This window comes from Crinia signifera, chromosome 8 (assembly GCF_055691185.1).
Source record: "Crinia signifera chromosome 8, ASM5569118v1, whole genome shotgun sequence".
Lineage (NCBI taxonomy): Eukaryota > Metazoa > Chordata > Amphibia > Anura > Myobatrachidae > Crinia > Crinia signifera.
Genome location: NC_139224.1, coordinates 69414690 through 69558868, shown reverse-complemented (window position 1 = coordinate 69558868; position 144179 = coordinate 69414690). Strand labels below are relative to the sequence as shown.

At 42.6% G+C, this 144179-nt stretch overlaps 3 protein-coding genes across 8 annotated transcripts in view; 2 read left to right on the top strand and 1 right to left on the bottom strand.

Annotated features, from left to right (window-relative positions):
• SEPTIN3 (septin 3) overlaps positions 1-44343 on the top strand; it is a 169653-nt gene extending 125310 nt beyond the window's left edge. For 2 of the 3 annotated variants that reach the window (XM_083156654.1, XM_083156656.1), the window contains 3 exons: positions 13471-13570; positions 17505-17556; positions 37552-44343. In XM_083156654.1, coding sequence (XP_083012780.1) covers positions 13471-13570; positions 17505-17556; positions 37552-37687 — 288 coding nt within the window. In that variant the 3' untranslated portion in view covers positions 37688-44343. The remainder of the gene's footprint in view (positions 1-13470; positions 13571-17504; positions 17557-37551) is intronic. The other variant, XM_083156655.1, reaches the window with a different exon arrangement.
• Positions 44344-62123: 17780 nt separating this feature from the next.
• On the top strand, positions 62124-116852 carry PHETA2 (PH domain containing endocytic trafficking adaptor 2). 4 transcript variants are annotated; one of them, XM_083156651.1, is made up of 2 exons: positions 62124-62612; positions 116048-116852. In XM_083156651.1, the coding sequence occupies exon 2, from the start codon at positions 116071-116073 to the stop codon at positions 116833-116835; it is 765 nt and encodes a 254-aa protein (XP_083012777.1). In that variant the 5' UTR covers positions 62124-62612; positions 116048-116070; the 3' UTR covers positions 116836-116852. The 4 variants fall into 4 exon arrangements, with proteins under 4 accessions (XP_083012777.1, XP_083012776.1, XP_083012779.1 ...); XM_083156650.1 differs by lacking the exon at positions 62124-62612 and adding an exon at positions 63763-64067; XM_083156653.1 differs by lacking the exon at positions 62124-62612 and adding an exon at positions 63764-64036.
• Positions 116853-141593: 24741 nt separating this feature from the next.
• The window catches only part of CEBPG (CCAAT enhancer binding protein gamma), a 34551-nt gene continuing 31965 nt past the window's right edge, over positions 141594-144179 (bottom strand). The window contains exon 3 of the mRNA XM_083156647.1: positions 141594-142679. Within this exon, the coding sequence (XP_083012773.1) occupies positions 142220-142679 (460 nt within the window). The 3' untranslated portion in view covers positions 141594-142219. The remainder of the gene's footprint in view (positions 142680-144179) is intronic.

Here is a 144179-nt window from a genome sequence, read left to right as displayed (position 1 = left end):
AAGAGAGCCAGGGAATGAGAGAGAGGGAATGAGGATTTCATGTGATCAAAACTATCACAATGGTGGGTGAAGACTAGATCAGTGAGGGTAAGGTGGTTCACTAGTAGATACCAAGCAATAATGTGTTGACAAGGAGCTTAGAGGCAAAGGATAGTGTTGGGACATATATCAGGACATTGAAGTCCTTAAGAAGAAGGAGGAAAGGTCTGAAGAGAGCCAGGGAATGAGAGAGAGGGAATGAGGATTTCATGTGATCAAAACTATCACAATGGTGGGTGAAGACTAGATCAGTGAGGGTAAGGTGGTTCACTAGTAGATACCAAGCAATAATGTGTTGACAAGGAGCTTAGAGGCAAAGGATAGTGTTGGGACATATATCAGGACATTGAAGTCCTTAAGAAGAAGGAGGAAAGGTCTGAAGAGAGCCAGGAATCAAAGTTGCCAAGGAATTTGAAGGAGGAGCCAAGAAGCATATAAATGACCGCTACTCAAAGGTGGACAAGTTGGAAGAGGAGAATAGCATGAACCCTGAACTTTGAGAATGAAAGGAATGGTGCTGAAGGTATAAGTTGGAAAAATGATAGACAGACCACAAAACCACCACCATAGCATCTCAAACTTGATCCAGGGGAGGGGGGTGAGAGAAAGTGAGGCCCATAAAGGAGAGAGATAAGATGACACTCCAGGTTTCAGTGATGGCTAGGAGATTCAGGGAGATTGACATAAAAAGGTTATGGCTGAGGGCCTGTTTATTACAGGAAAATATGTCATTGCAGAAGGCAGAGGAGAAATGTTAGTGCTAGAGATGGGAATGAGATTGCTGGGTTGCTTTCATGTGGGGTGAAGTTAGCACCTTCTAGAAGATAAACTATAAAATCTGATTAAATTTACCACTGGATGAGGGAGAGAGTTAATGAAAAGATGGTCATGATGTGGAGGATAAATCCTCCACCGTGACCACTTGTTCACACTCACCAGTGCAGGGGGGTCGGGGGTCAGCAGCAGGTGGTCGCATTTTGGCACTCTATAGTTCCCCTACAGCATGGATGAAAATTAATGGCTCCCGAATGACAGTAGAGGGTAAAGAATATAAGCTTGCATTATTCGCTGACAACCTGCCGGTTGTCCTGTTGAACCCAATCATCTCAATCCCCAAACTGTTGTCCGAATTTCATAGATTTAGTTCCCTGTCAAACTTTAAAATTAATTTTTCTAAGTCTATGGCAGTAAATGGGGAAATTTACTAAGACAAATATGCCTTTAAAAAAATTGTATTTGTACGAGTAATACATAGTAAATAGAGTACAATTTTTTTTAGGCGTATTCATATTTTTGGCATTTACTATGCCAAAATTACACCAATTTGTATTTGTATTCATTACACATTCGTATTTGTGGAGAGAAAGTGGGCGACCCGCACCATCTGTGGTCAAATTTATAAATTTTTGTAAATGTTTGCAATTATGAATGGAGATAGTCCCACCAATGGGGATTTATTATATATAAATCTGCCCCACTTGGTTAAGGGTGCCGTCAACTGATTTAATATATGTAGAATACAAATAGAAGAAAAGCAGTTTAGTGTGACGCACTCCTCATTCATAGTGTCAACAAAGTGACTAAAAATTGTGCTGTACCTTTAATAAGTGAAAAGACTTTTTATTTTTTTATTTTTATCCATGTCACTCACAGGCCATCATTTGTTACAGCAATAATATATAATTTTTATTAATTATGCTTGACCCGATAATCTGTTTCCCTGTATCAGGAATTACAGTGGCGAAAATATTAAAAACAGAAAGATGTGAGATATAGAGAAAAAAAGTTATGAAAGATTAAATAACTCTCTGCTAACCGTAGTTGTTTAGTTTAATTTAATTTATAGATCCCGCTTATCATGCAGGTAAATATAGTGTATATTATTTCAGTACAAATATATGTAATAAATGGTTCTAATCCCAAACTAGAGTCAAATGTCCAATTATATAGTGTGTTTTAATGGTTTTATAAGCAATCTCCTCTCATATGGGGAGTTTGTGTTTGCTGATATTCACACTTAACATGTCATGTTTGCAACAATTCAGTACAGTATATGTTGCTACTTGCTGGATACATTGTAGTAATGCCACATGAGTATCTTATAGTCGTCTTGCTGTCTGTACTGTGCGTCCAAACACACTGTGATCAGATCCTAGCTTCTGTATCAATTATGATCAGAGAGTACGCTAGTCACACAGTGTTGCAATTATATTTAAACACGATGCCCTTAAATTGTATGGATGATATAAAGGTAGTAACCTGCCGTGTGGCCCAGTAAACTGCCTATAGGTACAACGTATGGGGTGTCAATTCACATATGCAGTGGTGCAGGTTGGTACAATAATGTCACGGTGTGTATACAGGATAGTATGCTTAGTAGTTTGTCAGACACACTGTGTACATATCTTTAATTTCAGGATCAACACTTATATTAATGCTTGGTGTCACGGACCATGATTAGGCTTGGGTGCTCTCAGTCTTATAATAGCTGGTGCTATTTATATTCCACTTTCACGCTTAATAGCGCCCGCAATCTGTGGTGTGCACCAATGTATTAGTTATAAAACTGCGCTTCATATGTTTTTAATAGCGCTATTGATGCTGGGGTATTTTGCACAAAACTGCCAAATGCCGGCAGTTTTACAAGGTCAAATTAACCACACACACGCGCCGGAGCGTGTAGTGAATGGGTCCCGGCTAGTGACACCTGCTGTTAGGGATCTGATCCCTGCACTGTGCTTGCGTGTCGGTAGTACACACGCGCCAGGGCATGTAGTGGATCAATCCCAGCTAATACCGCCCGCTATTAGGGATCTAACCCCTACAATGTGCCTGCGTGTCAGCGCCTGAGGAACACGCTGATATACTGCACTTGCGGTCTCCGTGTGCCGGTACTGCTCTTATACTACAAATTCATACATGACAAGATATTGGACATTTAGACATATAAATACCTAGGACTGATATAAGAACGGTTAGCAGAGCAAACTGCCGATGCGCATTTCGCCCTGTCGGCTTTTTCAAGGCTAACCTAGGTGACTGGCCCGCCTCGGTTTGGCTGTATTTATAGGGAACAGTTTCTGAATGAGGGATAGGTTTCCTACGGCCAATCCGTGCCCTGATGGATACTTTTTCAAAAAATGGGGGCTGTGGATTGGTCTATTGGGCTTAGCTGGCTGTCAATTGTCTCTACATGCAGACATTTGTCAGTGACAGCTTGTCATTTATCATTACAAATACAGTTATCCATTCGGAACAGTATATAATTTTCAATGCTGCTATTCGTATTTATTAACACATGTTACTGTTATGCTAATTATTTTCTTATTAGGATCCGTTCCTTTTATCTACATATCATTTTAGACATATCCTTTTATTAAAAAAAATTTTTTAATTTTTTTTATTTTGTTTTATTTTTCTCTGAGGTGCACTGTCATCTGCAGTAGGTCAGTCGAAGCAGAGTGTGCTTATCATTATCTAATGCTGTTGGGTACTGTTGTTGATACCGTCATTGTGACCATTATGGAGTCCATTGTTCTTATAGGCACATCGTTATGTTTAGAATTTTTATGAACTACACTGTGGAAGGGAGATTATGCTCTGCTGGTTTTGCTTTACATTAATGCCTATGTGCAGTGGATTGGCAGAGATTTAGTTCTGCTTATTTTAACTTAACATTGGTGTATGTGTCCAGTGTGTTGGAGGGTGTTGCATTTCTTATGCAATTTATTAATTATTTGTGCTGTGTTAATGGTATATGGTAATGAAGTACCAAAAATTTTTTTGTGAACAACCGTGTGAGAACTGAATAAATAGTAAAACTGAAACCGTATAGGAGTGATGTGTACAACATCAGCATATATGAATATAGAAAGATTGGTGACGGAGTCGTGAGTTATTATGTTAGCTGCATATTAACTGCCAGTGAGTTATGCATATTGGAATTGTACTGGTGACCGTGTGATAAGGGAAGTGAAGGTTATAAGTGTGCAGGGCTAGTCAGCTTGTTCAAAATACTTCTACTGTATTTATGGTGGTACCCGGTGTGGATGTGCTTAATGCCCAAATAGTGGTTGCGAACATGGGGTATAAGCTTATTCCTATGGATATTATCCTAGAGGCTGCAGTATATCATTCTGCTTATCTCTTTTCTTTGTCTAGGTTGTATGGTGTCCCATAAGTTATATGTTGTGACTTTTTATTAATGGTCCTGCATGTTATGTTTATGGAGGTGTGATAGATATCAGTGAGTATGTGTTTATGAATATGTTATAGATATGTATATAATTATGCTACAAGGACTAGCTTGTGCCAGGAGTACTGGGGTTGGCCATGATTGGTATATCATTTATTATTAATATGCTCTCCCCCATCATTTTTTCTGGGTCTCCTGTTATAGCATTGACTGGATCTCTCTCTCTTGGAAAGTGTTAGTACATTAAAGAAATGCGGAATAGTGAATCTCTTCGTTGAGTCCATGTGGTTTTAGACTGTTCATAAGAAAAATATGTTTGGATTCTGTTTTTAGGAGTTCTTGTGTGATATTGCCTCCTCGTATCCCCAGCATCACCTTCTCCAGACTTACTGCTTTAAGTCCTTTGGGGTTGCTCATATGGTACTTAAGGAAGTGTCTAGCTACGCTGGTGATTTTTTTCATTTTGTCCATATCTTTTTGTGCGTTCCTGATATTGCCTCTTCTTCCAGGGTCTCTTCGTCATCCCTATATATTTCAAATCACAGGGACAGGTCAGACAATAGATTACTCCCAGTGAGTCACAGTTAATGAAATCTGAATTTTAGTAGTTTGTAGTTTAGTAGTTTAGTAGTTTTTTAGTAGTTTACCTGTTGGTGAATTCTTTAGTTTCTGCCACGTAATCACAGGCTTTGTATTTACAAATACGAAAATATACAGTATACGCCATTGAAAAATGGAATCATTTATCCTTTTACTTGTCTTTATTTTATTTAACCTATTGCTTGTGTCGACCTAATGAGCTGTCGACCTTGTCCCATGTCAACCTAGACCCCTGTCGACCTTGCAGTATGTCGACCTAGTGGTGTCAGCTTAATGACTGTAGACCATCTTTAGGTTGACCATACAATCCATACCCATACAAGGGACATTTTAAAAAGTGTCATTAGTGTCCTCACTCAGAAATGCCGTTGTACACTTAGAGACGTTTTTTGAGAAACACCAGCGCTAAAAGTGGACTGATTATAAATCTGTCAGTCTTTAAACGGAAATTTTATTTTCTCCAACACCTACTTCTTTTTCATATACACACTTATGAATGCGCACAGATAGCAGGGGTCCAATGGAGAAAAGCAGAGTCCTCGTCTAACTACTAAAGGCAGACACTTACTTTAGCATTCTGCCCCGCATTCATATAGCATTTTCTTTATCTGTTTCACTGTCGTATGTAAAAGACTTACTTAAAATGTCAAAGTCGCGTTTACGTAGCAGGTGCTTGTAAATAACGATCCCAATCTCCAAAGATAAAAGGATTTTATGGGTTTAAAACATGGAGTGGATACAAGACATCACAACTGCAAGGAGGGATGAAGGGGAGATGCAGTCGGTGCAGATGATCCGGTGGCAGACGCTGCAGACGCTGACAACATACGAACACTTCTCACCCTCTGATGGACACTTCAGTTCTCCTTACAACACACAGTCTGCCGGAGTGGCTGGCAGTGGCGGCATCATCGTATTTCGGTACAAGCTTTCTTTTTCAAGATATTTTAGAAGTTTGTTTTAAGAACTTCATATTCATGATCGACATACCGTACACCCGTTTACCCCTGATGAACAATGATGAAAAATAAATAATGGACAGACACTGGCATGTTCTCATGCTAGACCCGGTACTTAAAGACCATTTATCTAAGAAACCAGACATAATTTTAAAAAAAATCAAGCCGGGTAGCCTAATAAATATAAGATCAAAAGTTTTATCCAACTTTGTAGTATATATGCTTGAGTGCCCATGTGGCCTCAGGTATATAGACAAGACAAAAAGAGTATTAAAGATATGTGTTCTCGAGCATATGAGAAATATTAAAAATAAGATAACTAATCACAGTGTCCCATGTCACTTCACCCAATATCATAATAGTGATCCCAATATGCTTAGCTTTAAAGGTATAGAACATATCCCGGTTTATTAATGGGGCGGTGACAGGGAGAAATGTCTAACTAAATGGGAGATGTACTGGATTATGGGTGTGGTATAGGGTTCCAACAGTTGGGATCCCGACACTCATTAGCCCGACGTCGGGATCCCGGCTGGCCGCACTCAGACAGCAAGGCGAGTGCAACAAAGCCCCTTGCGGGCTCGCTGTGCTTGCCACGCTGCAGGCACGGTGGCTCGCTGCACTTGCCACCTATTCTATTCTCCCTCTATGGGGGTCGTGGACCCCCACGAGGGAGAATAGCCGGTGGCCGTCAGGAACCCATCTGTCTGTGTTTTAACAGTCGGGATTCCGACGTCAGGTAAATGACTGCTGGGATCCCGCCCGGCACCCCTGGATTATCTCCCTTAATACTATCATTCCAATTGGGCTAAATGAAAATGATGAAATAACTCCATTCATAGAGGATAGCTAGAGAGGTAGTGGTAAATAATCTAACAGGGAGGCGTTAACAATAGTGGGGACCACTATGTAAATTAACTATATGTTAATCCAGATCGCTCTGCAGGCAGAGGACTGTCCATGCTTCAGGATGTCCATGCTTTAGTCAGGCCACCCCACTGATGAAGTCTGACGACTAAATGCATAGGAGCGTGGCCTGACTGGCGCAACCCGGAGACACCACCGTTGGAGTTGCTGCGAGCTGTGCCGCGATCGTGCCGAACGCTGAGATGCTGATACTGGTGGTAATACCGGAGGGATCCGTGAGTGCATTGTAGAGGCTGGCGGCCGTGAAATTTTACCAGTGTGTAAATTATATTGAAATCTTGTAGTAATCAGCCCACTGCTGATGAAAATTGCAGTACACTTGTTGTACTTATACTGCTGTTTTTAGCATGTCTTTTAAACATTAAAAAATGATAATGCACTATTAGGCGTCCTTTCTATTTTTTGCATATATATATATATATATATATATATATATATATATATATATATATATATATTGAAGAAAGGAACAGGCGGCACTCGGAGGTCTTTTCAAATACGTATATTCAAGCAGAAAGGCTTAACGTTTCGGAGCTATGCTCCTTTGTCAAAAGCGTGCGGTGAGACCTGTCTCACTTCACAGCCGGCTCCCCCCGCACTGACAGGCAGCGGGGAGAACCGGCTTTCTCCGTTGCCTCTAACAGCTTCTGTAGCGCTGTCCCAGTGCTACAGAGTCTGAGAGCGTGATTGGCTGAGCTATGCGTCTCCATGGAGACGCATAGCTCAGCCAATCAGGACTGAGCTATGCGTCTCCATGGAGATGTATCGGCCAATCGCGCTCTCAGCCTCTGTAGCGCTGGAACAGCGCTACAGAAGCTGTTAGAGGCAACGGAGAAAGCCGGTTCTCCCCGCTGCCTGTCAGTGCGGGGGGAGCCGGCTGTGAAGCAGCCAGACCAGCGCTGGATCCAGGAATGGTAAGTAACGCTGGTGTAAAAGTGAGGTGTGTGTGTGTGTAATAAACTTTTACTTCTCTGTGTGTGTGTTTTTTATAAACATTCTTTTTACAGGTGGACTACAAGTCCCAGCGGGCCCATTAATGCCCCGCATGCTGGGACTTGTGGTTCTCCAAGTCCCAGCATGCGGGGGAGGTCTGCTGGCACTTGTAGTTCTCCGGTATAAAGCAATGTAACGTATGATCGATTTAACCCTATCAGGCCGGCGTCCACTGGCCACGGACGCCGGTGACAGCCCCGGGCTTCAGCCCTGGACGGGTGAAGCCTGGGGGGGACCCCTTTATTGGGGGGGTCCCCACTCCTCCAGGTACCCCGTCCAAGGCTGACCAGCCACGGTGCTCATGTTTTGGTCGGAGGACCTTGTATAAAAAGTGTCCCCCGGCTGTGGCATGACACCGCAGGCTGTTGGAGCCCGGTGCTGGTTTCAAAATACGGGGGACCCCCAGATTTTTTGTCCCCCGTATTTTTGGAACCAGGACCGGTCCAAGAGTCCGGGGCTGGTTTCAGAAATACGGGGGACCCCTATGCTTTTTGTCCCCCCGTATTTTTGGAACCAGGTCCGGCTCAATGAGCCCGGGGCTGGTTATGCTTAGGAGGGGGGACCCCACGCCGTTTTTTTAAACTTTTTTTTTTTTGCACAAAATCGCATTTATGAAAATGCGCACATTTTCATGACAAAAAATCGCCCGAAATCGCGGCAAATCGCATTTTTTGCCGCTAATTCGCATCTCATTACATATGCGAATTCGCGGCAAAAAACGCGATTTTTAAAGGTGCGATTTCTGGCGAGTTTGGAACTCGTCCAAAAATCACACCCTATTACATTTCGCCCCATATTTCCAAAGACATGTCCGGCATCACAGTGAGGTAACATAAGACAGCATATTAGGACCATTGAAGTCCAACACCCTTAAGGCAAAACATTTCTTACTGTATGTCCAATCTGTGGCCGCAGTCAGCTGAAGGTCCCCTGACGGACTGTTTTGGTGTTTTGTGCACCTTTCTCAAAGGGAAAGAGATCTGACTCTGATGTCTAAAACTGTGGTGCTTAAAAAGAGAAAATTGTGATTACTCACCTGTGTATACACCTGGTCCACTCGTCAACTTTCCCGCGAGTGCATCGTTTCCGGCTTCCCGGACTGACGTCAGACGCCGGCGTCTGCGCCCGCCAATGACGTCAGCCGCTGGTCCCCGTCCACCCATACACTGTAGCGGGGAGTGCACAAGGGTTCCTAGGTGCAGGAGTGATACGTCACTTCCGTTACTATAGTAACGCGCATACACAAACTTGCGTTGTTTACAGATTCTAGCAAATCCGTTCCCTTTGAAAAAGCGCTACCAAGCTTCCTAAATTAATTACTGCATACACCGTAGCATGTGGGGCACTAGATCAAAGAAAAGAAAATATACAATACAAAAATACTTTGAAAAAATACATTGAAAAAATCACACAAAAAACATGAAAAAATGAGAAAATTATGAAAAATATGAAAAAATCGTACTTTGCCATGGGTCAGTAGCTACACTATTCAATAACAAAATTACCAGTAGAAAAATTCTCCCACTCTATAGGAACGGTACAAACGAGAACTCCTCATTAAGTCCATTTGGGCTCATGCAGTCCAGCTCATATATCCAGAAGCACTCTCTCTGTAACAATTTACCATGTCGATCTCCACCTCTCCTCATAGGTGTTACATGTTACAGTGGCATAAATGTAAAGTCACTAATGCGATGTCCACATTGTATGAAGTGTTTAGCCACTGGTGGAGTACCAGGCTCCATCTTTATCCCTGCTTTTTTGATGGAACTCCGGTGCATGGAAATTCTTTCTTTAAGCATGCGTATTGTTTTTCCAACATATATTTGCTTGCAAGGGCACATAATCATGTAAACCACAAAACGTGTCTCACAGTTCATCCTTGTTTTTAATTTGTATGTTTTGCCTGTTCTAGGGTGTACAAAGCTGTCTGTTACCTTAATGAAATTGCAATTTGCACATCCCGTGCACCGAAAGGATCCCACAGACTTGCTCAGCCAATTTTGTTTAGGTCCTAATCTAGGACTCACATCTGTGTATAGCATCCTCTGTTTAAGGTTTCGACTCCGTTTGTAGCAAAATAGCGGCATGGAGCTACAACTGGCCCCCAGAACTGGGTCCGTTTGGATGATAGGCCAGTGCTTTGTGATTGCCCTGCGAATTTCTTTTGAAGCAATAGAGTATGTGCTGGAAAATACAATTTTAGAGTCTGTACTTTTCTTTGTGCTGGTTGACAGGAGATCCTGTCTTTTTAGGTTCATGGCACGTTTCTTGGCATTTGCCAAATCCTTACTCATATAACCCCTCGACTTAAAGTCCTGGCACATTTTGTCTAGTGTCTCCTCAAGTTTATCCGGGTCTGAGGTATTGCGTACAGCTCTTATTAGCTGGGAGAAGGGCAACCTGTTTTTGAGAGGTTGCGGATGAAAACTCCCCACCAGCAGGAGAGTGTTTCTGTCCGTAGGTTTTTTAAAGAGCATTGTGGCAAAGCAGTTCTCTCTTATATGTACTGTCACATCTAGGTAATCAATTCTACTGGAGCTAAAATTCAAAGTGAATCTAATAGACCCAGGCAGTACGTTCAGATAATCAACAAATTCATGTAGCAAAGTCAGAGAGCCTGTCCACACCATGAAAATATCATCAATGTATCATAGATACATCGATATATAATCCTGAAATTTATTGTTGGCCAATATTTTGGACGTCTCATAGTCATACATAAAGATATTTGCGTACGACGGGGCCATATTCGACCCCATCGCCGTCCCTTTGCGTTGGCAGAAAAACATGTTGTTAAACAGGAAGTAGTTTTTCTTCAAAATTGCCTCTATCAATAGTATAAGGTATTCTATGGGTGGGCCCTCATAGTGTGGACAGACACTGACAATGCTACGAATGGCTTGTAAGCCCTCTTCATGCATAATATTCGTGTATAAACTTGTGACATCTAGCGTCACAAGATAACAATCTTTTGGTGGCTTCCCAAGTAAGTCAATTTTATTCAAAAAATCAGTAGTATCCTTAACAAAATATGGACTATTTCTGACTACTGGTTGTAACAGATAATCCACATATTGTGACAATGGTTGTCCCAGAGAGCCTAATGATGATATAATTGGTCTCCCTGGGGGGGAGACCAAAGTCTTGTGCACTTTGGGTAAGATGTATATCAGGGGTATTTTTGGGAAATCCTGATATAGAAATTTCTCTGTGGACTCATCTATCCATCCCTGTTCAACACCCATTTTTATAGTGCTATCGATTTCTCTCTTAAATTGTAATCTGCAGATGGGTAGGTATAATCAGGGCAAAAACACCGGGAATGTCCCACTGATGGGTATCAGGGGAATCTTTTGCAGGTCTCTTGCTGGGAGCACACTACAAGATAAGAGCCCTGAAAAAGGCTTCAGTGATAAATCACCGCTGGAACGTACAGTCAATCAAAATGCATTGTATGAAAAATAACAAAGAGAGCAATAACAACTGCCCGCACACCGCTACAATGCATTTTGATTGACTGTACGTTCCAGCGGTGATTTATCACTGAAGCCCTTTTCAGGGCTCTTATCTTGTAGTGTGCTCCCAGCAAGAGACCTGCAAAAGATTCCCCTGATACCCATCAGTGGGACATTCCCGGTGTTTTTGCCCTGATTATACCTACCCATCTGCAGATTACCATTTATGGTGGCAGTGGGCTGAGTAACAGGGCGATACATTGTGACTTATCCAGCACTGAGACAGTCTCTATCTGAGACTTTATTCAGGGGTTGAGGTCCCTCTGATATCATACAGAGCGACACCCCACTTAGTATCATAAGACCATATGCACATTTTCTCTGCAGATTACCGTCTGGTGGCAGTGTGTGCAACAATTTAATCTAAATTAAGATACTGGTCGATACTACACCCAGTGCAGCGTTTTGTCTATCCTGGATAGGTCACTCAGCCTGCAGATTACCGTTTAAGGTGACAGTTTGAGCGACCCCTTAAAATACAGTGATATCATAATAGCCCCTATTTTTGGCTAACTGCAGAGGTTTATACAGCATTAAGTCTATCTTTAACTGGGAGAACCGGGTTAATTTCCCAGTGTGCATCCCACAATATCGGGTGCCACTTATGGGCAACAACCCTCATTTTTCACACTTATATTTTTTCAAGGTAATTGTGATACACTGGGATACGATTACCCAGCTCAGACATACAGAGATCCTGGCAGTTGGAAGAGGTTGGCACTAGTATTGACACTACCAACCCACTGCACGGATCCACTAGTCTGAAACACTGCTGAACGTTACATCTCACATATTTGTCAATAAAGATTATAACAGAGCAATCCCTGCCCGCCACCTTCGTTTTATGTGTGTCATCCCAATCTGTATATGTCTATATATGTTTTTTAATATTTTTTCGCAGCCTTTTAATAAATAAACAATAAAGGTTAATTCTTAAACAGTCAATTTATTTAAGGTGCACCCACCAAAAGGACACCCTTTTTCTTCTTTCTTCTTCCAGGAAGTAGCAGCAGAGCCCTGGCTGACAGCTCTCTGCTCTCCCGATGTACAGGCACAAAGCATAGACTGACCTCCTGTCAGCAGCAGCAGCTCAGGCTACTCCACAGCTACCAGGCTCAGCGGGCCACCCACAACCCCGCGGTGGTGATGTATTCCCTGTGGGTCCCGCCCCGACTAGATGTAGAGGAGAACAGACCAGGCGCTGCCCACTCTTCATGCTGCTGCAGCCTGTCATAGCCAGACAGGCGCAGGCTGCGGCAGCCAACAGCAGTCCAGTATTGTAGCAGAGCAGGGAGAGCAGAGCGCCTATCCAGCACTGCGCCTCCCTGCTTTGCAGGACTTGCTGAGTGGGTAGCGCCGGCCCTGCAAGTGGGCATAGAGATGATTTTATATAGCGTGGCGAGCGCAGCGAGCCACCAAGCCCGAAGCATGGCGAGCGCAGTGAGCCCCGCGAGTTTTATTCCAGAGGTTGTGAATTTGGACTGAGGACCATAAAGGAGGAGAACTTTGGATATTCTCACAACTCGCCATCATATATCCCATTAGGAAGCGCGGGTTCCTATTTCTTTCATTTGTCTTATACAGTAGTATCACTGGACTGGACTTATGCAGCAGTTTCACTGGACTGGACTAATACAGCAGCACAAATGGACTTCTGGCGGCACTAGGCAGATCAGGACACCAGCACTAGGCAGCACAGCCCCACGGGACTTGCCTTATGGCAGCACAGGACACCAGCAGCAGGTCACACAGTACCACAAGACTGGACATATGGCAGCACAGTGACATGACACCAGCACTATGAAGCACAGCATACAGAGGACTGCACCTATTCAGCAGAGAAACACAGGACACTTCCACCAGGTCGCTACCCCACATGCTCAACACCAGACCACCAGTAACACGGACCCTTCCTCCGAGCCGCCCGGAATTATAAACACTGTCCGGATCTGATGCGGGATGATGACATTTTGCCTTGTTCTGATCTCCGAGACTGGGCGGGAATGTCTGAGCTGTGCTCAGGTTTGGGCTCAGATCGGGGTTGCTTGCGGTGTTCGGATTCCCAGAATCTAAACCCACTCACTCCTACTATTAACACATCTATTTTTGCAGCATTTATTCCATACCTGCCTAAATCTTTTATACAGTACTGTATGGGAATTGAAATATCAGGGTATGTGATGTCCATACCAAACAATCTGGTAGTCAAATATTTAATCTTTATCTTTTTATCATTTAGCAGGAGAGTATGCCGTTTGCTGTGGTTGGAAGCGATAAAGAATATCAGGTGAATGGAAAGAGAGTTTTGGGACGTAAAACTCCATGGGGTATTGTTGAAGGTAAGAGAAATACTGTAAAAATATATAACCTGTTAGAATACTATTTTGTAAGATGAGAGCACTAGTAAATGAGGACAGATAAACACACTCAGTGGACAACTCAGCTGCAGTCAGTGTACAAACGATAAATAATGCAGTGTGACTTGTATGGTACAAATCAAAACGGAAGCAAAATCAGTCATCAGTCACTGTTTCTTCCTAGGGGATACATACGATATCCCAGAGGTCAGGATGCCAGCAGTCAAAAGACCAACCTCAGCATCCCAATACAGAGAATACAGATAGTGGCGAAACAAAAACTTGGCGACCACTGCTAGAAAATATCTGGTGCACCCTTACTCCCTTGCTCACTGTCAAGAGATTCCCTCCCACATACTGCAGATCTATTCGTCCACGGTCCTGATGATCCTGCTCCCTTTAAATAAAATGGTCACCACCTTGCAGCAGACAGTTATTAAGGATGCTAAAGGAGGCCGCAGTCTAAATGCTGGCAGTGGGCAGAGTTTGGGAAGGACGTTAGGTGGGTGCAGTATGTACAACCCAGGCATGTCGAGACCATTTGCAGGGTGGGTGGCTTTGGCTGCTTGACATCACATGCAGCCGCTGTGTAGCAAAACATGGCTGGCCTGCCCCTGCCTTTGCAGCTATGCCCAAATTGTAGCGATTGATAAATTTGCCATAAATTTGCCATAACATTGCAGAGAGGGACCCAGTCTTGCCCTGTGCTTTGTGGCCTCCAACATGCTACATTTTTGCAAAACTACAATGCTGAACCAGGCCTTGTTTTCCAGATATTATTACAAACCCAAATAAAAAGCCAGGTACACAAATAGTCAGTAAAATAAATATTTTAATTATGTTTATTTCTGTAACCAAAAACACATACAAAAGAGTGTGCCAGATAAACAGAATACAAAAATCACAACTTCACATAATTTTACAATAAAGTCACTCTTATTTACCTATATAGAAAACTTATACAGGAATATTACTGAGTCAGTAAAAATGATCAATGGAAGCTACATAAAGCTGTAGATTACATACAGTATAAGCCTCCAAAAATATCCAGACCTCAGGTAAAAATAAAGAACTGGTGCTAGGGTATTCGGTGACCTCCTGCAAACTATAAATGTTATGCCCTCCTACAAATACAAATGTGGCTGCTCTCATCCTATCTGCCATTGGAGGAATTACGCTTGCAAGTTGTTGTGGCAAGCTACGTCCTGTTTGTATGAGCATACACACTATGCAATCCTATGGATCGTGGGAGCATACAGACCCATGCAGACCCACAAAGAAAAGCTTATCGTGACCTACTGAAGTCAAATAGGTTGAACTCAATGGACTAACGTTTTTTTCAACCTTAATTACTGTATGTCACAAATGAGTCCATTTTGCTGTGTCTAGCCTTTAGGTTGAGAAGGTACACATCTGTTTGGCGAATCGGCACTCCCACAGAGCCGATGTGCCATTAATGCACCCCGACGGCCCCTAGACTGTTAAAACGTTTTTCTTTTCTACCTCACAATTTCTGGTTTATACACGTATTTTATTGGGAAAGTTCAGCCATTTTCGAACTGTGAATGTTTTATGTCTAACAGCTATAGAACATCCTACACAAACAGGAAAGCCCTCTATCCCAATGTCCATACATTTTACATGTACTGTAGATTTATTTAGCAGTGCAAATTAATGTACATACTACACTTACAACAATACCACTGTCATAGTGGTGCTCACAGGAGTCTGTTACTATGGGGGTTATTCTAGTTCATTCTTTCTGACAAAATCCTTCTTAGATGAACAAAACCATGGGCACTGCGGGTGGGGCAGATGTAACTTGTGCAGAGAGAATTAGATTTGGGTGGGGTTTTTCTTCAAAGTGAGATCTATATTGCAGTGTAAAATCATGCAGTCAGTATTTTCCCTGCACAGAAACAAAATAACTCACCCAAATCTAATTCTCTCTGCACATGTTACATCTGCCCCCCTGCAGTGCACATGGTTTTGTCCATCTAAGAAGGATTTTGTCAGAAAGAATGAACCAAAATAAGGCCCACAGTGTCAATACACCACATATATAGCATGAAAGTGAGGCAATCAACTTACCCCCTTACCATGCAATCGGGGCAGCCGGCTTCATATGTGGTGTATTGACACTGTATTCTTTGTATGCAAAAAAAGTTCTTAAAACTTAAACCCCTATATCTCTGATGATGATCTGCAAATAACCCCCATACAAGAAATCTTCAGCTGCAGTTTAAATACATTTTTTTCTACAATCTGAATGAACTCACTAGTATGTGAGCGTATGTGTTTGCATACACATCCATTCGCATGTGGCCGCATGGAAAAAGAATCATTCGATGGTCGCTCACCATCAAATATTTTTTTTTTCCTTTGCAAATAAAAGTCAGTCTAGACTGACTTTTATTTTGGCCAGAGATCAGCCAACCACCCCAAGCAGACATAGACACACCTGCGTTCACAGTGGTAAGCCCAGTGTTTCTATGAGCGCACCCATTAAACAATGTATAATCCCCTGCTCCCCCCCCCATGCCCACCCACTATTGAGCGAATGCCCCAGCAAGTGTGACACTCACCAAAGGGGCCACAGAACACTTATACATGTCCATGTCGACCAGTGACGTACGGTGATGGCTTCTAAAAGCATAGTTGACATTAGCTGCTGTGGTTGGACAGCAGTTGTGTCTGCTGTCCAATTACAGCAGCCCCTGTCAATGAAGCACTTCTAGAAGTGCCTTTTTTTTTGGGGGGGGGGGGGGGGGGGCATAAAAACTAAAAAAAATTGCAGATTTTTTTTTCTCCTACACTATTAACCTCAATAACATTAATTTTCACTAATTTCCAGTCTATTCTGAACACCTCACATCTCACAATATTGTTTTTAGGCCAAAAGATGCACCAAGGTAGCTGGATGGCTATGCAAAGTGACACAAGTGGACAGCACAAACGCGTGGCCCATCTAGGCTCCAAAGTGCACATAATGCACAAAAATAAAAAAAGAGTTGCAACATGGATTTGTCCTTGGTAATTTATGTTGTGTAAACAGGCCAGGCACCCTTTAACAAACCAATCATTTCAGCCCCAGGGTCGGCCACATGACTGCGGATGAAATTATTGGTTCATTTGGGCCCCCACAAAATAAGATGGCAATTAATCTGCACAAAATGGCTAAGATTAGGCAAGATGTCGTCCTCCTCATCCACCAATTCCTCACCCCTTCAGTGTCATGTACATCATCATCCACCTAACAGTGTTAATTCATCCCCACTGGAATCCACCGCCACAAGTATGTGTGTACTTTGTGGACGCTGGTCTTCCTGTAAGAATTGATAGCTCATTTTGATGCCAGTACAGGTATGGACTCTCTGACATGCCTACTTGGATGCTGTCACCCATATAATCCTCCACCATTCTGTCAGTATTCCCTAATGTCAGTGGCCTCTTTTTGCAGGATAATAAACCCTGGTACAACTAAAAAAAAAATTCAGGCATCGTGTGAGGAATATGAGAGAGTTCAGGAACATGACCGAGTGTCCAAATTCCCCATATCCCAATACGATTCATCATCTGTGGAATGTGTTAAAAAAGTCTAAACAATGGGATGCTAACATTTTAGTGCCAGATTCCACAGCACAACATCCAAGGTCTTGTTTGTCCACTTAGCAGGAAAGAGCTGTTTCAATGGCTCAGGTCTGTACAATGGTTTTAATTAATGTTATGGATGAAGGAAGTATCATTATGATAAATGTAATCAATGTTACACCTGCAAATAAATAATAATAAAACAATTACATACTTTTTATCACCTTACCGTGCAGTATGTATTTTATTGGGCTAAAGTGTGATCATGGATTTTATTATTACCATTTTAAATATAAGTGAAACTTTTTTTATTTATATATTTCAGTTGAAAACTTGGCACACTGTGAGTTCTCACTTCTTCGTGACTTTGTAATTAGGTGAGTTCTCTGATAACAGATGTTTATATCATGCCAATAAGAGGATTTTTGTTGTTCTGTTTAATGCATTTTAAAAAGCAATGTGCAGGAACCCTTGCATGTAAAGTTTAACCCTTTGAGTGCCAACATTGCTGTGAGAGATCCTCAAGACATCCGTTAAAAATGCCAGTACCACTTACAGCGACTGTTCTTTTTTTTGTTGTTTTGTGGTGCAATATTTTACTAAACTACAATTAATTGACTTGCTGAATTTGTATTTACTTGTACTAAAAGAAAAGTCGCTGCGAGCAATGCTGGCCTTTTTAGCGGATATTTTAAGGATCACTCACAGCAATGTTGGCATTCAAAGGGTTAAGATATATATATATCGAATTGGCAGGCACTCCACAGCTAGGGAAGGTTTACTTGCCCGGGTGCCCTCCGGGGTGCAGAAGTGATCCAGTTATATGTAGGGAGATGGGCGGCACTCACAGGGCTAATTAAAAAAAACCTCTCAGACCACCAAAGGGTTCAAGTTCGACATTCCAGTCGGTCAGACTTTTTTCAAGAACTTTTTTTGTATACAAAGAATACAGTGTCAATATACCACATATATAGCACGAAAGTGAGGCAATCAACTTACCCCCTTCCCATGCAATCGGGGCAGCCGGCTTCATATGTGGTGTATGGTGTTGGGCCATTCTGACCTTGAAAGTACAATCCGTTTTCCCCACAAAATACAAGCCACAGGGGCAGATAATCACATATACAATAAATTTGGATGCACATGTGAGGGGCTAGCGTATTTTGAATTTTTGCCCAGTGTGGGGATGTTGTATAATTGTGCTGGGTGTAAGTGAACTGCACGTAGTGCATCCCAGGCAACGGTAGCACCCATTGGCCTGTTGTCTGGTGCCTGGTGGCTGGGAATGAAATGCAGTGATATCCAATTTTACCAATCGATCTTTCAGATTACCGCTGCGTTTATAGCTTGGCAATAATCTGGTGGTTTTAAAACTTTTTAGATCTGGATCGCACGTGATTATAGGCCACCAACGTTTTGCAAGTTTGGTGGTGGTCAAGTTGGACGTACTGTATTCATTGACCCAGGGCAGCGCTGGGGTTTGAGGTTTTTTGGGTTGGCTGTTGGTGATCATGGCCAATCTATCCTGTGCCAGCGCTCTATCTTTGGCCTTGATGAGGTTAGCCCTGGGGTACCTACTTTGTACGAACTTGTGCAACATTTCATCCAGTTGCTGTAAACATAATTGGGGGTCAGAGGTTATTCTGCATATGCGCAGGAACTGCGAATACGGCAGTCCTTCCACAGTGGAACGGGGGTGAAAGCTGTTATTTCGGAGAATGGTGTTCCGATTAGTAGGCTTAATGTATAGTGCAGTGTGTATCTGCTCCTGCGCTATACTGATGTTCACGTCCAGGAAATGAATTTCCCGTGGACTAGATGTTAGCGACAATTTAATGTCGCTAACAATGGTCGGAGGCATTCTGTGCTGTAATAAGAACCTCTAAAGGAGTGAGGGGCCCGTTCCATATGATCAGCAGATCATCAATGTATCGAGTATACAGATCTAAGTGCCTGCGTATGGGCTCCTCACGCAAAAATAAACCCTGCTCAACCTCCCACATGTAGGCATTTGCAAAGGACAGGGCGACAGAACCCATCGCACACCCCGTCCTTTGCAAATAAAACCTACCATCAAACAAGAAAAAATTATGCTTGAGGGTGTATTCCAACAACTCCAAAAAGAACACAGGGTCCGGACCGTTGTCTAATGGATTGTTGGTAATGAGGTTACCAACTGCCCGGAGACCATCTGAATGTGGTATACACACGTGTACAAGCTAGACACGTCTAGTGTTGCTAACATGGTGTCCTTGGCGACATGCTCATAATTAGATAGGATACCAAGCAGGGCATTGGTGTCCTTGAGATAGGTGGGTAATGCCTGTATGCAAGGTTGTAAATAACTATCAAGAAAAATAGAAATAGGCTCACACAGCGACCCCCTGGCAGAGATGATGGGTCTCCCAGGGGGGCGCCGTGTGTCCTTATGGATCTTAGGTATAGTATAAAAAATGGGCACCACTGGGTATTCCACCGTGAGCTTTTTACAAACAGAGTTGGTGATGATATTGTTGTTAACTGCCCGTGACAACAGAGTGTCCAGGGATTTTTTATAGTCACCGGTGGGATCCTGTGCCAACAAAGAATATGTGTAGGTATCATTGAGTAAACGATTACACTCTTCAATATACATACAGGTGTCCATGACCACTATGGCCCCACCCTTGTCAGCCCCTCTAATGATGATATCTCTTCTGTTACTGAGCTCAGCAAGAGCTGTGCGCTCAGAAGCAGACAAGTTGGGGTGTACCTGGGGGGGTGGGTCAGGTAGGGCACAGTCCAGCAAACGATAGTACGTCTTGATAGATGCGTTGGTGGAGTGTGGGTCAAACCTGGACGGTGGTCCCAGGCGTTGTATGGCCAAGGGTAAGGGTTCGGCTTCAGGATGAGTGGCTGTTTTGCCGAAGAATTCTCTAAGCTTCAGCGTCCGCTGGAACTTGAAAGTGTCCACTTTCCATTTGAACTTGTCGGGGGAGTGTGTGGGGACAAAAGAAAGTCCTTTACTCAGGAGGCACATCTCAGATTCAGAAAGGGGTGTTGCGGACAGGTTGAATATTAAGTCCTGCTCCCCTTGGGGGGTTTTTGGCCTTTGGCGGAGGCACTGGCCCCCCTGCGGGTAGGTCTTGTGCGAGGGGTAGATTTGTAGGTGCACCACCGAAGGGTTAGAGACGCCAGCCCCCGGTACCACCCAGCACTTGCCTTGACCACCAGGAACGTGTACACCTGTACGGACTGAGACTCCAGCCAGTGAACCCCCAGTTCAAGCGTTCCACCCCACACCACAAGTGTTCATCACAGACTTTCCCCCTACCCCCCACCAGCGGTACCCCAGTGCCCCCCACCCGCACGGAGTCCCCACTGGTCCCCCACCCTACCCAGGTCGACACAGGGAGGCTGACACGCATACCAGAGCCTGTGGAAGACACAACAGTGAGATCCACAGTACACCTCTGGCCCCAGTGACGCCCACCAGCAGGCTGACCACCCCCATTTCACCCTTCATTAAGAGACTCTTTATCTTAATTGCACCAGTGATAATAAAGATCATTTGTTTTCCCACACCAGCCTCACAGTATATTTATACTCTATTTATACTCTATTACAAACAAGTAACCACACACATCAGAAACCAAGGATTGAGCATTTCTACCCCCAATACAATATCTATGTTATCAGGTCTTTGGACAAGACCCAGATTTGCTGCACCAATAAACAACCTAGAGGGTAGAGCGCGATACTGAAACCAATATTACCAGAATACATAGTATCCTACCTACTTGTATTCTTTCGGTGGCATAAGCATTCGTATTCGTAATTACGAATATGAATGTGCCATGAATACGAATTGGCATATTTTCAGCATAGTGAATGACGAAAATATGTGTAGGCAGTATTATGCATACCAAATCCAGGGGTATTTTTGTAAGTAAATTTCCCCCACTGTCTTCATCACAAAATTCCTATTCGTATTGGCACATTAGATATCTTATTATATGGCACATACGCTTTAACTCCCCATTGTGATTCTATCTGGAGGTAATATTTTGTGTCATCTATTTGCATTTATGTTAATGCTTTTTATAGAAATAACTGCAGCAGAATCAATAAGGTGGGGGCTAACTATGGTGATTGAATCCCCAGAGTATCCTAGAATCTTTTGGGAACCATCTTTAGGTTTTGTGACTCCTAGTCTGAAACCCACTTTTTAATCTCTGGGGCACACATACAATACAACTGCTCTTGGCAAATCAGGCCAATCAGTATATCCAATGTGGTGATTTCGGATCCCCCCAATAGTTTTTTTATATAGGACTCAGGAGTGATAAAACATAACTGAAAAAGCGTCTTTACAATTTCACCATACTCTTCACAGTCTTCCTTGTCCACTCCTCTATAGGCCTTCAGTATCATCTTCATGCAAATGGGTGTGTGGTTTTGCCTTCAACAAAACATGTGGTCCTTGCACCCAATCTTGGATTACTGCAGGTATGTGCACGCGTTTCGTTCCTGATGGGAAATTTATCAAAGAAGCAATTTTTGATAAAGTTCCCGTCAGGAATGAAATGCATTAGAGAATCAAGGGATACCTGAACACTGCTGACCGATTATTGTCTGAGCACCGCCTGCATTATTCCATCTGATTTATGCCAAGAGGATCAAGTCCGGAGCACCTGTGACTGCTGTGGTTTCACACAAGCTGCCTGCTGCTGGGAGTGAACACTTATGGGGCTGTGTCGGGGATATCATCTGGCCATCCCAGCACTCTGTGGCATCAATGCCCTCCCTTGGCCCACTAGCGCTCACCTATCAATACATCCACAGGGACACATAGATGGAATCTAACTGAGAATGGGTGCGCAGTCACCTTACCGTATAGGTATAGTGCTCATCAACTATTGTTTACATTGCAAAACAGAAAAATGTATATCTTTTGTGGACATCATTCAAGTTTATATATTTATTAACAGTTTCTTATATAGCACACACATATTCCGCAGCACTTTACAGAGTATACTGTAGTTGAACATTCACATCAGTCCCTGCCCCAGTGGAGCTTACAATCTATATTCCCTACCACATGTACAAGCACACACAGACATTCTAGGGTTCATTTTGTTGGGAGCCAATTAACCTACCAGTATATTTTTGGATTGTGGGAGGAAACCCACGCAAGCACGGGGAGAATATACAAACTCTGCACAGTTAGAGCCGTTGTGGGAATAGCACCCATGACCTCAGTGCTGTGAGGCAGTAATGCTAACCATTACATCATCCGTCCTGCTTACACCAATGCTGGCTAAATGAGGACCTCATGTCATCCAGATCCACCCTTAAGGTCCCCATACACGGTCCGTTTAGCGGATCCGTTTTGTACTTGTAAAGCACGCATCGCATCGCATGCCTGGTGCATGCATTGTACATGCGATGCGATGGTATGTGCAGCACTTTTTGTACTGTACGATGAGCTGTCGCTGAAGCGCGCATCTCAAAGTACAAAACGGATTCGCCACGAACGGACTGTGTATGGGGACCTTTACATTGAGACAATTGTATATATTTACTAATTGCTTTATATATATTTAGACATTTTTTGTTTTGTAGATTTTGTTTGTTTTTAGTTTATGTACTGTGAATATTTGTTTAGGATATAAGGATTTTTTTGTTATATGGGCTGGCCACCATTAACTTATATAAAAGTTTTTTATCTATAAACTTGCTTCTTTTACAGTATGTCAGCTGATATATACAGTACACAGTGCTATTTTTCAGCAGGAACCAGCAGGGACTCAGTTCCTGAACCTCTAATTAAATAGGACATCATCTGGGTTCCTGAACCTGTTCTGGACCAAAACGTACTTTCCATAAGGTTTAATTTTAAAGTCACCTTGGAGTGCCCTTGTTTCTAAATACAATATGTACATCTCTCTATCTCACTCTCTCACAGAAACACATGTAAAATAATTACCTCTAGGAGGGCCAGTACCAGGATCGGGGTCAGCGTGGTCCAGGGATTTGGCCCTAAAATTATAGGGATTTGAATACAGGGATTGGAGTTTCCAGTCCTGGAATTTTTGTGATAACCCGCTCAGATGCTGCCTGGCTGCTCCAGTCCCCAGCTGTGACATGTTCAGAGGTTATGGGGTCAGCATTCTGGCCGCACTTCCGGCCTCACCGCACAGCTCCCGGCTGCACTGCGCTGCTCCTCGCTGCACTCCCGCATCGATGCACTTCCCACCCGCCACGTGAGTAAATGTGCAGGGTGGCCAGTTTGGGGGGGGGGGGGGGAGGGCATTATTTTATTGTGGAAGACAATCCCAAGATAAAGCATTTTTCAATCCCGAAAGGATGTAATATTTTGATATTTTTTCAATCCTAAAATTGAGTCCTGGAATTGAAAAAAATATCGCCTGATTTTGCATCCCTAGTTAGCTCCACTTGTGGATATTTTAAAATGTGAGTAATTAATAAATCTGTGTACCTGCTGCGTGACCAGGAAAATGTGAACTGCGTGGTGTCGTGAGAACCAAGCCTGAAAAAAATCAATGCATTATTATTATTATTATTATTATTATTACTATAATTTTATTTATAAGACGCCACAAGTGTTTCGCAGCGCCGTACAAAGGAACAATACAGGGAGACAAAGCTTGGCATAACATTGAATAAATAACAAAAATACAGTGCAAATAAAGAGCGCCACAGATCAATACACATTACAGCTTAAATGTAAGTAGGGAGGACTCAATCAACATACAACTAGAGGCTTGATGCCAATGATGGAGAGGAGTATGCGGACAAAGATGGTCACTGAGTGTTGGAGTATAGGAGAGCTGTGAGTGAAATGTGAAGAGAAGTGGGCTTTGACAACAGGAGGGAAGAGGGCCCTGTTTAGAGGAGCTTACAATCTAGTAGGAAGGGGAGACAGACAGATTACAAGAGGTGCACGCTAGTGGGTGGTGGTTAGATAGCAGGATGTAAAAAGGCAAGGGGTCAGAGAACCAGCTGGTTTATGCAGTGGACGGGTATGCTTTGGTGAATAGGTGAGTTTTCAGTGCCCGTTTGAAGCTTTGCAAGGTCGGGGAGAGTCTAATGGAGCGAGGGAGTGCATTCCACTGAAGGAGTGCAGCACGGGCAAAGTCCTGTACTCTAGCATGGGAAGCCGTGATCAGGGAGGAGGAGAGACGACAGTCGTCAGCCGACCGTAGAGGGTGGGAGGGTGTATGAATGGAGATGAGGTTATAGATATATGGAGCAATGGAATTAGAGATGGCCCTGTGTGTGAGTGTGAGGTGTTTGAAGAGGATTCTCTAGGGGAATGGAAGCCAGTGCAGATTTTGTTGAAGGGGAGTGGCAGAATTAGAGCGACGGGAGAGGAAGATAAGCCTGGCTGCAGCATTGAGGACAGATTGGAGAGGAGACAGTTGGGATTGAGCGAGGCCAGTGAGGAGAACATTGCAGTAGTCGAACCGTGAGATGACCAGTGAGTGGATGATCAGCTTAGTTGCACTCTGTGAGAGAAAGGGCCTGATGCAAGCAATGTTGCGTAACTGGAACCGGCAAGAATGGGCCAGGGCTTTGATGTGGGGTGCAAAGGAGAGGGAGGAGTCAAGAGTGACACCCATGCAGCGGAGTTGGGGAACGGGGGAGACGATGGTGTTGTTAACAGTGATAGAGATATTAGTAGGGGGCATAGCTCTGGGTGGGGGAAAGATAATAAGTTCGGTTTTGTCCATATTCAGCTTCAGAAATCGCTCAGACATCCAGGTGGAGATGGCAGAGAGGCAGTTGGAAACTTGAGAGAAAACAGTGGGGGACAGATCAGGAAAGGAGAGATAGATTTGGGTGTCATCCGCATAGAGGTGATATTGGAAGCCAAAGGAGTTAATGAGTGCACCCAGAGAGGAGGTGTACAGAGAGAACAGAAGGGGGCCAAGGACGGAACCCTGAGGGACCCCAACAGGAAGGATGGAAGGTGGTGAGGTGGAGCCAGAGGCAGAGACTGAGAAGGAACGGTTGAAGAGGTAAGAGGAAAACCAGTTGAAGACTGTGCCAGAGAGGCCAATGTTTTGGAGTGTGTGGAGGAGGAGAGGGTGATCCACAATGTCAAAGGCACTAGGGGATCACCCTAGTTAGGGTTAGGGTTTGTATTCTGCCCTCCTGGACATTGGAATTAATATCCTGCTGTTGAGAAACATGGCTGCTATTAAAGGAGGCAGAGCTTGGAGATATAAAACAGTCCAGATGAAAGCTCAACTTGGAATTTGGTGAATGAAAATGCTCCAACATCTGTGACTGGCTGCACCTCACTGCCTGTGGCAAGCATTCACAGATTTGTTTTATCCCACTGGATCTGATGTGATAGGCAATTTCTCTTAACAAAAGTAACAGTCTGTCACTGACTCTACCCCCTGTGCAGTGGCTACTTGGCTTGCTTCCACCACCAGGCTTCCTCAAGCTGAACCTGAAACCACTTCTGCTTTATACAGTATGTATCACATCGATTTAGAGTTGGCTCATTTCCACTGGTTCCTTGCTATGGACCCAGACCCTGGATGGTAGCTAGCAGAGTGTTACGAGCCACCTCTGGTGGGTCTGGGTAACTGCAGCCTAGGTCCTGTAGGTGTTCTGTGAGCAGTCTCAGCTGCTACATAATTAGCCCTTTACTTTTGTGTCAGCTGCAGTTAATCTAGGTATTAAGAGGCTTGTCCTTTCCCAGTTATCCTAATTGGAACTTGCTATCTACAGTATATAATCCAGCCTGCCCTTTAAAGATGGAGCCGATCTCATTAGAGTGGCTCCTGGCAAAAGGATAGCTGGCTGCTAGCCGGCGCCGTGCGACAGAATGGGGCACACATACGAGCCGCTTGCACTTCCATTCTCAGCAATTGGACGCACGAGCGAGTGAGCCTCTCACACATCCCTATCTGCTGGACCACTTGCTGCCACCCTCCGCCAGCGCTCACCAGCTAGGGGGATCTAGTGAGCACTTGGCAATACTGAGGGCAGCTACATCTGTACCTGATGCCGGTTATAGTTACATAGTAACATAGTATTTAAGGCTGAATAAAATACATATGTCCATCCAGTTCAACCTTGGTGTATTAGCTTCATTCTTTGTTATATGTAGTGTATACTGATATATTTAAGGACAGATTACGATTATTGCATGTATGTTTTTATCCAATAGACGTTTCTCCAACCTTATTTTAAATGTATTCATTGTGTCTGCCGACACCACATCTCCAGCGTTCCATAATTTGGCTGCCCTTACTGTAAAAAATGTTCTCTTCTAAGGGAAACAAATTTTCTTTCCTCTAATCTAAACTCATGTCCTCATTGTTAGGAACCATTAGTATGGTTCAGTTCAGTTTTGTGTTCTGTTTAGTTTGTGTTTGACATTTGACTCTTTGGTGGCCTCCGGAGGTCAGTCTGTGCCATTGCAGCTCAAATCTTCTGGAGTCTTGATTTATTCACAAGGCTGATTGATAATGAGCTCATTATTCCTGCTGGCAGGTTGGCTGGAGATGTCACAGGTGTGCTAATCACCTGAGTCCTTCTTAAGGCATTCTTCCTAGCAATGCAGAGCCAGTGATAGCTTCCTGTTTCTTGGTTTGCAATTTCCTGGTCTGGATTGTCTTGTTCTGTCAAGTCTCTTGTCTTGCTGCAGTCTGGGTCCAGTCATCCTGTCCCTTATGCAGGATTCTTCCTGGGATGTGCTGCTGCTACCTTTCCTGCTTGAGTCTGCTGACTCCCAAACATCTGGGAACCACTACCTTCCATCTTATGCCCGGTGTTGTGAGTAGTCTTAGGCTACGGTTAGGTTGCACTGTGGTGCATGTCAGTTGCCCAAGAGGAGGTTGGGCATTATTCCTCCAGTTTATTTATGTGCGGTTGTTCCCCTTTAAGTTGTGCTAGGAACAACCTGTCTGTGTGCGACGAGGTCGCCTGGTGTTTGGTTGCGACAGGGTCGCTTGACTGTTGTTTTGGTTGTGACGGAGTCGCAGTATTTTCATTATTATTTTCCATACTTGTGTCACTTCAGGGACTTGTACTTATCCTATTTAGTCTGGGTTATTAGTTTAGTCAGATTGTCCTCTTGGACCTATCCTTGGCGGTCGTTGTGGGCTTGTCCCCACCTAACACCTGGCTGCACTGGAGCTTGGGCGGGCCTAACTCGCCCTTTCAGCCATGGCGGCTACAGGCAAAGCCTAGCATCCCGCAGTCCACAACCACCTGTCCGGAAGGGCCAATAGAGTGAGGTTAGAGGCAGCACCACCATACAGTATGGAGATGTTCTGTTACCTCAGTTACTTCCTGGATCATAACACTCGTGTCCTTGAGTCCTTCCTTAAAAGGTAAAAAGGGCGTCTGACAGTTCCTTATATTGGCACCTGATATATTTGTACATGTTAAGCATGTCCCCCCTTAAATGTCTCTTTTCTAGCATAAACAGTTCTAAGTGGTTCAATCTATCTTCATAGATTAAATTCTCCATTCCCTTTTTTAGTTTGGTTGCTCTTCTTTGGACTTTTTCCAGTTCGATAATGTCCTTTTTATAGTGTGGGGCCCAGAATTGTTCCCAATATTCTAGATGTGGTCTAACCCAGTGGTTCTCAACCTCGGTCCTCAGGGACCCCAAACGGTGCACGTTTTCCAGGTCACCTCACAGATACACAGCATTAATTAATCATTGGCACATTTTAAAAGATCACAAGTGGAGCTAATTATTTCACCTTTGATTCTGTGTAGTGATCTGGAAAATGTGCACTGTTGTAGGTCCCTGAGTACCGAGGTTGAGAACCACTGGTCTAACCAATGCCTTGTACAGTGGCATAATTACATTTGAGTTCCTAGTCTCCATGCCCTTTTTTATTCATGCTAGTAAGCTAGAAGCGACGAAGGAAGAACTTTCTGAAAACGCGTTTAAGCGTGCTTTTTAAACACCAGCCTGACGTGTGGACCCGTGGAAACAGCTGTGAAGCAGAAGATAATCCTGGACTGAGCCTCCCTTGCCCCCGGACCAAGGGACCCAGACTGAAGGACGATCCTGATGACATCGCATGCCTGCTGTTTTTGCCAGTGACACACTGTTCATGCTTTTATATCAAGTCACTTTATTGTAAGTGCAATTGTCAGATTAAATATTTGTTTTACTTTATTGACCTGCACCATGTTGCTTTTTCCCCTGTCTCCCCTGTGCTTTTAAATAGGGGAGAATGTGGATTGAATAGATCTGGAGCATTGTATGCAATACACCTGTTGACCCTGCTAAGCTCGATCTGGTTTTGTATCTTTGAAATTTGTTCACATACAGGATTCATTAACATCTTGTTAACATAGTTTACATTGAGTGCTGTGTTTTTCCTATCCACTACTTCTTTGCTTGCATACAGTATAGAACTCTGTAAAGCTGCCAAGTTTCATAGTCAAACTAAACACAGACTCTGCCCGCACGCTAGCTGTAAAGCTGCCAAGTTTTTCAAAGTAAAAGTAAACAGACTGCTCTGGCAAGCTGCCAATTTTCAAAGAAAGAGTAAAAAGAGACTGGCACCGTGAAACTACACAAGTACCACCACGTCTACTGCATTTCCATTATCAAGGTTGTTGCTGACATCCTCATAAAAGCCAAGTAAATTTGTTTGGCATGATCGATTTTTCACAAACCCATGTTGGTTAATACTGATTTGACTGTGAAGCTCTAAATATTTTTGGATACCATCCCTTAAAAATCCCTCAAATAATTTACCCACTATTGATGTTAAGCTCACAGTTCTTTAGTTAGCTGGGTCTTCCCTTTTTCCTTTTTTGAATATTGGTACTAACTCCGCTATTCTCTAGTCTTTTGGTACCTTACCAGATGAAAATGAGTTCTCAAAAATGTAATACAGAGGGGTTGCTAATTACTCCCTTAATTCCATTAGTACCCTAGGATGAATCTAGGTTATTGTCCTTCAGATTTTAGTTCCTGTTATACCTGGTTCCGGTCCTTGATTGTATCCTGTGTCTGTTGCTTACTCCCAGGGCTATTAGGGGGGTCTGTGGGAACTGGAGTCCCGGGCCCCAGCAGACAAGGAGTCTTGAGGGTCAGTGATGTACATAGGTGCCAAAATGTTCATAAACCATGCCCCATACCCTGCCCACGCACTTACTATACTCCTGTGCAGCTGTGGTGGCACAGTTTCAATGTGGTAAAGAGCCGGCTGAGATCAGGGGGGGATTGGGCCACTAAACAATGGCAGCTTTGTACCAGCTCCCTCTCAGGACATGTGCAGTGCTGCAGCCGTGACTCCTGGGACCTGGGGCAGGCCTGCTGCACACACTGCACGCAAGCCGCTGTCAGTCTCTGCCCACCCACAACTCTGCCTCCAGAAGCCTTATGCTGGATTGATGACAGGTAACTACAGTGCTCATCTCCTGTGGCTTGCCTTCTACCCTGGAGTAGTCCCCCACAGCTAGCAAGTAAGTGTACGTTAGCATAAAATATATAAAGGGGGAGGTGTGGGCGGAAATTACAGTATATAAGGGGTGGGGGTGACATATTTAAAGTATGAAAGTGGTGAAGTGTATGGGTATAGGATAAAGATTGGATCTGGAGGGTTTTTATTGTCACAAAATTAGAGGGGATGATGGATGTAAAATACATAAAGGTTGGAAGTAAAGATCATAAACTACTGTATATCAGGGTTGGAGTAATAAACAAAATGTCAAAGTGGAATATATACATTTCGGTACTTATGTATTAGCAGGGCGCCCATTACGTAGTTTGCATAATGGTGTATTGAGAATACCAATACACCACTATGCTGGCTACATAAACTACATAACTTACGTAAACTACGTAATTTACGTAACTGGAGCTGTGCTTAGACAAAGGTTCATATCCCCACTATCCACGTCATACCCCCAGTTATCCACGTGGGCGTGGAGTTAAATTTATAGAGTGTGGCGAGCGGACGCGTATACGCGTCCCCTCGCTGCATTCGCCACACTTTATAAAATTAACTACACGCCCACGTGGATACTGGGGGTATGACGTGGATAGTGGATAGTTCTGGCTCCAGTGTTCTGACAGTAGTTTAGATGCCAGCAATGTACTAATCGCCAACATCCGGCAAGGGATCGGCCTCCCGACTGCTGTTTTTATCCATTAGTTCTCCCATTGCCACGGTTTGCTGCTCAGTGTCACCCAGGATGGAAACTGCTGGTACCTGGCACATTGCCCCGGGATTGCCTGGTGGGGGTGAGGAGTGATGAGAGTTGCTGGCTGCTGCTGATCTGTGTTGCTCGTGATGGGTGTTATGCTGAGAGAAGAGTGCTGAGTAATAGTGGGAAGAAAAGGGGGCACCAGCAAAAATCTCGCCTAGGGCATCAAATTGGTTAGGGCGATCCCTGGAGTAATCTCAGGCGTAGTGTATTCCTCTGTACCACGGCCTGTCACTGTCCTTCATGCCAGTACATTTTTATGGATTTAGGGCTGCTTCTGCCTGTCTGTAGGCCTAGAGAGTGCACTGCTACCTTGGTCTAAAGGTAAAACTGTCTGGCAGCACGCTTCTTTCCCTCCTCCCCATGTAGCAAGGGCACCTACTCCCTTCACACGCCTTGGCGACTACGCTCCGCAGCCAGGGCTGCTGAGAGGGGGGGGGGGGCGGGTACAATTTGGCCGGACCTGTCAGGGGGACCCTGGTCCGGACACACACTTTTTTTTTATGCCGTCGGCAGCCGGTGCGTGAGCGGCAGCAGTCTAGTTTGAAAGAAGGGGGTTGCTAATATCGACCATATTGCCAGCGATTTGTTTGTGCTGCAGCGGTAAATCGCCAGGTGCACGCTCCCGTGTGCAGCCTCCTAATGGTCACTGGTCACAGGAGCTTCCCTCTGCAGCTCCCCAGGCACAGTCTCCTGTTCATCAGCGATCTCTGGTCGCTGATGAAAAGGAGACACTGAGCAATATATTGCAACGTGTGTATACAGCTTAACTGATGAAGATCTAGCTGCATGAGGCTAGAGAACTTCTGGGCAAGTGTAAACATAACATTCAACTGCGCCACCCATTACCACCTCGAAAAGCCAGAGAATGGGATAGCTCTTGGTGCAATACTAACAGTCACAGAAAATTGATGCAGTTGGTTTGAAGGCAAGAAGTTTTTTGCTCAAGCAGTCTTTAAAAATACTTGCTTTGCAGAATAAAGCATACAGCTGTTCACAGCAGTACAACTCTCTTGATGTCACAGAAGATATACACAAAACATGGCATGTATTTCCTTTTTTATCCTCCAACACACAGTTTCACAGGTACAGTAGTTCTGCCCTGTTGTTTTTACCCAATTAACTTCAATGCTTGTGCGTGACATGCAAACTTTCCCCATTAGACAGTGGGAAGTGGTCAATCCTTAGCCTGCCTGATAGTCAATGCACATGGTTTGTCTATAGTGGGGAAAAATTCCCTGAAACTGACTTTGATACTGCTAAGGGGCCAATTTTGCCAACTCAAGCCTCAATCTGAATTCGACAAGGACCCAAGACAGAGGACCTTATTCTCATCCTCATGCAAAGCTGTTAATTTCACACCTTTGTGCGTGGATTAAATGCCACCCATATGCATATGCATTCGCATATGCAAAACATTGCTTCCCCATGCAAGGTTATAGTGGGGAAACACTTTTGAGCTCCCTGAAGTCATTTACCTGGCTATGTTATTCATCCTTTCCTCTAACTTCTCACGACACCCACATGGGTGAGGCTAAAAGAGAAGGTATTCGGTTTCCCCAGGGGATGGCTGGTGGAATCAGCAGCCCACAGAGATTAAGGGAAGAGAGTATGTGCCCTAGTTCATTTTCTAAATATAGTAGTACCTAGTTAATATTATGCCCCAAAGTAGTAACCTAGTTTATTTTAGGAACCATTGTACTGTATTTCTGTACTGTGCATACTTATTTTACATGATGATGATAATAGGGCTGCCAGTACAAATTATGCCACACAGTATCCCTAATTCATACTATGACTATCAGTGTCCACAGTACTTATTATGCCACACTATAGTGCCTCCATTTCATATGGTGCTAAATTTACAGTGCTCTAGTTCTTTTTATGTAACATTAAATTGCCCTCTTGTGCATATTGTGCCACATTACAGTGTCCTCCAGTTCAAATGATGCCAAATTACAGTGCTATTTTACCATTATAACATCCACCACAATGCATAGTGGGCAATGGATCAGACCAAGTTGCTTAACCTTGGTCCAGGCTCCCAGAAAACTGCACTATGGGGCCAATTCGGACCTATTCATGCAGGTCCGAATTTGGCCCCATCCCCGATGATGGGGGGGGTCTGTGCATGTGCAATAATAGACATGTGCAAACCACCGCCTTTGTCTAATTTTTCATTCAGCCCCCCACCCACCGCCTGTGGAGTGGGGCAGCCACACATCACCCCCTTGGAGCCAAGTGAGCGGCACCCGCCAGTGGCGTAAGTTCACCCCAGTTGCCCGGAGACAAGATAAATATTGGTGCCCCCCCATATAGCTCAATCAGTAAGGTGTCTGTCTCCAGTAAGACAGGTCATGGGTTTGAATACAGGAATACAGGTTGTGACACTTGCAAAAATGATGTTATGAGGGGGAGTCAGCCACAGAAGTGATATCGATGACTTTCAATGAACTGATTCAAACTGGCAGGAGAGGAGAGGTGCCCCCTTGGGAGCAGGAGCCCGACGGCAGATGACTCCATTGCCTCCCAGAGTTACGCCTCTGGCACCCGCGATTTGAAGTATGCAATTTCACCAATAAAAAGTGCAATATACACCGCAATTTGCACCCATTTAAATTCGCAGATTACACAATACATGCTACTTCGGCCTATTTTTTTTTTCAAAAATCTCAAGAGTCATAAATTCTCATCCTACTACATGTCACCCATGGCATCTAGTGCTGGTAACACTTGCTTTTCATTTAAAGATTGCCTCACAAAAGTTTGGAGCATTAAATATATAATTTATTAATGTCCTCAACGTGTTAAACTCTCTATTATAAGATGGTGCAACTTAATATTTTAACCTGGAATGTCCGTGGGATAAATGATAGTCAAGCGCTCCCTAGTTCTCAAACTGGTTAGGCAATATGGCTCTGACATTACCTGCCTGGTGGAGACTCATCTAGAGGGTAACAGATTGCTGTCTCTGCGCAGGCCCTGGGTGGGATGGACATACCATGCCTCCCACACTACACATTCTAGGGGGGTTTCCGTACTAATTAAGAAATCGGTACAATTCGTACTTATTGATGTTAAAACGGACCCACTGGGTAGATACGTATTCCTGAACTGTAAATTATACTCGCAGCCCTTCTTAATTTTGGCAGTATATGTCCCTCCCCTCTTTAATTACGATGTTTTGAGACACGTGGCAGCATATGTGGCCCAATCACCTGACACACCAGTTCTATGTCTCTGGGATTTTAATAAATTAATGAACCAGGGCCTAGATAAGTGGTGGCCCCCGGGCTCTGTTCCTATGGAGGACCGCCCTTCAAGTTTTGCCAATTATATAGAATCAATTGGTTTGCGAGATGCATGGCGACTCAAAAACCCAACTGTGACTCAGTTCTCCTGCTTTTCTAAGACCCACAGTTCCTTCTCACGAGTTGACCTTGCCCTGGTCTCTCCCTCAATATTGCCTAGACTTACAAATATCTCTTACAGGGCGAGGGGCGTCTCAGACCATTCTCCTTTGGTGTTAACGGTGGAGATGGAGTGCCGGACGGAGGGATACTTTGGGGATAACATAGGCACTGCCTCTTCACCGGTCGTTTGGGATGCATTTAAGGCGTATCTGAGGGGAACCCTCATATCAAAAATTGCTTCCCTTAAGCTGGCCCATAGAGTCCGAGGTGCAGAATTGGAGGAGGAGTGTCGGAGTCTGGAGGCTGCACATCTGGGCGGTGGCTCCTAGGAGTCTCGACTGAGGTGGGAACAGGCACAGAACGACTGGGTCTCTCATTTAGAGGAGCGTAATGCTCGTAGCCTTCTATTTAAATCCCACCACTTATATATGAATGCAGATAAGACGGCCAGTGTCTTGGCCCATTTGGTGTGGTCAGACCGTCCAGCTAATACTATTGCCCAGATCTATAGTACGGACGGAGTGCTGAGGACATCTACGGGGGAAATAGCTGATGTGTTTCTCAGCTTCTACCGAGATCTGTATCGGTCCAGACTGGACTGCTCACAGGAGGATTTGTCCAGCTACTTGGAGCATATTAACTTACCTGTAATGTCCGACAAGGCCAGGACCTCTCTTGAAGCCCCTATCACAATTGATGAGATTGAGACTGCGATCCGGTCCTTCCCTGGTGGAAGGGCTCCGGGTGTAGATGGAGTCCCGGTGGAGCTCTATAGATCCCTCATAGATATGTTTGCACCAAAGTTATTGAACTTATTTAATGGTCTCTTTGAGCTAAATACAATGCCGGACTCTATGTCTGAGGCCATTATAGTGGTTATACCAAAGCCTGATAAAAACCCTGACTACCCCGACTCGTACAGGCCTATTTCCCTAATTACTACTGATACTAAACTCCTGGCAAAGGTTCTGGCCATTAGACTTAATAACATGATACTATCCATCATCCACCCGGACCAAACCGGCTTTATGCCGGGTATGTCTACTAGCACGAATTTAAGACGGCTGTTTACCCACATTCAGGCTACACATGTGGATGAGACGAGCTCTGCTGTTGTCTCGTTCGACGCCAATAAGGCCTTCGATTCTGTCGAGTGGCCCTATCTGTGGCAGGTAATGAGACGCATGGGTTTCGGCCCAATATTCCTAAAATGGGTGCAGTTATTATACCTTCGACCGATGGCCAGGATTTCTGTCAATAGTCACAGCTCACTCCCCTTTGCTCTGGAGTGGGGCACTAGACAGGGGTGTCCACTCTCCCCTGGTCTTTTTGCAATAGCTATTGAGCCACTTGCCTGTGCTCTTAGAGACCACCCTGACATAGCTGGACTGGAGCTGGGACAGAGGACGGATACCGTGGCACTTTATGCCGATGACCTATTACTTTTTTAAAAAGATTATAAAATATCCATGCCAGTTGCTCTACAGGTGATGGAGGAGTTTGGTGGATTCTCTGGCCTTACTGTTAATTGGACCAAATCATCTATCATGCCCCTACGCGGCCCCCCACCCCCCGCTGCAGACACCCCTCTCCCGCTTAGCTGGGTCTCACAATTCAAATACTTGGGAATAAGTGTCACAAATGATAGTCGGGACTTCATCCCCCAAAACCTACTCCCGATATTATCCCTTATTAAAGATAAATCGTTAGTGTGGACTAAATTACCTCTAAATGTCACTGGCAGGGTCAATCTAATTAAAATGATCCTACAGCCCAAGGTGCTATACGTACTGCAGCAGTCACCGGTGTATGTCCCGGCCTCCTTCTTTAGGCATCTGAATAGCCTACTGTCTTCACTGGTATGGGCAAACAAACGCCCCAGGATCAGCATTAATACGCTCACCAGACCAAGAACTGATGGGGGTCTGGCCCTGCCACAGTTTAGGTTGTACTATTATGCCAGTCAATTATCGCACCTCAGACTCTGGATACAAGACACTGATCAGAGATCGCTTCCAGTTACATTCTTATACCAAATATGCCCCACGGTCCCACCTCCACAGCTATTGCTGGGCGGCAGGATGCCCCCCCCATTAGTCATTCAGGCTATTAGGATTTGGCAGGAGGCTCAGTCCTTGATGGGATACAGAGCTGTTGACCCTGAGGCTCCCCTCTGGCACTCCGTTAAACTATCTGAGCTCACTTATTAATCTGGCAGACGGCTCTGGTCATCCCGGGGTGTTGTGACAATCTGACAATTATATGAAGCAAACGTCTTGAAATCATTCCAACAGTTGATGGAGGAGTATGGGCTGTCTCAGCTGTACTTTTTTCAGTACTTGCAGTTGCGACATGCTCTTAACACCCAGTTTAACAATAGTCCCCCTGAGTTGCTTTCCTCTCCAGCAAAAATATTTCTCACTAATTTGGGGCAGACAAAGGCTATTTCTTTAGCTTACTCATTTTTGCTATCCTATATGCATAAGGATCCATTATCCACTTTAAAATCCAAGTGGGAGGCTGATGTGGGTCAATTTGAGGAGGAGGAATAGGAGGAAGCGCTGGCCCTCCCGCGGCATGCTACAGTTTCTGCGAGATATCAACAAGTCCAACTATTTATTTTGCATAGAACATACTTGACCCCGTGTAAGTTGGTTAAATTTGGTGGCCGATCCTCACCTGACTGCACTAAATGCTATCTCCCACAGGGGAGCTTTTGGCATCTCCTTTGGGATTGCCCCTTACTTAGCTCTTTCTGGGTTGCCGTTAAGACAATAATATTATCCACTGGAATTCCTGAGCGGGCTCTAACACCTAAGTTGTGTGTCCTGGGAAGTAGGGACAATGCCCCTCTGAACCTCTCAGAAAGCCAATATGTAATTAATGTCTGTTCTCTGGCCAAAGTGATCATTGCTAGGTCCTGGATGGCTAGCACCGGGCCAGCCTTGTTGGAATGGAAGGCGTTGGTAAACACCACAATACAACACGAAAAATATGTTTACATGTCACGTGGCTCTATGCCTAAATTTAGGCAGACTAGATGGGCCAAGTGGTTCTTATCAGCCGTCAAATTCTATGTTTCTATGTCAATTTGAGAAGATTTGGAATAGGTGGTTGGAATCCCCACATTCTTCACCCTCTTGATATTAGAATACTAGTTGATTAAACTGATGTGAGTACTGATGACAATTACTTTAATCATAAGGTGATGGGATCACGCTGCCTCCTGCTGGATGGCGTTTTACTCTGCGCACTCCATGCATGATAAATGTCCTTGTCATTTTTCTTTTGCTCTTTCTTTCTTCTCCCTTTTCTCTTTTCTAATCTTTATGTTTACCTAATAATAAATTGATAATCTAATGTGTTGATATGAGGTTTTAACAGAACAGAGACATCATATGCTGTTACCAAAGTGGCTTTATTACATATGAACAGTTATTGTGATAGCATTTTTCACTGATATAATGTGCAATGTATACCTCAAGATCTAATGATGCCACTATTGACTGCCATTGCATATTTGATATGATACTTGTTCTGTATTCCTATCCTGTTCAATAAAAACACTTTATTAAAAAATATATATATATAATTTATTGATAGCTGCATTAAAGGATGTTAGAATAAAAAATACTGTTTAACACATTTTTATTTTGTTTATACATGTAAAGTATTTGGTGGAAAGACACATTTATTAATTGCTGTTGAAGATAATATAATATTTTCCACACTAAAAAGCTTTCTTATTCTTAGGACTCATCTACAGGATCTCAAAGAAGTAACGCACAACATTCATTATGAGACCTATAGAGCTAAGCGATTGAATGAAAATGGAGGTCTCCCACCTGTCTCTGCAGAAACAGAAGAGTTCCGTGATAGTAACATATGAGTTTTCTGTGTTCTTTGTAAAAAGATTTGTCTGTGTTGGAAATATCCCAAGTACTGTATCTATTTTCTTTTCTTTTCACTGTGACTGTACATCCCTTAACTTACAATTTTTGTCCTCACTTGGTTGCCAATTCTATGCTGTCCCACCCCCAACCTCAAATAACGCCCATCCCAAAAAAATGGTAAACACCATAAAAATGACTTTTAATAGAAGATAAATGGTATCCGTGGTGACTGTAGAAAAGAACAAACAGCTGTAAATCACAATCTAAATCTGAAAGTCTGCAAAGGTCAACCTATCTACATATCCAAATATTGGGCTTAATTCAGCATGGATCAATAATTAGAGAAATAGCAGGGTACTATAGGCAGAAAATTGCAAATGCATTGCAAATAGCAATCCATTCACAGTTCCATTCACCAAAACCAAACCATCGAACAGTTGTTTTCCATTTTCACCAGCGTAGGGCTACCACCAGGGCCGGACTGGGACTAGAAATAGGCCCTGGCATTTTGAGCACACAGGCCCACCTTGCGCGGCGAAGAGGGGCCTGGTCTCATGGAAAGGAGGCGTGGCATTACAAAAAGGAGGCATTACACATTATGGAGGCAATACACACCATTATACCCATTACACATGGTGGCACACATCATAATGCCCACTACACATCATGGCACCTACCATAATGTCCATTACACACTGTGGCACAAACTGTAATGCCCACTACAGAATATGACACAATACATTATGCCCATTAACCACACACACACACACACACAAAAATGAAACACACTTTTGAAGTTTACTGTCAAAAAACAGGATGGCAGAGGGTTAAATCTTCCTGACGTCCCCTTTCTTGGCTCCCTGTGAATGTGCAGCAGCAGCAGCAGCTCGTAGAGGGGAGGGCCGGGCTTGTAATTTGAGTGCAGCAGGGTGAAAACTTCCGTGCTTAGAAGCAGGAAGAGAAATCCATCAAGCAGCAGCAGGCAGAGGACGCAGTGAGAACTGCCAGCCTGTGCGGACATCTTGGGAGGTACAGAGATAAGCTCTGTGTGGAAGGCTTCCGGTGCTGCTGCCTGTCATACACACTGTGACAGGTAGTGCAGCGCAGACCAGAAGAACAGCAGAGATGAGAGGACGCAGAGCGTCTGCTCTCTCTGTCTCCTCCGTGGGACCTAGTTTCATTTTCTTACACCCGCGGCCGGCCCCTCAGCTACCCCCCCTGCTGGTGAAGCTCAGATACTGTCACGTCATGACGCTGCAGCGTCATGATGTAAATCTGTAATTACTGCGCTGTGCTCAGTAAGCAGAAAACTGGCCCACAAGGCCATCGGCCCTTCTGGCATTTGCCAGAAGTGCCAGATGGCCAGTCCGGCCCTGGCTACCACTAATCTTCTCCAAAACTTGGATGGAAATGGTAAACACTGATGCCAGAGACCCTTCCAAACAACATCTGGGCACTTGCGTTTTTTCCAACACACCCAGAAAATGCCATATCTCGCCCTCTAAGCGCTAGTTCCTGTCAATGAAACTGTAAGTACTATGAGACTTCTAAGCGTATTTATATTTATTCGCTAATTTGGCCATGAATGCATATTGCAAATGTTGCATACGTGCAGTCATTCTATTATCAAAATAATTGTGAATTAATCTCTGATTAGCAATCCATGCTCCGAATAGCGATCCATTGTTCTACATAAAACATTGTGGGGTACATTCACTGTCAGGTGGAAGCAGAATATATTCCGCCAGTTTGCTGATTTACATCAGCTCATCTGGCGGAATATATTCTGCCAGTTTGATATTCCAGCTATTCAGAAAACTTTGCTAACGGAAAGCATTATGGCGGCTTATCAGAAAGGTGTTCCACCTGACAGCACCCTGCCTGCCACCATGAGCGGGACCCAGCTCGCAGTGAATATTAATTAGCGGGTCCCCCCCGCAGTGTCAGCGCCGCTGATCTCCTGCAGCATTCTGGAGAGGTTCTCCCTGGCTGTAAAGAAGTAATCCTTAATAATTTCCTCCAGGTTGCAGTAGCCACTGCTCATACTTGCGCTGACCATCATGAGATTATTATTATTATAATTTTATTTATAAGGCGCCACAAGTGTTTCGCAGCGCCGTACAAAGGAACAGTACAGGGAGACAAAACTTGGCATAACATTGAATAAATAACAAAAATACAGTACAAATAAAGAGCGCCACAGATCAATACACATTACAGCTTAAATGTAAGTAGTGAGGACCCAATCAACATACAAATAGAGGCTTGAGGCCAATGATGGAGAGGAGTATGCAGACGAAGATGGTCACTGAGTGTTGGAGTAAAGGAGAGCTGTGAGTGAAATGTGAAGAGAAGTGGGCTTTGACAACAGGAGGGAAGAGGACCCTGCTCGGAGGAGCTTACAATCTAGTAGGAAGGGGAGACAGAGATCCCCCAGCAGTGACACCCATGCGCCAGCAAATTAATCTGTAGAGACTGGGATAATATTATCAGCCAGTCAGTATGTCTATGCTGCTGATATACCCTACTCCCCAGCGCTGGGCAGGCAAGCTGCCTCTATATTGCTAATATCAGGGACACACACACTAGGGAATTGTGGTATCATGTGCTGCTACAGTGTATGGGCATCACTTGTGTATACACCTGGCAACATGCACTGTTCATGCACTAAGAGCTGCTTGGTTTCTCTACTAAATGACTGACCACCTCAGTCAGCCCTGACATTCAGCACTATCTCCCCTCCCACTCACTCAGCAATGACACTTAGCTCTGCTGTTCCACTTACTCTGCTGTCCCCCCGAAGCCGCCTATCTATCTATCTATCTATCTATATATATAATTTATGGATTGATATAGTTATATATAGATTATAGTATATGTTGTATACAGATGGAGCCACCTTGGTCCAGCCAGGTCTAGACACACCCAGTGGGTGTTACAAGCCATGCCCACATATCGATTAAGCCACACCCCTTTTGGTACCCTCTTTCACATTTTCAAATGTTGGGAAGTATGCCACATGCTGCCTGGCCAACCCCACCACATGCATGCTCCCTGCTGCCAGCTGCCTGCTCCCCCGGCAACCAGCCACTCACCCACAGGTTAGAAAATAGAGGCACTGAGCCCGAATTATGGCGAGCGCAGCGAGGGGACCAGGTGCACTTAAAACAGTGTCCATGTCGACTGTGTCAAAAAACCTGTCGACCTTGTGTCATGTCGACCTAGACCCCTGTCAACCATCATTATGTCAACCTAATGATCCCAACCCTGGCTGAGAGGGACTCCATCAGACTGGGACGTGCGAGCGTCTCACCGCACGCACATCCCAGTCACTCGGAGGCAGAAATCCTGCCCGTATCCGCTTCAGGGAGACGGGCAGGGTTAGGGTGGGGGGTGCAGGGAGGTGGTGGGGGCTGGCGAACTGCAACGGAGAGGAGGCAGACGGCAGCTGGAGCTCCATCCCAACAGATGCCGGGGCCTGGCGGCTGGCGAGGGCTGGTGATTCTATTGCGAGCCCTTGCAACACTGAGACCGGCTCCATTTGTATCAGGTTGGTTTAGGTTTTATTTTCATTTATTGTTACTTGTATCGGTATGCAATAATCATATTGCAATAATCATATTACTTCACATTGATTTATATATGGTTTTGTAATAATTATTTTTTCATTACATTTAGAATATTTGTAAAGCAAACTTTTTTTAAAAAAATTGAAAATTAATGATCTGTAAAACTTGATGGAACTTTGCAAATGTAAAAAAATACATCTTTGCATATTTTTATTTCTTGTTTTTATGCAAAAATGTCTTCACTTAGACCACAGATTAACAACCTCAATGATCAAAGCAATCTAACAGTACTAGGGGTAAATTTACTAAGCTCCCACTTTTGTGGGCACTCAAGGGCCAGGGCTGAAACCCGGTGCTATGTTCAGCACCCCTAGGCATTAAGTGTCAATTTAAAGAGCTAATATTGGGTATTACCTATGGAACTACAGGTCCTAGCAAGCCTCCCATGCATGCTGGTACTTAGATAACTATAAATAGTAAATATTAATATGCAGGAAATTAAAGGGTCCACTGCTAGTTCCACCTGTAAAACAAATATTACAATAAAGACACAACATGCATTGGGGGCTATTCTGGTTGATTCTTAAGGCTGCAAATCCATCATACACCCCCCCCCCTCCCGCTTTGCAGCGCTTGTTTAACATAAACATCCATTTGCAGGCTGCGGGGGAGCACCCACATCTTTTGATGGTCGCCGACCATCGAAAGATGTGGTGCATGCACGCATATATAAAGTGACTCTCAGGTCACTTATATATGCATGCACTTTCAGGCTGAAATGGATGGAAGGGCAGCTCACATCCTGATGTCAGCTGCCTGCCCCCCGGCGCCCACGTCACCCGCCGATTACCATGGGAACGCCCTGCATTTTCATTGGAACGCCCATGAAACGCTGAGTGTTCCCATGGGTGTGCACATTTTTTCTAGTGATGGTGATCCCACAGAGGTGCGCATAGGCATCACAAGCTGTATACATATAGGCCCTGATTCTGGTTCACTCGCAAAAGCAAATTCTCTCTTTAATGGACAAAACTATGTGCACTGCAGGTGGGGAAGATGTAACATGTGCAGAGAAAGAGTTATATTTAGGTGGGGGTTGTACTTCAAACTGATATCTATATTGCAGTGTAAATAAAGCAGCCAGTATTTAGCCTTTACAGAAACAAAATAACACCCAAATCTCTCTCTGAACATGTTACATCTGCAACATGTGCAGAGAGATTTGGGTCATACTTGCCTACCTGAACCCCTCCATGAGGGAGAAAATGCTCTGTTCCTGGACTTCCCTAGTAATGTATGATTGCCATCACCTGAGGTGAAACACCTTTCCTATCAATTAACCAGCTCCCCACAGGTGATGGCAATCATACATTACCAGGGAAGTCCAGGAATAGAGCAGATTCTCCCTCATGGAGAGGGTCAGGTAGGCAAGTCTATTTTATCCAGACAGAGGAGGAGGTCTGTATGACGGAGGCAACACACGAACCTCCTTCTCTTTTAAATGCCCCTTATAATGTCGCAAAGCTTCCGGACTCAGGTGGCTATTATGTTTGACAGGCACAAGGTTGCGAAAATCACAGCTTTGCGTGTCATTTTAACACCGCCAGCATGAACGGCCGTCCCTCCCTCCGTACCCTGAAAATCTCCACGCACATGTGAATGGGTTTTTAGCATAAACACCCATTCACAGCCTTGAAGCATTTTGGATTCACTGGTTGAGGGTGATTTTACCACTGGGCTTGAATGACACAATTCCAATATCTTGTTTTTAGTAGGTGCTGCAACTATCTGAGGGGTGATTAAATTACTGATTGGTTGTCATTTATTATATATTTATAGTGCATACTTAGTAGCATCATGTATTTAGGTTAACCTTCTAGTTAGGATTGTGATGAAGTGCTCGTGGACTGTTTAAATTATCTCCAGAAGAGAAATGTATTTTCATTTGAGTTGATTATTGTGCATGCACTGGTTATTATTATTGGTTGCCGCGGGAACGTGCTGGTCGATGGCGTGCCGTGTGCTGTGACCCAGCGCTCTAATGGCATCATCCAGTGTCCCTGGGCACAGCAGATGCACCAATTCACATTTGGTGGGGATATAAGGTAGAAATTTGTTACTGATTGTTATAGCCTGATGAAAATTCTATAATATAAATGAAACGTTGATAAGAGCTGTGTTAATGTGCTTTATTTAACAAGTTGTCCCGAGTGCCACACTCGCTTTGCGGTATATTGTCCTTATTTTTGGATGTGACAGCAATGGACTCTATATATCGATCTTCAAAAATGGTGCTCGCACAGTGGGGGCAGACATGGGCAGTGGTGGCGATGGGGCATGGGAAAGTTTCATTGGTGTTCCCATGCAAACACTGGGTGTTCCCATGCTAATGGCGGCATGATGCGGATGCCAGGGACGGGGGGGCTGATGACACATGACGTCAGAGGTCCGTTCTTTCTTCAGCCGTAAGCCCGCAAATATAAGTTCATCTCCATTGACTTATATTTGCGAGCCCTTGAGAAATCATTCAATGGTAGGCGTCCATCGAATGATCTCTCCACCAGTGGGACATACGAGGGGATGTGTTTTTATAACAAATCTCCTCGCTTGGTTGCGAGAGGATACGGTACTGAGGGGGGGGGGGGGGGGGGGCGATTTGTCGGGTGGCCCCTCTGGTACTCGGTAAGCTGCGATCTTTGCGAGTACTTTTCTTTTCCTTTTTATTTGTACAGCTTACCGAGTCAACCAGAATGAGGGCCTAAATCTCCTCCAAGAGAATGGAAGGTGGTTCTTTGGACAGGATTTATAGTTAGGTAATGCCATATCATGTTCATACTCATTGGTCAATTATACTTTAAGCTAATAATGTCCTATATCCTGCTAATACGTTTTGGACTTACTCTGTCCAGTATGCACAGTATAAAGGTATATTAATACATGTTACTGTATGATGAAAATATGCTTGAATAAATCACCGGCATTAAGCATTAACGGTTGAATCCCCCATAATGCTTTGCCAATATTCAGGGCTTAAAGTGGTCATGCAAAGATGGGGGAACTAGATTCTCTATGCCACCTAATTACCCCCCCTCCCCCTCCCCTTCCCCTTCCCCCTCCCCTTCCCTCCCCCCATTAGGCAGAGACAGGGCCAGTGGTAGGGTTTTGGGCATCTCCCTGCAAACTAGAATGCTTTTCTGTGAGAATTACTGTGCAGGGCCAATGTGGAGGTTAAAAAGTTCCACCTCGCCATTATAGGTGGTGGAACACAGTTCCACCCCATTCCCCCTCACTTTAACCCCTGCCAATACTCTCATAGTAAATGTAATGAAAATGAAACTGCAGCTTAAAGGAATTTCAAGCTTATTGAGAAAAAAACCAATATAGGAGACCAGAATATAAGAATTGATGGTATAGTGACATGTGTGGTTTATCTGATCCTATGCAGCTGTAAACTACAGATGGAGCCAATGGCGGGCTGTTAATTAAATACTTTTTGTGTTAATACCATATAAGCTGAAATCCTGATAGGGGTATTTATATTTAATGTTTAAGGTCATTCCAAAACGAATAGCTATCCATCTAGTGTCCCCCTTTTTTCCTTCAAACATCTTCATATAGACGGGGCCACTCTCCCTGTTGCTGCAAGTGCTCCAGATATCAGTATCTGGCGGCTGCTGGTGGAAGGCGTGCCGGAAGATGTAGATGCGTAAAAGTCTCACACGATCGCACGTCCATTGCTAAGAATGGGACATGCGAGCATCTCCATCATTTGCGCACACCTAGAGTGTCATCCTATAATTTAATATTTACATAGTAACATAGTAATTAAGGCTGAAAAAAGTCCATCGAGTTCAACCTATTTGACTTATATTTACTGACTTGACAAAAGGTGCCCATACACGCTGCGATATTCATGTGCTGTGCGTTATGAACTTAACAGGTGCCATGCGATTTTGGCACTGGAAGGGGATGCGATGCGACGTACTGTACTGTGCGGGTGCGGTGCGATGTAATGCGATTTCAGTCTCTTTTATTAAAGTTAATAGTCACTAATGGACATCGCATCGCATGTACAGGTCGAGTATCCCGTATCCGAATATCCGTTATCCAAATTATTCCGAAATACGGACATTCCAGAAAGTGAAAAAAATTTTTTTTTTTTGCTAAAAACTCACTGGGGACATTTGTAACAGCATCACTGGGGACATGATATGTAACTGGCACTATATATGTGCAAGACAATGATTGCTTGGCATTCAAATTCAGTGCTGAGATAGTACACACATTTTGTTTCACGTTTTGAAACCTTGTTTTTTGAACAATTAAAATATATTTGTGTGTATTTTATGTGGTAATAAAATATATTTGTGTGTATATTATGTGTTTATACAGCATAAATGCAAGATACTTCAAAATACATCATTGAAATATTAAAATATTCCGAAATACGGAATAATCCGTTATCCAAAATTCTCCTGGTCCCGAGCATTTTGGATAAGGGATACTCAACCTGTCCTTCAAAACTGATGCGATGTGATGCAATAAAGCACAAAAAGTACTGCCTGCAGATACTTTGTGTGCTTTACAATATTGTACGCGTGGGAACCAGGTGCGATTTAAGCCGATGCGATGCGTTTTGAACTTTAAAAGTTCAAAACGCATGCTGAAATCGCAGCGTGTATGGGCACCTTAAGTCATATCTATAGGATTCCCTTAGTTGCCAAAAATGTATCCAGTTTTGATTTAAATTCATTAACAGTAGTTGCTGTAACCACCCCCACCAGCAAGGAGTTCCAGAATTTTACTGCTCTAATGGTGAAGAATCCCCTTCTTAATTCAGTACGTAATTTCTTTTCCTCGAGCCTCAGTACATGCCCACGTGTCCTAAGTATAGGCCTTTTAGTGAACAAATCATCTCCCAGTTCCATATTATTCCCAAACCTGTATTTGAACATACTAATCATATCACCTCTCAACCTCCGTTTCTCCAGTGAGCAAATGTTGAAAATGTTCTTTTCAACATTGAATTAAACAATTTTTTAGGTTTTAATCAGAATAACTTAACTGAACAATTACCGTATTTTTCGCTCCATAAGACGCACTTTTTCCACCAAAAAAAGTGGGGGGAAAAGTGTATGCGTCTTATGGAGCGAATACTGCAAAAAAAGAGTGCACGTTGGGGACCTTAATGCAGGGCTCGATAAATACTGGGCACCAGATCGCCTACAGTGCCGCCCCAGCCAATCACTGCAGGCAGCGTCTTCTTTCATTTGCTGCCTGAGACCTCTGACCTCTCTACCCTGGCTGCCGCCTGCTTCATCTTGACAGACGCTGGGCAGTCCCCGAGTCCCGACTCCCCGCAGAGCCACCGCTACTCCCGACTCTCTGGCTACCCGGCTCAGCGAGGGAGACAATGGCTAGCTACTTCCCCCGCCCTGCAGCCGTATCTCCACTCTCCGGGGCACCGTGTGCTGAGCTTCCACCGCTTCTTGCTGCTGGAGGAGCCCAACTTCCGGGCATGCAACTCCTGGCAAACGGCATGTGACCTCTGGGACAGTACTTTACTTATGCCCACTTATGCCTTCTGTTTGGTTTTGCTACTGGAGTGATCACTTTATGGGTGTACCGGAAGGTCTCTTGACAAAGTTCACTCCATTTTATTTTGAGTAGTGTGAATTTGCAATTCTAACTGCATTGAGTGAATTTTTGTGTTTTATTACACTATTTGGTTCAGAATATTTTTTTCCTGTTTTCCTCCTCTAAAAACTAGTTGTGTTTTAATATCAGGTGCATCTTATGGAGCGAAAATACACAATATATATATGTCAATAGGTCTACCCCAAAAGGTTAAAAGACATGAAAGACGTAGACACGTAAAAAGGTAGATAAATACACAGAAAAGATTTTGAAAAGTGCTAAACTTCACTGAATAATTTCAAAAACACAATAAACTGATTGTTAAATGCAATTATTTAGCAAAATAAATCCTCATAAAATACATTCATACACAACAAAACATATCAGGATACCAATTGTGACATATATACCCAAGTGGTTTTAAAGACTTTTTAATAAATATTTACAAAGTTTGGACTTTACCTTTATCCATGTTACAATTCATCAAAGGCTAATAGAGAATCAGTTCTTAAAGGCCTAAAAAAGGGCGCCAACTTACAACTGCTATATATATATATATATATATATATATATATATATAAGAAAAGGGTTTCAGAGTACGCTAATAACAATTGCAGTAACACAATAGGGATTAAAAAATTATGACATTTTTAATAAAAACATTCAGTATAATGTCTGATATTTCATAATCTGTGATTGAACTTCCATAGAATGTTGTTGGCCCAACACGTTTCGTCACTGAAGTGACTTCATCAGGGACGAAGGAAGCAAATAAGCAGAACCAGTTCGAGCTGAAAATTATGTTACAACAGTGTCAATATGTACATTCATATAAAAAAAAAAAAATTCAGAACACCTTCATAAGGATAAGAGAGTTTAAGGAAGGAGAGCACGATATGGGGAGGGAGGATGATGGATAAGGATCTAGGTTTGTCAATTGAAGTTCCTTTCATAAATTACCTGTTTTGGTCTATCAGGAAGTTATGTTTTTAAAGGATAGTGATGTTATTGATCGCACAGAGGTTGGTTAGCTCAGATACATAAAATTAGCATATTTGATCGCTATTTTTGAATCATGCATAAATGGTGAACAGGAGATAAGGGGAATACGTGGAATGAGGGAGAACAATGAGGATAAAACTCATACCGTTAGTCTTCGTATATGGTATCGCCTCATAAGAATTGTAATTCTGAGGTGGTGGTCCCAATCCTAAGTATGGGTGATCTAAGGATGGAAACATTGATCTATGATTTTCCCCTCTTATACTCGATATAGACAAGAGGACGGCCTTTCTTTAGATAAATAAATACATACCGTCCAACGGAAAAAGCGCTGAATGTAGTAAATCCTTATTTAGGCAATAACAATAGATTTTGACAAGTAGCAAAAAATGCCCAGACACTACATTGACAAGCACAATTCAACTGTGACTAAAGAAAACTTCAAGTTTACCATCATTGAACGAGTACCCCCGAACCCCAGGGGAAGAGGCCAGGAACTGATAAAGAAAGAAAGCTTCTGGATATACACCCTAAACTCACTCACCCCAAATGGTCTGAATGAGGGAGTCGACATAGTTGCCTTTCTCTAGATTCCTTCCTTGCCTCTCCTCATTACACTTAACTCCATAGGATCTTGTTCACATATGATATTGTTGGATGTCCAATTAAACATTCTTGTAAATGTAAATGTGACAGTGATGAATTTCACAGTGTAAAAATCATTCTTAATTATTTATTACAGTCAGTTATTTCCATCAGCCATTGCGGACCCTTTATCAAGGTGCAAAATAACGTTATTTTGCACCTTGATAAAGAGTCCGCAGGGACTTGAAACGTTGGTGGTTATCCACGTGGTGTGGTCTGAATTCTTTTGCGAGTGCCGCCGCCTCTATCTATATATACATATCTATATATCTATATCTATATCTATATATATATATATATATATAGATATATAAATTCTGCGCAAAATCACACATATAACAGCAGCTGAAAGTCTGTGCAAAAATATATGTAGTGCAGCTCACTTCAAATGAGACTAGTCAGGCCTCAGACACAGTGAAAATATACAAGGAAAAAGAATTAGCGCACAAAAAAACCAAATGTTAAGATTTTACTAAGAAATATGTATCAAAGCTCATACATCACAGTGAACATAGCCAGCATGAGAAAAATAGTCACCGACAGTTTATGCACACCGCCGCTGGTCCATCTGGGTCGGAGTGACTGGAGTCCCCAGGCCCCGTGCCCTCAGCGTGGTGTGTCGAGTACACTGTCATCGCATATCCATCCTGGTCGGAAGTTGCTGGAGTCCCCAGATCCCGTACCCGTAGCGTGCATAAACTGTCGGTGACTATTTTTCTCATGCTGGCTATGTTCACTGTGATGTATGAGCTTTGATACAGATTTCTTAGTAAAATCTTAACATTTGGCTCTTTTGTGCGCTCCTTTATATATATATATATATATATATATATATATATATATATATATATATAAATATATATATATCAGTTTGTGTCCCCTGAATTGTAGCAAAGCCCAGGGGAATAAAGCGGCACTCACGGATTTCTTGAAAAGGCTCTTTATAAAGTCAAGGTGAAGATATAAACTGCATCATCAACGTTTCAAGGCTGGACAGCCTTTTCATCAGGATGCGCTATAAAGTGCAAATAGTGCCTGTGCAGTTTATGATGAAAAGGCTGTCCAGCCTTGAAACGTTGATGATGCTGTTTATATCTTCACCTTGACTTTATAAAGAGCCTTTTCAAGAAATCCATGAGTGCTGCTTTATTCCCCTGGGCTTTACTACAAGCCAGGGGACACACACTGCTGCATTTGCTCTATTGAGGGCACCACGGTATTAAACCTTCTGTCCAGAGTGCTGAACAACCAAGAAAGATATATATATTTATACTCTAATCAAAAAGCTTATGCACGTTTCTTATTCAGGTCAAGTCACAGCTTTCCCATACTAGCCGATTTTGAATTTCTCAATTTCAGTTTTTCACTCCACCCTAATATATATTTATACCTCCCACAGGATATCAACAGTGATCCGTGAGGTGAAGCACCTTTTGTAGGAAATGGTTTTTGGAGTGGTGCTGTTGTATAGCTGGTTTTAGTCTCTATGTTCGTGCAATGATGAGTATAAATACTATATCAGTACTCAATTGAGTGGCATAGAGTTTCGTTCAATTACCCAGTAAGGGATGTTACTCAGTGGAGGTCAGAGTCCATCAACAGCATCCATGAATTAGCAAAATATCCTTGCAAAGATGGATGGCATTCCTGGATGGTGAGTCTTGACCACCTAAGATGTTAAATTAATGTTGCTGGTCGGTCTAGAACTGGCTGGTCGAAGCAAGAAAAGAGGAGGCTCAAGGCATTTTGATGTGGAAACCCCACACCTTCCTCCTGAGGAAGTACTGAGTACTAATATAATAGTATTTATACTCATCACTGCACGTTAACAGAGACTAAAAACAGCTATACAACAGCACAAGGCCAAAAAACAATTACCATAAAAAGGTGCTTCACCTCACGCATCACTGCAGATATCCTATGGGAGGTGTATATATGTCACAATTGGTATCCTGATATGTTTAATTGAGAATGTAGGTACTTGTTTAGTTTCACGGCGGCAGCGCGAGGACGCTGAAGCTATGAATATTGTCAGCTTGCCAAACTGCCTTAAGCTACGCTATCAAGGTAGCGACTATTTGAATTCTGTTAGCTTGCCAGCTGCTTAGTTGTTTAGTTTCAGGACGGCAGCACATGCTGCCTTACTTCTGTCATGTACGTTATCAGCGTGCTACGCTGACTCCTCCAAGGCAGCCCAATGCTGCTACTCCTAACCTCCTGTGAAGTGAGTGCCTCTTACACAGTGGTTGTGCCCATATGATATCCTCTCTCCTGTGGAGAGGGGATCATGAGGGCGCCGGCGGAGAGGCGCTCCATCTTTGTGATATGTAGGAGCGTCTCAGACGCTCCAGCAATGAGACTCGTGTGTCTGAGCAGCACGTGCCTCTCCTGTTCAAAGAGCGGGTGCGGACGCAATTGCGTATCATGCACAATGAAGGAGGCATTTGCCAGTGCTCCATGTTACATACTGGCAAATGTCTCCATTTCATACCCCACTATCCACGCCATCCCGAAGCGTGTCAAGTGGACGTGTTACGCGTCCTCCCGACCTTTTCATACCCCCACCATCGACGTCGGCGTGGAGTTGATTTTATATAGTGTGGCGAGCACAGCGATCCACCGAGCCCGAAGCGTGACGAGCGCATGCAGAATACATGTGAAGTTATCCGTGTCCCCTCGTGGGGTTCGCTGCGGTCGCCACGCTTCGGGCTAGGTAGCCACACTATATGAAATCAACTCCATGCCGACGTGGATGGTGGGGGTATGGTGGGTCGGTAGGACGCGTACCGCTGCACTCGCCACGCTTCGGGATGGCGTGGATGGTGGGGGTGTTTTAGGAACACATTCAAACCTGCCATATCATACATCTGAGCAATAGCTACTCCGAGGTCAGAGGCAGGAGGGTATCATTGCATTGCTGCTGGAGCGTCTGACGTGCTCCTACGTATCACAAAGCGCCGGCGCCCGCATGATCCCCTCTCCACAGGAGAGAGGATATCATGAGGACACAAGTGCTGTGTGAGAGGCGCTCACTTCACAGGAGGTTAGGAGTAGCAGCGCTGGGCTGCTTTGGAGGAGTAGCACGCTGATAACGTACATGACAGAAGTAAGGCAGCACGCGCTGCTGCCCTGAAACTAAACCACTAAGCAGCTGGCAAGCTGCCAGAATTCAAACAGTCGCTATGCTGATAGCGTAGCTTAAGGCAGTTTGGCAAGCTGCCAATATTCATAGCTTCAGCGTCCTCGCACTGCCGCCGTGAAACTAAACAAAGTACCAGAATGTACAACAAGGGGGTTTACTAGAGACCTCTCACAGCGCTGGACTCCTGAATTCAGAGTGAACTAGACGTTTACATGTATCTTCTTCAGCGATATCCTTATTTAAAGTAGCATAGTCCACTCCTCTTTTTTATAAAAGTCAAAAAAAATTATTAAAAAATCGTGAAAAACTCCACATAAAAAATGGCTTCCACATACAATAAAAAAGACAAAAAAGACAAAAAAATCTTCGTTGTAAACAGTCACTGCACCATCAAAGAACAGGAAAACTTGGATGTAGCGAACCAGACATTTTCTAGGCACTTTCTTTCTATATCCAGAACAATCTCAAGGATAAGAGGTAATCCCCGGGTAATCCTATGAGTATTCAGTTATAGGCCAGTATTCAATGGCCGGGCTGGCGGCTGGCAGCGAATCCTGTGTAGGATTCGCTGCACTTTCGCCACAATTCTCCCTTCAGGGAGATTCGCCCAGCAGCCGCCCATCCTCCCTATTCAACGCGTCAGGGGCTCTCTGCCCCTGACGGCGATAATCACCCTCTGGGGCGAATAGTCCTGGGCTCTCTCCCCTGCTGCTGCGGCTACACTGCCACTGCAGGGGATTGAGCAGAGTCCCGGCGGGGGAGCGCGCTGATACTGCCAGGAGCCCCCGCACAGCCTGAGGATGGGGACGGCTCCAGCAGCAGTGGCAGACCTCCGGCTCCAGCAATCCCAGCGCTGACATCTGCTATCACCGCGCTGGGGCTGCCTGAGCCGGAGGTCTGCTACTGCTGCTGGATCTACGTCAGCTGAGGCAGGTCTGTGGGGTCGGGGAACAGAGCGGGCGGGGTGTTGATACTGATGAGCAGTATCTTCACCCCTTTCCCCTCCGCTGAGGTCCGCACATTTCTGAAGGGGGGGGGGATAGTCGCCGCACAGCCTGATGATGGACGGGCCCAGCAGCAGTAGCAGACCTCCGGCTCCAGCAGCCCCAGCGCTGACATCTGCTATCACCGCGCTGGGGCTGCCAGAGCCAGAGGTCTGCTGCTGCTGGAGCCGTCCCCGTCCTCTTGCCTGTCAGCTCATGTCCCCCGCATCCCCTCCCCCCCACCACCACAACCAGTGCAGCAACACACATGTGTCCCACCTGTGGGGGTGTCCGGTCACTGTGGGGGAGAAGAAGAGCTCGCAGGGTGCTGGTAGGGTGCTGGGATCGGAGCCGCTGCACTCACGGGTCCCGATCGTGCCTATGTAATGATCGGGACCAGTGTGCAGTGAATATATGAATATTAATGAGCGGCTCCGGCTCCCGGCCCCCTGCTGGCGAATGTGTAAAAAAATATATATATATTGTTTAAAAAAATATATATATATATTAAAAATATATTCATGTGCTGCAAGTATATGAATAAAAATAGCATGCCCTTTCATAGAAAAAAAATCTGATTTTTTAACACCAAAAAAAAAATTAAAAACGCTTTAATTTAAAAGATCACATTACAGTTCACCTAAAAAAGATGACGAATGCTAAACGGAGAATCATGGCGAAAATCAATGGAGAAAGCAGTTCTCCATTTGAGCATTGAATACACTGTCGGCGAATTCCACTAAAAACCCCATTGAAAATCACAGGCGAATTGTGGAGAATCATTTACGGCGAATCGGCAGACATTCGCTGTTCATTTGTGGCGAATTGCCTCCATTGAATATGGCGAATTGTTTTTTCTAACAGAAAACTTGCCGTTAACCCAGCGAATTGCCAGATTCACTGAAAAAAAACGGCGAATCTGAGGCATTGAATACTGGCCATAGTCTGGAGTAACCTTTTCTAAGGTCTGAACCATATAGAAGGAAAGAAAATTACTCTCACCCATTCGCTGTAGTCACTGGTCAGGATTCTATATCCTTTGATCTGGGGATGACACACGTCGACACACTGCCACTGTAATCTGGCCGTGTTCCCTTTAGTTTCGGATAGTTATCCTGTTTCAGGAGAGTGATGTTAACATCAGTGGCCACACTGCCACTGCAGCCACTGGTCTCTCCTGTCACACCAGTCCCTCTGACGCTCAGGCTGTTATGCCCTGCAGTGATCTTACAGTCAGCGTAGTGCAGGAACCAAGAGACTGCCGGCAATGTCTCTGGTTGGGGTGCGCGATCACTGACAGCTGAAATCAGCTGTGCGCTATCCCCCTTTCCTGCTCTCCCACCTGGGTTCACTTTCAGCGGGTGGGTGGCTAAATGTGGGGCTTGTACTCACATCTGCTTGCCACAGACTGCAGATGCTGTTCAGCTCACCACTTTCAAAAGTATTTCCTCTCTCCTTCTGCAAACTCCCTTTGTTCTTATATCAGGCTGCAGTAACACAGAGGACTCCCAGCTGCTTTCAAAGCGTTTCCACCCTCTGGAAGCAGCTGGGAGTCCTCTGTGTTACTGCAGCCTGTGTAACCCCATGCAGAGCATGTAACCCCTGACAGAGCAGGTTAATCCCATGGCAAAGAGCATGTTTACCCCTGGCAGAGCATGTAACTCCAGGCAGAACATGTAAACCCATGGCAATGAGCAGGTTAACCCCTGGCAGAGCATGTTAACCCCTGGCATCAAGCATGAAGCCCATATCAATGAGAATTTAGGTAAGTGGAACTTACAGGGGTCAACAGAGTGCGCGGGGAGCTCCATCCGTGGGGGCCCCAGGAAGTTGTACCGGGGCCCAGGATTTCTCTTGGCGGCCCTGAAAATAGGTCTTGGCAAGAATGGCAACGTTAAATAAGCACACTCACTTTTAATGTGTTGTCAATGTGTCTGAATCACCATAATATTACTGATAAGAGTACTCTAAATGTAGAGAAGTCCATCAGTTCTTGCATATCACAATTATACAGCATTTCAGGTTTCAAGATATGGTGGAGTCGGCTGAAAATATGTATGTTCCAAAGCTGGATGTATTTGTGAATTTTGTATTGCTTTAATGTCCTTTTTATAAATTGGTTCCTTATTCTAGATTCTCAATTTGTAAAAATAAATCTGTTTTTTGTAAGAATTGATGAAGCAGTATTTAACATTTGTTAAACATTTATTAAACATCATCTGACATATGAAACTATTGTACATATCTTATATCTTATATTATTTGTCTGATTGTCCGGTATGCATTTGGACACTGATGGACCAATTTCAGTAGCGCACGCAAGGGGGGGTTTCTGAGTAACCAGAAACCCCCCCCATGAGTCTGAGGGTCCCCTCTTTCCATGGGTACAATAATTTTAAAAATCGGCCCTTGGGAACCAGAGATATCTGACTTTAAAGCAGTGGTCCCCATCCAAGCCTGTTAATTGCTCTTCCCAGTCAGATATTTCAGATTTTGTCGGACTTAGAGCTTTTCTGAGGGTATATTCCAAAACCTGGGACTCTCCCCCTTTGATTGACACTAGTAGCTTGTCTCTACTGTTCCCAAAACCAGAGATATTAGCCTCCCAGCAGCTGGTTACTGCTCCAGCTCCACACACCTGGTATGTAATTTTATATTCTCGTTGGCAGATTGCTCTGCCTCCTGAACTCTGATCCCCTAGTCCCTAATACCACCCTGGAAGTTATATATCAGGGCCCCTTCATTCAGCCTAATGCCCCCTTCTCCCACCCCATCTTCCACCATATGTGCAGTAAAGGGGTAATTAGTGGAAATTACTGATCCAGGCCCTACATGCTGAGCGGTTGATATAATACCCCCTACCACCCGCGGGATATCAAAGCTTCCCCCACCCATACTGCTGGAGGATCGGTAGGTGCACCAATACATTGCTATGCCCAGGGGTCTACACTGCTGTTGACACCTGTGTGTGTGTGTGTATATATATATATATATTTTTTTTATTATTATTATTATTTATATACATTTGGTCTATCTATAATACTTTAACTGACCCGGCATATACTGGGTCACCTAAGTGTCCATCTCCGTGCTTTGCTCCGCCCCTCTGGAAACCCCCTTCTGAAAATCCTGCGTTTGCCCCTGAATTTGGATGAAATGAACGTGAGGTGGCTTAATTGAGTCCAGATTAGGTTCACGGCCACTAAAACCCTCACGCCCAACCCTGTTGAGGTCCTGGTGGCCAAAAAGTGGCCAGCCATTATACAAAGTGAGTCAGGGAAGCAAGACATGGCAAAGTTGCGTAATATAGAGGAGGTAGAGGCATTGGGGTTTAAGAAAAAAAGTATTTCTGCTGGACAGATTTGGATGAGAACTTCAGATGACACTAGGTAGCCACCTCCTGGGTCTGTTGGAAGAGCTATCCAGCTTAAAACAAGAGGAGGATAAAGTTTGAGTAATACTAATTGCACAACCAAAGCCAAGCAATGCGGATATACAGACAACACTGTGCTAGAATTACTATAGCAGACAGCTACACCCCAGACAGGGAAGAGGAACTGCATGGGTTTTTAAAGATGGCGGGTGCTAGAATGAACACTATAGTAATTCAGAGGTATAGACAGTTTTAGATGATTACTGGTACTTACTAGGATGAGTGTGCCACATAACTGCTCAGACCTTCAGTTGCATAGACTGCATGTGTGTATTCCAATGAGCACACAAATCTGTGAATTAGCAGCTCCACCATTGTGTCTGTATATCCGCACTGCAGACCAGACCTGTGCTAGAAACACTACAGCAGACAGCAACACCCCAGACAGGGAAGAGGAACTGCATGGGTTTTCAAAGATGGCGGGTGCTAGAATAAACACTATTACTAGAACTATCCCACTGAGGTTCCAACATCTTTCACACTCAATACATATATCCATTTCATTTAGTATTCACATGCAGTTACCAGAAACATCTTTCATAATTGCAAAAACGATAATACTCCCAACTACTACGCATCTAGACTTTCTATACGCCTTCAGGCTGCTCTGTCTTCCCCAATCCCTACTGCTGTGTGTATTCCCTCATCCGCACCAATGTGTCTTTTCCCATCTGCCCTGCCCTGTCTTTCCACACAGATGCCACTGTTTCCTTCTATCTGTGCCACTGGCTTCCCCTCTTTTAGTAATACTCTGTCTCCCCCTCCATCCATGCTGCTCTGCCTGCCTCACCCATGACACAGTTTCCTTCCGTCTGTACTGATGTCTCCCCTCTCCATCTGTACTGCTCTGTTTTCCCTTTATCCCGTTTGCTCCAAACCCCCTCCCCCATCAGTGCTGTCTTTCCTCCAACTGCTCCCCTGTTTCCCACCCAATCGCATCACTCTGTCTTACCTTCCCCAATCTGTGCCACTGTTTTCCACCCATCTGCTTTGTTAGTCCCCCATTAGTGCTGCTTAGCCTTCCTACCATTTACACATTTGTATTCCTCCCCATCTGCACCACACTGCCTCCTACCCCAATCAACACCACTTTTACCCCATGCTCTTGGCTCTGTTTACTGCTCAGACCTTCAGTTGCATAGTCACATGCAGTCTGCATGTGTGTATTCCAATAAGCACACAAATCTGTGAATTAGCAGCTCCACCATTGTGTGAGTGACAGCAATCTCACTCTGTGAGAGTGCTGAATCTGCACTTACCCACAGGCTGTGATGGCGTACCATATCTGTATTGCGCAAGGAACACATCTTAAACAATACCATACCTCCCAAGTTTTTTGGCAAGCAAAATGTGGCAGCTGTGCTTACCAAAAATTAGGGGGTGTGGCTTGGAGGTAAGGTGCACGGCCTGCAAATCGCTTCATCCCCTTGAGGCCACGCCCCATTTTCACCACTGTGAGGGCCTGGCCAGCAGCTCTGTAAGCTGCTGGCCAGCGGATCGTCTGCTGATCCGCTCAGGTGGTTCCCATCAAATGAATCACCATTAAAGTGATTAAAGTATAGTCTTAAAGTTATATCACCATAAAACTCTTTCCATAGGCGATAGATAAACACAAATGAAAACTCCTCCTCCACAAACGGTACCATAGAATAAAAAGAAAAAAACAGATAGTGCAGACTGTAAAACACTTATCTATTTTAATCAAGATGTACCGTCAATCCTTCGTCACGCTACTGATGAAGGATCGATCTGATCCGAAATGCGTTTAGCGCTTCTTAACCATTGCCATTGTTTTAATCTGGACCTGGGACCAGTGTTCCCTCTAAGCTGTGCGCACGTGCGCGCGCACACACCTTGACGAGCGTGCGCACAGACATTACAACTGAGCGCACAAAGCAGCAGTGGTCCCTTTTTGTAGTTGTGGACTCAATTAATGTGTGTTTCACCCATTAACTACATTGTGTACTGTATTTTGAATGTTTTAAATGTTTAATATCATTTTGAAGTAAAGTTAACACAAATGCTGAATGTCATTTTCCAGTTATATATAAGTGACGCACAAAAATGTAAATTTCATTCCAAAGTTGCACAGCCAAAATCTTTAGCCGCACACAGCCTTCGTAAAATTAGAGGGAACATTGCCTGGGACCCTTGTGGAATATCGGACATTCAGTAAGGAGGACTCTGACCAGATCTAGACTGGATTGCCCTGCTGATGTGACTGCTCCGTTTCCTGCATTGCCCCGGGTTGTGGATTTCCATGTGTTTTTATATCCCCCCATATTGTAAGTGTACATCTTGATTAAAATAGATAAGTGTTTTACAGTCTGCACTATCTGTTTTTTTCTTTTTATTCTATGGTACCGTTTGTGGAGGAGGAGTGTTCATTTGGATGTGTTTATCTATCGCCTATGGAAAGAGTTTTATGGTGATATAACTTTAAGACTACCTTTAATCACTTTAATGGTGATTCATTTGATGGGAACCACCTGAGCGCTGGAGAACAGTTATTTTACCTTTTGTACTGTTTGCTGTTGTTAGGTGTTATTGGATGGCACCTTAAGAACTGTATATCTAGCTGCTAAACGGTGTTCATATAAGCGCACCCATTCACAAAGTCACTTTATTGTACTTAGTGTAAGACACCTGCCTTCATGGGACGTCTTTGACCAAGTGGATGTACAATACATTGCTGGAATTTCCCGACTGTTGCGTCCCTCCTCCTGTGATCTGGACCCTGCCCCATCCAAACTTCTTTTAGGGTGTATGGAAATAATCGGCCCTGCATTTGCAAAAATAGTTCAATGCTCTTTGCAGACAGGCGTTTTTCCCGTCCGAACCCCTAAAGGAAGCAATAGTCAGACAACTTCTTAAAAAATCTAATTCAGACCCTGACTGCATGACCAACTACAGGCCAGTATCAAATCTTCCTTTTCTAGGAAAGGTTATTGAGAAAGTGAACCAAAAAAGAGTGTATCCCTATCCCACTTCCTATATTGAGAAAGTGGTTGCAACTCAACTAGAGACCCACCTGTCAACCCATTCCAGTCAGGATTCAGGAGAAGACATAGCACAGAAACAGCTCTGGTACGTGTGCTCAATGGCACTTATCTTCTGGGAAGTAGGGATTGGCTGACCAATTATCCAGGAAGCAAACTGCAGGGAATTAGCTTGGAAAGCCCATGTGATACTGGCAAACATGGCTTCACCCACGTTTGCCTGTGGAGGGAAAGATAGGATGCAATTCTAATTGACTCAGCAAGCTGCGAAGCTCGCAGCTTATGAGTCATTGTGACGCTGCCCCAGCGAATACCAGACCCCCCCCCCCCCTGCCTCCATTTCCATGTGTTATGAAGACACATCCCCTAGCATGTTCCGCAGCTGGAGACATCATTTGAGGGTGATGATTTCTCCTGCAAATATAAGTCAGTGGGCGCCGAAATGCGCCCATGCATCGAAATGCGCCCATGCACAGAAATGTGCAAACCCTGACCATTGGGACAAGGACCGAATTCGGTTCACTAACAATGAACCAAAATAGGCCCCTTCATTTGTTTGCAGCATGACTGAGGCCTACAACAAAGGTAGTAATGAGGAAAGCCGCAATGAGCTGGGAATGGCATCAGACAAGACTGCAGGGATATCTGCAGTTTCAGCAGCACCGGTTGACCTCTGAAGAGACTGTCAGGAAGCTGTGGGCAGTATGCAAACAGCGCTAATGAAATCCAGGCAAGTACACAGGTCCTTATTCTGGTTGAATTTGCAAGGCTGCGAATTTCGCAGCCTTGCGTGTCCCCAAGATGCCAACTGCAGGCCATCCGTTCCCCTGAACCCCCGCAGGCCTGCAAATGGATGATTTGCATAATCATCCATTTGCAGCCTTGGGTGCAGGGGAGAAATCATTAGATGGTCGGTGACCATTGAATAATTTCTTTAGCGCTTTGAGACATCTCTATATAGCTGCCCCACACCCACCCGAAACTCCCACCCCCCGCACCCGCCATTGGGGAATTACCATGGGAATGCCCAGTGTTCTCACGAGAACAACCATAGGCCCGCCTCCCCACACCCCACCGCACTCGCACACAGTGGCTGTACATGCGCATAAAAACCTATATGCATACCTCCCAACATGACATTCTCCAGAAGGGACACAATGCTCAGTTTCTGGACATCCTTCTTAATTTATGATTGCCTTCACCTGTCCTAAATAGGTTAATTGGTAAGAAAGGTGTTTCAACACAGGTGATGGTCATCAGAAAATAAGAAGTCCAAAAATAGAGCATTCTGTCATGTTGGGAGGTATGCACATGCGCAGTCGCAAACAATCTGTTCACGTGGGAGACTGATTGATTTAGAATAACCCCCACAGTGACAGTCTGGAGAGACACTGACAGAGAAAGTGTTTAGTTACCTGGATCGTGGCAATTAGACATCTGATGCATGCATAATGGTGATTTTAAAAAACAACATCTGGTGGATGATTGCTGGTATTGCACTCAACGGTATTTACACTTATTGCATGCAATCAGTGACTAGTTATCTAGACAAACACCACAGGTAAGCTAGATGAGGGTGGCTACATCTGTATTTAAAGGAAGCAATGTAAACCTAATCTGTCATTTAACCCTCGTGGGGGTCAAGAAACCCAATTTATGAATCCAGCCTGATTCACATTTTATAGTTTACCACAGCTACCACCACCCCAAATAGAAGGTGAAATATAGTCGATTATCATATGCAATGGAGTGTCAAAAATTGACTATATGCCACCTTCTATTCGGGGTGTTGATAAGTCTGGTCATTTTCAAATGTGAATCAGGCTGGATTCATAAATTGAGTACCCTGACCTCAAATGATTTAAATCAAACAGATTAAACTACAGGAATGTTGGATGAAAGTTGTTTTTTTGTATGGTCAGCATTACACAGACTCTATGGCTGTTTAAAACCAGGTGAAATTCATGATTAAAGTCAGGCAGCTACAATACCTGTGTGAATTTATTAATATGCTGGTTTAAAGGGATAGTAAAGATAAAATAATATTAAAATGTAAAAATGACAATACAGTATGTCTACAATGCTGAGAAAAATCATTTCATGCTGCTTTCACATTGCAAAACCTGCCCTGACCCGGTTTTTTAAACGTTTCTTTAACCGGTTCAGAGCAAGTTTAACCCCCTTCACATTGCATGTTGTAAACGGTATATTACTGGTTAATTACCGTTTTTGTACCTTTCACATTGAACCCGTTGTGAAAGGTACACAGTAATTAACCAGTAATATGCCACCCCTCCCCTGGTACTGGCATGCGCCCCCCCTCCCCTGGTGCTTGCCAGTGCACACTGTGCACTCACCAAAGCAAAAGTACCCCACTGCCAGGCATTAGAGCTGCATCGCTCTAGGGGAAGCCCCACTCACCCGCCTGCTGCAGCATCTCTCTGTGCGGCCGCTGCCTTCACCCCGACCGCTCCGACCTGCGGGAGCTGGGGCCGCGCAGCTGGGATGATTTGTGGAGGGGAGCGCTCTCGGAGCGACCGATGCTCAGGTCCCCCCAGCTCCCGGGCCGCCCTCACCCACGCCTCTCTAATGGAGACTCCAGTGGGACCGGCCGGACAACACCTCCCCGGCCAAGTCGGCCGCAGGCAGGGGGCAATGTGAGAACTGGCTGATCGCCGTGGGCAAGACTTTGCAGGCGGACCCCCCTCCGAGACCCCGGCCGTCAACGGGACCAGGAACGCCATCTTCCTGCTGTCTCCCCAGTATTAGAGGTACCAAGGGAAGGGTGTGGGAGACGCCACAGTTCCAGGGGAAGGGGGGGGACCCATCTTGCAAGGTGCGAGAAGGGGGGGCGTGAGATCCGCTGGCCAGGTACCAGGGGAGTCCAGTGTCTAGGGTCCAAAATACCGGGTCTGAACCAAAATAACGGGTCTGAACCGTGTAGGACCCTTCTTTTTAACCGTTTTGAATTACCGGTTCTCTTGAACCGGTAATTTGAAACTGGCACTTTCACACTGCATCTATAACCGTTTAGAAACGGTTAAAAATCTGCAATTTACCGTTTTAAAGCTGCAGTGTGAAAGGGGTATTATATGTTCTCATTTACATTCAGCATAAATCGTTTTAAAACAAGGGGTTAAACCATTATTGCAGCAGTAAGTTACATATCAGTAAATCATATCATTAAATTTAGCATTATGCCCCTGAAGCAGGTACTGTCTCATACATATGTGGTGTAAACATATCATAAAACGTGGCAAGATTCAGGAAAGAGGAGTGAAAAAAAATCTGCAGAAGAGAACAAGAAAATGTGGATTCAAAAGCATAAAAGCTTCCTCCGGAATGAACAAGCTAGTGCTACAGCTTTGCTGGATAACTCCAGCTCCCGGGATTTCTAAGCAGCTCATAAGTGCAGCTGAAAAACTGCAGCACAATTGTTGGAACTTAAAAACAACAGCAGGGAGAGAATATAAGAAAAACAGACGGGAATAACTCAGAAGTTGAGAACCAGGTGAGATTCATTGTCTTGACAATACTCCTTATGCACAGAGTACAGCATTGTACTTGTGTAACTTACATGTAATGTTGCTTTACTTAACTTTTAATAAAGCTTATTTTAATATTCAAACAAAATATTTACAAAAAGAACAATGCCTGTGTGTGATGCAATAGATGGCATCTTTAATAAGGACATAGAGATCTGTATGTGTTTAATCGCATTTCATTTTAGTTTTTATCTATTCTGTATGTTTTGGCTGCAATGTGATTGGTTTCTTTTTGTATTGTATGTTAAATGTTTGTAGGCCACATGTTGTAACTCATTTGATCTTCATCTGACTTTTAATTAATATTACATGCATTTACACTTTTCAGACCTCACATACCTGTATTGTATACAGTAGATAATACACATACTTGTAGGGCCTGTCGAAGAGGTGAGTCTTTTCTTATAGCTGCCAGCCAGTAATGGTAGGGAAAGAGCTGGGAGCAATCCTAGGATACTATGGGGCAGATTTATTAAGCTTGGAGAAGAGATAAACTGGAGATAAAGCGGAGAAAAGGTAAAAGGAGATAAAGCACCAGCCAATCAACTCCCAACTGTCTTTTTCAAACACAGCTGATTGGCTGGTGCTTTATCTCCTTTTACCTTTTCTCTGCTTTATCTCCAGTTTATCTCTTCTCCAAGCTTAATAAATCTGCCCCTATATGCGCTATGGTGAGCTCACAAATAAGCAGCTGTTATAGGGATAGTCAGAACCTTGCATAACATTATATTAAGTAATAATATTCAGCTGTTTTTACTGCTCGTTTGCATTTTGACATCTGTTTGGGAAAATATGGTTTAGATGAAGTTTATTAGTACTTAAGTATAAAAAGAAAATTCTAATGTGCTGCACCCCGCAAGTACTTTCTTTTTTTAAATCGTTGTGTATATTCATATATGCAATATATAATATGCAGATAACTTGCTATATGTGCATTAACTACAAAATAAAACATACCTGTAAATAATATAGTACTCTATTATATAATAATAATAATAATAATAATAATAATAATAATAATAATAATAATGTTATTTACTGCATAGATCACTTTACTTCTAACAGGACTCAAAGTGCATTATTGATGCATGTTACATAACATGATACAATATAAACTTAAAGCTTGTTCTAATAAAAATTTAAATAAAATTTACTTCAAGTAATATACTCAGAAATGCTAGACAGAAATACTTAATATATTTTGGTTATGTACAGATATTTGTACAGTATCATAAATAATTAGTTCACATTTTATCGCACCAGGTGGACAGATTATTGGGAGTGGCTGAGGAAGACCTTAATGACATTTATTTTTTATCAATTTATTGAAAATTCAATATCCTGCAGGAGGAGGGATTCGAGTTTTTAGTAAAACTGAATGGACTTCTCGGTCAGGTGCATCTCTTTTGCTGTGATGGATGGTTAGACATTTACCTGTCTTGAATGCGTCATGACATTAATTGATTGCAGGGAGAGGTATTCTAGTCAAATGTGACATATTTAACCAGCATTTTTCATTAAATAATATTTATACCCCCAATTTGAAACAGCCTGCATTTCTCTCCTATATCTTAGAGAAGGTGGAACCCTTATTGGAGGGAATAGTGGTGCTGGGTGTTGATCTAAATTGAACTCTAGATCCCCTCTGGGACTCATCTAGGAAAGCTTCAATTAAACCAGGAAAGGATTATAGAAAGGTGCGACATACTCTGTATGACCACCAGCTGATGGATGTACGGTATGAACACTGTCACACCAATCAGTGTTAGATTACTCTTACTATTCGCCTGTACACCAGACCTATATGAGAATAGATTACCTCTTTATAATGCCATAGGCATTTACTTCTTATTTCAGAAACATCTATAGGCTAGATCACGTGGTCTGACAATGCCCCTGTTTTTCTAAAACGAATCCTGCCCCAAATACAGGAAATGTTGGTCCTGACACATCAATGAATCTTTTTTTACAAGATACCATTGCAAAACCCAACTAGAATCAGCCCTAGACTCTTTTATATCCCCTAATGATAATGATGACACCTCAAAGTATCGGTCTGGGAAGCCCATAAATGCGTCCTGTGAGGCATATGCATTCAGTTTGGTGATTTTCTTAAAAAACAGAAGAATATGAAAAAAGAGGAACTGCTTGCTAAAATCAAATTACTTGAAACCTCTCATAAACAGTAATTCCCCCCCCCCCCCCCCCAATGCCATACTCATCTTGAGGAGACTCACGCTGCCCGTAACAAACTTCTCTCCAATAACATTAAACTATCCTATCATAAATGCCACAGTAGATATTATCAATGGGGCAACAATCCAGGTAGATTCTCGCTAAAGCTCTCAGTGGACAATGGGCGATTTCCTTTATCTATGCTATTAAAGATAGTTGAGGTAAGACTTGGAATTATACAACTAGGCATTTCACTCTTACTACTCCACATTATATAATTTATCTGGAGATGAAGCACATTTAGATAACATAGTGCACAAAGATTCAGTCTCCTACCTACGCTTTTTAAACTTCCCTGAAATACTCGGGAGGCTGCAGATTCTCTCTTTACTCCTTTTTCATTTGATGAAGTAGCCAACGCTAGTAAAGCCTCACCAACCGGTAAAAGCCCAGGACCAGAGAGCTTTGCTATTGCCTACTATAAGGCATTTAGATAGACACTGACTTTGCTTTCCCGAGCGTTCAGTGCAATTTCAGATACACAACATTTCTTGAGACAGTCCATCAAGGCACATATTACAGTTCTCCCTAGGGGGGCTAGGACCTCAGTCTATGCTGTAGATATCGCCCAATCTCCATGCTTAACATGGATTTGAAGTTATATGCCTCGCTAATAGACTTAAGGTGCTATTACCACAGCTTATCCACTGAGACCAAGTGGGGTTTGTTTTGGGCCGTGAGGCTAAAGAAAGCACCATGAAAGTGCTTAATATGATTTACCTTGCCAGCTTGTCTCCATCCCTGTCTATATTAATCTCTACTGATGCAGAAAAGGCTTTTGATAGGGTAGATTGGGGCTTAATGTTCAGCATTTTGCATCATATAGGTTTTTGTCACACCTGTCTCCATAGAATCATGGCCCTCTATGATCTCCCTTCAGCGAAAATTAGCGGATTAATGGTTCCCTGTCTGAGTCATTTTTTTTTTTTTTTAAATTAGTTTTTATTTGGTTTTTCAAGTTTTTTGTAGTTATACAGATATAATTCCAAGCACATTAACATAATAAACATGTTCGTACAACAATATGTCATACCCCGATCAGGGCGCACAGAACAATATGGTAAAATATGGTCATTTCTCAAATCTCTCCCCGCAGGGGCCAGCCATCCGCTGGAGACCCTACGTGGATCGAATCGAGAACACAGAAGCACCCGGTTTACTAGAAACCTCAGGCGTCTATATAAATAATGTCTAGTGCCCTTTGCTTCATTAAGTGTAGCGTAGCTTTCGCTTAGTTGGTAACTGCTGAAAGGTATCAACTCATGCTATGGCGTAATATGTTGTGTATTCCTTACAAAATAACATCTTCAAAGATAAACCTAATAAAATTATTTGTATAAACCGATTGTTGTGTTTTCAGTTGGGTGGGAGAAGGGAGAGGGGAGGGGGGAAAAGGGATGAGGGTGGGGGGAATGGGGGAAGGGTTATGGGAGGGACATAGGGTTAAATTTAATTGCTCCTGATCATGTCATTCGATTTGCTGGTTCACTAATATATTTCCATTAGTACATGAAACTGTGGGGTATTGGTATCATCATGTATATTTTAGACATTCGCAGATGGTGTATTCACCGGTAAGGCAAGTTTGCGATAGATACTCCACTTTGTTAAGTCAAATATAGACATAATTTGGTTTTGTTGGGTTGGGTCCAATACCTCGATATACGGCCCCCACTTTTTATAAAAACGTATGCCCCCTTCTTCCAAATTGGGCATGGTAGATTGCCTTTCCAAATACAAGGTCTTGAGGAGATGGGCGCGTATCGTGTCGATCCTGGGTGTGAATCTTACAGTCCAATTGGTTAGTATTAATTTCTTACCTATAGTAAGGATTAAACATAGTAAGGGTGTTAGGAGTTTCTGCTTTCCTGGGAGGTGCCAGACAGAAAAGTTTAACATTAAGATTGCTAACGGATCAAGAAGTAAGTGGAGTTTAAAGGTGCTGTTAATAAAGCTCAGTAGCTTGTTCCAAAACTTTTTGATCTTTGGGCACGACCAAAAGCAGTGGATAAAAAGCGCTGTTGAGGCACCACATTTTAGGCACTTTGAAGAGGCATCTGGTACCATATGAGCCCGTTGGCCCGGTGAAATATAAGCCTTGTGCAGAAAACGTATATGTGTCTCCTGCAGTCTTGCTGAGTGCAAAGCTTTAAGGGTATTGGTAAGATCCCAGTGCAAATCCTTGAGCACCACTGGCTTGCCTAAGTCTGATTCCCAGGTCGACACTCCACGCGCCCAAAGCTTGTTGGGACATAAGGACAAAAAATCCCAGTACAGTAAACTAATTCTGTATGGAGCTAAAGAAATCTTGGCGGTTAAGGAGGTAAGTGGGTCTAAAGATAGTGAGGAGTCAAATGGGGGAGGTAGTGACTGAACATAATGCCTAAGTTGCAAATACATGAAAAAATCTGAGTCAGGAATTTGATATTTCTCAACCAGGGATGTAAAAGATAGGATGGTGCCCCCTGGGTCGAAGACATCCCTAATAGCGATGATACCCTTTTTTTTCCACAAAGTAAATCTTGAATTGTGTTGTGCTGCTGGAAAGCAGGGGTTGCCACAGAATTGTAGGAATCTAGAGTGGGTCGGGTGTCTCTTTAGTAATATGTTACCAGACCACCATGCCAAATATGTGTGCCAAAACAGTGGGTGCAGTTTCGCCTCTGGTGGGAGCATGGGTTTGGGCGTGTGAAGTAGAGCCGCCAATGTGTAAGGTGATAGTGATTGTTGTTCTAATTCTAAGTTGGTGTAAGTTGATGTGCCCAGGAGCCAGTCCCAGATATATCTAAATGCTGTGGCCTTCGAGAAGGCTTTAATGTCGGGAATTGCCATTCCCCCATTACTTTTTTTCAATTTTAATTTGGGTAATGATATCCTAGGTTTCTTTCCCCCCCATAGGAATTTAGAGAACATTGTCTCACAACGCTTTATATCAGTCGCTGTGGGGTACATTGGGAGCATCTGTATAACATAGGACAATTTAGGAAAGACAATGCTTTTTAGGACTGCTGCTCTGCCTTGTAGGGAGATTGGCATGTTAATCCATGATTGGAGGAGTGTGTTTATTTTTGTGAATATAGGGGTGTAGTTAAGACCATACAATTTGCTTATCTCTGAGGGCAGCTGGACACCCAGGTATTTCAATGAGGGACTATTAAGTTTAAATTTAGAAACTGCAGGTGGGGGTGGTGAAGATATGAGGCGGGTTGCGGGTTTGTTTAAGGGGAGAAGTTCTGACTTATCAGCATTAATTTTATATCCTGCGAAGGAGCCAAATTTATCTGTCAGATGCATTATGGCCGGAATGGATGTCAGGGGATTGCTAACAAAAAGGAGCATGTCATCCACGAATAACGCGAGTTTAAGTTCCCTTGTTGCAACTGTTATGCCAGTGAATTCAGATAGCCCCCTCAGGGCCACTGCCAGAGGCTCAATGGCGAGCGCAAAGAGGAGTGGGGACAGGGGACATCCCTGCCGTGTTCCTCTGGATAGTTGTATGGGGTTTGATAGGTATCCATTACAAATAAGTCTGGATGAGGAGCCAGTATAAAGGGATTTAACTATATTAATCAGGTTTAACGGGAAGTTGAATTTTGCGAGTGTGAGGAAGATATGGTCCCATGAGACCATATCGAATGCCTTTTCGGCATCTACTGCGAGTAGGTAAGAGGCGTCCATATCCTCATGTGTGGCTAGCCAGTGCATAGTTGACAGTACTTTTCTAATATTAGATGTGGAGTGCCTGCCCACTATAAATCCTGTTTGGTCTGTGTGCACTATATTAGGGAGTAGAAATTTGATACGGTTGGAAATTATAGAAGTAAGTAATTTGTAATCCACATTTAAAAGGGATATAGGCCTGTAGGAGCCTGGTAAATGTGGATCTCGGCCTGGTTTGGGGATAAGACGAATAATAGCATCATTAAAATATTTCGGGACAGTTCCAGAGCTGATGATGGCATTAAATGCTTTAGTAAGTTGGGGTGCTATTTTGGGTAAGAGGATTTTAAAGAATTCCCCTGACAATCCATCCGGGCCAGGGGACTTTAGTGGTTTTAATTTTTTGATAGCCTCTTCTACTTCTTGGGGTTCAATGGGGGCTCCCAGGAGTGACGTTTGGTCTTGTGCTAGTTGTGGGAGAGATATAGTGTCCCAGAATGCGCGTTCATTATCTAAGTCACGATGGGGTTGTGTGTATATATCTGTATAGAAAGAGGATAACAGTTCAGCTATGTCTGAGCCAGATCCCGCCAGGGTACCATCCGATCTTTTGATTTTTTGAATGATGGTTGGCGGAGCGTTTGCTTTCAGTAGGCTGGATAGTAGACGGCCAGTCTTATTGCCAAATTTATGAAATCGGTGGTCCCTGTAAAAGGAATATCTGTCTCCCATAGCTGAAAGAAGGGCGTCAAAACTATTTTTTGCTTTAGTATATAGTAATTTGTTTCAAGGGGATGGGGTCTGTTTATAGGTTTGATAGGCTAAGGATAGGTCAGATTGGAGCGTCTTGTATCTAGCAACCGACTCCTTCTTGTGCTTTGAGACGTATTGAATGATTCGTCCTCTAATGACAGCTTTTGCCGTCTGCCAAAACAGGGCCGGGTCACTGTCCAAGACCTCCAAGTTGTCTATTCTAAATTCCTCCCAAAAAGTTTCTAGTTTGTTCCTAAAATCAATAGAGGAGGTAAGTTGCGAGGGAAATCTCCATAGCCGGTATGCGCCTATGTCTAATGAAAGGGACAGTGAAAACCATATGAGTGAGTGATCAGAGAGGCACATGGGTTCTATCTGGGCTTCAATACAGTTAGTCAGCATAGCCTCAGAGACAAGCAGGTAGTCTATCCGGGATAATGTTCCATGTGCTGCCGACTGACAGGTGAAATCCCGATCAGTAGGGTGCAATGCTCTCCAAGTGTCTATGAGGGCTAGCTGCTCTGCCAAAAAAGGGATACCTATTTTAGGTGGCTTTCTGGATATTGATTTAGAATTCGTGTCCAGATATGTAGATGATATGACATTGAAGTCACCTCCCAGTATTACCTGGTGTGGCATGTATTGAGCTAGGATTGTAAGAATATGCTGGAAGAATTTTTTCGGGTTTGCATTGGGAGCATAAACGTTCATAATAATATATCTAATGGAGTGTATTTTTAGATCTAACAGAACATACCGCCCTTCCGGGTCTACTAATGTTTTAGAAATCTCTATTGGAAGGCGTTTTTTAGCTAAGATAGTAACCCCTCGGGCTTTTGACGTGAAAGGGGCTGATGCCAATACACGCCAGCCTAGCATATTCAATTTGTCATATTCAGGTTCGAGTAGGTGTGTTTCTTGTAGCATTACCACATCTATTGCATTTTTGTTTAAATACATTAATAGTTTTTTTCTTTTTACTGGTGAGTGTATGCCACCCACGTTCCATGAGGCAATTTTGATCATAGACATATTATCTGGTTATTAGTGGTAGTATCTAAAATCAGGAGCATAAAACACATGACATTATGAGGAAACAAGGGGGGGTGGAAATTAAGGAGGGAGGGAGTATAGCAAACACAGTCATACCATAAGTTACTCTTTGGAGGACTCCCAAAACTTCTAAGCTCTAAATGGCTTCCCAGTGTGCTGGGAACTAACATAAAAATACAAGTTAAATCAATACAACCTTGGCGGTGGCTCCGCATCAGCCCCGCCGCAACTTTGATTTAAATTTGAAACAATTCTGACCAAGAGCAATCCAAGCCTGGATTGTCCCTGTACCTTAACTCTTAACCGTTATGCATCAAGAGATGCGCCCTTTAGGGTAGGAGGTGTCTCAGTCTCTCATCTTTGTGGTATCTCTGAGTTCAGTCCCAGAATACAGTGGGTCTCAGTTTCAGAGTCACAATTAGTAGCACATTGTGGTCTCCGGCTGGGTCCATACGTGAATACTTCCTCCTCTGGTGTCTCATTTAGGCGTAGATGAAATTGTCAATTTCAAAGCAGGGTGAAGAGGATGACATTTGCTTTGTATTATCCATTGGGTTATTTAAATGCCAGTTAGAGTTGGACCATTAATATCTTCAGATCTTGTGGCTTTTTGCAATCAGATATCTGAACAAGAGATCAGTAGCCAAATGTTCAGAGGGTCTGTGAGGCACAGTATTTATCAAACCTTCAGGGCATAATAGGCAGTAGCTTATTCAGTTCCCTCAGCCTGGTGCTGCAGGTTCTGTTCCTGAATGTAAGCCTCGGCATCACAAGAATTAGTGAAATCCTTGAAAGTAGAACCCTCAAAGATACAAAGTCGGGCCGGGTATAGAAGGGCAAATTTTCTCCCGGATTGAGCCAGAGTGGTGCATGCAGGTTGGAATGCTTTCCTTTGAGGTTATTAGCAATGGCCATTAGTATCGGCTTGTCCACCGCGTCCAGGTTACCTCATTAGGACAAGTCCCTAACACTACTCTGGGACAGGTCCAGGGCACAGGGCCCCCCAGGCCAGCCCAGCAGAACCACCCCATGGCATCACATTAGTGTAAAATTAAAGTGATAGTAAAAGGGATAGGGGAAATTATATGTGATAGGACTTACCAAGGTAAGAAGTAATAATAAATGTGAAGGGTGCTTCATATATATTAAACAAACTAAAGGGGTGATTGAAAGTATACGATATGATGCCATGGAGCAGCCCAGCAACAGCAGCCCAAAGAGCCCTGAGCCCCAAACACGGTCCCACAGACTAACACTCAGCATATATGTATAGTAGGACTTACCCTCATAGTGCCAAGCTGAAGTGTGCAGTCTTGAATGTTGGGACTCCAACCTAATTAAAATCAATTTGGGACAGGTGGGTGGGGTGCAAGTTTAGGAGGAAGGCGTCTCTAGTTCCTTCCAGTGTGTATGAATACACAATATATAGTACATAGGGGGAGGGGCCCTAAACTGCACACCCTGGACATATGAGGTGCTACCTGCTGAGACTTGTAGTGCAGCAAGCAGGAGGAGGAGTTTGCAGGTGCACACTAAATATATATGCTAGACCTTTTAAATATATATGCTAGACCCTTCACATTTATTATTACTTCTTACCTTGGTAAGTCCTATCACATATAATTTCCCCTATCCCTTTTACTATCACTTTAATTTTACACTAATGTGATGCCATGGGGTGGTTCTGCTGGGCTGGCCTGGGGGGCCCTGTGCCCTGGACCTGTCCCAGAGTAGTGTTAGGGACTTGTCCTAATGAGGTAACCTGGACGCGGTGGACAAGCCGATACTAATGGCCATTACTATGCTAATAACCTCAAATGCAATATAGCAAGATATTAAAAGGTCTAGCATATATATTTAGTGTGCACCTGCAAACTCCTCCTCCTGCTTGCTGCACTACAAGTCTCAGCAGGTAGCACCTCATATGTCCAGGGTGTGCAGTTTAGGGCCCCTCCCCCTATGTACTATATATTGTGTATTCATACACACTGGAAGGAACTAGAGACGCCTTCCTCCTAAACTTGCACCCCACCCACCTGTCCCAAATTGATTTTAATTAGGTTGGAGTCCCAACATTCAAGACTGCACACTTCAGCTTGGCACTATGAGGGTAAGTCCTACTATACATATATGCTGAGTGTTAGTCTGTGGGACCGTGTTTGGGGCTCAGGGCTCTTTGGGCTGCTGTTGCTGGGCTGCTCCATGGCATCATATCGTATACTTTCAATCACCCCTTTAGTTTGTTTAATATATATGTAGCACCCTTCACATTTATTATTACTTCTTACCTTGGTAAGTCCTATCACATATAATTTCCCCTATCCCTTTTACTATCACTTTAATTTTACACTAATGTGATGCCATGGGGTGGTTCTGCTGGGCTGGCCTGGGGGGCCCTGTGCCCTGGACCTGTCCCAGAGTAGTGTTAGGGACTTGTCCTAATGAGGTAACCTGGACGCGGTGGACAAGCCGATACTAATGGCCATTACTATGCTAATAACCTCAAATGCAATATAGCAAGATATAAAAAGGTCTAGCATATATATTTAGTGTGCACCTGCAAACTCCTCCTCCTGCTTGCTGCACTACAAGTCTCAGCAGGTAGCACCTCATATGTCCAGGGTGTGCAGTTTAGGGCCCCTCCCCCTATGTACTATATATTGTGTATTCATACACACTGGAAGGAACTAGAGACGCCTTCCTCCTAAACTTGCACCCCACCCACCTGTCCCAAATTGATTTTAATTAGGTTGGAGTCCCAACATTCAAGACTGCACACTTCAGCTTGGCACTATGAGGGTAAGTCCTACTATACATATATGCTGAGTGTTAGTCTGTGGGACCGTGTTTGGGGCTCAGGGCTCTTTGGGCTGCTGTTGCTGGGCTGCTCCATGGCATCATATCGTATACTTTCAATCACCCCTTTAGTTTGTTTAATATATATGTAGCACCCTTCACATTTATTATTACTTCTTACCTTGGTAAGTCCTATCACATATAATTTCCCCTATCCCTTTTACTATCACTTTAATTTTACACTAATGTGATGCCATGGGGTGGTTCTGCTGGGCTGGCCTGGGGGGCCCTGTGCCCTGGACCTGTCCCAGAGTAGTGTTAGGGACTTGTCCTAATGAGGTAACCTGGACGCGGTGGACAAGCCGATACTAATGGCCATTACTATGCTAATAACCTCAAATGCAATATAGCAAGATATTAAAAGGTCTAGCATATATATTTAGTGTGCACCTGCAAACTCCTCCTCCTGCTTGCTGCACTACAAGTCTCAGCAGGTAGCACCTCATATGTCCAGGGTGTGCAGTTTAGGGCCCCTCCCCCTATGGAATGCTTTCCTTGCCCGTGTGAGTTCAGGGGAATAGTCCTGGAAGATTAAGAGTCTGGTATCGTTCCACCACAGATCTCTCTTACGGCGGGACACTGCCCATATTGCCTCTTTATGTATGTAATTAAGGCATTTAAACAGGACCACTCTCGGCTTGGCGCCATTGGATTCTGATACCCGGCCTGTCCTGTGCGCTCGTTCAATAACTAAATCATTGCAGACATCATTTATTTCTAGCAGCTCCGGGAGCGTCTGTCGCAGGAATGTATAGAGAGCTGGGCCTTTTACTGTTTCAGGGAGTCCCACAACCCGCAGGTTGTTCCTGCGTGATCTGTTTTCCAGATCGTCTAGTTTAGCCCAGACCTGTACTTCAGACTTATGTAAGGCCGCTGTAGCCTCTTGTAGCTCAGAGACTGTTTTAAAATTCTCCCCAGCTATGTGCTCTACCTGAGATACCCTCTTGTTTAGCTGCTTGTGCTGGCTCTTGATATCAGCCACAGCTTGCTGAAGCGCTGCAGCGTTTGTTTGTTCCTGCTCTGTCAGCATGGGCTGCACTGTCTCCCTAATAGCCTGTACAATGTCATCATAGGTAAGGGAATGATTAGGAGGGTTCTTGCGCTCTGAGTGTGGCGCTTTGTGTGCCCCTTGTGAGAGAGGGGGATTGCTGTGTACCTGTGGGAGCGTGATGGTCGCATCCCAGGGGTCCGTGTAGGGCTCGGCCGCCATCTTTGGTACCTGTGCGCGGTCTCCGTCCTTGGCGCCACGCTGCTACCTGCTCGCCATCGCGGGTCTCAGACTGCGTCTGCAGGGTCCTCAGAGACTCGGTGAGAGATGTGTTGCGGCTGGAGTAAGGTAGGGTGAGCCTTTAGGCTCTAGCAGGGTATTTGCGGCGGGTGAGGTACGGAGCTGCGGGGAGAAGCGTCCTACATCCGCCGCACCGGAACCGGAAGCCCCCTGAGTCATTTAATATTTCTGTTGCCACCTGACAAGGATGCCCTCTATCTCCCTTGTTGTACGTCCTATGTATGGAGGCTTTGGCAAGGGCAGTACAAGCAAACCCAAATATATCCGGCCTCTCCCTGAAAGGCCGTGAACACAAGTTGGTTCTTTTTGCTGAGATTTACCGGCATTGATTTTGAATCCAACAAGCTCTCTACCAAATCTACTACAGGAATTCCGGAAATTCGGCGAACTCTCCAATTTCAAAATAAATTACTCCAAATCTATTGCTCTGAATGTGACATCCCCCCCGCATGTACAATCAATAATTTTAAAATAATCATTCACCTTTACTTGGCATGACCATTAACTGAAATATTTGGGAGTTATACTTTCAAATGACCTCTCCCAACTATTTCACCTACATTTTACATCTCTCTTGAAAGCTATTCATTTAGATTTTCAAAAATGGAGATCTTCACATTTATCCTGGATAGGGAGCATTAATGTAATTAAATTGAACTCGCTTCCCAAAATACTATATATCCCTATTCACATTCCCCTCTCTTGGTTTCGGTCAATCCAAAGGCTTATATGCCAATTTATATGTGGTCATGTTAACCCTAGATTTAAGCATGATATTCTTTTTAGATAAAAGCTCAAGGGGGGAAAGCAGCTTCCACATATTTCCAGGTATTACCATGCGGTACTATTAAATCAAATAATAGACTTGTCTCTGGCTAAGGACTCAAAATTGTGAGTGGAATTGGAGGAAAACAGCTTCATAGTAGTGGTTCCTTGGCTTCCTTCATTACCCCTAATTAGTTACCCCACTGTTTCTCCTACCCTAAAGTTCTGGAAATAAAGCTAAATAAACACTTTATTTCCTCTACAGATACACTACCCTCCATCTCAAGGAATCTCACCAACTTTGAGTGACTTTGTGTTTCCCCACACACTCCATCTCACACTATTTCTCAGATATATTCCATCCTGATAGAAGACCTATTTCACCAACCTCCTGTCTCCCAGAGGATAAAGAAAGGGCATAGTTCCCCACATTGATTGGGAAGTGGTCTATTGAAGCACACACACAATCTCCCTTAGCCTCTCCACTAGAGAGAACTTATATAAAATCTTATCCAGTTGGTATAGAATTCCCAAACTGCTCCACAAAATGTATCCCAACCTTTCCAATTAATGCTGGAGGTGTAACTCTGCTATATCCATAAATTTGCACATATGGCGGCAATGCCCAGTGATTTCCCCTTTTTGGTTAGAACTTTTTTAAATCTCAGAACATATACTGAAAGATGAGATTCCAAAAGTTCCAGGTTTTTGGTGTCTGAATATGACTAATGCACCTATAAGCACATACAAACCTTCTTCGGCACCTAAACAATGCAACTAAAGCAATTATTCTGATCATATGGAGACCGACAAGCCCCCCTCGATTAAAGACTGGTTAAAAAAAATAGACCACTTTATGGATATGGACGATATTATAACCTTTGCAACTGAGAAATCCTCTAAATTTAGAATTACTTGGTTACCCTGGATGGAATTTAAGGAGACTTTTCTCTTTACCCTTCCTATCTGAATTTATAGTTTTTATAATTTATTGGTCTGATATAGGCTGTAAGCTCACCAACTACTGTCTGTATGTTGGTTACCAGACTCTGTTCTCATTAACTCCCCCCCACTCATCTCTCACCCGCATTATTTCTATCCCTCATACTCCATACCCCTTCCACTCCCTTGTGTTATGTTTTCCTTGTACTACACTGTTTTTGCATAGCTATGTTTGATGGGACTATGTAACATTACCACTTCTAGAACCGGAACCATTACTAGTTTTTTTTCTTCTCACATACATTTATAAGGGTGAAACAGACTGTTGTTCCTTTGTGACTTGAAGTTTTCTTGTACCATTCTGTTGTTCTACTCCTGACTAATGTCCAAATATATGTAAATTCGATTTACTGTACAATAACTATAGCAAAAAAAAAATTCTGATTCTTCACCATTAGATCAGATCAAAATTCTGGAACTCATTGCCAGTGGGGGTAGATACGGCAACTACTGTTAATGAAATTAAATCAAAACTTGATCAATTCTTGAAGAAATTACCACTAGGTGCTCTGGATGTAGGAAATGAATCAATTGCATATACAAATATATAAAAACTTTTATTATAGAATATAAAATATGATAAACATAAAGATAAACCTTATTAGAAAAAATAACGAATAAACCTTAAAAGAAAAAATGTAAAAGAGAAAAAATAAATAAAGAAAAAATTAAAATAAATAAATACAATAAATCTGCTCAATTAAACTTATTATTATGCACTGTAATAGACATCGGAGGTACACATAAATATTTGATGTCAAATCTCCGCCTGATGTTAATCCCACATTGGGGTAATTTGGTAAATGCAAGCTTTTTGTTTTAGTATAGAGACTCGGTAATCCACTTTAAGAGGTTAGTGTCCACACTGTGATATAATTCATACTTGTGGTTCTGGAGTCCCAGATGGTCCCTTATACTGAGTAAGTGGCAAGGAGCAAGAAACAGTTTGTAAATGGTGCTCACTTACGTGTGCAGATACATGCCTTCCCTGTAGTGTGGGTGGCTTGATGTCCAAGGCTTGCTGAATTAAATAGCTGGCTGGCACACTGTGGGTAAGTGAGTAGTGTCCACATAAGCTCCTTAATCGATGCAGCGTCTCCCTGCTGAGCCGCCGGAGTGTGTGACCGGGTCAGGCTGTTCCAGCGTGATGGGGCGAAGTGGCTGTAATGAGCGGGGCAGGAGACCGTGTAGAGGCCGAATAGCAGCGCCTGCCGTGATGGATGTACGCCGCTGCAGGTATCTCCGTGCTGGGGGTTTGTTCCGTGTGGTATGTGCGGGTTCCCCTGCACTTGTTGAGACCGGAGCTTGTGGATCCTTGATAAAAAAAATGATAAATTCTTGGCCACTAAAAGAAGCATCAATTAACATGATCAAGTGCACAGGTCAGAGTATCAAGATTACAGGGAAATCATGGCGTCATGGCGGTGCCCATGCAGCGTGGGACTGGCTTGGAATCAGCGTTGGATGCCGACTAGGCCCAGGGAATTGTCATGCACATCTTGCCACGGAGAATGACTGGGGACAGCACTGAACAGGCACTTGCATTGCAGAACACACCAGCTTGCGGGTAAGGGATGCGGTCACAGATGCGAACACACTCAGCAATTTCTGACACAGTCAGAGAGCATAACAGAAGAGTGTGAGAGGCCCTATAATGTACTTATCCAAGGTAATAAGATATCTTTGTAATCAGATGATATTTCCATAGGGATGAGTGGGTTTGGATCCAACCACCCCCCCCCCCCCCCCCCCCCCCACACACACACACACACACGCACACACACACCCAGGATCAGAATCCAGCACGGGTTTTCCCACCAAACTCTTCTCTCAGATCGATGCAAAGTGTTATCATTCTACTGTCGGATTCTCATGGGTTTTGGATTCTTTATAAGTCCCCATAGATCAGCTCCATCTTCACTCCAGCATTAGAGAGGGTAGTGGAAGGACATGTGTCCATCTGCAGGTGGCGTGGGATGGATGCAGTTTGCTGTCCTGTGCTGCCATATATAAGTCCAGTAGTACTACTTTGTGCTGCCATATACAAGTCCATTGGTGCTGCCCTGGTGTGTGCCTATATAGGTCCAGTGGTGCTGCCATATACAAGTCCAGTGGTGGTGGTGTGTGTTGATAGACAAATGGAGGACACACAATTTAAAGATCAGGAACAACTTCCTACTACTAGTGCTAAAGGGTTGCCATTAGTCATGACATTGACGATGCAAGTCCATCAACATCGTCTGCTAAGGCTGATGCCCAATGTCATAAAGGACATTATAAACCAAATAAAAAAATGTTTATGCAAATAAAAAAACCTGATGAGAAACTTAAAATGGTCAGTATGCCATTCACAATACAAAGGGGCATGGAAAGGCTAAGGCCTTGGCCTATGTTCATAACTGGTGGTTTTGCTTTTCATGAAGATGGAAGACTTCCTCCCTCTTGTAAAATAAAAAAAATAAAACTTGTTAAAACACAGGAAACAACTGTGCATTCAGAGATATCACAAATCCCCAAAGAGAGTCCAAGTGTGTCTGCAATTTAGATGTATAGGCCTCACCTTTCCAACACTGTATGGGAAGAGGAGGCTCTTTCCACCATTTGCACACCCCCTATAAGTGCTGGGAGGAGCACTGCCAGTCCAGTTATTAGCATTGAGATTGCAGATGTTACCGGGAAAGTACACCAGGATGAGGAGGATGTTGGTGTAGCTGGCACTGAGGAGGAGGATGATAATGATGCTTCTGATAGTGATGTGGTTTGTTTGAATATGGTACCAGTGGAGACAGTTGCTGGCCATGTGAAGAAAAAGCACATTGTCGTGCAAAAGACCAAAAAAAATCCACCTCTTTGGTCTGGAATTATTTCTATCCAAATTCGGACAACAACTGTTGTGCCATATGTAGCCTTTGTAAGGAGGAAAGGTAATTGGTATGTATTGCGCTGCTGAACCCAATTTATTGTATATATACTCTAAAATAGAGGGAATGACCAACGTGCAGTGAATGACACGGACACACTGCTTAAAAAAGTATAAATTTAATATATTATATCAAATAATACATAAAACATTAAGGGAAATAATCAGGAACACAAAAATTACATATATAAGGAAAATAAAAAACACATTAAATAATGACACTCTATTAAAAAATCTTTCATAGGATAAATATATCGGCTGGGTGGTTGTAGCCTGATAGATAGTAGTCCTTAAATGGGGCTAAAAATGGACGTTTGTTAAATTGGAGGCACTCCGCTGTTAATAAGCCACATAAAGAATGATGAAATTTGTTAGATGGTTTTTATGCGTCTCAGAAATGCTGTTAGTAGAAATAAGTTAATATGAATAATGGAATAAATGTCCGATGAAAAGTTATTATTTGGTAGGATGAAATGAATAAAGGTAACAGTCACTCTGGCGTGTAAGTGGCACGCACTATAGCAAGCAGATGGTTGATTTTGCGTATAGCAAGCAGTAGGTATGCAGCAGTGATGGTATGCAGTGATTGGAAACAGGGGGTTAATGGTTTTATCTCACCCACAGATAGCGTTTGCCAAGTCTGATGGTTGCTCCGTTCACCGTAAGGAGGAAGATGTTAGGGGCCGGTAGTTGTCCTCTGTGGGACGCCAGATGCACTGGCGCCGGCGGGTGGTGTTGCTCTCCTGGAAGGACGGAGCGTCCTAATGTTCAGACGGCGATACTGCTGCTGACGATGATTGCGCTGTTCTTCCGTGTAGCGCTAAAAGGCTGTGTACACAGCGGGACAATAGGTGGCGGCGGGCGGCTCCAAACGTCTCAGTGGTATGACGTCAACGCGTTTCGTCTCCTACGTGGTAATGGAGACTTTTTCAAGACTTGAAAAAGTCTCCATTACCACGTAGGAGACGAAACTCGTTGACGTCATACCACTGAGACGTTTGGAGCCGCCCGCCGCCACCTATTGTCCCGCTGTGTACACAGCCTTTTAGCGCTACACGGAAGAACAGCGCAATCATCGTCAGCAGCAGTATCGCCGTCTGAACATTAGGACGCTCCGTCCTTCCAGGAGAGCAACACCACCCGCCGGCGCCAGTGCATCTGGCGTCCCACAGAGGACAACTACCGGCCCCTAACATCTTCCTCCTTACGGTGAACGGAGCAACCATCAGACTTGGCAAACGCTATCTGTGGGTGAGATAAAACCATTAACCCCCTGTTTCCAATCACTGCATACCATCACTGCTGCATACCTACTGCTTGCTATACGCAAAATCAACCATCTGCTTGCTATAGTGCGTGCCACTTACACGCCAGAGTGACTGTTACCTTTATTCATTTCATCCTACCAAATAATAACTTTTCATCGGACATTTATTCCATTATTCATATTAACTTATTTCTACTAACAGCATTTCTGAGACGCATAAAAACCATCTAACAAATTTCATCATTCTTAATGTGGCTAATTAACAGCGGAGTGCCTCCAATTTAACAAACGTCCATTTTTAGCCCCATTTAAGGACTACTATCTATCAGGCTACAACCACCCAGCCGATATATTTATCCTATGAAAGATTTTTTAATAGAGTGTCATTATTTAATGTGTTTTTTATTTTCCTTATATATGTAATTTTTGTGTTCCTGATTATTTCCCTTAATGTTTTATGTATTATTTGATATAATATATTAAATGTATACTTTTTTAAGCAGTGTGTCCGTGTCATTCACTGCACGTTGGTCATTCCCTCTATTTTAGAGTATATATACAATAAATTGGGTTCAGCAGCGCAATACATACCAATTACCTTTCCTCATCTTTGTACGATTATACCTTTGTGGGTATAGGCAAACCCACAGGTGTGATTTGCAGCAGCTGTCCCTTATTGGATATCTCTAAATATAGTAATTCTCTTTAAATTTTGAGCGCTGGGGCTTTTTGCAGATTGTGAATTGGTATATTTCCAATTTTGCGGTCTGCAAGAAAACTTTTTTTCTGTAGAGCCTTTGTAAGGACACTTACTACCTAGGAACACCTTATATTATTTTTATTTTTTTATATAGTCTTTATTTTCTTTTTTTTACAACATATCCAATACAAACTATGCAAACATGCATACATAAAAACACATATGAGGTACTTCATCATAGCTGCATTAACCAATTTACAATAGTACACAGTGCTCTTCAACATTTTTCTATCTCCAGCTCTAACATTGTCTCCTGTATGCTTACTCTCCCTGTACCCTATTGTCACAGATCGAATTAGCCATCTTTATGGCCTTAACTTAAGCCCACTCATTATTTGCATGCAGGATGACAACAGAGACACAAACCTATGCACCACTTATCCATATACCATAACACATCAAGAAAAAACACTAACCATATATCCCCATCCAACCCACCCCTTTCTCCCCCCTCCCACCCCCAACCTCAATTTTATATGATTTGGTTTGTTCTGTTGTAATGCTTCATTTATAGTCAGCTTTTACTCTACTCCACATGCTTCTCCATTGTAATACTGGGATTTCAACCATAGGTTCCACACCTTGTGAAAGTTTGCTATCTGACCTTTCTTCATGTACATATACTGTATCTCTCATGACTAATTGTGCAATTTACCAGATTCACCCATTGGTTTATATTAGGGCTAGAATGACCCAGCCATTTTCTTACTACCACCACCTTTACTAAAGTCAATAAATTCTTAATACATTGTGTCTGGTGCATATTTACCCGTGCTAATATAATTCTATTCAACAGGCATACTTTTTTATTAATCTTGAAATCCATAAACCCTATATGTCTAATTATATCCTGAACTTGGTGCCACAATTTTTGCAAGTGTTTACACTCCCATACCATATAAAGAAAGGTTCCCTGTTTATCTTTGCATTTTGGGCACCTATCATTTTTATTTTTATCAATCTTCCTAAGCTTTACCGGGGTCACATAAACTCGGTGGAGAAGAAATAATTGGATTTGTTGATACCTAAGTGAGACTGTGGCTTCCTTTGGTGAACTTAGCATCTTAGCCCACTCCTGATCAGCGATCTCCCCTACATCTTTCCTCCACTCCTCTCTGATTTTGAGCTCCTGACTATCATTGAATTTATTTAGTAGCATTTTATAAATATCCGCCACCTTTCTATTTTTTCCGAGATCTAGAATTAGTTTAATTATTGAATCTGGTATGACTATACCCTCTGTTCCATACGCCAGCTGTAGGTCCTTTCCAAGTTGGTGGTACCAGAAGGCCATTTTTTTCCCAATCCCATATTCCACCACTAATTGATCAAAGGACTTTATCCAGCCCCCCTCATATACCTGATCCACACTCACTATGCCCACTCTACCTCACACTGTCTTTATGTCCTTATTCCGAGCCACTCTGTTCTTCCTACCTACTCCCGTGGCCCATATTGGGTTTTCGGGGTCCACCCCCACCGTCCCCATAATTTTACTTGTCACTTCCCAAATTTTTTTAGCCTGTTTAATCACTGATTTATTCATTGTACCTGCATTTTTATCAAGTAACAATTGTTTGGGGGTGTAGCCTACCTTAACCTGTTCTACTAGTTTCCTCAAACTATCTTCACCTTCTCCCATCCAGTCTCTTAGATGCCACAATTGCGCAGCTAAATAATATAATCTGAAATGGTGTAGTCCTAAACCTCACGATTTTTTATTCCTCACCAGGGTTTTTAGTTTAATCCTAGCCCTTTTTTTCCCCAAATTAATGAAGATGTAATACTGTCAATTTGTTTGAAGACTCTGCCCGGTATGTATTTGGGTGACTGTAGGAGTAAGGAAGAGGAAGATTGCTATTCGCACAGGACCCTCATTAGTTGCGAGGATTATGGGTGGACCCCCAATGAGCTAAATATAGAAATATAATATGTAGTAAATGCTAGGGGGGTGTGCCACCACTGGACATCAAAAATAGGACATCAATACAGAAGAAAAGTATGTCCTTGTGTAGTGCACCTCATAGGATTCTCACGAGTAAAAATTAACTTTTATTTCACAATTTCTAAAAGAGCGAAATATAAAAACACACAGACAATACATAGACACAATGGGGGAAATTTACTAAAGGAAATTTGTAAAAAAATAGGTGTATTTGTATTTAGAAATACACTTATTTTTGACATTTACTATCCCGAAAATACGGCAATTCGTATTCATATTGATGTGCTATCAATACGAATACGAATTGCTGTATTTTCGGGATAGTAAATGTCAAAAATAAGTGTATTTCTAAATACAAATACACCTATTTTTTACAAATTTCCTTTAGTAAATTTCCCCCAATGTGTTTAAAAGAAAACGGCCGCTCCCTGACTCCCCACACTATACTGTCTGTTATATAAATCTCCTGTAATCTAGGAGTGAGTAGCCGACACTTAAATAATACGTATATATAATCAAAGGTATGAGAGTGTCTTATTGGCTAAATCCCCTGTGTGGGGGTGCCAAAAATTGACAATAGTGTGGTGATTGTGTATTATTTGACACAGTATTATGTATGACAGGTCACAATTCTTTCACTGGGTTGGGATCATTTGGTCTATTGCATTATGGTCGAAAGTCATTAGGTCGAATCCATTAGGTCGACATGCTAAAAGGTCGACATGACTCTAGGTCGACATGGGAAAAGGTCGACATGATTCTAGGTCGAAAGGTCATTAGTTCGACAGGTCATTAGTTCGACAAGGTCATTAGTTCGACATTGTCTATGTCGACATTCACAAGGTCGACATGGGGTTTTTCACTGTTTTTTTACCTGAATGTCAACACAGTCGACATGGACACAGTTTAAAGTGCACTGCATCCCCTCGCATCGCTCGCTGCGCTCGCTATGCGTCGGGCACGGTGCCTCGCTACGCTCGGCACACTATTTTATTCTCCCACCACGCCCTAGTGGATGGTAGTGCATGAAATACCGCCTGTCGGCACATGTTGGCTCAAAAAACAGTGAAAAACTCCATGTCGACCTTGTGAATGTCGTCATAGACAATGTCGAACTAATGACCTTGTCGAACTAATGACCTGTCGAACTAATGACCTTTCGAACTAGAATCATGTCGACCTAGAGTCATGTCGACCTTTTAGCATGTCGACCTAATGGATTCGACCTAATGACTTTCGACCATAATGCAGTAGACCAAATGACCGCATCCCCTTTCACTCTATAAGGATGTAATAGTGGTATGCCTCACAAACTGCAGGGATTGTTACTGATTTCTGCATGCTGGAGGTCAATCTAGGCATTAGAAGAGGTGATTTAGACAGTGAACTCCTCAGACAGGAAACCAGGTTGATATTCCTGTTAGAGACCATGTTCCCAAATGGTTTAAATGAAGAGAACAAGTTTACAGCATATCTCTAACTCATATTCACGAACCTTGTAACCACTATGCCAACATATTGGTAGTCCATGTCAGTACCTATTTGCCCCTTGATATGAATATAATTTGCATCCTTTATTGATACGGGATGCCTACTATGATCACATATTTTCATCTCCATTTCAATTAAGGGCCTTGTTTCACGTTTATTTTTTCACTCAATTTTCTTTTTTCTTTTTCAAATTTGAAGTTTATCACATTCACTGAGTTCTGCACAACAACCCCTTATTACGTATAAACAGTGATATTAGACACTGCAGTATATCACGTGTCACTTTAAATATATTCTTCCTCCTTCCCTCCCTCTTTTACAGGAAGGATAAAAATCATGTTCCACATATCTATATCTCCAAATATCACATTTCTTATGTCACCCCTTATCTAGCATCACAATATCACTATATTCCAGAAAATTCTTCTCGGAAGAATACACCATTGTCAGTCACGACAATATATTTTTTTCTATAATCTTTCTGTCACCCCCATACGGCACAATCCACATTTCCCTAAGGATAATAAACAATCCACGAATTGTACACTGATTCACAACTGTAAAACACACTAATAATTAATGATAATGTCTTATTCACAATTTATGAATTATCTATTGATCGTTAAAGATTAATAGATGACCATAGCTGTGACATGTTACTGCCATCTATGCTAACTATCTGAGATTGATGTGCCACAATAGAATTCATAGTGGATCACATATCAAAAACATGATTTTAAGAATTCAGTCTTGTTCTCAACATAACTGACACTCAACAGAATTAGGTGGTATATATGATGACCAGTTATTTCTGCAATGGAACTCTCAGGCGCAATGGAACTTTAAGGCGCAATATACAATAATAAATACCATATTAAATTAAGAAACAGTACAATTACAAATTTTCACGCCACCAAAAAACGGTAAAATTGCACAACATGATCCATCCAATTACCGAGTATTGACTGTTATGACAGCCCTACGCAGAAAAATATTCATTATATATTTTTTATGCGAAAGATCAATGAGATTAGAACCTAATCATGTCAGGCATGCACATATCAGTTACATTATAGCAGCGATAGAGAATAAAGGGACATGTTAACATTCCACTGCTATATGACAGTACAATTGAAAAAAAATTTACGTCACCTAAAAACGGTAAAATGGCACAGTGTGTACCGGCTATCGCCTGACCGGTTCAATCATCGAGTATTGACTGTTATGACAGCCCTATGTAGGGAAATATTCATTACTATTTATGCGAAAGGTCCATGAGATCAGAACTTAATTATGTTGTATATATACATACCGGATACATTATAGCAGCGATAGAGAATAAAGGGATATGTCAACATTCCACTGCTGTATGACATAACCAATCAGGAGGCAGCACAAGCGGGATAGCGATATGATGGGACGTGGCAACTGCCAATCATTGTTGTGAATGTGCCGCGCCCACCGACCTATCAACTAGTACACTGCTCCTAGAGCGATAACATGATTGGATGCAGCTCCCGTCAATCGGGACCAGGGATGGTATATCAAGAGCTCCAGTATGGCCAGTCGGGTTGGCCTTGAAAAAGCTGTAGCGAAGCGCACGCCGGCTAGCGGTGACGCTCTCTGACTCACACACTAATAGGATGTATTTTGATCTGTATTTTTAATATTCTAGGAGCCCTCAAAGTGTGGTGTGGTGCCGAGACTGACAGTGTGAGGTGAACCTCACGTTTGCGGGGAGTGCTATTCTCTCCTAATAGTCTGCAGCAGGGGGCTTATGCTACTCCCGTTGCTGACAGACAATACTGCCCATTATCCAGGGTGTCAGACATCACGCTACCCTGAGACAGTGGGGCTGACTATCAAGTGAATTCACATACAGTCCTCACATCAATCACCACTGTATTTACTCATGAGTTGTTACTTTGTATCGTCTCCCTAGCCATTTGAGCAATGTATCACTGAGACAGACTGTATCATATGTATACTTCTCACAAGGGAAATTATTGATGTCAATCGACATTTACTGTGACACACTCTGGATACTGGCATAAATTAATTTATCTGCAGTGAGTAGTAACAACCTCGGCAGATCATTATAAATTATCATTGACGCCACTGTCGACACCCAATAGCCGACTCCCAATGTTGTTATTATAATTATGATTGTCATCTCAGACAACTTTACCCACCAATTATTTGTTGTATTATACTGTCTTCTGATTACAGCAATTTCAGCTAATTCTATTTAAAGAGATAGGCAGATTATATGTCAACTTCCCAGGTGGGGAAACATTGGTGTTAGTCGACATTTACCGTGACACAAGTCGACGGTCGTGTCAACTATTTGGAGAGGCTCTACCATCTGCAGAAATCAGTAACAATCCCTGCAGTTTGTGAGGCATACCACTATTACATCCTTATAGAGTGAAAGAATTGTGACCTGTCATAAATAATACTGTGTCAAATAATACACAATCACCACACTATTGTCAATTTTTGGCACCCCCACACAGGGGATTTAGCCAATAAGACACTCTCATACCTTTGATTATATATACGTATTATTTAAGTGTCGGCTACTCACTCCTAGATTACAGGAGATTTATATAACAGACAGTATAGTGTGGGGAGTCAGGGAGCGGCCGTTTTCTTTTAAACACATTGTGTCTATGTATTGTCTGTGTGTTTTTATATTTCGCTCTTTTAGTAATTGTGAAATAAAAGTTAATTTTTACTCGTGAGAATCCTATGAGGTGCACTACACAAGGACATACTTTTCTTCTGTATTGATGACTGTAGGAGTATATATAATATTTTTGGCAATACCACCATTTTAATTAAATTTACTCTGCCCGTAACAGTTAACCGTAGTTTCACCCACGTTTTGATTTTCCCTTTATACCAACTAATAAAGGGCTCAACATTCATTTTTATAAAATCATCCACGTTGTTAGATATACGAACCCCCAGGTACTTCATATCATTTACCCACCTTAATGGGTCCTCCCCTCCCTTTGTCCTAGAACAGTCTCCTTTTAGAGGGATGATGTTGGACTTCTCTCGATTAATTTTAATCCCGGACCTTTTCCCAAACTCCTCTAACTGTGATAATAGTATCGGAAGTTCTTTTTTATGATCGGCCCGATACACCAGCATATCATCTGCGGATAATGCTATGATTTGTTTATGTCCGTCCAATCGATCTTTTCCGAAGCCCTCCAATTCAGGGTTCTGTCGCAAAGCACATGCCAGAGGCTTTATTGCTAAGTTAAACAAGACAGGGGACAGAGGGAACCCCTGTCTTGTACCCCTCTCTAATTGGAAGGCCTCGGTCACATATCCATTTACCTGAATTCTGGCTCTAGGGGCTGCATATAAGGTTTTTATCCAGCCAATGAATTTTTTCCCAAACCCAAGCTTATTTAACACCTCCCACAAGAACCCCCATTCAATACTATCGTACACCTTTGCGGCATCTAAGGAGACTATGGCTTGTTCCCCCCCCTACCTGCTGTTCTTTTTGGATATTGGTATAGAACCTTCTTATATTTTTTGCGGTGCTCATGTTTTTTCGAAACCCTGTCTGATCGGAGTAGATTAAATTAGCTCCCACCTGCCCTATTCTGTTTGCTAGAATCTTAGCCAATATTTTGGCATCCAAATTTATTAAGGAGATCGGTCTATATGCTTCCAATGCTGTTGGATCTTTATTTTCTTTCAAAATTAGGATAACCACAGCCTCACACATTGGGGGTATTCAATGCTGCAGCGAGTGGCCGGCGAGGGGGTTAAACAGCGAGGATTGCAGAAAAACAGCGATCCTCTCTGTTTAACCCCCGCGCCGGCCGCTCGCTCTATTCAACGTTCTGGGTAAATCCCCCAAACAGCGAGACCCGCGTCTACTGCAGAAAACTCGCAGTTTTTAGCTGCGAGTCTCGCTGATTCTGGAGCCGCATCCGCCAATTCTCCCTCGCTCAAAAAACGGAGCGAGAAGGGAATTGGCATATGCGGAGGGTGTGTTGAATGCTGTCAGGGTGAGTGGTGACAGTGAGCAGGAAGACCTGCTCACTGTCACCTCTCGCAAACAGCATTGAATACCTGCCAGTGTGTCCGAGAGTTTCCCATTGTTCAGGCAGTTATTAAACATTTTGGTCATCTTTATTGCTACTTTGTTGCAGAACTTCTTATAAATCTCTGACGGTAAAGCGTCACTACAGGGCGTTTTCCCAGATGGCATTGTGTTGATTGCTCTGCACACTTCTTCTACCGATATGGGCTGTTCTAGTAGTTCTCTATCTATGTCACTTAACTCAGGCATATCTATTTTACTCAGGAATCCTTTTATATCATGCTCCATGCCTACCAATGTAGAGGTGTAAACTTTTTTGAAGTATTGCAGGAATGCATCTGCAATTTCCGGAGTGCGCTCACTAATTGTACCATCCCCTTTTACTATCTGTATGACGTTATTGCTCTTGCTATTTTCGATCTTAACCAACTGCGCCAGATAGCTACCGGGTCTATCGTAACTAGTATACCTATTATGTGTGAGAAAAGATTCCCGGATTACTGCCTTCTTTTGACATTCATCCATCCATTCTGTATTGGCCCTCAACCATTCTGCTTTAGCTACTTCAGATTTCTCTTGCCAGTACTTTTTCTCCAACTCCTTACACACTCTCTCTAGTTCCACATTCTTCTTCCTGGACAGTTGTTAAATATAAGCGATTTTCTTTATGAGCGTACCCCTCAGGAATGCTTTCCCCGCATCCCACACAATCTCTCCCCCAGTCGAACCCTCATTCTGCTCAAAATATGCCTCCCACTCACTCACTACCTCCGATCCGCCCCCCATCTGTTCCAGCCATGATCGATGACACTTCCATATTCTTATGCCTTGAGTGATCGGAGATTCCCAGAGACAGATATTCTACATTTTCGACGTGTGGAAGGAGGGTGTCATTCATCCATGCCATATCTATTCGGGACAAGGAATCATGTGAGTGGGAGTAGCACGAGAACATACTTGTTGTAGGGTGCTTCTCCCTCCACCAATCTTTCCACCCCACATCCTCTATAAAATGATGTAGTCCTTGTTCCCCATATTGCTACTCAGATTACCCCTCCTCCACCGGTCCAGACCAGGGTTGAGGACATTATTCATGTCCCCCAAGCTGCCCCCTCAGCTTTGGCAGCAAATTCCACAGCCCGTTTCAACACCTCGTATTGAAAGGGCGGCGGAATATATACTGCCAATATACAAATTTGTCTACCGGCCAGGTGGCCTTGCAAGAAAACAAATCTGCCCAAGTCATCGATTTCCTGTCTACCACATTTAAACAGAGTATTCTTGTTAAATAATATAGACACACCCCTTGCCTTATTCGAAAAACATGAGTGAAATGTGCACCCAATCCATGCCCTATCTAGGGCCTTTCTTTTTTCCCCCTGTAAGTGCGTTTCTCCCAAACATATCACCTGTGTCCCGTACTGTTTACTTTGATTCATTACCATAGCCCTTTTTATCCTATTGTTTAAACCCCGTACGTTCCAATAAATGATCTTCACCATATTCCAAGTTTTCCTGCTGACATACAATTTAGAGGATATCCACCCTTATCAAACTTCAAACTGATCCTGGACCATGCCCATGCCCTCCCCCCACCCTGTACACCACCCCATCTGTAGCGTACCTCCTGCCCCCGTCCACCCCCCTCCCCCCCCCCTACCCACTACACTACTCAATCTACTAAGCATGCACCACCTGCAAGGGGCAAAATCCTCCCGAGGTAATCACTCTCTCGAGTGAGCCCCAGGCGTTTTCCATAACAGAATATTTATACACCAAGAGAGAGAGATACGAAGAGAAAAAAAAAGGGAAAAAAAACCACGAATAGTATCACACTGTATTCACTGGGCACCTACAGCCCCCAAACTCAATGTCTCAAAAGTTCCAACATACTGGGTTACTTTTTCCCTTTAGGGTTATATCCTTCTAGCCAGGTTGCTGCTTCTTCAGAGCTAGAAAAAAACCTTGTTTGTCCATCCACTATAACCCTTAATTTCGCTGGAAAGATCATCGAATACTGGATATTTAAATCTCTCAGTCTTTTCTTCACATCGATGAATTTCATGCGGTTCTTCTGGACCTCACGTGCATAATCTGGAAATATCATGATAGTACTGCCATTGATTGTCAAATTACGACTTCTAGACAACCGGATAATACTGTCTCTATCTCTGTAGTTTAACAGTTTTGCAATCATTGTCCTATTTGGGTCACCCGGGGGTTGGGCTTTCATCTGCACACGGTGGGCTCTCTCGACACAGAAATGCGCCGAAAGGGTCTCTCTATCGAATTCGGCCACCAGACACGCCTCACTGTTATCCCCCTCTGTTCTTTCCGGGACTCCAACAAGTCTGATGTTACTCCGCCGCAAGCGGCCCTCCATCTCTGCAACCTGATTTTGACAACTAATTACCGTCGCAGTCATTTTTTTTAATTTGTGTTAATACAGCCCCCTGTGCATCCTCCAGCAGCGATATTCTATTCTCTGTCTCCTGTACTCTTGCCTGGACACTCAGCACAGACTGTCTCAGCAGTATTATTTCATTTTGTGTTTGTTCAATCTTGCCACTAAGTCTGCCCCACTGCTCTTAATGACCTCGAGCAGTTTCTGAAGTGTAGCATCTGGCATTTGATCTGCTGACATTTTTTTGGAAATGAGTATTTTTACTTGGTGACAGGAATTCCCCTGTTTCCATATGTACAGATTTATTCTCACTTCTAGCAAATTTTTCTAATTTAGCAGCTGCAGCGGCCTGACCGGTTTTTCCCATACTGATTCAAATAGTGCAGCGGTGCAACCCACTCCTGCACCTAGATATTCAACAGACAGGATGTTCAGATATGATGCGTGGTACCCCCACACACTGCACAACTTATTGCTGTCCCAACCAGTCAGTAAATATAATTGTGCCAGGAAGCCTGCATATCTCTCATAGGATATATATGTGCTGATATGTTGTGCCCACGGCTCACACCGCTCTCCCCCTGTAACACCCCCTGTACTTCTGTTAGTCTGACACCTGTCAGCCACTTCCAGGACACCTCTGGGCTCACTTGCTTTAGATCTCCTAGCTCAGCCACCTTACTTCTGGGCGATCCTGCCCGCTGGTCGGTTGGCACTTGGGGGGTACTGGAAGCACACTGCGTCCCCCACTTCGGACCTCCGGGGCCCCTCTGCCTCCCGACGCCCTTGCTTCTCCCACAGTCGTGCCTCCAGCCTCTCCTTCCGCAAGCCCAGCACACGCGCTAGACGTGACTCACTTCCGGGCCGCCGTCACTCGATCCTAACACCGCCGCGTCTCAGCACAGCCGCATCACGGACTCAGGACCCGGTCTCCACAGCAGTCACCCGCCACTTGATTAGGCTGCACACCTCGCCACCGCCTTAACTGCACCAGCCCAAGAAATCAACAGCCGGCCATCTCTCGTCCAAGCTCAGCCGACAAACAGGTATCCAGGGCACAGCTCTCCATATCTCAGCGATCTCTCTCCTCAATCTCCTCTATCTCCACTTTCTCTCCCAGGATCTCCTCCAGGTCCTTATCTGTTCTCAGGATATTGATATGCTTATTGAGTGCTCTCTGGACCTCTCGCCATTCCTGGCAGAAGGTACCTATGAACCTAACTTTATGATGTTGGGCTGCAATTTTGCTATTTGGCACAAGGAGTTCTTCTCTATCACATCCATCTGTTTCTATGTGTATGGCTCTGTTGCTATAGCCTCTGCTTTTAAGTCTCAAATCAAGTTGGTCTGCCCTTTCATTGTATACTGTTTGTTTAGAACAATCTTGTCTGGTCCTTGGGTATTCCCCCTTTGGGAGGCCTTTTATCACAGGAGGGAAATGTGCACTCTCAGAGTGGAGCAGTGAATTGGTTGCCGTACTTTTGCAAAAAATATCAGTGAAGATCGTTCCATCTGATTCCACATTAATTCGGAGATCCAGGTATTCCACTTCTTGCTGGCTCATATGGAAGTCAACTTGAGCTTTAGGTCATTGTGGTTCAATTTATTGATGAAGTCAATGAATAGACCTATCTCCCCCTTCTATATGATGAGCAGGTCATCGATGTATCATAACCATAGTAACACATGTTCCGTGTACATCTCGTTATTATCTATGAAGACCCGCTCTCTTTCCCACCACCCCAGGTACAGGTTTGCATACGTGGGGGCACACGTGCTCTCCATAGCTGTCCCCTGTACCTGTAGGTAAAAGTGGTCTTCACAAACAAAATAGTTCTTGGACAGAACAAATTGCAGCAATCTTACAATGAAGTCATTCAGTAGTGTGTGTCGATCCATGATTAAAAAATACTTGGTTGCCTGGATACGAAATCATGTATAATGCTTGTGTACAAGCTCTCGATATCACATGTAATGAGCCATGAATTTTGGTTCAGAGTGATGCCCTGTAGCTTGTTCAGAACGTCCATCGTATCACGGACATAGGAGGGTAGAGTGATGTTAAATCGTCTTAGATAATGGTCCACAAATTGGCTTGCTTTCTCTGTGAGACCCCCTATGCCGGACACAATGGGTCTCCCTGGTGGATTCTCCTCACATTTGTGGATCTTGTGCAACAAGTACAGGGTAGGTATCCTTACGTTCTTAACCACCAGAAATTCAAATTGAAATTTTGTTATAACTTGTTATAATTTTGTTATCATCTTCTGATAGATTTCTGTGAAGTCGCTTGTGGGATTAAAAGTGAACTTCCTATAGCAGGACGTGTCACTAAGCTGCCTCCACAATTCTTTCTGATATTTTTCCCGAGACCATAACACTATGACCCCTTATTGGAGGGTTTTACATTTGTGTCTTTCCACTCTTTGATCTCACGCAGTGCATCTCCTTTCAGATCTAGTCAGGTTGTCATGCAAGTTATGTGCCCCTTTATTTATTTCTATTTTATCGAACTCTCTGCTCACGAGCTCTAGAAATAATTTAACCTGTGGGCAAATCGAGGGATCAGGTACAAAGGTGGATTTATTTTTCAATACTGTCCCCTGAGTCTCATTGGTTTGTGTCATTGGGGTCTCAGTTACTTCATCCACTTCAGACAGATCGTGTAGTATTTGCAACAACATGACTTGCATGTCATTACTATCCAAGAATTGATCAATTCATGTTTGGAAAGGGTCGTTATTCATTATATCTGACAGAGATTCTCCTAACGCATTGTTCAGAACGTTTAAAAAAAACTTTTTGAGTAATACTTTCCTCACATATAGATAGAGGTCCTTCTGAAATTCAAATCTGTTTATGGATTTAGTGGGTGAAAAGGAAAGGCCCCTATTTAAGATGGAGATTTGGGCTTCTGTGAGAATGTGTTCAGTCAGATTTTTAATTCTTAGGGAATCGGACGGGATTATCTCTTGTACTGTCTGGTTTCTTTGCGGTCCTCCCTCCAATCCCTTGGACCTCTTTTCCTTTTCTTCCCCCTTCTGGTTCTCCTGCATCTCGATCCAGAATCCCTCTGGTGTCCCTGGGGCTGAACCCTAAAAAAATCACGTCTAGCCCTGGCAGTATAAGATGTGTCAGTTTGTTCCCCTTCAGAAGAATCCACATCTGATGTTGTATACCCTGCAGTGTTGTTAGGGGATCTTTTTTTTATTGGTGAAATTCCACCTATAAACTATATTGGTTTTTAAAACACTAAGATCCCATTGCAGTTTTCCTTTCTTTCTGCTAATGAGCTCTTTTTCTATGACCTCCTATTCCAGTTTTATTTTCTGACATGTCTTTTGGAATTTATCTAGGCTTTTGAAGTTCTTCAATTTGTGGCCCAGAATGGTAATCTCTTGTGCGTATCTGTCTAGCATGATTTCATCATGTTTTATGAGGACATTTATAAGATTAAAAGAGCAGGTGGTGAGTATCTTCTCCCACTCATTTTTCTCATTAGCCAATTTGTAGGACGGAAAAACTCTAAGACCTCTTGGGGTTATTTGTTGTCTAATATAGCTCTAAAATGTTGCCTTATTCCAAAAGATCTCTGTTTGTTTGGCTAAGGCCATTTTGAGGGCATATATATCATTTAGCCAATCCTCTTGTGTAGTATCAATGTGGGTAATATCTTTCTCTAGAATTGTTTCTAGACATTTTTTCAAGTTTGATGGTCTACTATTAAGCTCTTGACTTAAACTGAAAGGGTGGGATGCCGGCACTGATGTGGTAAATAATGGGGGTGTCGACATTAAACATATTAATAAACATAGGTACCTTCTGCCAGGAATGGCGAGAGGTCCAGAGAGCACTCAATAAGCATATCAATATCCTGAGAACGGATAAGGACCTGGAGGAGATCCTGGGAGAGAAAGTGGATATAAGCTGGAGGCGGAGTTGTAACCTCAGGGACATTTTAGTCCACAGCCATCTGGAAAAGGAAGTGAAACCTATCATCCATAAAAAAGGATCCTTCAAGTGTGGCACATGCAGAGTTTCATATATGAGCCCACGAGAATCCTATATGGACAGATACAACTAAAATTGTAAAAAATACAAAAAGTACATCTCATGTGACACGGCAGGGGTGATTTACAACCTGGAGTGCCCCTGTGGGAAACATTATATAGAGAAAACACGAAGACCCCTGAGAATGAGATTATCTGAGCATCTCCTGAGTATAAAAGATGCTAAAATAGATCAAGCAAATTTCAAAACTCTGACATTAGTAGCTAAACATTTCGAAAGATACCACCAGGGAAATGCGAATGGTTTGAAAGCATTTGGAATACTGAAGGTGGAAATGGGCATACGGAGAGGAGATTGGGATAAAGAACTTCTCAAACAAGAGATACGACTGATATTTTTGATGGATACATGTCTCCAACTGGCCTCAATAAGAAGAATAACTACATGGTTTTTCTCTGACATGATTTCCCAAATTATGATGAGATGTCTTTTTGTGTATAAATAATTCTCTGTGGCTTCTTTTTTTTATTTTTTTTATAAATTTTTATTTGTATTTTTAAAAAATTCTGACAAACAACGAGGACCGTCCAATCTTGGCCCTCCAAGAAAAAGTACATTACATAAACTCCAACACTGTGACATTAACAAATACAGACAATTTTACAACAATTATACACCTATACAAACTACAAATATTATTGACAGGGGGGATCGCTTTAATATCTTAATTATTGATCTTCCACGTAAATTTCAGAGTTCATTTTACTACTTTCATAGGTAGATATATATATATGCAACAATATAGGAGTTTCTACCCCCGGCGCTCTTCTATATACAACGTATTACGGGATTCCCATCTAATGTTCTCTTCCGAAAGGCTTCCCAATCTGTCCATAATTTTACATTTCTATCACCGTGATTTTTCCCTAAGGTTTCCATCTTATAGCTGTATTCGATCTTATTTATTACTTTCTGAGAGGATGGTGCCTGTTCTTGTTTCTATAGTTGGGCAATAGTAGCGATTGTTGCAGAAATGATTTGATTTAAGAGGTATTTCTTCGAAGAAGTTAGGCTTGATGGAAAGATATGTAATAATATCAAATGTGGTGTTAATTGTACTGCCAAGCCCAAACTCTCAGAAAGCAATATTTTAATATCAGCCCAAAAGCCTTCTAGTTTCACACAGGACCAGAAGATGTGCTTTATATCCGCTCTTTCCCCACATCTCCAGCACCCATCTGGGTGATCTGGAGAGAAACCATTGATTTTAGCTGGGGTATAATAGGTTTGATAGAAAATTTTAAAGTACCTTTCGATATGCAATATGGATTTGGACATATGATTAACTGTATTAAATAATTGTGACCATTGCGAAATGTCCCATTCAAAATTCAAATCTTTTTCCCACTCCTGCTGCCATATAGTTTTCCTCTTATACTCTCCATTTTCTTGTTAGGGTTCTATACCAAAAGGTAATTCCTCCCCTCTTCTTCAACCCATAAATATGGTGTACATACTCTATAGGGAGTGATGTCAGTTCCCTTAAGGCAAAGATGTCAGATTGTAAGCAGTGCCTTATCTGCAGGAATTTATAAAAGTCAGAGTTTGGGACTCCAAATTTATTCTTGATCTGATCAAATGACATTAATTGTCTATTGTCAAACAAGTCTGCAAGTGTTTTTATAGAAAGCTTTTCCCATAATTCCAAATTGAGATTTGGGATTATTTTTGTTAGGGCACCCAAGGGTAGGTGGCCTATCGGGGAACCCAAAAGATTTATTGTTTCTAGAAATTTATACCAATTCTGGAGTATGGCTCTCATACCCTTCTATAACTCGCTACAGCGGCTTCCAACTGAAGGCGGGAGCCATAGTAAGTAATCGAAGGGGACTAGTGGCATGTTGTCCGATTCTAGGTCTGGTCATAAGTCCTTTCCCATAGGACCACACACTGACTTAATTTGGTCAATTAACGTAGCCGATTGGTATATTTCTAGGTTCGGAAGACCAAGGCCACCTCTATCTTTAGGGAACATTAAATATTTCTTAGCTATTTTAGCACGTTTATTCCTCCAGATATATTTGTTGAATATGCTATTAAATCTAGTCACCCAGTATTTGGGGAGTACTTTTGGAATGGCGTGAAATAAATATAGTACCTTGGGGAGTAAGACATTTTTTAATATAGCAATTCTACCCAATACTGATACTTCTATATTCATCCAGTTATTAATTTTTGTGTTTAATTGGTGGAGAAGAGGGGTATAGTTAAAATCTATCAGATTATTTTAGTTAGATACCAATTGGACACCCAAATACTGCAAAGAGTTCTCTTTCCATCTAAATTTGTATCTTTCTTTCAGAAAATCTCGATCGTTAGGCTCGAGATTCAGTGGAAGAGCTTCAGATTTATTTGTATTCAGTTTGTAATATGATACTCTTTAAATTCTTGGATTATATTCAAGAGTGGAGTCAAGGTGTGCTTAGGGTTTGTCAGGAAGAGAAGTACATCGTCTGCATATAGTAATATTTTATGTTGAATTTTATTATTTAATATTTATTATTTATTCTATTGATTGCCTAATGGTTTCCGCTAGTGGTTCGATCGCCAATACATAAATTACTGGAGAGAGCGGGCAGCCTTGTCTTGTCCCGTTTGTAATCTTAAGTTTCTGTGACAGGAAGCCATTGCAATATACTCGTGCAGATGGCGCAGAGTATAGCGAAAGGATAGCCCTCAGAAAGCTTCCCTCAAATCCAAATTTTTCCAAGGCTTTTTCCAGGAATATCCAGTTTAAGCGATCAAAAGCTTTTTCTCCATCTAGAGACAGAACCACCAGCTGAAACTCTTTCTTAGATGCGTATTCCATAATCTGTATTGCTCTATAAATGTTATGTGTACCTTGTCTATCCCTGACAAACCCCGCCTGTTCTATCTTTATTAAATCCTTTAGGATTGGGGTGAGTCTATTAACAATCACCTTGGTGAGAATTTTAATATCGCTGTTGAGTAATGCAATTGGCCGATAATTAGTAGGAACTGTGAGGTCTTTCCCCTCTTTCCCTATCATGACTATCCTTGCTTCCAGCATCTCTTTGGGGAATTTACCCGTTCTATTTGTTTCAAGGAAAACCTGGAGTAGGGTGGGTGCTATTTCTTTCTGGTATATTAAGAAAAAGTTGTTAATAAAGCCATCTGCCCCAGGTGTTTTATTTAATTTAAGGGTTTTAATTGCCCCCACTACCTCCCCCAGGTTCCACGGGGCATTAAGCTTTTCCCTCTGTTGCTGGGATAGTTTCGGTAAGTCTATTTTCGTGAAAAAGGTGTCTATTTCCTGTGGAGTCGGTTGCAATGTCTCCCTATCTTCACTCAGGTTATACAATTTTCCCAGGTAATCTGCAAATATGTTGGACATTTCCGCTGGGTTAGTTATTTTCTCACCTTTCTTATTAACCCCTTCATGACAGAGCCAGTTTGTGCCTTCATGACAGAGCCCTTTTTTTCAAATCTGACATGTCTCACTTAAGTGGGGATAACTTTTTTTTGCTTTTACTTATCCCAGTGATTTTGAGATTGTTTTCTCGTGACACATTGTACTTCAAGTTAGTGGTAAATTTTGGTCGATACAGTCTGTGTTTTTTTTTAAAAATACCAAAATATCGTAAAAAAATGGAAAATTTAGCAATTTTCAAAATGTTAAATTTTCTGCTTGTGAGACAAATAATCTTACCACTCAAAATAGTTAATAACTAACATAGACCATATGTATACTTTATGTTGCCATCATTATTTCAACCTCCTTTTCATTTTTTTGGACACTAGGAGGCTTAAAATATGAATAGCAAATTCTCAAATTTTCAAGAAAATTTCAAACTCTGATTTTTTTAGGGACCAGGTCAGTTTTGATGTGACTTTGAGGGACTTGTATGTGAGACACCCCCATAAATGATGCCATTTCAAAAACTGCACCCCTCACAGTATTCAAAACAGCATTTTGGAAGTTTGTTAACCCTTTAGGTGTTTCACAGGAATTAAAACAAAGTGTAGGTGAAATTTCAAAATTTCTTTTTTTTTGCAGATTTGCAATTTTAATACATTTTTCTAAGGAACACAGTACATTTTACTAGAGAAATGTGACTAAAAATTGATTCCCCCAATTCTTTGGTTTTCATAAATATCCTATATGTGGCCCTAGTGTGCACGGTGACCAAACCACAGGCTTCATAATAGAAGGAGCACCTACTTGATTTTGGAGCCTCCTTTTTATGAGATTATTTTTTAGGCACCATGTAGGTTTCTAGGCACCATAAGATGCTAAAAGTTAGGAACCCCCCCACAAGTGACCCCATTTTGCAAACTACACCCCTCAGGGAATTCATCTAGGGGTATAGAGTACATTTCAAACCCCCAGGGGTTTCACCAATTGTGGTACAACTGGGCAGTGAAAATGAAAAAAATTAATTTTTCATTTTCACAGCTCAGTTGTATCAAAATTGGTGAAACCTCGGGGGGTTTGAAATGTACTCTATACCCCTAGATGAATTCCCTGAGGGGTGTAGTTTGCAAAATGGGGTCACTTGTGGGGGGGTTCCACTGTATGGGTGTTTCGGGGGTCATTCAACCAGAATCTGTGCTGCAAAATCCAAAAATCACTCCTTCCCTTCTGAGTCCTGCCATGCACCCAACTGGTATTTTTTGGTCACATGTGAGGCATTGCCGTACCCGGGAGAAATTGGGGCACAGATTTTGGGGTGCTTTGTCTCCTTCATTCCTTGTGAAAATGAAAAATTTTGAGCCAGATCTGCATTTTTGTGTAAAAAAATTTAATTTTTTACACAAAAATGCAGTTCTGGCTCAAAATTTTTAATTTTCACAAGGAATGAAGGAGACAAAGCACCCCAAAATCTGTGCCCCAATTTCTCCCGAGTACGGCAATGCCTCACATGTGACCAAAAATTACCAGTTGGGTGCATGGCAGGACTCAGAAGGGAAGGAGTGATTTTTGGTGGTGGAATGAATGGTGGGTGCTATGTCGCATTAGCAAGACCCCCGAAGCACCAATACAGTGGAACCCCCCCACAAGTGACCCCATTTTGGTCACCAGCTTTGGGAGGGGGGCTGGCGCTGCGGCTGGCGGGGGGGTGGGAGGGGTGCTGGCGCTGCGGCAGCCGGGTGGGTGGGAGGGAGGGGGGCTGCCGGGTGGGAGGGGGGGGGGGGGCTGGCGATCGTTGGTGATCGGTGCGGTATACACACACACACACACACACACACATATATATATATATATATATATATATATATATATATATATGTGTGTGTATATATATATATATATATATATATATACAGATAGCGCAGGCCTTATGCTTGCTGGCGAATCGCCAGCAGCATGCTGCTGGCGATCCGCCAGCAACACGGCGCGCCATCTGACTGAGACGCGCGTGCGTCCCCCACGCACGCGCGTCTCAGTATCCGGGCGGCCGGGCGGCGAGGCGGACACAATACTGTCCGCCTCCCGCTCAAAGGGGGGCTGGGGGGACCCGAGGAGGCTGTGGGGGGGTGCGGGCGCCCGGTGTGGGCACCGGGCGACCGAGGGCAGCACCGTCGGAAGGGGACGCGCGCGCACCTCGTGCGCGCGCGTCCCCTTCCGACACACAGATGGCGCGGGAGCAGGGAATGGCGATGGCAACGCCATCGCCATCCCCTGCAAAGATGAGCCCGGCCCCATCTGTATATATACATATATATATACACACACATATATATATATATATATATATATATATATATATATATATGTGTGTGTATATATATATATATATATATATATATATATATGCAATACTTATTTTTTTATTTTATTTTCACTTTTCTAGCAGCATGATGCTGCTGCTGCTGCTGCTGCTGCGGGAGGGAGGGGGGAGGAGGGCAGCGCTGCGTGCGCACCATGGGAGCCGGGGGAGCTGCTGCTGCTGCTGCCGCCGGGTGAGTGCCCGGCGGGTGGGAGGGGGGGGCTGCACATCGGTGGTGATCGGTGCTGCACCGATCACCACCGTTTTCTGTGTTACCGAGCGGCTTAGCCGCCGGTAACACAGGAAACGCTGTGATTGACTGTTCAGATTTGAACAGCCAATCACAGCGATCGCCGACCGGGGGGGGCACCCCTGCCCCCCCTGGGCGACGAGGGGGGATGTCTGCTGTCAGGGACAGCAGACATCACCTAACTGTCACTGCGTCTCTAGACGCAGTGACAGTTAGAAGTCATGACGTATATATACGTCAACGGTCGGGAAGTACTTCCCGACCATGACGTATATATACGTCAAATGTCGTGAAGGGGTTAAATAGTGCTGTTATTGAGCTTTTAAGCCTTGTCCCTTTAATTTTCTTAGCCATAAATCTATTAGCTTTATTGGCCTCCCCGTGAAATTTTTGTTTAAATCTATCCATTTGTCGATTTATTTGTTTAATATTTAGTGATTCTAACTCTTCTCTTAATTTGAGGAGATCCTTTAATATTTGATCATTGCCTGGTTGTACTTGGTGACTTCTTTCAAGTTCTTTAATTTGCTCTTCAAAGTCTATCAGGACTTGTCGTTCCTGTTTTTTTAATCTGGCAGTGATCTGAATAATTTTCCCCCCGCATCACTGCTTTTAAGGCGCACCACATATTGGTTGCGTTAGTCTGTTGAGGGTTATTAAATAGGAGATATTCCTCCAAGGCTTCTTTTACTAGGTTTTTAGTATCTTGTGAGGAAAAAATATAATTTGGACAACGCCAACTTCTAGGAATTGTATTAAACACCTTTTGTTGCCATTGGATTAGAAGGGGTGCATGATCAGAGAACGTTTTTGACAGAATATCCGCCCTTTTTATATTTTGTAGGGTGATCCTATCCGTAAAGACAAAATCTATTCCCGAATAAGATTTATGAACATATGAAAAAAACGTATAATCTCTGACAGTCGGGTGGAGTACTCTCCAGATGTCATACATTCCAGCTTTATGTGTAGTCTCATTAAATTTATCCACCAGTCTTTTATATGCGTGGGCTGATTTTGAACTTTTCTGTTCTGATTAATCCAATTTAAGGTCTCTTACTAAATTAAAGTCTCCTAATACGAATAAAGATCCATCTGCTATCGAGTTAAACTTCTGCCAAAAAGTTCTCAGGAAACCAATCTGTGAGCTATTTGGCACATATACTGAAGCAATTGTAACTTTTTTATTATTAAGGCTTCCCTTTAATATTAGGTATCTTCCTTCTTTATCAGTTACTTGTAAATCTATCTCTATCTTAATCTCCTTTTTAATCAGGATAGCCACTCCCGCCTTTTTTCTTAGTGCACTTGAAAAATAGGCTTCAGTATATTTACCATTGCACAGACTGGGTTGCTGCACTTTTGAAAAGTGTGTTTCCTGAAGGGCTGCAATCCCAACATCTTGGTCATTTAAATACTTCAACATTTTCCTCCTTTTTTGCGGGGAATTTAGCCCTTTTACATTCAAGGACATCAGTTTTATCAGGCTACCCATATTGTTGCATAGTTCTTATTTCGGAAATTAGTTTCCCTCCTGTCAATACAAACATCACATAAAAATATACATCTCCCATCACCCAAGACAATAAGGTGCTATATCCCGCACCGTAGAACTCCCCTCTTAAGGAGAGTTGCATGAACATTATTAAGGGGTAGCAACTATATTTTTCCCCTCTCCTTAGTCCAAATCTATTATGGTTATAAAAAACCTGCACTCATCTAAGCTAATCAAACTTCATCCCACAATTTCGTATTGGAACAAAAAGGTAAGGGTGGTGGTGGGGCCGTGGGCGGGGAAGAGAGAGAGAGAGGGAGGAGAAAGAGAAAAAAAAAAAGAAGGCAAGAGAGGGGGGAAGGCTTATGGTTCTCTTTGCTGGGATCAGTAGCTTATCTTACAGTACTATCTCTAATCCCTACATTTAAACAAGACACAACAGTGTATAAGTCCGAGTACTTCCCTTCGTCTTTTAACCCTCTAGAAAAAGAAGCTTTAAGTGTAATCTATCTTATCGTGAGAAGTGAATATTCTTAACTTTGTTGATCCTACCAGGGTCACAGTGGCTTCTTTATATCCAGAGAGTACTTCACTTATTGGGAAGGATATATAGGATAAATAATCAAAGACATGGTCATATAATCAGGACCCATTGCTCACGAATAACTCAATAGAAATAAACCTATATAGACCATATTACAGCCATCATAGGGATGTTTTTTTTTTTATACTTTTTTATTGACAATATATGTAACAATACGTTTAAAATCCCATTACATTCCATCTGTTCATCACATTACACTTCAACATTTTACACAGTTGACTTTGTTTGTTTAAATTATCCCAAATTCCCTCTCCGTTTTGGTTGGCCTTTTTTCTCTAGAATGGGGGTTTGTTATTTAATGTTTCTTGTATATACCATGTGGTCTCTACAAATGAATTTCAAAGGGCTATCTTCATAGGTGGTAACATTATTTTTATGTATGGTAGCCATGTACCATTTTTTGTCAGTTTCTCTTTCTGGGACGATGTTTCTGTCCAGTCCATAAGGAACAGATATGTTAAGCTTGGATGGGCTAGAGTCATCAAGGCTGGGGTAGTAGTAATCCATTGTGCTAATATTGTCTTTTTTGTTGCTGCCGCCAATTTTATAAGTAGTTTTCTATTGGCTGGTGTTAATTTCTTTTGTTTCTGTGGCGAATATATGCCCCAGAATACCCATGGTTTAGTGATGGCAAAATCTAGCCTCAAACTTTGGTTAATATGTTCTTGTAGTTCTAGCCATAATGCTTGTACCATCTCGCATGACCGCATGCAGTGTACTAAATCCGCACCTGGCATTCCACATTTATAGCAATTCTCGTCCGTAGCCTCTCCAATCAGCCTTTTCAGTGTTGGCGTGAAATAGGCTCTGTGTAATAGCTTTTGGTGCATCTCCATAGAAGAAGACACCAAAGTTTTATTCAGCTGATTATAGGCCTTTAGCATGTCCTCCATTTTTAATTCTGGGAAGTCTATTCGCCACTTCAACAACCCTTTCGGTTTTTGGTCCAGCCCCATTTTTTCCCGACATAAATCATTTATTTTGTGAGATGGAAATAGCTTTCCCCAAACATATCGCTCTATCTAATTGACATAGTTTTTCTTCTGTTCGATATTTTGTAACTATAGACCATGCATAACTCTATATTTGCATATAAGTGTGGTATGGTATTTGTAGGCCAGAGTATTTGTCCTTTAATCCTGTATATGAGAGAGGAGTCAAAGAATCTATATTTAGTATATTTGCCACTCACCTTAATCCTCCCAAATACCATACCTTAAAGATGCCCACATATTGGTTTGGTGGAAAGCACGAATTCCCCCAAAATGGTAGAAAAATGTAGTTATTTTTAGAAAATTGCATATCTGTCCATGCTATTCTCCATGCCATACATATTATACATAGTAGTATTCAATAATATATTGTTTTTTACCTTATCTGGTGTCATTTTAGGTGTTATATGCAAGAAAGATAATAAATTAATGTCTGGAGCAAAGCTTTGCTCCATTGAGTAGATAGCATATCTATTGTTCCCTGTAATCCAATCTATGGCAATACGGTAGTTTGCCGAGATTGCGTATGTTTTCAGAGATGGCAAATTTAATCCCCCTAGTTCTTTTTTTCTGCTGCATTTTGAATAGAGATATTCTTGTTTTTTTCCCCAACCATAGGAACTTTGAGAGTTCTTTGTTATGTTTGGTTATATCAGTTTTATGGGGTATTATTGGAAGCATTTGTAATGTGCAAAGAAGACATGGGAAAGTTACCATTTTGTACAAGTAACCCCTTCCCATGTATGATCGGGGCAAGTGGCTCCATTTTGCAAAATTGGTCTTGGTCTTGGCCCACAGTGTGTCATAATTTAGTTTATGACACATGATGGGATATTGATCCCTAAGTATGTTATACCTTGTTTTGGTGCCCGGTTGAAAGGAAATGTCTCTCCCCATCCCTCTTTTGCCTCTGGGAACACATTTAGTGCTTCTGATTTCGCATAGTTAATTTTAAAGCCGCCTACTCTCTCAAATTCTGTCAGCAATGTTAATAATATCGGAACAGTCTGTTTAGGGTTTGACATATATAATAATAACAACTATGGTTCAGAAAGAACAAACCAATCGGGCGCAACTAATGACCTCACCTCTTTATAGAAAAGGGGGGGCGAAAGGATGGTGGTATCAAATTGAAAATTACACACACATTTTTTTTCTTATGTAGTAATGGTAGAGATAAAAATATATATCAATATACAAAGAGTTGGCTGCTCCCAATTACAAATTGGTTAATTTGTAGGAGAACAATGTAGTACAATAAGATATAAGCGATAACTCGCATATATCTAGAGAGCGCCACACAATAGGATGTAATCAATATAAATTTATTCTTGAGATATATCTCACAATAAAATTGTACAGTTAATAAAGACTCATAAAAAATATATAAAAAACAACAATGGAAAAGACAATATAATCGCACACACTTTTAAAAGCTGTATTGACCAGCTATTTGTCCTTTAATTATTGAGTTCATAAAGTTTCTTCTCATATGGACTCAGAAAATAATGTATAATAATTAGTTCACTCAGAGTGATCAAACAGACCTCGATTCCTTTGGATTTTTAATAGCCGATGGGAATTCCTGATGGTATGCTGTGCTCTGTATGATTAACAGACAGCTCCAGCTCCCCTGTCAGCGGTCGCCGCCTGTTGACGACCCGCTGATGTGATGTTACACAGGGGGCGAGCCGTCCGTCTCTGGCGAACAGCGCAGATGGAGGTTGCTGTGTGCCGGGAATCACAGATGTTAGTGCGCTGTGCAAAACTCACCCAGGTTAACTTGAATTACCAGTCAGACGCCGGCTGATTGTAGATGGTGGGAACACTGGGGAGATCGCGGTGGAGCAGCAAGGAGAGGAACGGCTTGGAGGTTTTTAGAGGCAGATGGTCTTAGCGGTCACTCTGGGTCAACTGTGAGGAGTGCAAGCTGATATTGTTTCTTGACGCGTTTCTCCGCTGTCAGTAGGCAGCGGTTTCTTCAGAAGGCAGATAGCTCTGGGTTTGTGAGCCACAGTATTTAAAAGACAAACATCCAATCGTGTTTCAGTACTAATTAGTGCTTCCATGAGATGTCCATGCGCAGGTTGTTCATTAAACCTTGGCGGGTTTGAATTTTGGCAGAGGCACTTATTACTCAATCAAGTGTAATTTTCAAAATGTTTATATAGCATTATATTAATCTTAATATCTCTGTAAAGCATAGTATCCTTTATAAAGAAATATGCATACATACATAAAAAACAATAACAAATGTGTGCTAAATAAAGTAAGTACAATTGAAATAAATAAATAAAAAATGAAAAATTAAATTATACATTTAATGACAAAAATACATATAATAAGAAAAGAAAAAAAGAAGAAAAAATAGAGGAATGGCATCCCAATATGTTGCGGAGATAAAAAGGAAGGTTATGTAAAGAAAAACGGTATTCTGTGTCCCCTCGCGGGGCTTGCTACGCTCGCCACGCTTCGGGCTCGGTGGCTCGCTACGCTCGGCACAGGTTTATATCCAACTCCATGCCCACTTGGATAGTAGGGGTATGAAAAGGACCCCTTTTCCCATTGAATTCCATGTTAAAATGGACTCAGTCCATTTTAACATTGAATCCTATGGAAAAATCGGGTCCATCGCATCGCATTGCATGCGATATGGTCGGATGCGATGCGATGGACCCGATTTCAAAATCGGCAGCCCAGTTAGTACATAAGTACCAAAAACCCCTAGGATAGGGGAAATAAAGGTGTGTTGCGCTGCTGAGTATGTTAAATTACAACAATTTGAGAGTAAAAATATATATATATATTACATTGGCTGTGATAAATTGAATGACGGACACACTGTTTGTTTGGTAAATTTATATGAAAAATAGTAAATTTAAAACATATGACATTTAATTACATACAAAAATATACAATACATATAATTACATCTATTAAAAGAATAATATTCAATTTAACTGCTGAACTGGGATCCCAATCTAATAATATGGCTTTGCAGTACTTGTTGCTAAGTTGTAGTGTTTAAATTTATGTTCCAATCAGAGTCCGTTAAATGGGACAGTACATAAGGGACAATGATGTATTTGTCCGACTCAGAATTTAGATAGACCGTCTCAGTCAATAATGTGTTTACTGTGTGGTCACACACTTGATTGATATGCTCACCCTTTTGCAGCGTGTTTCCAGTATAACATATAGGTGTTCTGGCTGTATTGTGGAAAAGAAGCTTATCTTCACCTTTATTTGAAGCCTGCTTTAGCGGTGATGTAATTCACGCGGTCTGGTCCGTATGTAGCCAGTAACGGGGTCACTGTCCTGACCACAGCGGCGCTCTGAACAATCAGCAGCAGATCTTACGGCTTAGCCAGCGGGGGACTTGGTTGTGAGTCCAGGCTGCAAGGTATTAGGGGTCGGATGGCTGTGGAGCTGATGGCCGGCAGCGGTAGATGGAGAACGCTGCACTTCTGCTGTGCGGTCTGTCTGAGGCAGGTTACCAGTCAGCAGGAGAGAATGAAGTGACGTCAACGCGTTTCGTACCCGAAATCAGCTGGGAACTTCTTTATTAACTGTACAATTTTATTGTGAGATATATCTCAAGAATAAATTTATATTGATTACATCCTATTGTGTTGCGCTCTCTAGATATATGCGAGTTATCGCTTATATCTTAGTGTAATATATAATAATACATCATCTGCAAAAGCGGATACTTTAAGTTTGGTGTCTGCCAGTTGTATCCCCTTCCATTTTGTGTTAAATACTATATGTCTCAGGAGTGGTTCTAGTGCAATGTTGAATAATAGCGGCGAAAGTGGTCATCCCTGGCGTGTTCCCCTGTATAGTTGGAAGGAGTCTGTGTTATGATTATTAACCCCTTCCCGACATTTGACGTACATTTACTTCATGGTCGGGATGTACTTCCCGACACATGGCATAAATGTACGTCATGCCATTAAACTGTCACCGCGTCTATAGACGCGGTGACAGAGGGACGATGTCTGCTGTCCCTGACAGCAGACATCTTCCCTCATTGCCCAGGGGGGGCAGCGATGCCCCCACCCATCGGCGATCGCTGTGATTGGCTGTTCAATGTGAACAGCCAATTACAGCGTTTTCTGTGTACCGGCGAATAACGTCGCTCGGTGACACAGGGATCGGTGGTGATTGGTGCTGTTAAGTACAGCACCAATCACCACCGGGTGTAAAGGTGTCACTGGTGGTCACCCCACCTCACCCCACCTGCCCCCAAAGGCTGTGATTGGTCCGTCAGACCGACGGACCAATCACAGCCATTACACCACACAGAAAATAACGGTGACAGCCCTGCAGCCGCCATTCCGGTCAGGAACAGCGTGCAGAGCGGTCTCCGTGCCCATCTGTGCCCTTATACTGACCTGATCAGCGTTGGTGGCATCCGTGCTGCCAGCTGCTGGAGCTTCCTGGTTGCTGTGGTTGCTGTTACTTCCTGGTGCTTTGCGCTTCTGCTGCTGCAGCGTCATTGTGCCAGAATATAATATTGTGTGATATAATTTTATCTCTGCTGCCCCCTGCTGCCCCCTTTGTGCTGATCAGTATAAACTAACTGATCAGCAACTTTTTTGGGGTGCAGGTTTTTTTTTATATATATATACCCTGTCAGGTTGCACCCAAAGTTGTGTGCCTGATGCCCCTCACTGCTAATCAGTGTTGCATCACTGATCAGCAGTTGTTGTTGTTTTTTTTGAGGGTGCTGTGGGTTTTTTTTTTTTATTTTTTTTACACCCACGGTGATTTTGTGGGTGTCCTGTGGCCGCAGAGCGCTGATCAGTGACGTACATCACTGATCAGCATTTTTGGCACAGGGTTAATCTATTTTTTTTTTTTTTTTATCAAATTACTGTTGCCTTTGGCTCATCAGCAGTTTTTTAAAAAAAAAATTTTTTGGAGGGTGCTGTAGTCTTTTTTAAAAAAAATTTTTTACACCCACGGTGGTTTTGTGGGTGTCCTGTGCCCGCTGAGCGCTGATCAGTGACGTACATCACTGATCAGCATTTTTTATCTAATTTTTTTTTTTTTGGATCAAATTCCTGTTGTCTTTGACTCATCAGCAGTTTTTTTTTAAATATTTTTTTTTGGAGGGTGCTGTGGAGTCTTTTTTTAAAAAATTTTTTACACCCACGGTGCTTTTGTGGGTGTCCTGTGCCCGCTGAGCGCTGATCAGTGACGGACATTACTGACCAACATCTGTGCTCAATTTTTGGCGCAGGAGCTTTTTTTTTTTTCTTTTAACTTACACGTGTTAAAGCACTACATACACACTACATACCCCCCGTGTTGAAATAAAGTTTGTACCCCCCCCCCCTACACTATACACGCCTACACAAAAATAATAAAAATGTCCCAATCATCGCAAAGACTGTTTTCAGCGGAGGAGGCATATGCCCTTATTGCCTCTGACACTGACACAGCCAGTGAAGAAAGCGATGAATTTGCATTCGTCTTAAGCTCCTCTTCCTCCTCTAGTGATGAGGGACCCCCTCAAAGACGCCCCCGTAGAGCAGCTGAAACACCCCCCCCCCCCCCCAATGATTGATCTCGTATGGACCCCACCACCAGACAATTTTGAGCCCCAGGTTCCTGAGTTTTTGGCCAACCCAGGAATCCAATTTGATACTACAGGCCTCAAAGAAATTGACTTTTTCAAAGTCTTTTTCTCTGATGATTTTATAAATTTAATGGTGGACCAAAGTAATTTATATGCCCAGCAGTTTATTGCCCAAAACCCCATGTCATCATTTGCTAGGTGGACCCCTGTAGATGCAGTAGAGATGATGACATTTTGGGGTCTGGTGTTACATATGGGCATAGTTAAAAAGCCAGAAATTAGGCAATATTGGAGTACAGATGTTCTGTACAGCACCCCACTTCATCGTATGGCCATGACCCGGACTCGTCTTGAGACGATCCTTAAATTTTTGCATTACAACGATAATGCACAGTGCCCACCCAGAGATGATCCCACCTTTGACCGGCTATTCAGGTGTTAGTGGAAAGATTGTCTGGGATTTAGTGCACCCCTTCCTGGATAAGGGTTATCACCTCTATGTGGATAACTTTTACACCAGCATCCCCCTGTTTAAGGCCCTTGGTTCAAGAGGTACAGCAGCTTGCGGTACTGTGCGCAAGAACCAAAGAGGCCTCCCAAAAACGCACGTTGCCCAATTACTGAGAAAGGGTGAAAGCAGGGCAATATGCACCGAAAATATGTTGTTGGTCAAATATAAGGACAAGAGGGATGTCCTTATACTGACAACAATTCACGGAGACAGTACCACCTCCGTCCCTGTACGAGGTACCAGTACCCACACCTCAAAACCTATTTGTATCCTAGATTACAATAAGTACATGGGCGGAGTGGATCTTTCAGATCAGGTACTGAAGCCGTACAGTGCCCTGCGTAAAACAAAAATATGGTATAAGAAGCTGGCCGTGTATATCATCCAGATGGCACTGTATAACGCTTACGTACTATTCCGTTCTACCATCCAGACGGGGACATTTATGCACTTTCAAGAGGAAGTCATAAAGGGCCTAATATTTGGGAACCAGCAGGCAGAGGGCCCCAGTACTTCTAGTACTGGCCCCAGTACTTCTAGTACTGGCCCCCGTATTGTATCAGGGCAGCATTTTCCTAACGAAATCCCCTCCACTGGAAAAAAGGGCAGGACACAAAAAAGGTGCAAAGTTTGCTATAAAAAGGGAATACGAAAGCAAACTATTTTCCACTGTGAAACTTGCCCCGACAAACCCAGGCTATGTATGAAGGAGTGCTTTAAAATATACCGCACATCTATGGATTATTAGGTTCATCATTTCACCGTGCTTCGGGGGTCTTGCTAATGTGACATAGCACCCACCATTCATTCCACCAGAATCTGTGCTGCAAAATCCAAATATCACTCCTTCCATTCTGAGTCCTGCCATGCACCCAAATGGTATTTTTTGGTCACATATGAGGCATTGCCGTACTCGGGAGAAATTGGGGCACAGATTTTGGGGTGCTTTGTCTCCTTCATTCCTTGTGAAAATGAAAAATTTTGAGCCAGAACTGCATTTTTGTGTAAAAAATTTAATTTTTCATTTTCACAGCCCAGTTGTACCAAAATTGGTGAAACCCCTGGGGGTTTGAAATGTACACTATACCCCTAGATGAATATCCTGAGGGGTGTAGTTTGCAAAATGGGGTCACTTGTGGGGGGTTCCACTGTATTGGTGCTTCGGGGGTCTTGCTAATGCAACATAGCACCCACCATTCATTCCACCAGAATCTGTGCTGCAAAATCCAAATATCACTCCTTCCCTTCTGAGTCCTGCCATTTTTTGGTCACATATGAGGCATTGCCGTACTCGGGAGAAATTGCGGCATAGATTTTGGGGTGCTTTGTCTCCTTCATTCCTTGTGAAAATGAAAAATTTTGAGCCAGAACTGCATTTTTGTGTAAAAAAATGTAATTTTTCATTTTCACAGCCCAGTTGTACCACAATTGGTGAAACCCCTGGGGGTTTGAAATGTACACTATACCCCTAGATGAATTCCCTGAGGGGTGTAGTTTGCAAAATGGGGTCACTTGTGGGGGGGGTTCCACTGTATTGGTGCTTCGGGGGTCTTGCTAATGCGACATAGCACCCACCATTCATTCCACCAGAATGTGTGCTGCAAAATTCAAATATCACTCCTTCCCTTCTGAGTCCTGCCATGCACCCAAATGGTATTTTTTGGTCACATATGAGGCATTGCCGTACTCGGGAGAAATTGGGGCACAGATTTTGGGGTGCTTTGTCTCCTTCATTCCTTGTGAAAATGAAAAATTTTGAGCCAGAACTGCATTTTTGTGTAAAAAATGTAATTTTTCATTTTCACAATTGGAGAAACCCCTGGGGGTTTGAAATGTACACTATACCCCTAGATGAATTCCCTGAGGGGTGTAGTTTGCAAAATGGGGTCACTTGTGGGGGGGTTCCTAACTTTTAGCATCTTATGGTGCCTAGAAACCTACATGGTGCCTAAAAAATAATCTCATAAAAAGGAGGCTCCAAAATCAAGTAGGTGCTCCTTCTATTATGAAGCCTGTAGTTTGGTCAACGTGCACACTAGGGCCACATATAGGATATTTATGAAAACAAAAGAATTGGGGGAATCAATTTTTAGTCACATTTCTCTAGTAAAATCTACGGTGTTCCTTAGAAAAATGTATTAAAATTGCAAATCTGCAAAAAAAATGAAATTTTGAAATTTCACCTACACTTTGTTTTAATTCCTGTGAAACACCTAAAGGGTTAACAAACTTCCAAAATGCTGTTTTGAATACTGTGAGGGTGCAGTTTTTGAAATGGCATCATTTATGGGGGTGTCTCACATACAAGTCCCTCAAAGTCACATCAGAACTGAACTGGTCCCTAAAAAAATCAGTGTTTGAAATTTTCTTGAAAATTTGAGAATTTGCTATTCATATTGTAAGCCTCCTAGAGTCCAAAAAAATTAAAAGGAAGTTGAAATAATGATGGAAACATAAAGTAGACATATGGTCTATGTTAGTTATTAACTATTTTGAGTGGTATGATTATTTGTCTCACAAGCAGAAAATTTAACATTTTGCAAATTGCTAAATTTTCCATTTTTTTACGACATTTTGGTATTTTTCACAAAAAAACACAGACTGTATCGACCCAAATTTACCACTAATTTGAAGTACAATGTGTCACGAGAAAACAATCTCAAAATCACTGGGATAAGTAAAAGCAAAAAAAAAGTTATCCCCACTTAAGTGATACATGTCAGATTTGAAAAAAGGGCTCTGTCAGGAAGGCAAAAACAGGCTGCGGCGGTAGGGGGTTAATGGTTATATTTGCTGTTGGCATCTATATATTGTCTGGAATACATGAATAAATTCTGTACCAAAATTTTGCTTTTGAAATACTGCTTCTAAGTATTGCCAGGAGACAAAAGCTTTGTCTGCATCGCAGCGAAGGACAATTGTATTTTTACTGTCTGTTAATTGTGTTTTATATATAGCAGCTATTAATGATCTTACGTTATGTACCGACTATTTGTTTTTAAGAAATCCTGTCTGTTAAGGCATTAGGAGTGATGGTAAAATTAACTGAAATCGTGATGCAATTATTTTTGTGAATATTTTGAAGTCTTGATTAAGAAGGGAAATTGGCCTATATGCCGTTATTAGTCTAGGGTCTTTATTCGGTTTTGGGATAACTATAATTCGTGCTTCATTAAATTGTGTTGGGGCATTGTGTCCTTTTAAGATTGAATTATACAATTTTCCTAATTGAGGTGTTATTTGTGAAGTTAATATTTTATAATAAGAGGCTGAAAGGCCATCCGGACACGGTGATTTGTGAAGGGGAAGTGTTTTAATTACTTTTTCTATCTCTACCTCAGATATTGGTGCCATTAAGGTTTCTTTGTGTTCCGTGGATAATTGTGGTAGTTGTGCCAGTTCCAAAAACTGTGCTATCTCTATTGGATCATTTATTCGTGCCTTATATAATTTTTTAAAGTATGCTATAAAAGCCTCAGCTATCTGGGTTTGATCCTTAATTACCATATATACTCGAGTATAAGCCTACTTTTTCAGAACATTTTTTATGATGAAAAAGCCCCCCCTCGGCTTATAATCTAGTGAGGGTCCCACTTGACTCAATATGTTTTCCCAGTTTTTTGTTGTAAAATTAGGTGCCTCGGCTTATATTCGGGTCGACTTATACTCGAGTATATACGGTATATTATTGGGTTTTGTTCTTATAGATTAAATTAACCTATGTCCTCTGTCTGCTTTAATTAGACTCGCTAGCATTTTGCCCGAACGGTTACCCCATCTAAAGAATTTATTCTTCCTCTGTTGTAAGTTCAGGTTAGCCCTTTCTGTGGCTATTTTATCATGTGCTAGTTTGGCCTCTTTATACATAGATTTATTTAAGGTGGATGGATCCGCCAACATTCTAGAGTAGGCTAGGGATGCCTCTACCAATGTTTTTATGAGTATAGCTTGGTGTTTCTTTTTTTGTGATGCGGTATATGCCATTACATGGCCTCGCATCACCGGCTTAGAGGCCTGCCAATAAAGATTTATATCTTCTTCATGTATCTTATTATCTGCAACATAATTAAGATACATTTGTGTTAAATATTTTTTAAACTCCAGTGAGTTATTCAAATATTCTGGAAATCTCCAGTTAAATGATTGTCCAATGTTTCTGTCCAGCCGGATTTTCATTATTATCGGGGCATGATCTGATATTAATATATCGGCTATTTGTGCTCCTTCTATCTTGTGGAGGATGGTGTCTTCTACTAGCCAATAATCTAACCTGGAGAAAGAAATCTGGGGGTGGGAGAAGAATGTATACTCTCTTGTGTCGGGGTTTAAAAAACGCCAGGGGTCTATCAAATGCAATGTATCCATAAGCATAGTCAGACTTATTGGGGTCTGCCTTCTTCCCATATTTTTCTCACTTGCAACCTTCATATCCAATTGATTATCTATAATTGCATTAAGATCGCCTCCAATAACCAATGCACCTTCCTTCCACCCCTGAATCTTCGTGTACAGTTCTGAGAAGAATTGTGCATTGTTTCCCGGAGGGGCATAAACACATACCAAAGTATATAACACATTTTCTATCATGACTTTTACAAATAGAAATCTCCCTCCTGGATCTGCCCACTCAGACATGTATAATTTAATATTTTCCTGAAAGCAATCAATACTCCAGGAAACCAGGGTGAGGTTAGTCTTCACCGTGGTTTCCTGTACTTTTGGTTTTCTCGGGCTCATCCCTTTCTTAATATCTGGGGAAACTTATACAAAATTTTCCTATGCTCTTGGTCTCCTCCCATCCCAGCGAGTAGGAGGTAAACCTGTTTTATCTTCAAAGTCAACCTTTTCTTATTCTGATGGAAGGATTTATGTGTACTATCTAGACAAACTGTGTATTTATTTTTCTTGTCAATATTTTTATATTTTAACTGAACCAATAGCAACAATATATGTCGCTGTTGTTGTAGGCTATCAGTTTTCTTAGAATATAATTGTGAATCGCCCGTTTCCCCACCCGCTAACCCATATTGAATAAACCATACCATTTTTAACCTCCTTACTAACCCCCCTATATACCTATTTTGCGGTTGTTTACTATGTCGACCAATGTTTACTTTCACTAGATATTTCATATATTTAGAACTCTTTAAACATAGTCCCATTAACTTCATTTGTCCTCTTCAGTCAGCCTTGATTATTAGGTATTCTAATCAATCATAGGGATGTTTATTAAAAATATAAAAAATATATCAAAAAATGAAATTTGTTTATCAGCTTATATCTATTCACAATGTTTTTCATGGTTTTGTTTAGTGTTGTGTGATCATTCACAAATCCACCCTTTTGATTTTTCTTACACCCCTTTTTTAGGGTACATAGCTACCCTAACACAATAATATATGTTTCACAATGCACACGTTATAATATGTAATATTTATGGTATTAATTATTCACCATTGTCTCACTATCTAATCACAGTCTATTATTCAAGTCACTTTCATATAATCATTTTGGTCAATACAAGTAACTATACACTAGATCACTAAAAAGTGCACAGAATTAGGATAGGCAAATAAACGTATTTACAGTATGTTGTTTTACAATAATGAGAATTCCTTGGTCTTTTATTTATTTTTATAGGCTGCCTGACTATTGTTTCCAATTGTTTTGCTTTTCTTTGTTTCACAGATTATCCTCTCCACACACTGAGAATGAAACTAAATGAGAAAAATATGGTGCATTATGCAATGTGTGATTCTCCAGCAGACCACACTGGATACCTTTACATGAAAATAGAGTGCCACACTAACAAGAAGCAATGGTTTGTCCTTAAGGGAAACCTTCTCTTTTATTTTGAGCATCGAGAAAGTAGAGAGCCTTCAGGGTTAGTTGTATTGGAAGGGTGCACTGTGGAGCTGTGTCATTCAAATGAAAAATATAGTTTCATAATCATATTTAATGATACTGGATCCCAGACTTACTCCCTAGCAGCAGATAGCCAAGAGGAGATGGAATGTTGGATGAAGGCTCTAACCAAAGCTAACTTTGCATATATGAGACTGGTTGTGAAAGAATTAGAGAGAAGGTTGGAATTGATGCAAAAGAACAGTGTACGCAGGAAAAATAAGCAACATAAAGTTAAATGTTGCTCTGTTGCCAAAGCAAGTGGGGAAAATTACAGTTCTGCAAACTTAATTACACATTCATCCCACATAGAAGATACAAACATGGAGAAACATTTCCAGGATATTCTGATGCCTTTTCCCCCTCATCAACATGGTGCTTATTGGATTAATACAGCCACCTTCATGGCACCCTTAAAATCAATGCAGAACACAATATGCCCTGGAACAACATGTTTCTCCAAATTACATGCCTGGTATGGTGAAGATATTGAGGAACTAAAAATAATGTGGAAAGAGAAACACACAAACCAGGAGGACTCTGTTAAATTCATATCTAGTGACATGCAATAAAGAAATAATTTTACTTACTTATCTATATAAAGACCCAGAGGGAAGCACGTCATTTCTACTTCTAACTACTGTATGTCTCTCTTTCTCCAACTTTCTCTAGAGAAAGAGAGAGAGAGAGGCACTCTACAGACTTCTTATTAGCAGAAGTCATAACAGAAAGGGAAAGCAATTTTTGCAGGACACTGATCTGTTTTAAACTTGCTGGATATGTAGAGAAGGAGCTGTGAAGACAGATATTGGTGGTAGGAACAGATATGGACTGGGGTGGAGAGTTTGTGCGCCAAAAACTGTCACAGCTCAAAGTTAAAGTACATTGAAGAAGCCATCATTTTGAGGGGCTTTGAAATATTCAAGCATAGAAGTTATATCACAGATCGATGTTTCATCAGGGTCTTAATAATGATCACTCTCTATTTTGGATGGTGGTGCAGTGAAAATGATTAAGACTACTGCTGAGGTTTGAAATGTCAATCTGTTATGTTTTTTTTCCAATATCAATTTTTATTAAGAGTTTTGTTCCATTTTATATGGAAGGGGAGCAGGGTACAGAATAAAGGAGGGGGAGGGGGGTACAATCCAACATACAGTAGTTTATACAAATGAAGACAGAAGTGCCAATACAGATAAATTCCACTGTGGGTATAGATAAGAGCAATACCATACAAAGAATTGTTTGGCGATAGAGTGGAGTAGACTAAATGGGTTTTGCAATACATTAGGCCATGTCGAATATTAATGTTGCCCCTTCTGGGGTGGCAACATAATCCCATCAACAGGACCAAGTCACTAGGAGAGAAGATGTTTTAGATGAGGAGGTTAAACCCATAGTTTCCATTTGGAACGAATGGTGTAGTTTCCTGATAATTTTACTAATAGGAGGGGGAGACGATTTTTCAAATCTTGGGCTATTGCTACCCGTGTAGCTATGAACAAATGGTTTAAGGCGTAGCATTTGATCTGTGAGAGGGCAGAAGGGTATAAATGCAACAACGCCGGGAGGGGGACCTCTCGATCGAAGCCCTGATGCCTTTGGAGGCAAGATCAAATATAGCTCCCTATAGTTGTCTTATTTTCGGGCAGGCCCAGAAAATGTGATAAGTATCACCAATCTCGCCACAATTTCTCCAGCACCTATCGGAAGTTGAGGGACAGATTCTATGGAGTTTGGCAGTGGTGAAATATAGATCGTGTAGGAGTTTGAAATGCATTTCGAGATGGTTATTACATTTAGATAATTTTTTTTTTTAAGTATTTTTATTGGGTTTTGCATTTTATCACAATAAAACATACAAAACATACATCAAGTTGTACAGGTCATCTCAATGCTTATTTGAACTTGTCAACAAAACATACATACAAACATCATCTTTGAGGAAGAGGCCGGACACTGTTGTGGTAGTGAAGTGCCTTTGTAGGGCACTGGGGGTGTGATCATTAATACTGTCAGCCAGCCTGCTGGCTTACGCAAAAGTGTGGCCTTCTCCTTGTCCTAAATTACCTATATCCTCATGGCTCAGGGAGTTAGCCGGCTGTTCTGATGACATATTGGTGTTACAATGTCAATTATATGGACCGAAGTGATAAAATAGCAGAACTAATAAGGTAAGTGATATATATCTAATGTATATCTAAAGAGTACCTGGATATGATGTCAGGGGGGGGAGGGGGGGGGTTTGGGAGCATTCAGTTTAGGAACAAATACATAGAAGTAGAGAGCGTCTGAGTGTTAGCGGCGAGGTGGGGATGCGTGAGTTATCTGTGTGCGTTTCCTTGGGAGGAGTTTAAGTTCATCTGCTTAGCTTCTGCTACTTATTTCAATGATGAGAATAGATCAAGAGATTCTAAAATTTTGTTCTGGGTGGCAATTGGTCTAGTTTGATTAGTGTATATTATTATATCTGTCAAAAGTCATGTAACTGTTCAACATCTCCTCTAAATCAGTCAGATTTGGTTTGTGATTTGTGATCCATGACTTCAGTATAGCTTTCTTTGCCACCGTGAACAAAATTGTTAGGAATGGTATCAGGTAAGTTTGGTTAGTAACTGAGGGTGGGTTTGTTTTGTGTTTGCAAGAAGCAAAACAAAGGAAAGTAAACGCTTTTTGGGCGCACTCTTTGAAAATGTAATGTATATTAATTAATATTTAAAACATAACTTTTAATGTGGACTTGTTAAGATATAAAGGCATGACGCATGAATACAATAAACATTGTTCTGAGTCTCCTGATTGTTTATGTTGTGTGGTACTAATGTATGATAATTACTGATACAAATATCAATTTTTGAAGTTTTTCACACGTGTAATTTATCATTTGTTGCATGTAGTCATCAGAGGTATAATAACCAGAGTGACCAAAGGTGGCAAAAATGAGTTAGTTGCCCCAAACTGTTACACAGGTTGGGGTTCAGTAACCCCACGTTACTGGGTGGCTCTATCTGTGAGCTAAAATAATTTATTATTTTAGCTCACAGATAGAGCCACCCAGTAACGTGGGGTTACTGAACCCCAACCTGTGTAACAGTTTGGGGCAACTAACTCATTTTTGCCACCTTTGGTCACTCTGGTTATTATACCTCTGATGACTACATGCAACAAATGATAAATTACACGTGTGAAAAACTTCAAAAATTGATATTTGTATCAGTTATTATCATACATTAGTACCACACAACATAAACAATCAGGAGACTCAGAACAATGTTTATTGTATTCATGCGTCATGCCTTTATATCTTAACAAGTCCACATTAAAAGTTATGTTTTAAATATTAATTAATATACATTACATTTTCAAAGAGTGCGCCCAAAAAGCGTTTACTTTCCTTTGTTTTGCTTCTTGCAAACACAAAACAAACCCACCCTCAGTTATTGTTACTGAAGGCTGGGCGCACCACCAACCATATAACCACCGGCATTTAGATTATGTGGTTTCTATGTTGGTTACAATAAATTGGTTAAAATAATATCAATCAAACAATTGTTTCAGCTGTGCGGGTCCTTTCCCACTCTTTCCTAAGTTTGGTTAGTAGTAAGTTGCCATGCATCAAAGTTTAAGAAGAGTACCGGTATGGGCAGGAGTTTGAGTTTCAGTGAAAAGTGTTTTTCTATATAGTGCATGACTTTATACCAGAACCTCTTAATGTACCCGCAGGTCCAGAAGTTGTGGAACAAAGAAGCAGAGTGATAGCCGCACTTAAGGCATCTTCCCGTCTCAGAGGGGTCAAAATAGCTTCTCTGCTTTTGTGAAATGAAGGCCCTGTGGATTGTTTTGTAGTGGGTTTCTTGTAAGGCCGAAGCCTGGAGAATCTTCATTGTGGATTCATAGTATTTGTATATGTCAGTAGCCTGAGTAGAAGGGATATCCTGCAACCATGCTGCACTTGTCGTTTCTTGTACTGTCAATAAAGATCTTTCTTGTAATTCTTTGAATATGAATTTTGATTTGAAGGTGCCAACTTGGAGTTTGTTGATCCAGGAAGTCAGTACAGAGTGGGATGAGGACATTATGTTGTGAGTAGAAAGGGATTGCACAAAGTGTTGGATTTGTATTATTGGGAAGAGGGCATTGGTATGTAGGCCATAGTTATCTTTAAGGGCAGAAAAGGGTAGAGTCTTCCCTCCTGTATCAAACACTTGGGAGATTAATTTTAGTCCTTTCCTTTCAAGTCTGTTGGATGGATTGTTAATTCCTGGGGGGAAGAGTGGGTTCCCACAAATTAGCATCCATTCCGTGTTCTGAGGGTCTATTCCTATTTTGCTGCATGCCAAGTGCCATGCCCTGTGAATGTCTTGAAACAAGGGGTTTTTGTATATTTGTAAGGGTATTTTATTTTTTGGTACATGAATAAGAGCTTTAGGCGAATAAGGGAAAAGAGCAGCTCTGTCCAATTCATATAGGGAAAAGGAGTCCGATTCCTGTAGCCAACCTATTGCCACACGGGCTAATAGAGAGCAGGAATAAGCGTTTACATCTGGTAGTCCCAGGCCTCCGTCCGCCTTTGAAAGGCTAAGTTTAGCCCAGGCTATTTTTGTTTTTTTTCCGTTCCATATGAACTTGGAGCAGGCCTGATTTTAAATGTTAATGTCTGCAGGCGTGATTTTTAAAGGTAACATTTGCATGGGGTACATTATCCTGGGAAATATTACTGTTTTTACTACTTCAACTCTTCCCAGAAGGGAGAGAGGCAAAGAGGCCCAGTCTGTGAGGGTTTTCAGTATTTTAGGTATGGTCAGGGAGTAATTCCTTTTGTATAGATCTGTGAGTTTGTTTGGGATCTGAATACCCAAATATTTTATGTGGGACTTTTGGATTTTAATAGAGTTTAATATATCATTTGGTGGAAATTTGGGTGGGGGGCCTTTTAAGAGTAGTAGTTCTGATTTGTCTACATTTACTCTGTAGCCCGAGAAGCTACCAAACTTTTGTAATACTTGAAAGATTTTCGGGATGGCATGTTGTGGATGGGACAGGAATAGTAACATGTCATCTGCGAATAACGATACTCGCAGGTCTATATTGCGGATCTGGATTCCCTGGAATTCTGGGGATTCTCTTAAGTGTATGGCTAGTGGTTCTAGGGCCAGGGCGAATAACAGTGGGGATAGAGGGCAGCCCTGCCTCGTGCCTCTTAGAATGGGGAATGGGTCTGATAGTAGGCTATTGCATATAATTCGTGAAGATGCTCCCCTGTATACCATTGATATAAATTGAGTGAATATTTCTGGGAAGGCAAATCTTCGTAATGTATTATGCAGGTGCTCCCAGTGTACCATATCGAAGGCCTTTTCTGCATCAAGCGATAGAATTGCTCTCGGATCCTCCGATACAGCACACTGGGAAGCGTGTATAGTCGACAGGACCCGTCTTATATTTATTGTGGAGCTTCGTCCCATGACAAATCCCGTCTGGTCCACGTGAATTATTTTGGGTAGGATCAATTTAAGCCGTTTTGCCATGATTTTCATGAGTAGCTTGTAATCAATATTTAATAAAGAAATTGGTCTGTAGGAGCTGGGCAAAGCTAGGTCTCTACCTGGTTTTGGGATTACCCTGAGTATAGCTGAATTAAAGTGGCTGGGTATTGCATTTGATATTAATATTTTATTAAACGCTTTAGAGAGAATTGGGATTAATTTTGGTGCTAGTAATTTGTAATAGTCCGGCGTAAGACCGTCTGGGCCAGGAGCTTTGCCTGTCTTAAGATCAGAAAGGGCTTTTGCAACTTCTTGTGGTGTGATGTTCTGGGTAAGAAGGTTTGAGTCCTCCTCTGATATTTGGGGGGTTGTTATGGTCTCCCAGAAATCTTTAGAATTTGTTGAGTCTGAGTGTGGTGCTGAATATAGGTTGGTATAGAAGTCGCAAAGGACCTGTGCTGTCTGGGGGGTTGTTTTGGTGAAAGAATTGTCTGCTTTACGTAGGGGAAGTATTGTTGCCGGGGGTCTTTGCCCCTGTAAGAGGGAAGAAAGTAATTTGCTCGATTTGTTTCAAAATCTATGAAATCAAGCTCGTTTTGCAAAGAAGTAAATAGATTCAGATTTTTCTATCGAGGCCTCATAGGTCCTCTTCGCATCTAGGTATGTAGTTCTAGTCGAGGAGGAGGGGGAGGTCCTGAAATCTCGAAAGGCATCTGTAAGCGTCAGCTCAGCTTGTAATTGCTCTCGTTTTGCTTTCTTTTTTATGAAAGCCATTTGGGAGATTATTTCTCCTCCGATTGTGGGCTTGGATGCCTGCCAAAACAGCAGGGGGTCCTCCGTTTCTTTATTGTCCTTGGCATAGTTGTCTCAAGCAATTATCACTGCGTCTCTCAAATGTACGGATGAAGCCAGGGCAGGTGGGCATCTCCATGCTGTCGATGGGGTCTGTTTATTGGTGAAGTGTAACTTAATGTGTACTACTGCGTGATCACAGAGAAGGATTGGGGCCATTTCTGCATGTTCTAACTTGGGGAATAAAAAGTGGGAAAGCAGGATGTAGTCAATCCTAGACATTCTATTGGTGGCTGCAGCTAGACATGAGAAGTTCTGTTCTGTTGGGTGTGACACCCTCCATGCATCCACCAGTTGTAGTTGTTCACAGAGTTTGGGGATACCAAATCTGGGGAGCTTGCGCGAGGGGGTGTGATGCGCCTGCTTATCTAGGATGTTGGAGGAAACAAAGTCCCCGCACAGTATCATTGGGAGGTGATGGAAGGGGGATGACACCGATATGAGTTGTCTGAAAAAGGGGTTGGTGTACTGATTGGGGGCATACACATTTAAACAAATAAATTCCTGCTGTTCATATTTCAGATGACATAATACAAAGCGGCCTTGTGGATCCGCAACGACTTTTAATACTTCTAGGTCTATGTTTTGTTTTGCTATAATCACCACTCCTCTAGATTTTGAGGTGTAAGAGGATGAGGCAAGTACTCTCCACTTTAACATATTTAATTTAACCACTTCTTGTGGTACCAAATGTGATTCTTGAATACAAACTAGGTCTAATTGTAACCTGTTTAAGTACACTAGTATTCTCTTTCTCTTCACTGGAGAGTTGATTCCTCCCACATTCCAGCTGCCTATCTTAAGTGCCATAAGTGGTGGTCATTAGGTACGTGTTTACCAAGGTAACAACATTTCAGAATAGAATACATCTTAGCAGTGCTAAAGGAAATGCTCTCTTTCCCATGGGGGGTTTGGTAGGGGGGTAGGGTAGTAAGAGGGGATGGGGGTAGGGATAAAATAAATTCAAATCTCAGTAGCCATAGAGGCGTGCTTCCCTTAACGACTGGGTGAGAGATTTATCTCGCCCTGCATCTTTGCTATATAGGCTCCTGCGCCTACCGGCTCACTTGTGTTAAGTAACTATATAATACTTGAACATGCTATAACAATAGGAACATTGCCTTATCAAAACACTTTAAAACCTGATCCGGCGAAGAAAGATCTCAGCTGTGCTTTTCTTCTGGAACATTGGCCGGACAACAACTTTAACATGGGACCATGGGGAAACAGTTCCCGGTACTGTCCACGAGGTCAGCCAAGATTGACTGAATTTGGGTAATCGTTTCTCTCAGATGTGGTTAGGGGGTTAGTCACAGTCAGACATCTGGGGATGACACTGGTCTTGATTGTGTTCTTCTCTCAGGAAAACTTCTGCATCACGTGCCGACATAAAGTCTTTATATTCGGAGCCATCATAGATCCTAAGTCGTGCAGGGTACATCAATGCGAATTTTCTTTCAAGTTTGATAAGCCGGGAGCAGACAGGTGAGAATTCCTTCCTTTGTTTCATCAGCTCTGCAGTGTAGTCTTGGAATATAAGGATACGGTGTCCCTCCCAAGAGAGATCCCTGTGTCTGCGGGACATTGTCCAGATAAGCTCTTTATGGAGGTAATTGAGCGTTTTGAAAATGACTGCCCTGGGTCTGGCGCCCTCCTGTGGGCGCAGCGGGCCTAGCGTATGTGCACGCTCCACCACCATGTCTGAGCACCTGTCTTGAATATGGAGCATCTCTGGCAGCTTATTTTTGATGAATTGGAAAAGCTCATTTCCTTTACGAGTCTCTGGTAAACCAATAATACGTAGGTTGTCTCCTAGATCTGTTCTCCAAATCCTGCACCTTGTTGTACAGGTACATTAAGTCTGAGGAGTGTTGTTTCATCATGGGCTTGATTTCTGCTATGTCTTGGAAGCATTCCCCCACTCTGTGTTCAACCTCCGCAGCTCTCTGGTGCAGCTGTGCTAGTTGCATGTTTATCTTTTCTGTCTGGGCGTCTAGCAGAGGGTCTATTGCTGCTCTTATCGCTCCCACCATTTCCCCATATGTAACCGGGTCATCTGTATGTGGGGTTACCTTCTCGCCTGTCACCGGGGAGGCTGTCTGGGCAGTCATCGGGCAGCTGGGTGCAGTTATAGGTGAGGGTGGCTTGGTTCTAGGAGGCAGGGGGGACGGCTTCAGACCCTCTGTCCGCGTGAGTTCAGCTGCGGTCGCCATCTTAGAAATGTGGCAGAGGCCGGTGTCTTTGCTCTGGCGGTGCGGTAGCGGGAACCTGGCATATCCTCCAGGAATTTGTCCATACAGGGCCGGGGGTCTCCGGGCTCAGGCAGTGGAGCGAATGCGGGGTTTTTGGAGGCTTAAAGCCTTGAAAAAGGTAATCGTGAGCCGGTCAGCAGCGGAGCTCTCTCACGTGCGGCTGTTCATGCCGCTGCCGGAACCGGAAGTCTACATTTAGATAATTTATGTGATGCGAGGTAAATCCTTTCCCATTGGTGTTGGGAGAAGGACACTCCAGGGCATCTTCCCATTTGCAAACGAACCAAAAGGCAAGAAATATGCAGTGTCCATAAGCAAGTATTTATTTGCGGACACCACTCGGTCATGCTCTAGGCATTCGGATTGCACAATTATTACTCCCGCACCTGAACCAATGTCACCTTAACACAATACAATCCACTCCTCTACTCATTACTCATTAATTACACTCTTTTCATTGCTTCAATTGGAACCATTGCAGCCTAAATGGACCATTACTAAACACACAAATATATGCTGAAAGCACGGCTGCATTTTTTACACTCATTTACACTGCAATAGATGACCATTAAAAACAATCCCTTTTTAATGAGGTAGCCTAATTGCATAAGTGTGTCATGTGTGTGATGTATGAGTTCCGATGATAGTAGTATGTTTTGCGAAAATACACCGCATCGGTGCGTACGGGCAGGTTCCCGTCCGTTCTGACGCGGTAAGACCGTGCAGACGCTGTAAGACCGTGCAGAATATGTGTGTGTCCACCGCACACGCATGGTTTGGATGTCGTCCGTAAACACGCCCTCTTCTTAAAATGTGAGTCCGTCCGAATGCGGAGGACCGGTGGGCGTTTCTTCGTACGCTGTCCGCACAGTGTGGCGTGCGGACCGCTCCGAAAGAATTCAGCAATTTACGCACCAACCAGAATAACCTCCATAGTTACATAGGGCCTTATTCTAGTTCACTCTTAGAGGCAAATTCCTTCTCAGATGGACAAAACTATGTGCACTGCAGGGGGCAGATGTAACAGGTGCAGATAGAATTAGATTTGGGTGAGATATTTTGTTTCTGTGCAGGGAAAATACTGACTGCTTTATTTTTACACTGCAATATAGATCTCACTTTGAAGAAAAACCCCACCCAAATCTAACTCTCTCTGAGATGGTCGCTGATGAAAGGGAAACTCTGCTGGCGGTGCCACAGAGGTAATCAGCTGGTCGCAGGAGCAAGCTCCTGCGACCAGCGATTAGAACGGGGCTGAAAACGGGAGCGCGCACCCGGCGATTTATCGCCGGGGCACACTCCAATCACTGGCAATATGGTCGCCTGCGACCATATTTCCAGCGATTTCAGCCCCTATCACCCCAGTGTGTACACAGCATAAGAGGCAAATTCCTTCTTAGCTGGACAAAACCATATGCACTGCAGGTGGGGCAGATTTAACATGTGCAGAGAGATTTAGCTTTGTGTGAGTTATTTTGTTTCTGTGCAGGGAAAATACTGACTGCTTTATTTTTACACTTCAATATAGATCTCACTTTGAAGAAAAACCCCACCCAAACCTATTCTCTCTGCACATGTTAAATCTGCCCCACCTGCAGTGCACATGGTTTTGTCCAGCTAAGAAGGAATCTGCCTCTAAGAGTGAACTAGAATAAGGCCCATAGTTACATAGTAGGTGAGGCTAAATAAAGACTTGCGTCCATCTAGTTCAACTTATGTTTATAGTAGTTTATCCCTTGTTGTATAGTATGTTCTGATATTTTAAAGACAGATTTTGCTACTTATACGTACCCATGGATGTTTTTAACCAATAAATGTTTATCCAACCTTATTTTAAACGTATTTATAGTGTCTGCCGACACCACTTCTCCAGGAAGAGAGTTCCAAAGTTTGACTGCTCTGACTGTAAAGAAATTTTTTCTTCTAGATGAACAAAATCTTTTTTCTTCTAATTTAAACTCGTGCCCTTGCATCCTAGATTCCTTTCTAGTAGAAAAAAGGGTGTTTGACAGTTACTTATATTGGCCCCTAATATATTTATACATGTTGAGCATATCCCCCCTTAAACGTCTTTTCTCTAGTATAAATAGTCCCAAATTGTATAATCTTTCCTCATAGCTTAAATTCTCCATTCCCCCAATAAGCTTTGTTGCTCTTTTTGGATTTTTTCTAATTCTATGATGTCCTTTTTATAGTGTGGGGCCCAGAACTGCACTGCGTATTCGAGGTGCGGCCTAACCAATGATTTGTACAGAGGCATAATTACTTTTGAGTCCCTAGTTTCCATGCCCCTTTTAATACATGCGAGAATTTTGTTGGCCTTTTTTGTTGCTATATTACATTGAGCGCTACACCCCAGTTTGTTGTCTATTTGGACTCCTAGATCCTTTTCAAGTACTGATTTACCCAATTCATCCCCGCTTAGGTTATAACTAGCACACTGGTTATGTCTCCAAAGGTGCATGAACTTGCATTTGTTCACATTGAACCTCATCTTCCACTTTTTTGCCCACTCATCTAGATTGTCAAGATCATTTTGAAGCGTGGTGACATCTTCTGATGATATAATAACTCTGCTCAGTTTTTTATCGTCTGCAAAGATGGATACATTGCTGAGTAACCCCATCCCAATATCGTTAGTAAAAATGTTAAACAAAATGGGCCCAAGAACCGAACCCTGTGGCACTCCACTTAGTACTGGTATCATATTTGATACGGCACTGTTCACAACCACTCTTTGTTCTCTATTACACAGCCAGTTCCCTACCCATCTACACATATTTGCCCCTAATCCCATGTCCTCCACTTTATTTATCAACCTCTTGTGTGGTACTGTGTCAAAGGCTTTAGCAAAATCTAGGAAAATCACATCTACAGCGTTTCCATTATCAAGGTTTTTGCTAACCTCTTCATAGAAACCAAGTAGATTAGTTTAGCATGAATGATTTTTCACAAACCCATGCTGGTTATTACTGAGTAAACTATGAAGGTCTAAATATTCCTGGAGGGATGCAGTTTAAATCCCGGCGGTCGGGATCCCGGCGTTCAGAATCACGACGCTGGAATCCTGACCGCCGAAATCCCGACACTTTCTCCCTCCGTGGGTGTCCACGACACCCCTGGAGGGAGAATAAATTAGAGTGCCGAGCGTAGCGAGACACCGAGCCCGCAAGGGGAGGGGCCATCCACGTCCCCCCCTTGTCGGGATTTCGGCGGTCGGGATTCCAGCGTCAGGATTTTGAACGCTGGGATCCCGACCGCCGGGATTTCATACTGAATCCATTCCTGGATACCATATCTTAAAAATCCTTCAAATAGTTTACCCACTATTGATGTTAAACTAACAGGTCTGTAATTAGCGGGATCCTCCTTTTTTCCTTTTTTGAATAATGGCACTACCTCTGCTATTCTCCAGTCTTTTGGTACCTTTCCTGATGATAGTGAATTATCAAAGATATAATGTAGAGGGGAAGCTAATTCCTCTCTTAATTCCATTAGTACCCTAGGATAAATCCCATCGGGCCCTGGTGCTTTATTTGTTTTGATTTTGCTGAGCCTCAATATTATTTCCTCGGTAGAGAATTCAATATTGAGGTCCGGTTTGTTCATCCCATTTGTGGTATGTGTGCGTTCCACAGTCTGCTCTCCCTTAGTAAACACTGATGCTGAGAAGAACTCATTTAACAGTTCTGCTTTTCCCTTGTCCTCCGTAAAACTTTTTCCATTGATATCAGTTAGTGGGCCTATGTTGTCCTTGTACGTTTACTATTTATGTATTTGAAAAACTTCTTAGGGTTAGTTTTACTTTCAGTGGCTATGCGCTCTTCATAATGCCTTTTAGCTACTTTGATTGCCACTTTGCAAATTTTGTTTGATTCTTTGTATTTGGTGAACGCCTCCTCATTTAAGTTATTTTTATAGAATTTAAATGCTCTTGTTTTATTGTTGATTGCTGACCTAACTTTTTTGTCCAACCATGGTGGCTTTTTTTTTATTGAATTTACCCTTAGTTACTTTAGGAATGTATTTAATAGTTAATGATTCGAGTACATTTTTTAGAGTATCCCACATTTCCTCAGCATTTATCCCCTCAAAAACTGTTTCCCACACAATTCTTTTTAGGGCTTCTCTGTATAATTCGAAGTTAGCTTTTCTGAAGTTTAGTATTTTTGTCGATCCTTTATGATGTAATTTACTGAAGTTTATTTCCAGTGAAACCATATTGTGGTCACTGTTCCCTAGGTGTTCAATTACTTTTGTGTTTGAAACTAAATCTATGTTATTTGTTAAAACCAAATCCAATAATGCCTTATTACGAGTTGGAGCTTCTACCGTTTGTGTGATAAACTGGTCTTTAAGTAAGCTTAGGAACCCACTGCTTCATGCTGTTTTACATGTTTGTTTTTCCAATCAATATCAGGTAAATTAGTATTACCCATAATTAATACCTAACCCTGATCTGATGATTGTTTGATTTGGTTTAAAAGATAGATAGATAGATAGATAGATAGAGGTAAAAAGATATAGACAGAGAGAGATATAGACATAGTCAGATATAGTTATATACAGACAGAGATAGATATAGACAGACAGAGTGATACGGCCTACACACATGCCGATATTAAGGCATTTTCTAAGCGATTTTGCTTAATTTGGCAAAGTCGCGTAGAAAATGCCCTCACCTCGGTGTGTGTGTGGGGACTATATCGGCAGCAATGCGCATCCCTGCGCGTCTTTATTGCTGGCCGAGATTGATGGACAGTGTCCATCTATCTCGGCATCGGCAGGGTTCTCCCACCGGAGAACACTGGCGCTGTCTGCTCGCTTAGCACACAGAGCTGACAGCTTGCTCTGTGTGTGGGCTGTCAGCTCTGTGTGCTATGCGATAGCGGCGCAGCACAGCCCGACCTAGCATAGCTAGGTCACCCTACACACATCGCTATGTGTGTAGGGCCCATTAGATATATATATATATAGACAAAGAGAGATGCAGATATACAGTAGATGTAGAAAGACAGAGATACAGATATAGACAGACAGATATAGACAGACCGAGATATAGATAAACCGAGCTAGCGATATAGACAGAGAGAGAGAGATAGCAGACAGACACACAAAAACAAAGGCACGTCAGTCAGTTTCTCTCCAGCGGGGTCCCGGGCTGTCTCTCTCCACTGATAAGGGCAGAGCTCCACAGTGGGATCAGCAGGGGGCCTCTAGTGGCTCCTGTCAGTACTGAAGTCAGCAGTAACTCCGGAGCCATCCTATGCAGATCTCATCACACGTGCAGGACTTCAGCGACGCGGGTAGGTGCCTAATGTTGCTGGCGCCGCTGTCTGGCATGCAGTGTGACAGAGAACAGCAGCCAGCAGTAGAAGGGTGCAGAGTAGGGAGAGCGCCTCTACTGGCCGGCGCCTCCCTGCTTTGCATCCCTCGCTGAGCGGGTTCCGCTCACAACACTGAACCCGTTTTAACCCATAGAAAACAGTGGATGAAAAAAACCGGGTCTGAAACGGGTAGGACCCTGCTTTATTACCGTTTAGAAATACCAGTTCAATAGAACCGGTAAATTCACTCTGCACCTTTCTGACTGCACAAATGACCATTTTAAAGCGGTAAAAAAATGGCAAAATAACGGGTTAAAAGTGCGGTCTGAAAGGGGTATTACCCGATCTATACAAATTAATCTGTACACCAGCTCTCACAAAAATATCTACCTCAATTAACAATTGGCTAAATCTACCGCTATCTCTGCTAGGCCGTATTGCAGTAATTAAAAGCTTACTTTTCCCCAAAATATTCTATGCTATACAAATGTTACCCATCAAACTAACTAAAGCGGACTTTGTCCTTTTTGATAAACTTGTCACCTGTTTTATATGGACAGGCAAAAGGGCCAGGTTTTCCCTGACAAGACACAACTATCTAGAAACAAAGGAGGAATGAAAATACCTAACCTAGAATCTTTTTCTACCGCAGTCTTTTTTAGGTATATAAGTGACTGGCTTCTTAACATGTCAAGATATACGTGCCCATTACTAGATCAATCCCTCTTCCATCCTTACTCTCCCTCTGGACTTTTACACTTAGATATACCCGATATCCCCACTGAAATATGTAACAATATTTTATTTCACGACACATACATTACATGGCTCTCTCTTAACAAGAAGTTAAAACAAGACCCACATAGCTCTCCATATGCCTCTGTCTGGGGAAATCCTGCTTTTCCCCCTCCCCTATCTATTCCCCTGTTCTACACATGGAAGAGTAAGGGTCTGTCAAATATATCCAAAGTCTTCGATCCTGAAGGGGTGATATATCCATTCTCTGTAATCCAATCCCTCCCAGACAGTTTTACATGTATCTACAACTTCGCCACTACGCCTCAACCTTAAATAAACTGGGAAATATTCACAGTTCCTCTGATATACTACTTTCTTTATTGAGGAAAATTTCTACCATACCGTATTTATACTCACTTATCTGAAGTAGGTTCCAACTCAGTGTGGTCCAGTATTGTTACTAATTGGAATGCATGTATTAATTCAGTACAGATGACTTGGCCTTATCTAAATCATATGACACAGCATTTAAATATATTAAAACAGCCTATCTTCAGGAGGTCCACATCAGATTTGCCCACCGAGCATACATCTCACCCTCTCAAAGAAAGCACTGGGCTAAACAGGAGCATGTCAAAAATGCCATCATTCTACAGCCTCCTTCAACCATTGTGTCTGGGAGTGTGGAAAAATTAAGAGGTTCTGGTATAAAATTTCTTCTTATCTCAACTCTCTTTTCAACTTCCACAAGAACCTGGACATATACAATATTGTGTTCTCTAATTTTGATTCATGGAATCTACAGGGGAACTCCACATATTCCCTACCGTTTCTCATAAAAACTATCACCATCTCTAAAAAACTCCTATTGATACACTGGACCGACAAGTCACCTCCTAACCTTAATTAGTGTTCATTCTAGCACCCGCTATCTTTGAAAACCCATGCAGTTCCTCTTCCCTGCCTGGGGTGTCGCTGTCTGCTGTAGTGCTTCTAGTACAGTGTGGTCTATCTATCAGCAATCATATGCAAACCAGACCTGTGCTAGAAACACCACAGCAGACAGCGACACCCCAGGCAGAGAAGAGGAACTGCATGGGTTTTCAAAGATAGCGGGTGCTAGAATGAACACTACCTTAATGAAGTATTACAAAAACTTCTACAGGTTCTCCATTTGGAAAAAAAAGATCTATTCAATCTCAAGATATTGAAAAAAGCGCTCAGAAATGTCTCTATGTATGGGCACCATTCATCAAATCATTGCCTCCACACACCCAACTGGACACATTGAAACTATATTACAACTTCCCATGGTTTAATATACAGTTCCCTTCTCTCACAGTAAATTAACTACTCGATCTTCAAATATGTCTTCCATAAGACTTCTTCAACTTTATCCACTTCTTGAACTCGGACATCACTTCTAGATAATGTTACCTCTAGTATTTTTGTCAATGCAGTATATCGCTGACAACCTATATATATTGTATGTATTATTCATCGAAAACGTTAGCTAACATATCCATGCACTATAATACCCCTGCTTACCTTTTCCCCACCCATACTACCTCTCCCTTTGCCCCAGCCCTCCCCTTTCAATTATTAGGTATAACGTCTTCAATTCATAAGCATGTTGGTTGTTTTACTTAGGCATAAGTTCACTATTATACTAGTTTTCTATATGGAAGCAATGTTTGTTACATAGGTGTCTTAGACACTTAACTAAACACCAACGGCTACCTGCACATGATTATGGATATATCTTCTTGTTATGCCTTTGAAAAATCTAATAAAAATTATTTGAAAAAAAAAGAAGGGAGTTACAGTATATGTCATAAGGGATGATGCTATGGGCAACCAATCAGCATCTACTTATTAAATTAGCACCCTCTAGAAGACAGGATCTGATTGATGGCCCATTGCAAAATCCCATGTGAAATAGAACTCAAATCTTAGTAAATTTCCCACAGAAACTTTAACAATGTTAAAGTTTATGTCTCCTACTCAAGCACAAATATCTATTCTCACAAAATATGAAGCTAGTTAGCTAATTAGTGAGTTTACCTCCAACAGGTGGCAGTCATCTTCTAATCATTATGGGTATATGAACCCACACACTACAGTAAGTTGTGTCTATTTGAATCCTGCTCATACATCCCCCTGTTGGAACGTCCTCCTGTACAATTTAAAGTGACCGGACCAGCCTCTGAAGAAACTTTTGTACCCATAACAGCAGTTTTATTGGACATTTGCATGAATTGACCAGTGAACACTTATTCCTCTGGAACCCCACATGGTAGGAGCCTTCATCTCCACAATCTACCAAAGGAAGCTCTCCATCTAGGCTGTTTGCATTTTGGGACATCTCAGTGAGGCATCCAAGAACAAGCAATCCATTAGCAGGAACCTTATTTGGGTGAATTGCATCATATACATATTTTTATCAGTTTTTATTTTTTAGTGTTCTTACTAGACCTATTTTTATTAAAGTGTTATTTATTATATGTTACATTATCAATTTTTTGTGCAGATACCACTTCTCTTGTTTATGCTTTACTGTTTGGGCATGACAACCCTATATCTTTATTTGCTGCAGGATAAACCAACTCGTTCCTAGTCACCTACCTCAGATAACTTGTTATCTACCACCCTCCTTACTGAATTAGGCCCAAAAAACTATTGTTTAGATATATGTGTTAGCACAAACTGATTTACCCAAATTTTTCTGAATGTCCATTGTCTGTTTTACATTGTTCTAGCACAAATGGTAAACTGTCATTTGCTCCCATACATTACCAGATTTTTGTTAGTAGATTGATAAATCTTTAGGTGTGTACCCACCTTTATTCTGTGTTTACATGAACAGATATATCTGCAGATAAATTGATCTGCAGATATATATATATATATATATATATATATATATAGACAGGGGTACACAGCAGCACTCACACGGATTTGCAAATAACACGCCACTCAGTGGAACTTGGTGTCAAATAGCCGACGTTTCGGATATCACTCCTTTATCAAGACCAACACATCCAACCTGAAGGATACCAATGATTTATTAAGTCGTTTATCTATGCTACCATCTGTTGAACAGGACCTTGTGTTATGTACGGCCAATGTGATTGGACTGTACACCTGCATCCCACATGAAGCCGGGATGCAGGCAGTGTGCAGTCTTATCACTAACAATCCCAGGTACTTAGGTCCTGACATACCTTTATTTATGGCACTGTTGAAAATAGTCCTGACAAAAAATTACTTTTACTACAACAGGTACTACTTACAGCTACTTGGGTGTGCGATGGGGTCCTCAGTGGCCCCATCGTACGCCAATGCCTTTACGTGGGCATTGGAAACCAATTTATTTTCCCCCTATTGTCTAGTGGTCAGATGTTGTTATCAGTTCGTTTTATTGATGACCTACTTTTTCTATGGTCTGGTGAGGAATCTACCCTATTAAATATTTTGGATGCTCATAATGCAACCTATCATGCTGTTAAATTCACATACATCACCAGTCTTGAATCGGTTAACTTTTTAGACGTAACTATTAAGAATGTACAAAGACAGATATCCACCAGTTTATTCATTAAGGACACTGACCGCAACACTGTACTGCTACACAGTAGTTGTCACCCGCTTCCATTGAGAAAAGGATTACCCTTTTCTCAAATGTTTCGTGTCAGGAGAATTGTAAGTGATCAAATAGAAGTTGTCAGCACATTGAATGAAATGGTCGAGCGATTTATTGAGAGGGGGTACAGAAAGACAGATTTATTGGAGGCCAAATCCAAGGTGCTAGGTATGACAAGACAGGATTGTCTGGTTAAATCTAAAGACACTTCCAAACAATCTAAAATTATACCTTGGATCAATAGGTATACTGAGTCCAGTACCAATACCAATAAATATCTAAAAAGACTATGGCCAACTGTTAACACTGACCGTGAATTACCGGGACTGTTTGAATCCAGACTAATGCCAGCCTACTCCAGGGGCCCTAATTTAGGTGACAAATTAGTCAAATTAGACATTACGGATTTGATGAAACCGACAATGCTGACACACTTTATGTTTAAATCTCCGGGCTGCTACCGCTGTGTGGGTTGCACGACGTGTAGTTCAATCATTACAGGTGACCACTTCGTGCACCCATACAGCGGAAAGAAATATAATATTAGATTTGTACTAAATTGCCTATCCAAGTTCATAGTCTACATCATTTACTGTCCTTGTGGATATATTTATGTTGGCAAAACAGAGACCTCTTTTCGCGAGCGAATGGCTAACCACTGGGTCGCGATCAGAGCAGCTCTGATATCCGGCAAAAGTGATCATCCGGTTCTACCTCATTTTGTGGAAGCCCGACATACGATTGCTAGTTTACACTTGAAGATTATAGATCACATACCACCATCCAGACGTGGGGGGGATCGAGGTAAACAGCTTCTTAGATGTAAAACTAGATGGATTTTAAAGTTGGATGCAATGGCCCCTAAGGGTTTGAATGAAAAGTTAGGGATGCATTGTTTTTTGTGATGTACACTGACACTATTTCAAATCATTTTGCTTCATCTATTGAAACCATCCAATACTTGGCATAAAAAATTCTCGCTCTTATATACGGTCCATTGATGTGACAGCATGCAACTAACCTTAACATTAATTTACACTGATTTTGTACTATTGTACTATTTAGGATGATGTTATGTTATATGTAGTATCACAGGTACTTATGTATTATCTGGGCTCCCGTTTTTCTTATGAGACCGCGTCCCCTCGCGGGGCTCGCTACGCTCGCCACGCTTTGGGCACGGTGGCTCGCTGCGCTCGCCACACTATATAAAATCAACTTCATGCGTAGTTGGATAGTAGGGGTATGAAAAAAGGATGCATTTAACATGGGAGCCCAGATAATACATAAGTACCGTATCACATTATGTTATATGTTTTTTGGTATCTGAGTTTTTATAATAGTGTTTTTGCCGACATTGGCTGCCAATCTCTCCTGGTGGGGGTGTTCAGCCATGAGCATACCACAGGTGGGGCAGGTATCCAATTAGGCGATCACATGTGATTGGTGGAGGTGGGACCTGGGTATGAATAAATTTTTTCAGTTTGTTCAGTCTGATTATCCTTGACGACGGGAGCATGTCTCCCGAAACATGTTGGACAATAAACTTACCTCACTTATGAAGACTGACGAGTGCCGCCGTATTTCTTCTATTTTCTTCTATTATAAAGAACCAACTGGGTTTCACCGAAGGCACGATTGCAATTTACTAACAGTCCACGAGGATAAGAGTGCCGGATTGATTGGATATATATATATATATGAAAGACAAGGCCGGCACTTCGCACTGTTGCTTGTGATTACTTGCCCCGATGCCTTCCTGGGTATAAAAATACCTTGCATGCAAACATAAACCATGGTGGGATGGCGGCACTCATAGGACTCGGTCCAAGAATGAATCATAACCAGGCCATGTGATCTGTTCTTGATAAAAGTCATCACGACTGAAACGTTGGACACCACAACAGCCTGGTTTTGATTCATTCTTGTACCGAGTCCTACGAGTGCCGCCATCCCACCCTAGTATATATATATATATATATATATATACACATATATATGGATAAGCAGCATGTTTTTCATACACACTGCTTGATCAGTCATGACTGATGTCACAACTGGGTGGGTGCGTTTACATGTGCTCAACCAGTTGAGCTACCAATCACTGCTGGCTCCTGGTGCGGGAGAATGAGTGGTCAGCTGATCACCCTACACACAGCATGATGCACCAATACATCTTTAAGGTGCCCATACACGTTGCGATTGTAGTGTGCTATGCATTGTGTACTTTACAATGGTGCTATGCAATTTTGTCACTTGTATGCAATGCAATGTGTATTTTGTATGGTGTGATCCAATGCGATTTTAACCTTTTTTTTTTAGTATATAGTCACCGCATCGCTTCGCATATCGTACTACAAAAGTGACTTGCTGCACATACTATTTTTCTTATACAATATTGTACCGCGGGGACGCGCATTGCATCGCAGGCACAACATAAACAAGGTGCAATTAGAACTGTATACAATGCGTTTTGAACTAAAAAATTCAAAGTGCATCCGATAATCGCAACATGTATGAGCACCTTTATCAAGCATTGGCTGTGTTGCACAGCTGAAGTGATATGTCTTCCAACAATGTAATTTACAGACATATCGCTGATACACACTGGCTGATGGACCAGCAATATACAGTATTGGCCATTCAATTGAATGGCCTATACATTGGTCAGTGTGTGAGCAGCATAAATCTATGTTGTTGGGTCAGTACTTATCCCACTTGCTTCCGCAGGTAAAAATCCTCATATTCTGACCAGCTGAAAACTTCAGGGTTGAGATTGTGAACCACTAAAGAATGCTAGATTTAGAGTAATATAAACAGGTGGGAAAGGTTAAGAGTTATGTATCACAGGGTTAAAGTTTTGGGCCCTGTTCTTTTCAATCACTGTATTAAAAAACCTTGCTGAAAATAATGCAGATGCAGAGATGGCCACAACTGTGCTCCTCCATCAAAGGAGCAATTCTTAATTAATTAAAAGACATAAGCAAAACAACAGCTACAGTATTCTGATGTGTGCTGTACATGTGCTTAACTTATACTAAATCTACAACATATATTCCACTTATGTCCATTCTTTCTAATTATTTGCTTGTATCTAAGACAAATCAGATCAACATAAAATAGACTGAAAGAGCCAGATCCACATAAATACTTTTTGAAATCTAGAACCACAGAAAGGGGGTTATTCAGACCTGATCTCTGCTGTGCGAATTTGCACAGTGGCCGATTATCGAACAACTGTGTGCGCATATGGATCATAGCAATTCAGTCAAAAATCCAGCATTGATTGAAAGGAAGCTGGCATTTCTGGGTGTCACCAGGCCATTTGCTGAGAGTGTCAGGGAAAATGCAGGTGTGCCCAGGGGTCAGCAACAGAAATCTTGGAGCCCGGAACACTGATATCTCTGGGGCCCACCCAACACTGCACCTGCCCTGCTTGTGGCCAAGCACTTTCAGGAATAATCTGTGACGTCAGTTCTGGCCTCGATCAGCCTGATTCTATTGCACTGACAGAGTAGGTTCTGTGTTATGCACAGACCACACGCACTGGAAAAATCATCCGTTAAGTGAGTGGTGAATGGACTTGAAGCTAATATTACCCAGCAGTCATCATGGCGGGAATAACTCCCACGATACATTGAAAAAGACAGAATCACATAATACACCGGGCATTTCCAAACTGTGGTCCTCCAGCTGTTATGAAACTACAAGTCCCATCATGCCTTGCCACAGTTTTGCTATTAGGGAATGCTAAATCTATGGCAAGGCATGTTGGGATGTGTAGTTTCACAACAGCTGGAGGGCCATAGTTTGGACATGCCTGTAATACAACCTTTTCCTCAAGATCTACCAACAGTTCATGTTTTTCAACGTGTGGATCTATACTAGGAATGAATGCAGCATGTTTGAACATGTGACAGTCAGTAATAGCTACAGCTGTGCACCAGCTAGGTAATCTGGAAAATGTGGACCGTTGGTAAATCTCAAGGACCGGTTTGGCCACCCCTGACCTACAGCTACTTCATGTGTTATTCCAGCCTCCCAACTCTGTAGGCAGAATCCCCCCACCACACAGTTCTCACCTTGAGACTGCATTTATGACCGCATTCTCCATGTGGATTCCTTGAGCTCTGCCTCTTATCATGCAATGTGACAACATGATATCACCTTGCACATGGAGCAGAGAGGATCATGCTCCTCCCAAATAGTGAAGCCTCTTCTGAACAGCTGCGTGCCTATTAGAGGGGGCAGGCTGACCGTGGTGGAAGATCATAAGTAAGAAAGAACCACATGTGGCTCAAGAATCACTGGTTGGCTACCACTGTTCTAGCGAATTAGCACTATTCCTTATGTGTATTTATTTACAGGACTAAAACTATTGGATTAGCCTGTATATTTTATCCTCTAATTACTCTCAAGCAAAAACAGGTTTGTTGTGACCTGGTAGTGCTGTGATATTATAGAGACATGCCATTCTATATATGAGTTGATGTTTTAGATACTTGCAACATATGATTGATATGCCTGTTGTACTGTATCTAGACGTCTTCTGGATCTGGACACCAAAGATACCACAAGGGAGATGTAGCATCTCACCAAAAATTCACCATATACAGATGGAGCGGTGCTTATTCAACCCGCCGGTGCGCCAGAGCGTTCCATCTTGGCATGCTCTTTGACGAGATCGGGACACGTGAGCATCTCACACACACACGTATGTCCCATTGCCACGAATTGGGCACGCAAGCGTCTCATACACGTGCATCCCATTCTCGGGGAATGGTGCACCAGGGGGTTGGATAAGTGCGGCTCCATCTGAAAGTTAAATTTTTCCTCTGCAGGGGGCACTCACAACTTAAAATCAATTACCATGTCATTGTTCCTTCTATTTTCTCCCCTTTGTTCCTTGCTGGACTCTAAAGCTGGGTCGTTAACAAGGTCTTCTGTTGTCTGTACATGCAGCTTAATTTTGATTATGTCATCAAAAACACTGTTAGGAGGATGACAGGATGACATCACTGAATGATACTGTTAGTGATATCGTTCAGTGAATACGTACTACATTTTTTGCCAAGGAGTCCAAGGGAAAAGACTGACAATATCACTATTGTTTAGTGTGTACCCAGTTTAAGACAGTTCAGTGTTACACCCAGCAGGTGGTCAAAAGCTGTGGGAAAGATATTTAAGGGACCCCACAAATCAGGAAACTGTGCAAAGAGAATTTGGTAGGTATTGAAGACTGTTGCCCAGGTCAGATTTTCATGTTATTAATGGACTATGGCAAAGGAGTGACACAATCTGTGAAGGTACCTGGAATGCATGACCAGTCCTGTGTGAACTTCTACAAAATAATTCCAGTGTGTACAAGCTATTTCTTCTTGTGTGGAACTCCTATTGTATCCTGAGTGAACTTACACATCAGCAAGTCCTGTGTAGACTTCGACCATTCCTGTTTGGATTCAGTGATAGTTTTCTTCAGTCTTTTTTTCCTGTGTGGAATTTGTCTTTCATTTCTGTGTGGGATTTTTGTGGAACTAAGGCCCTTATTCTGGTTGGTGCGGTCAGAGCCGCACACGGGGCTCCGACCGCACAAACCAAGGGCCGCCCACCAGACGGATCGCCACGGCCGTCCATACACGGACGGCTGGCGATCCGCTCAAAAATGGTGGAGGCTACGCCTCCACCATGGTGGGAGCTGCCCCCTGCCTTCGATGGTCGACGACCATCGAAGGCAGGCCCGCACGCCGCGGCAGCTCCCGCAAGCTCAGACCACACGGACAATCGTCCGTGTGGGAGCTTGTAAGGGGGCTGAAAGCTGACATCCGGCGACGTCAGCTTTCCGCCCCCATGTCATGGTAATGAGGGCGTCATGCCCTCATTACCATGCATACGCCCCGCGTTTGCATGGGAACGCCCATGAAACGCGGGGCGTACACATAGGGAAATGAGGGGCTGAAGCCCCTCACGCCCCTATCCGCCCCCTTTGCGGCGGACGAAATCCGTCTGCGGCGAAGGGGGCTGCACATGCGCAGAATGACCTCTGCGCATGTGCAGACAAAAAACATCGGCGGTACGGCCGCACGCGGGCCGTACCGCACGATTCTGAATAAGGGCCTAAATCCTCTACAGACTGTCCCTGTCTGCACTACTATCTTCCTAAAGTTTCTGTGCAAAACTTTCCTTGTGTACCTGTGTATTCCCTATTTCTTTGTGTGGTGAAAAATAAACTATTACTTTGGTTTCATCTGCTTAATGTCTGGGCGATTAAGAGAATTATGTATATTCACAATGCACACAAATTAATATATGCCTAATTCACAAAGAAGTCACCAATTAGCGCCAAGAGAGTATTAACAAACCGACAACCACACCGATTTACTAGTGCTGGGGACAACAATCTTCCACTATATGCACTTACCCATATTAATAGAATATATGATTTCTCTCAGATGCATCTTAGATCCAGTCTGTAAATATGCTCCAATATGTCTCAAAAGTCCAACAGTTACAAGGTCAACATGTTTTTTTTTGGTGTTTATTTAAATGTACAACGTCCCCTTGATTGACTCACTAAGCTTTCCATGCTTTGGGCAAGGTGCCGCATTGCGCTCGGCACACTATTATATTCTAACACCACACAGTAGTGGATGGTACCACCTGTCGACACATATCGGCTGAAAAAGCAAAAATTAAAAACCCATGTTGACCTTTTGACCATGTCAACCTTTTGACTGTAGACCAATAGTTGTCGACCTTTTGAATGTCAACCTAGACACTGTAGATCTAATGGCTGCATACCTTTTTGAACATGGTACCAACCGATGCCACACCATTCACAGGTTGGACCCCACTTATTGGTGGCTAGACCTCTTTCAGACTACACCCATGAGCAGACCAGTCTGCCTGTTCTGCCAGTGTTTGGAGATGACCTCTCCAAGTGCACGTGATCTAGCTTTCTGTACACTTTTAGCATGATAATGAGGGCACAGAATGGCCAAAGTGAGACAATGTATAAATAGATAACTCATATGATATTGCTCAGTAACTGGATATATTAGGTGATACCATTTAATTGAACTCCCTTAACATTTTTCACAGCACACAAACTGTTTTTTTTTTTAAATTGGACAGATATGTCCATATTTTGCTTCATATTTTTGAGGCAGAAAAAGATCAAATAAATGTACCCTAAGCTGCATATCTGATCAAAGCAGACAAATTCCTTGTTTAGCAGCAACCAGACACCAAATATAGAATATGGATGAATTTCACCATACACAATGTATACATCTTGTATTCTGTGTATTAAACAAACTCTCCACTAACAAGATGTGATTAATATAAATAACATTTCAATAGTATACTTCTTACAGAAATGTTAATTTTCAAGTTGATTTAGATCAGTATGGAAAATTCGCAAATCTGGCACTTCATAATAGCATGTCACTGTAGATTTTAATGCATGGATCAGAGATATTAATATCAGTCTGCAGAACTTTTCAATTTAAACCTGAAACCCCCCCCCCCCCCCAAAAAAAAAAAAAAACAGTTATTGTCAGCACTTTTCTATTCATCCTCCATGATTCAAACAATTTGCAAGCAAATCTATAAAAAAAAACAGTCTTTAAATTGTATCAATAGATAAAATGTCTAAGCCATTATGGTCCACCACTCTCCTGCCCTGATGTGGAGATGTCAGGTTGCACATTGTCTGCCAGGTTGTGTGCATGTTCTAGGAAAAGGTCCTTCAGCACACTTAACTCTTTGGTGAGTAACTTGATTTTAGCCTCCAACCTTTCATTTTCCTCTTTCAACTGATTAACTCTTTGCAGTGTGTCTTGAGCTTTCTGTTTGCTCTTTAAACGGCTCTTCTTAACAGCCATGTTGTTGCGTTCTCTGCGTAGACGATACTCGTCACTGCTACGATCCATTCTCTGTGACTTTTTGGTGTTTTTACTAGGTGGAGTAGCTTTACCACCACCTTCTGGTACAAGTTGAGGAGTGGCTGGACTACCCAAATGGGCATCACTTAGGCTGTCAGATGTAGTAGATGGGGAGAGATTCATTTTGGATGAACTGTACTGACTTTCATTCAATGGGAAAAGCTTGGTCGATGAGCTGCAGGGATATAAAAAAAAACAAGTGTTTATTTAAAAAAAAAGGTACTTATGTAGTATCTGGGCTGCCGATTTTTTGATTGTATGCCTTAAGTTAAGGCATACAATCAGATGCGATGCGATGCGATATCGCATCGCATCGCATCCGATATCGGATGCGATATCGGATGCGATGACCCGATTTTTCCATAGGAATCAATGTTAAAATGATTCCTATGGAAAAATGGGTCCTTTTCATACCCCTACTATCCAAGTGGGCATGGAGTTGGATATAAACCTGTGGCGAGCGTAGCGAGCCACCGAGCCCGAAGCGTGGCGAGCGAAGCGAGCCCCGCGAGGGGACGGTATTCGTCCCCTCGCGGGGCTCGCTTCGCTCGCCACGCTTCGGGCTCGGTGGCTCGCTACGCTCGCCACAGGTTTATATCCAACTCCATGCCCACTTGGATAGTAGGGGTATGAAAAGGACCCATTTTTCCCATTGAATTCCATGTTAAAATGGACTCAGTCCATTTTAACATTGATTCCTATGGAAAAATCGGGTCATCGCATCGCATCGCATCGCATCGAATCGCATGGTCGCATGCGATGCGATGCGATCTCCCGATCCGACCCGATTTAGAAATCGGCAGCCCAGATACTACATAAGTACCAAAAAAAATAATCATATACACAATATACTGTATATATTACAGTATGCAGTATGTTATAATTCCCCAAAATAGATTAATTTGCCAGTGGAGTGTATGTACATACACAAACAGTCCATCAGAGGCACTCACCCATCCCTAAATATCTGCTCCGGTGCCTTTAGGGACGGGTGAAGCTCTTATTCACATGGAGACTTGAAAAAAAAATCCCACGCGATGTTGGCAGCACTATTTTTATACCTGCATTGTAATATACCGAAGACAGGAGAGTGCTGCCTTGTTCCTTGACGGTGTAACTGGATTTTATACACACCATACCAGAGAGCAACTGTTTGTATTACTACCCTTGGGAGGGCACCACGGCAGCTGCATTGAATTATAGGAGTGGCAATTATTTCAATTATATATATATATATATATAGTCCAGGATCCACACTTAGTGTGGAAGCAGAGCACTCTCCAAAATCACAAATCAGCCTTGTGATTTATATAAAAAGATGATTTAATCCAATAGGTGCAGTAAGGCAATATACTTAAGAGTATGTATGCTCCGACGTTTCGGTCCCAACATGGACCTTTATCAAGGAGCGTTTTGCATCAAACTCGCATTCAGTCAACGTTTGATGCAAAACGCTCCTTGATAAAGGTCCATGTTGGGACCGAAACGTCGGAGCATACATACTCTTAAGTATATTGCCTTACTGCACCTATTGGATTAAATCATCTTTTTATATAAATCACAAGGCTGATTTGTGATTTTGGAGAGTGCTCTGCTTCCACACTAAGTGTGGATCCTGGACTATTTGTTGGGTACATGCATTTGCATGCACCTTTGCCGGGCACCCCAAGTGTTG

What these genes read in the sequence shown, in the direction of transcription:
- PHETA2 (XM_083156650.1), top strand. Translation starts at nt 64,025, where the DNA reads ATGGACTTCTCGGTCAGGTGCATCTCTTTTGCTGTGATGGATG. An exon ending in CTCTTTTGCTGTGATGGATG is followed by an intron (nt 64,068 to 116,047) that starts GTTAGACATTTA and finishes TTTGTTTCACAG; the next exon opens with ATTATCCTCTCCACACACTG.